This window comes from Mus musculus, chromosome 1 (assembly GCF_000001635.26).
Source record: "Mus musculus strain C57BL/6J chromosome 1, GRCm38.p6 C57BL/6J".
Classification (NCBI taxonomy): Eukaryota; Metazoa; Chordata; class Mammalia; order Rodentia; family Muridae; genus Mus; species Mus musculus.
Window position 1 is genome coordinate 51,491,684 of NC_000067.6, and position 125,355 is coordinate 51,617,038.

The window sequence follows — 125,355 nt, forward strand, 5'->3', positions numbered from 1 at the left end:
ATATCTCTCCGTGGTGGTACATAGTTTCCTCAATCTTTTTTGATAGATTGACTGTAATTTTGTATCAATGCTCTGTTGATGGACATGAGCTATTTCCAATATTTTGATATTACAAACTGAGACAAGTTTCATTCACTGGTATTTCATATTCCCTTCAACAACGTTTTTCACTAATTAAGAATAGTCACTAAGATAGTTTTTAACATCTTCTGTTTTTCTAAAAAGAGAACCACTTACGTAGCAGGCTAAAATCACTTCCGAATTATGCATTCCACTCATTACACCAGAACCCTGCTGCCCCAACTAAAATCCTGCACTTCCTTAGAGCTTTGCTTGTATTGCCAGAACAAGCAATCGGGGCTCATTTGAGCCAATATCACTGGCACTATGTGAACCAAGATGTGAACATTGTCAGGAGAAGAATCCTCATATCACCCAGCAATATAACAACTAACTGGCCCCAGATCCTCTCTGTTCACTCTCTGAGCAAAGTCAACAGGTTCCTGGGAACTCTGAGAACATTGACTGTGTATTACACCACTGCTGAAGCTAATAGACTCTGAATAAGTTCCAAACAACTACCCAAAGCCATGGACTGTGGAGGGCCCCAAGAATGAACAATAAAAGCCCAGTCACTATTCCTGGTAGATAAGAACAGGGACCCATGATGAAAAACTTAGAGTAAGAAAACAACTAGGGGCTAGAGAGATGGCTCAAAACAAAAAAAAAAAAAAAAAAAAAAAAAGGAATCATCAAGATGGCAGTCTTCTTCAGGAGGAAGTTCTGTTCCCAGCACCCACGTCAGGTGGCTCACAACCTCCTTTAACTACAGTTCCAGGGGATTTGACCAATATGGGCAGAAGCCTGCATGAAAACTATGCATACTATTAAAACTTAACAGCTGGGCTGAAGAGATGATTCAGTGGTTAGGAGCACTGAATGCTCTTCCAGAGGACCTGGGTTCAATTCCCAGCACCCACATGGCAACTCACAACCATCCATAACTCCAGAACTGACACCCTCACACAGATAGGCAAAACACATTAAATAAAAATAAATTATTTGCTCCCCCCAAAATATTAAACCTAAAGAAGATAAAACCTAACCTTTGCTGAGTACCTACTATGTGCCAAACACTCTACTAAGAGCTTTCGCAGATCTACCACTGGGGCCATTCCTTCTTTTACATGCCAACTACCAGGGTGAATTCTGATGATAGTCTTTCATTTGTTCCAAGAACTACTAGAACAAAGTCCCTTGCCTCGGAGAACACAGCAAATTAGACAGACAAACCTTCAACTGGCGTTAGTATATTCTTTATAGGCTATGTTTTCATGAGGCTGGGAAGAAAGTGCTTGTCTCATGGCGTCGGGGCAGAATGGCATGGGGAAGAAGGCACTCACTACACCACACATTTGCCATGTGCATGGAGGGAACTTAGCTCTCCGGTAGTACTAGGGATGAAAGCGTTATTCTTCCAACTTTTAATCCCCTATAAATGTATGGGGAAATGAAGGTCAGGGTGGATTTTCAAGTCTGCAATCTATTAATAATAATTAACTTTACTTAATGGTTCATTAAGTAGCAGCGTGCTCAAGGATCTGGAACTTCTAATCAATGCATTAAACAGTCTTCAGACATTGATTAAGGGTACTTATGAGGGTTGCTTCGGATTGCATCTTTTAAAATATAATTAATACTAAGACCAACTGGTTTCCTTGAGATTTTCTTTTTAAAAAAATGTTGAGATTGCATGTTGGTGGTTTAAACCTTGAATAAGAGTCGTGTTTCACAGAGGGGTTATTTCTCAAGTCCCAAACCATCAGACTGTGTGCCTCTGCCTAAATGCTGTGAGGTCAGTGAGTAAAATGCTTGAGTAAAATGGATGCCACAGTCAATTACACACACTTAGCCAGACATAAGCAAAGGGCTAGCTCCATCTCTGATCTCTGATCTCTGTCTAGCTTGAAACTTACAAGCAGCAAGGTAGTTTTCAGACTTTTGAGCGTCCACAGGGTATGTTTGTGGTTCCTCAACAGCTGGCTGAGTATGGTTTGCTGAGGGACTCTCTGGAGCTAAAGCAGAAGCAAATCTTTGGAATGTCCAACCTCAGCCCCGGATATAATCCATAACCAAAACCACAACTGGCCCACAGCTGCATTTCTATCTAGAAAATTACCAAGACCATTGTTGAAAATGGGCTGTCTTGTCCGGTCAAAGCTTATGCCCTCAGGATGTTTTGAGCCCAGTGAGTTTCATAACTGCTCAGCTTCTTGGGAAATCTATAATAAGCTTCTGTGCCTCTTGCTAGGTAAGATCCCAAGTCATTGCAAAAAATGAAAATAAAACTCAAAGCAATTTTGTATCTTGCTCCGTATGGGTAGAACAGGAAGTGAAAATTGCATGCAAGAGAACAGCACTTCACAACCACATGCACTTTGACACTTTGTGGAATCCTTATTCCCTATACGGAAGGGATAAATCCTGCTAGTGAAACAGGCCGGAACTGTACCATGCCTCAGTAACACATAGAAAGTTGAAGTTCACAGAAACTTAAAGGTTGTCTATTTTATACTTTCATGTCCCTGATTTGAGCCTAAAGAAACTGTTCTTCGCTCACTGTAGTGGGTTGGCCTGATGCGGCTTGTATTCTAGTGCTTATTTGCCCCCCCCCCCCAGAAATAAGAGTCCACAGGTAGATGCTACTAGCTAAGTATTCTGCCCCCAGAGAATTTTGATTGGTAAATAACAATGCCAACAGCTAATAGTTGGACAGAAGAGAACATAGATGGGCTTTAGGCTTTGTGGGCTTGAAGAAGGAGGAAGAAGAATATTCTGGAGAGGAGGAGGAGGAGGAAGAGGAAGCCACTGTGGGATAAGGGTCAAGAGAGCATGGTCCTGGGGGCTGTCCAATTGGAGCTAAGAGCAGCCCAGATGAAACATAGTAAACAGTAAATAATAACTCAATATTATTGATAGGAAAGTAGATTATAACAGCATGGAGGGCAGGCAGCTGCCCAGCTTTTGTGCTATTTAGGGCTTATAAAAACATAAAGGCTGTGTGTGTGTTTCATCCAGGAACTCAATGATCAGAGCAGAGTAGAAGCCCTGAGCTGGGATTTAAATAATTTAATACAGCAACTCACTGCCAGTTTATAAGGCAGTGCAAAGAACAATAGTCTTAGAGGGTCAAAAATGACAACTTGAGTTCAGATCCTATTTGTGTCCACTGCATGTGCATGCACACACACAAACACTCACAACCCAGGCAAGAAAGCACAAGGTGGGAAATGGATCACTTGTAAATGTTTTCAGTGTGCTCTAGGATCTCACCATACACATTCAGCTAGGAGGATGCTGTCTCTGTTTTTGATACTTGACCAGGTATTCAGGTACTTTTTCATATACTCAGGAGTACTAATAATTCCCATCAAAGAGAATTAGTGGTAATATCTGGAAGTTGTTGTGATGAGAAACATAGTGGGAATTTGATAACCCAGGGACCAACCACACAAATAAAATAAAGGTGATTGGCAAGAAACAAAGTGAAATAACTCCTCAAAGGCCAGAAACAGTGCTGGCCTTTATGAATATTATGCATTCAATTATCTCTTCACCCTTTGCAAGTTAATATCACCATCTTCATTACTATTGAGGTTAGGAAACTAATGCTGAAAGAAGTTAAATGATGTACTCAATGTTGCACAACTACTAAGATAATAAGATATGATATAATATAATATAATATAATATAATATATATTATTTATTATATATAATATATAATTATATAATATAATAAGATTATAAGATATAAGAGTTGGGTCTGCACACAAGGTGCCATTCCAGAGCCTGATATGATTGACATTTTATATTTAATGAAGTTATACAATATTTATTTTTAACAATGAAACATTTCTACAAATTATGTTTTTAAACCAACTGCCTTAAGCACCTTTCTCAAGTATAGTCCCACTCCCCAGACACAATTATATTCATTCCCTCAACCATGCTCTTAACTGGTTTATATTTCCCTTCATTTCACTAGTGTGCTCAGATTGTTATTTTGTGGGTATTCCAACGTTAGGAATTCTCTTACTATGTCGTTCTTTTTCATTCTCCACTGAGCTATGAACATTTCACATCTTTCTGCTGGCCTTCTCAGTGTAGTCATATCATAACTGTCATAGCTAACATGTCACCTTAGATAGGGCAACAAAAAACAGACCAAAAAAATCATTCTATTAAATACAGCTTGGTGAACCAATGAGTTCGGAGAGGTTTTAGGAGCACGAGTATGCTTTTCCTTAATAATCCTATGTTCACTTCTTGTCAACTGTTTGCTCTGCCTCCTGACCTATGGTTGACTTTATTTAATCCTGTTTTCAAAATTCAAGCAGAAAGCTCTTAGAGTAAAGGTGTGTGCTAAGGCAGAGCCACACCACAACTAAAAACATTTTTGTCCACTAAATAACATAATCTTGGTGTTCACAGTGTGATCAAATATCCTGCTACATTGAATGTATAAGGCCTGATCCTGTACAAGATTCATGTGGTAAACCTATCTAACAAAATAATAGAAATATTCTTTCTGCTGGGGCATATGATTTCCTCAGCCACTCTCCTATGAAACAGGCCCTTCAATCAAATTAGAAAGCAGTTGGCTGTATCAACAACAGTTGGACTACTATTGCATCACCAGCTCCATCTTGACTGGCATGCTGGGATATATAACTAAGCAGAACCACTGGTGAAAATTCTACAGTGGATGTTTATAGCACATTTCATGAATGCTACCTAACAGGGAAAAGACTTTCACTCAGCCCTAGCTTTTATCTTCATTTTCTGTGATAAAGCGTGTGGAGTCTTCAACAATGGGGGCCATCTAATTCTGGTATGGCAATGGCAACAACCTGTATCTCAGGGAAGTGGTAAGCAGGGGTTACCCTGGCCAACAATTTAAAGAGGTAACCCCCTCCTAGCACTGAGATTTTCATTCAGTAAACTTGTCTTCTGGTTGTATCTGTGCTTTCCCACTCAGGTGCCTTCTGTCTTTAACATCCAAACTGCGGTTTGATTTCTTTTTATTTTGTTTTGTTTTCATATTTACAGTTATAGACTGTTGTATAAAGTTCTCAGGAATGTCACATTTGTGCCTGGGCCCAGAATCCTACACAGTCTGACTTTCCACCCTTACTCCTTGAAGCTGTTTATATGTCTTTTAGATGCAATGCGTTTCTAAATCTTTAAGGCATCCAGAGATGAACACTATATAATGAAATCTTTCTACAGAGGATGGACAGATCTTGGAGGGTTGGTAGCCCTCCATTTCAAGCAAGCATCATTTATCTTGGGGCCCATCAGCTGGGAAGATATTAAAACAAAGTCCAACACAGCATGAAAGATTCTCTTACTTGTATCAATTGATCTGTTAAAAGAGCAAGGTTGCTGTTGAAGCCTTACTGTGCTTTTAAGTGCCTACTGTGTTGTCACAAAAACATTGAGTTCAGGCTCCTACAACCTGTATGAAATCCAGGTACAATGGTTTGTGCCTGCAGTCTCAGCACTGAGGAGACAGAGACAGGAGGACTTCTGGGGCTTGCTGGCCAGACAGTCTAGTCAATCACCAAGCTCTTGCTGGCCAGACAGTCCTAGTCAATCACCAAGCTCCAGATTCTGTAAGAAACCCTTTCTCAAAAAATACAATACACTGCCACTGAAAAAAAATGTATACAACATTGGTTCCTGACCCCTGTCTCAGCTAGGGTTTTATTGCTGTAAAGAGACACCATGGCCAAGGCAATTCTTATAAAGGCAAACATTTAATTGGGGCTGACTTACAGTTTCAGAGGTTTAGTCCATTATTATCACGGTGGGAAGCATGGCAACATGAAGGCAGATATGGTATTGAGGAAGGAGCTGGGAGTTCTGCATCTTGATCCATAGGCAGCAAGGAAACTGTCTTCCACACCGGGCATAGCTTGATCATAGGAGACCTCGAAGTGTGGCCCCCACAGTGACATACTTTCTCCAACAAGGCCATACCTACTCCAACAAGACCATACCTCCTAATAGTGCCAAAACTTATGGGCCAAGCATCCCAACACATGAATCTATGGGGACCATACCTATTCAAAGTACTACATCACACACACACATACATACACAAATGCATACATGTATACACACATACAGAGAGAGAGAAAGAGCTCATACTGTTATGTAGAACATGGATATTTAGTTCATAAAACATAGTTCTATGTTCATTTAGAACATAGTATGGATATTTAGTTCTCTATAACCTTTTGTTAATCTCCAAGAGCCATCCATCTCATGTTCATGTTCATCTAAAGCATAGTATAAATATTTAGTTCTCTATAATCTCCTATTAATCTCCAAAAGCCATCCAGCTTCCTCATCAGCCACACTGGAAAGGCCTTTGGCTGGGTGAGTAATCTCTACTTTTATAGGCTAACTTCCTTTATATTTCACACTGTTGGACAAACTCCATCAATTGTAGTATTCAAGATGTATCCCAGCAGTGTATCCACTTCCCGTATAATTTCCCACAGAGAAGAAATATATAGAGTATAGTCTGGGGTTCCAGAATACTTGCCTACCCCTAAACTACACGTGAACCACTTCAGATTTACCTATTGCTGCTCACTGACCCTGATACGCTCTGGAGCTACAGGAAATGAAGGCACACCTAAGCCCAGAATCCACCAAAACTCAAATATTTAGCAGGAGACTAATCAACTAATTCAACTCAGGGCTCCTACTTGCCCTGCATGGTCCTCACCTATAGGCAACCTTAGCAACCTTATTTGAAAAACAGATGTGATGGTTCCCACCACAGCAGATTTCCTTCCTTCCCAGTAGTCAGGGGGACAGTAGAAATCACTGCCACCTCTCTGTTGTCCACACTCTTAGTGAAATGTTATTGTCTTGAAATCACGACACTTGTCTTTCTGTCAGTTTCCTACCCCCACCCTGAGGAACTCTGGCTCAACACAAATCTTGCCACATTTGTTCTCAAGTGACCTAGACTGGTACTTTTGTCTACTTGGCCTGACCCTCCCTTATCCAGCTGCAAGAAATGGCAAGCCAATACCTTCTCAACACCCCCTACCCTCACCCACTCACTATTCCTGGAAAACCAGAAGCAAATTTAGAGGCTGCCTCTCACATGCCCTGTTGAAATCATCCCTTAGGAGAATAAAACCCCTCTGGGCAGATCTCTGAGCCTCAGTTGTATGTCTCACTATCCAGAGCAGGGGTCATGCAACTGTGGCTGCTGCTTCCTTGCAATCCTGTTCCAAACTAGCTACTTTCAGAGATTATGACATGTGTTCCAGTCTTGCAGCCATTTGGGGGTGACCCATATTCGTGTGATAGGCACCATTCAAGAAGGAGACAGGCCACCTCATACCACAGAGTCAGGTGGCTTTATAGGGAACTGCCTTCAAGCTTCACATTCTTACAGTCTTTTGGGGCAAACAGCTCAATCTTAGTTGGGCGCTTAGTTATCTGTATCAGGGACCATACAACTTGTCAAACAGCAAGAAGCCATACCATCCTTTATTACAGGAGTAGGTAAGTACAGTCATGCTGGGACACTCCCCACACTGAGACATTGCATTCATAAGTGACTCAGTCCCAGTGAGCCCATATCACTCAGCAAAGGCCATCTACTATCTACTGTTCCACCAGGGTCACAGTGGCTTCTGTAATACCTCTGTTCCAAAGCCAATTTGTTATATGACTTTTCTTGTATAGATAGACAGAAATACATATATTCATCCAAAAGAGTACTAGCAGGAAAAAAGAAAAGAAATGATTCTACCCAAGTCCAGCATGGTGAATTTGTTGGAGTTACATGCAGGATCATGGGTGACTCTCAGATTTCTCCATCACTGAAAAGCTCCAGCCCACCATGGGTAATGAATGACTACTAAGAGCTGCATGCTCAGATTCCATGTCTCCAGTCAAATCTTCCATCTCCTCTATACTCTAGCACCACCCAGGATCACATGCAGCTGGGACAGGAGTATACACGGTAAGGGGGCAGGAAGGAGTGACTAGGACCTCAGACTAGGCACTGTGGATCCTCCCTGGACTTTTTCCTACAGACTGTTAATAGGTCCAGACTTGTGAGGATTGGGTGGGTCTGTTCACATCAGCTTTGGCTTCAAGATAATGCTGCCAGGCCAGGCCTGGAGGACATTTTTGCTACAAGCGTGAATAGAAACAGGCAGATGCTCCCACCTAACCTCTGTACCTCATAGGGATCGCGTTCCTTTGCTTTTCTTTCCTATTTGGTGTTGTTGCTGTGATTTACCTAGGTTTTCTTATATTACTCCTAATTTAACCTCTCCTTTAAGATAATGAACCTCTTTTGAATATATTCAAATGCATCAAGAACCCAAACAAGTTTTTCTTTTGGCACAAACCTGGCTGGCTCTAATCTGGATCAAGTGTTCGCCAAAGTTAACCCTACTCAGAAGCTTAGGGGTGCCTCCACAGTTGGTCCTAAGGTGTCTGGCTCTCCGTCTCTCTCTGGTTTACAAGCCTTCCTCCTTCTCACTTACTTCCCATCACTTAGGAGCTGCCTTCAAAATAACAGAGAGGAACTAAATATTGGGAGACCTTAATAACTAAAAATAGCTTCAAGTATACTTTGTGCTTTTTCAGTAGAGAAGTAGAAGGCTGTTTTCCCTTTGAATGTTGAAAGCACCTCTACTGTAGTCTAGATTTGTTTCTGCTATTGAGTACATAGGGGACTTTCTTCTTGATTTTGCAAATGTTACAGTGAAGGGTTTCCCCCTTAGGATCTTGTGCTTTCTTTCTACAGAATTTTCATTTATTCTTTGACATACGTTTACAGATTACATAGGACTGGGGGCATAATTTAATGGTATAGTGTTTCCCTAGCATACATAAAGCTCTAGGTTCAATCTTTGGTAGTATAAAGGAAAAGAAATATGGGAAGTCAGCCATGTTCCAACCATGGCTTAAGGTGCTAGGAATATGGCAATGGGGGTTTCATCATCACATTCCCATGAGGGTATCTATTTTCACACCCTGGGAGCAGCTGATCAGTCCATTCATCTACAAACAGAGTCTAAAACCATTTCATTAGTTTTTCTTCATCTCCTATTCACCTTCTCTCCTTTAAATAATCCTGCTGTGGGGTGTTGAACCTTCTGAGGGTCCTCTAATTTTCTTACACCCTTACATCAGTCTGTTTGCTTACTTCCTTGGGCTTTTCCTAACTTCATCTTTTAGCCTCTATATTGAATTTCTCATTTTTAATGTCATATTTTCGTGGCCAGGCCTCTTCTGAGCTCACCAAGTATTTCTTTCATAGGTAGTCCTGCTATGTTTTCATCTTCCCCTGTCTCTCTGAAGACAAGAGATTTTATGTCGGAAGTTTTCTATGAGCAGAATTTGTTTCCTTCAGGTTACTGGCTTGTACTGTTTCAGTCTCTGCCATTCGTTAGTTAAATCTTTTACAGATTTCCTGCCCTCCCACTCTAGCCTCTTGTACCCCTAGTTTTGTTTTAAGAATGGGAACGAAAGTTAGTGCTTTATGCAAAAAAGGAAACTGTTCTCTGTTTGCTTCATGATGGTGTGACAGAGACCACCACACTGGGCCAAAGTTAGTGCCTCTCCTCATAGGGACCTCATGTACGAGCTCCTAAGGTGCTTGCATTCTGCCCGAGACGGACCCCGTGCTGTAGCACTCGTGGTTTAAGTGTTAGGCCCAGCCTTTCTGGGTTTCCTAATTCAGACACTGCTTGTCTAATCTACGGCGTCATTGCTGTTGTCGTCTTCTGTTCCACTTCCCGTGTCCTTTGTGTTCGCACATTTTAAGAGGAAAAGACTTGAAAATTTGCTGTCAAGCATTTATTTGGTTTGACAGCCTTGTTCTCTTCCTGAGACGGAGACCCAGATGTAGTCTTCCCGCTTCAGTCCACGGAGAGCTGCGATTCCAGGCATGTACCACACACTGGCTCAGAAACTGACAGCTGGAATTGAACTTGCTATAACTGTTATTCTGGACAAAACACCCGTCATGCCTTTCTTATCATTTTTTCCTTAATATAAGATGCAGCATATTTAACATAAAATCTATAATCCAGCATCCAAGCTCTGGTGCTGCTGTGTTTTTGTTTTTGTTTTTTAAAAACAGTGGTCACTATCTTAATAAGAAGTACCTCATATTATGTCAGAAACTGGGGAGTCCTTTGGTACCCCCATCTTCATTCCACCAAGTCCTACCTTTGAATACGTTCTTATACTGAAAGTTTAGTATACTAGAAGTTGAGCCTGCTTATGAGGCTTTTGGACGTGGATGCGCTTTCTTCCATCTCTTCCATCTCTTCCACAGAGGTTCCAGTTCAAGTACACAAGGTACCCCTCTCTCCCTTACACTTTTCCAGTTGTGACCTGCTGATCTCCCTGCTGTGTTTTCAGCCTCTTATCTCTTCCTTGCTCAGTTAAATAAAATGTCTTTATAAAATGTCAGCCACATCTTGATTTATGCATCAGTTTTAATCTATCAAGTACTTCCCATTCATAAAGCTGAAAGTCCCTTAGCAAAGCCAGTAAGAACCTGCCACATCCCCTTAAGGAATGCTCATCCACCTAGAACCTCTTGCTTTCTGTCCTTGTTTTCTGGTGCTCTTTCCTCACCAAGACAGAAAATATCCCTGCTATAGCTATACCATCCAGCTTGGCTACTCGCCCCACCCCCGTCCCCACCCCAGTCCCCCCCCCTCACCGCCTCTCCCCTCACCCCAGCCAACCTGCCCCCAACTTCGTTCTGGTTATTGCCTAAGTCTTGTTTGGTTGAGTATAACTTCCTCAGAGAACCATAGTGAGATCAAGAAGTGTCTAGCATAAGAGCATGCGTGACTTCTTTATAGCCTTTATCTCACTTACTAATGAACTCCATTCCACTGAGCATTTGATTATTATCTGTCTCTCCCACCCAACTGTAAGTGCCATGAAAGCAGGGAAGTATCTGTTATTCCTCACTGAACATCCTCAGGGCTGGCTGAATTGCTGATTACACATCTTATTTTTCTTATTTATTTAAGTAATTATTTTGCAGTATCTTCATAAAGGCTAGGCCAGTGCTCTACCACTGAACCACTCTCTCTCCAGATGTATAGATCTTTTAGAGTTGGTTTTAAAACAAGCTAATAATCCCAGGCATGGTGGTGCACGCCTTTGATCCAGCACTGGAGAGGCAGAGGCTGGTAGATCTTTATGAGTTTGAGATGAGCCTGGTGTACATAATGATGTCCAGGCCAGGGACACACAGTGAGACCTTGTCTCAAAATCAAAACCAACAAACCAACAAAAAAGAAGAAACTAGAGCTCATTATATCATCATGCAATATCAATGTCTTTTAATGAATCAAGGTATCTGCTATTTTTAAAGTGCTGTAATAAATTTCTTGAGGATTTCATTGCTTATCTGTTTGGTGAGTTGGGGATTTTTCTGTACAGCCCGGGCTTATCCAGAACTTGCAGTCTGTTTCTCAAGTAACATACTGTGGTTACAGTCCTGGGCCACAAGCCTCGGCTAGTTGCTTAGATTTGCTGAGTGTATGGGACTATCAACTGTCATGGTAAATGACCTCAGGCTGACTGAGTAGTGGGGGGAAAAGAACACCTCAAGGTTTTCAAGAGGCAGATTCAATTCTTTTAATGTTCCATAGATTACATACATGATTTATTCAATAATGACTGTCAAACATCGCAAGTGTTTTGTGACAATGGGGTTTTTGTGTTATCATTATTGAGAATTTATTGCTCATTTGCAATAAGCAAGAGCTTGAAACATGTTACTGCATGTAATCCTCATAGCCAGTCCTAAGACAGCCTACAAGTTTCTATTTTAATCAACGACAAAACCCAGGCAGGCAAGGAAAGTGGCTAAGAAGCATTAGGGCAGAATGGTTGAAATAGGGGTCACACCCAAGACAATGATTCCTGAGCCTACATCACTTAATCTTTTAAAAGAGAAATGGTGTCTTCTTAAGAAGCCAGTTTCATGTTTATTAAATTTTATTTGGGGTGTGTGTGTGTGTGTGTGTGTGTGTGTGTGTGTGTGTGTGTGTATGTGTTTGGAGTCAGAGGACAGCTTGCCAGAGTCTGTTCTCTACTAACATGTGAGGTCTGGGTGTCTAATGCAGGCCATCAACCTTGTTGGTAAAAGCCTTTACCCTATGAGCTATTTCACTGGCCCAAGAAAAAGGATCCAGGGAAAGGGACCTAGGAAGGTTCCTTATTTGGACACAGAGAAAGAAAGATTTAGAATCCTTTAGCACAGAGATAATTACCATATCTATTTTAATGAATGGTCATATAGCCCCAAAGATTAGTGGGACATTTTTAAAAGCAGAGGTTGGACCTAAGGTTGTTTGAAGTCTCTAGCTCTTCAAGTCTGAAAGGTTGTTTATAGCTATCTTTTGTCTTGAACTTTTCCCTGGTTGAAAGTTTGCATAAATGTCATCAACTTTTCATTATCCTGGGGCTGCTTAACCAGGATGAATCTTGCTTTATTGAGTTTGGTAGTCACTTTGCTTAATGACTTGCTGTGTGAACAACTTGGCATACTCTTCACCCACAGTCAGCACCTCCTCAGTTTAATTACTTGCTTTGTTGACATTCTGCTGTCTTCAGGGAAACACTGGAATCCAAAGCTTAATGTCATGGCTCTTATACGCTGCTATAACAGAACGGATTGCACAATTTGTAACGAGCAGAATTGGATTGGCTCACGGCTGTATAGGTTAGCAAATCCAAAATCCAGGGGCTGGCATCTAATGAAGGCTTTCTTTTTTTTTTTTTTTTTTTTTTTTGGTTTTTCGAGACAGGGTTTCTCTGTATAGCCCTGGCTGTCCTGGAACTCACTTTGTAGACCAGGCTGGCCTCGAACTCAGAAATCCACCTGCCTCTGCCTCCCAAGTGCTGGGATTAAAGGCGTGCGCCACCACGCCCGGCCTAATGAAGGCTTTCTTGTTATGTGTCATGGCACAAAGGCAAAAGAAAGGGACAGAAAAAAAGAGGGCTGAGCTCAACCTTTTGTAAGATGATTCCTTTCATAATCCATTCCAACAATAATATCAGGAGCATGCTTATAAGGCTGCCACTGCATGGCCTATTCACCTCTCATTAGAACTCACCTCATAATACTTGGGTTTCAGTTTCTAACACATGGACTTAAGAACATATTCAAACCATAGTACTGGTGACTGTCTCAAAATAAGTAAGATTATAGATAATGATAAGGAGAAAGACACAAGACAAGAATTTAAAGAAGTTAACACGATTGTCATGAAGATTTGGTAAACTCAAAAATGTGGGGAAAGTAGTCTGAAACAGAAGGATCATGTTAAATTTGAGCTTGCCTTCTCTACATAAGAAACTCTTGGCTAGCTAGGGCTACATAGTGGGGCCTTGCCTCACAAAACCAAAAACAACTGAACAAAAAAGTTCTTGTAGAAAAAAAGAAGAAACTGTGATTCTGCAACAGAAAAGCAAGAACCATCCGAGTAGCATTAGAAAGGCTGTATTGTTCTATACAACTCTGCTGATGCTTGCTTGAAATACATTGTTTACTTTGAAAAAAAATGAGTTACATATTTTAAAACATAAATAATCTATGTTAGGCCTGGTGGCAGAAGCCAGCAATCCCAGCACCTAGGAAGCAGAGGAAGGAAGGCTATCTAAGGGAAACGCACGCATGTGTGTGTGTGTGGGGGGGGGAGGTGCTTTTTTTGGGGGACCTGGGAATGTCACTTAATCCTTCTGTTTCTAAACCTGGCTGTACATGGTGATCAGGCTGGGAGCTTTTTCATAAAAACAGATTGGTCCTCATATTCAAGCATTCCAAGAGCAGTTTACAAAACCCCTGCGGATGACAGGACAAGCTGCTTAATCTGCAAAGCAAGAGCTAAACTGACCTGGATTCAGTTTTCTCTTTAGAGCAGAGTTGGCCTGGCTGTCTCACAGGCAGCCATTAAGATCAAATACATACAGTAGAGCATACTCAAGCAAAGACGGGACCATGATGACCAGGTAGGATAAGAATTCTAGTTGACCAAATAAGCCTGCCAGAAAAAGCAAACACAGCATTTATTTCACAATTCCAATGCTTCTCTGTGACTCAAATTTGCACATGACTCATCAAAGTCAGAGAACTGCCAACTGCAGGAAATGGTGACCCTTGAGCAGTGTGTGTTGAGATCAAGGAGGGTATGGGTACCCCCAACAGGTATATTGGTTATTGTCCAGAGTGCCTATAGAACTACATCTACCTTCCCAACTCCTTCCCTGGATTCTTTCAGATTTAAGAACATCTTTTGAGACTGATTTGTTCACAATCTTCATCTAAGGATATTTCTGATCATTTCTTCAAATTCCTCCACTGTTAATGTCATATAATCCAGGTGGCATGTGTGTCTATGTGTTCATAATCATAAAACTTGTTGATTCTTCATTTGGGATCTTAGGTCTCTCTCCCATCTTTCTCATTCAGATTAGGGTTGTTGTTATTGTTTTTTGTATATGTAATCTACATGCAGGAAAGTGAACAGTTTTTAGTGCACAGTTCAACAGATTCCGCATGTACACACCCATGCAATCAACTCATAGATCTAGGTTAAAAAAAAAAGACTTCCAGCACCTGGGGGGGGGGGGCTCTCCATGACTCCTCCCAGTCAGCAGTAGTAACCACTCCCAAGTAGCCAAGATAATATCATCCCCGTAGACGAGTTGAGCCCTGTTATGTACTTAGAAACATTAACATCCTGTGCGTGCTCTCTCACATCAAACCTCTTTCATTCACTATTATGTCTGGGAAATTCAACATTCTTTTACATTTCTGTGTAGTTTTTTCTCTCTTCTTCTTCCTTCCTTCCTTCCTTTCTTCCTTCTTTCCCTCTTTCCTCACCACCCCCCTTTTCTTTTTTGATACAAGCTTCTGCAAGAAGCCTACTCAAACTCTCAGTGATCCTTTGGCCTCGGCCTTCAGCCTGTATGAATTTCCCATTGTTTAAATATAGTAGTTTGTATACTCAATTCTATTATCGATGAGACTTGAGGTTTTTTTTTGTAATTTGGAGTCATTATGAATAATGCAGCTGGGAACATTTTTTACCTGACATTAGCAGAGCCAATCTCTTAGTCTGGCTGTATATGCAGAACTGGGATTGTAAGGTCCAAATTACATGATTGTCTAGGTGTCACTAATACTAAAGCAAACACATTCTTTCTGTTTGGTTCATGTATACTTCTGCTTAGTTACCTACCTTTTAAATCACATGTCTCTTTTTTCCTTGTTTTATTGTAGTATTATTTTCACACATACATTTCAGCTCTTTTTGAATGTAAAGTTTTAATAATTTTAGCTAGGATTACAGTTGCACAATGAATCCCACAATCACAATAAAGAACATACCACCACCACCTTAATTATTTTCTATTTTCACAGAAACATTGGCATTGTTGATACAATCTCCCATTTTGTGTTTTCTTTTTAAATTTTCTGTTTATTCTTTCAGAAGAACTCTAGAATGACTGCCCAAGTCAGAATGACTATCTCTGCCTTATCTTCAAAGCATGAGTCGGATAGATCAGAGCAGGAATCCAGTCATGCACAGTGTGACTGACACAAGGTGAGTGGCTAGCCTCTCTGATGGCCATGATTGTAAAAATGGTGCTGGAATTGGGGGTTGACGTAAGAAATGGTGAAAATAACTACTGAACCTACAGCAAGGGCTTGCGATGTGCCACACACTTCTAAACATTTTGTTTACAGTGATTGACTCGACTCTCACAATAGTCCTGTGGAGAACAGATTTTTCTTTCTCCTGGTTTCAAGATGCAGAAACCAAAGTGCATAGTAGTCAAATAACTTTCCAGTCCTGAGTCAGGCCAAGAGCCATGTGCTGGCGTCTGCTGTGCTCCTCTGCCTGCCAGCCAAGGGGCGGTTCAGAGAGCTATGTTGCCTTTGTTACATTGTTCATCTTCTGTATGCTTTCAATAAGTTATAGAGTTGTCTTCATTTGTACCAAGAACATTTTTAGTTAAGGTTAGGCATAAATGTTTTATGCCCTTTGGTACTATTGTTGATAGGTTTCTCTCTCTCTCTCTCTCTTTTTTTTAAATGTGTTTTCTTACTGGCTACTGGGGGAAATAGCCAAACTGCGATTCATTCCCAGTATGCAACTAAAAACACCATATCAGTACCACTGAACACGCCCCACAAGCAACAGTTTCAAGAATGCTAACACTGAACACTGCCGGTTGAAGCGAGGAGATTGATAATGAGAAAGAATGGACTAGCACTTCAGGCCTTCACCATTGCGCAAAGGAACAGAGACGAGAAAGAGTAGAAAGAAAATAAGAGGCTGGAAACGCACATTACACCCACCCCCAAGTTTTATTCTTAATCGTCTTTTTCTTGTGCTACTTTAAAATCTTTATCTATGATTTAAATTGACCAAGGGAAAATTTAAAAACAATATTTCCCCTGGTTAAAAAATTCTGAGGTAAAAAAAATTAAAAATAAATAAAAATAAATAAAAAATAATTAAAAAGAAATTCTGAGGTGAGCAAGTAGTTCTTCATATATAGATGCTCAAGTCCTGTTATACTTGACAAATGAGTCAGGGGAAACAAGCTTCTAGCTTGTTTTAAATTTAATTTCTCCTCAATAGACAAATATTGTTCATGTTTAGGGGAGGGAACCCTTGGGCAGTATGTTGAAATGTTTTGACGCGTGTGCGGTAGATGTAATTAAAAGTGAGAATGTCAGTCCTTTGGAGAGCATCTTACTGTCAGTCAGAATCTACTGTGTCACTGGAACAATGATTAATCTGCTATCAGTTGGGACAATGGCAAGAAAGGTTGCATTCAGGGTTTAAGAATAGGACAACTTAAGGAAGGTTAAATAAAGAGCTGTTTGCAAAGGGTGTTGGCTGTGGACAAAGTGGAAGGAATGGCAATGTACACAGGGATCACTGCCCATGAAACATGTCCCACCAGACCAGAGGGAAGGCTGATGGGACAGAAGCAGCCCTGTGAATAAGGCCACGGTACGAAGATTCCCAAAAGACAGTCAGATCCAGGTCCAGCACAATACACCTACTACACACTCAAAGCCAAAACAGTACAGAAAAAAAATTGGTAATTTCTAATACTCACTCAGCAACACGTTTGACTGTAACTTGATGAAACACAAGAAACACATTAATCTAGATTTAAAGTTATAAATAACAAAACCCTAAGAAATGAGAAAGGGGGGGAGAGAGAGAGACAGAGAGAGACAGAGAGAGACAGAGAGAGAGAGAGAGAGAGAGAGAGAGAGAGAGAGAGAGAGAGAGAAAAGAGTATTTGATCACCACACTGGGAACTCCAGGAGCATATCTGAGCCTAAGGGCTCAACGACGGCAAATGGAGAAGTCTGGGTCTGTAGGTGTGCTGTTGCAGAAGAGCTAATCAGAGGCTCGGCAACCGCAGGAGCTCAGCTCACCCAAGCATGAGTCATCAAAGCTTAGAAGGAAGCCACTCAGCTAGGGAATCCGAGAAGTTAACTAGCACATGACACCATTGAGCCTGTCCAGAGCCAGGCCCACTACCTTTCTTCGACTTTGCCCTCCAGCCTTGTACAAAGCGCTCTGCTTTTGAGCACAAGGTTCAAAGATTCCATTCATACCAGTGGATGCCTGCAAATCACACACACTAGCCAGAAGCAGGAATTTCTTTTGAGAGGAAAAAAAAAAAAAAACCTCAAAGTGAGAGCTTCTTAGTTGTTCTGTAATTTGATGAAATGAAATATCCTATATTAAAATTTTAAAACATCTACAAACTAACCATAACGGCTCATACCTCCCTATAATCCTAGTTAGTTGGGAGGCTGAGGCAAATGGACTGTCAACAGTTCAAAGCCAGTCAGGGCTATGCAGTAAAACCTTGTTTTAACAAATCAAACCACCAACGGTGTTATCAGAGTACCTTCAACTATTTGCCTTTCTCGGCAATGTTTTCTTCTCTTTCTAACATCAATTTCCCTCATCTGGGGAGTAGAGACAGTAACTGGAAGAGGCAGGCTTATGATGATCTAGAAGCTCAGTTTCTGGGGAAAGGAAGGCCTCTTTTGTCAGAATTCTTCGAAATCTCATGGGAGCTTTTTTTTCACTGATTCAGCTGGGTCTGTCTCCGTCCTCAGAGAGAAATGAAACACCTGATGCGCCGTGCTTCCATGTCTTGACAACCCCAGCTGCTGGGAGTGAGTCAGCCTCACCTGAGCCACGCAGCGTAATGATGATGGGGGAAGGGACCTGTGTGCAGAACAGACAGACGGTAGAAACGCTTTTCCAAATGTTTATTTCTTCACATTAGCAATTATCAAGCTTGGCTACACATTACAATCACCTGGGAGCACAAGACCCAAGAACAATTTAGTCACAGGCTCTTGGCAACAGAAACCCAAGAATCAGCCTGATTATAGCAACAGGGTGTTACTAATGTACAACCAGGGTTGTCAGACATCATGTATAGACAATAGTATTTCTTAGGCTGTGGCCAGTTAAGGATGATATTGGTCTTGTTCTGTGATTGATGTTAACTTGTTATTCAAATCTAAAGCCTGATAAGATGAACAATAACATAGATTTTGGTTATTTCTGTGTTCTTGCATAGAAACTGACAGAACAACCAAAGACGGGTGGTGGTGGGGAAATCCATGGATGACTTTCACAACCAAACTGGATACAAAACCCACCCACACACCATAAAGTAAAATTCAATGATACCAGCACATAATGTCTGTGCAGTTGGTTCAAAGCGAAGCTACCGGATGGCTGAAAGATGAGATCGAGGGAAAGCAGACACTCCTCAGCTTCTGATGGGTTATGTCACAACAAATTTGTCTTAAATTCAAACTGGCACACGTCAAAACACATTAGACACCAAGGTTAGGCAATCCACAGCTTATGAATGGTGGCTAACCTTGCGGCTCCATGACTAGCTGAGAGCTGTGATGTGCTTTCATGCACAGCATCAACAAACAGTATTGTACAACATATCGCTCTGCCCAGAACTCAAATGTGAAGGCCGGGGACTTAGTTCAGTTGTCAAAGCGCTGGCATAGCATCCACAAAGTGTTGGGTTCAATACCCAGCACTCCTTAAACCAAGCTGGCAGCACAAGCCTGTAATGCCAACACTAAGGAGATATAAAGGCACGTGATGCAAAGCTCAAGGTCACTATCAGCTAGCTATGGTTTTTGTCTTGCTTTTTATTCTTTCTCTTTTTCTTTATTCTTCTCTCATACAGTACATCCTGACAGCGGTTTCCCACGCCTCCACTCCTCTCAGACTCCTCCCCCATTTTCCCTCTCTCCATTTCTTTTCAAAAAAGAAAGCAGGCTTCCCAGAGATACTAACTGAATACAGCATCACACGTTACAGTGAGACTGTGCACAAACCCTCATATCAAGACTGGGCAAAGCAATCCACCAGCAGGAAAAGACTCAGACACACCACTCTCTCCCAAACCTCCTCAATTCTGCTGTTAGGAATTCTGCAAAAAATCTTAAGCTAAACAACCATAAAATATATGCAGAGTACCTCAGCTAAGTGAGTTTGAAGTCAACTTAGGTGCATAAGACCTTGCCTCAAGAAGAAAAAAAGAAGATCAAAATTCAAAGTATTATTTCTACTGAATGCATATTGCTTTCCTGCCATCGCAAAATAGAAGTGCTATAAATGCAATGCGATAGTCTGAAGTGTATTAGAGAACATTAGCCCTCTTTGAGGTTAAGGCCCTGGTCAGAGAATTTCTCAAAGACAGAATCAAACTGAATTGATGTGAAACATTTCAATTCACCTTCATAGGTTTCTGGGCATTTCATATTTCCCACAGCAATCATGTATTACTAGAACATAAGCATGTGATTAGACGTTACAGTATGTACATTACATAATTTAGCATGCATGTTACAAAAGGAGTATCTCCAGTAGTAGAAAACAACTGTAAAGCATGAGTGCATAGATGTGGGCCTCCAGAAGGCAGAGCAGGTTGGCCCCCATTATGACGTCACCAAGGTCAACCCATCTATACTTTGTGAAGCAACTAGGAAACCAAGTAGGAAAGTGGCACACAGGCAGAAAGTCTGTATGAAAACAGAGGTCACACCCAAAAGCAGGCTCCTGCTGCTGCTGTGTTAACCTCTGCTACAGACTTGGTCCTGTCTAAGATGCTGTGATGTCAATGAAAAGTGACTACCTGGGTCGATGGTGGGAAAGTGCCCCCCCCCCCAAATTCAAGTCAAGCTGTTTCCATTAAGCTGAAATATAAACCAGGCATCAGGAGGACAAGCAAAGGAAAAAGTAACGTTGATAGAGAGCCTTGTGTCTGTAAGCACAGCGGCACTGAGCTAACTCAGCTCAAGACAGCAGCTAAACCAACCTCTAATATCAGGTGTGCCTTTCCTCTAATCCAGACGTACATCATGAACATATTAAGTTCTCACCATTTTTACTAGCCGTCTTCGTCCCTCAAAACTACGTATCAGAAGGCAGATGAATTCCACGTCCCTTGGAGAAAGGACGGGAGGACAGTTACAGAAGACTTTGGTGTGACTGTTGTCAGGAACCATGGATGTGATTAATGCTTTACTGTGGAAATCGATCAAAATGTGTCTATGTTCGACTGGTGACCTGTGCAGTTCTCTCATTCTGTGTCCCCAAACAAATAACATCTCTAATCTTTCTGTTCTCTGGCTGTAAAACAGGCTCAATAACTGTATTCACAGTTGGGTATAGTGGCTGTCCTGTATTTTCAGAACTTGGCAGGCTTGCACAAGAGGTTGCCAAAAGTTCAAGGCCAGTCTGAGCTAGAGACTGAGAGCCCAGGTTACAGAGAAGGACCTTTTCTCAAAAAACAAACAGATAACAACAATGATATTTGTACCTGTGATGTTCTGATAATAAGATGAAATAAGAGGAGCATGGTACTTAGAACAATGCCAACAAAATGTTAACTAAGAACAATAATGATTTCCTAGTAACACCAGAGTAGACACCAAATCACTGAAGACCACTAATCTAATGGTCTCGAGTTCCATGTTTAGCAAAATCATTTCACTGTTGAAATGGTTCCCTTACAGTGCTGACGTTAGCCCCTCCTGTGCTCGTTTTTAAGTTAGCATATGTTAAGAGCAACATATGAATTAATAATTAGAAAAGCATTTACCTTAAGTTGCATAATATTTGGTTCAGCACTCTTGGACAGCTCATTCCACAGCTTTGGGTCTCCAAGGAAACTGGGTTGGCAGCTGAAGAGCAGGGCTAGTGGAGCTACCTGCCCAGCCCATTAGGTGGGACCAACCTACGGGCTCACAGATTGCCCACTCCTTCCAGAAAGCCCCAATACATCCCCCCACACCTTGTTCATGAATTTCAAACTGCTCTGGCTCCTTTTTCTTGGTAAAGCAGCCCTCAGTGTTAGTCAGTGACCTCAGCGGACCCAACAGCCACCTGTTTTCCTGCACGTGGCTTCAATTGACTGGGCTTGAGTAATTTCACAGCAAGGTAATTACATCAACAGGTTGGCTCAGGTTTTGTGCAAACTTAGAACCTGTTTTGCACGGTGCAGTTTTAGTGTGGACCATCTTTCCAATATATATACATATATTGTCTACAAGCTATTGGCTCTGAGAAGCATTTACATTTTAATTAGGAGTTTTCAACCCCCCCCCCCTTCTACTCAGTCAAGCTGCTTATTTTCTTCCTTCTGGCAGCTTCAGAGGAAACAGTTTAGGTTGCCTTGTCTTGCCAAGCCACTGAACCAAAGCGCAGTGCCTTGCAGAAGCACGAAATCAAGTCCTGATTCATCAAATGTGCTTCTTGTCCAGGCTTTTTCATGGGGACTCTGAAATGAGCTGCTTTCCTTGCCTCCTCCTGTTCTCTGGGAGAAGCAACCTTTTAATATAGCGCATACATTCAGCGTTCATTGAACTTGTTCAAGAAATGAGCTTACTTTTGGTGTATCATCTCAGACAATGTTCTTAATCATTTAATCCTTTTCTTTATTTACAAAGAAATACTACTGCCAAGAGGTAGTGGCACATGCTTTTCATCCTAGCACTTGCACTTGGGAGGCAGAAGCAAGAGGATCTCTATGAGTTTGAGGCCAACATGGTCTACAGATCCAGTTCCAAAATAGCCAGGGCTATTACACAGAGACCCTGTCTTGAAGAAAAAAAAGAAATGCTGTTAAACATTATCCGGTCTGTCTTAGTCAGGGTTTCTATTCCTGGACAAAAAACATCATGACCAAGAAGCAAGTTGGGGAGGGAAGGGTTTATTCAGCTTACACTTCCACACTGTTGTTCATCACCAAAGGAAGTCAGGACTGGAACTCAAGCAGGTCAGAAAGCAGGGCCTGATGCAGAGGCCATGGAAGGATGTTTCTTACTGGCTTGCTTCCCCTGGCTTGCTCAGATTTCTTACTTATAGAACCCAAGACTACCAGCCCAGGGATGGTCCCACCCACAAGGGACCCTCCAACCCTTGATCACTAATTGAGAAAATGCCCCACAACTAGATCTCATGGAGGCATTTCCCCAACTGAAGCTCCTTTCTCTGTGATGACTCCAGCCTGTGTCAAGTTGACACACAAAACCAGCCAGTACACAGTCCCATCCTCCTTCTAAAACATACAGAAAGCATTCCCTTGATGACACACAGCTGTCACCAAGCATTAGTCTTTGGACTATGTGCTGACACCCACAAGGGCTCCAGATTAGAAGGACCGCTGTTCTCAGCATTAGCTCGTCCTGCACTGGTGCCCCTGCACTCTAGCTCTGGCTTCATGTCTTCCTGTTTCTTTCTCTTCTCACTTGTTATTTCTGATCTGCCATGAGTTAGGAAATGACTTAAGTGTGTTTCCTAGAACAAGGGGCTAGACCAGCCTGTTCCTAGAATTCAGTGCCTGGTGTAACACTTCACAAGTGAACTTCATAAACATCAGCACATGCTTGCTATTAGTTAGGATGCTTACAGCTAGAAATAACTCATAAGAGCTTCAATCTAGGAATACATTGCCCCCTAGTTCTGTCTCCTCCTCATGGTTGGGTTCATCCTCCTGGTAGTAGCAATATGACTTGGCGGTCAGAGACACATCAGGGTTCCAAAAATGGAGAGATGGTAGCAACTGCTGTACCTCTTTCAAGGTAAAGGCAAGTGTTTCCCAGCTGACTACCTACTCCAGATCCGGTGTTACCTTCTTCTAAACTCACCACTGGCTTGGAATCTAGACTTCTGGGGAACCAGCTGAATGCCCTTAAGAAAAAAAAGAAGTGTGGACACTGGAAGTGGACCAGAATGCTTGCTCGAAATGGGCTGTTCTGCTGCTGATCTCTAAAAATAGCTTCCCTGGCTTGGAAGCTGTGTCTGCAAGTGGCTCACATTTGGAGCAGATCACTTTTAGAAATGTCAAGAATTGTGGGAGATAAAATTGAATAGTTTCCGGGGACATTTAGTTGGCATAAACAGAGAACTGGAGACAAGGTTTGATGTGGATCCTCTGTGACTATTATGGCACTTGAGTTAGTAGAGCAAAAGTCTGCACAGTGCATCACACACACACACACACACACACACACACACACACACACACACGCTCAAAACACAGTGACAAATGTGGCCTTGGATTTTTATGCTGGCCCAGAATCCTTCCAACCGTCGTAGGCAAGTGTGTCAAGCAGCAGTGATGGCCTATCCCGTGTTTTCTTCTCGGGGAACACTACAAAGGTATTTCACAGATACTTCAGTGTTAAGCGACATCATAATACCTCATCTCCTTGGATTAGAATGAGTTGGAGCATGAAAGCCCCTCCCCTCTCCACAAAGCTCAGTACACAAAGCACTAACTGGTCACACAAAGCAAGGAAATGGACAAGGACTTATTTTTGGTCCAATTTCCATCTGGTCAAACTTGCTACTATGTCTGCTTTCTCACAGAGCATATGCAGAATGTGTGGTTCTTGCTCATGCCTGAAAGATTAGAGTGACCTAGTGTGGTACAAGGACATATTCCAGAAGGCAGACTGGCTCCAGAAAGCATCAGTTTCTCCTCCCACTCCAGAACCTTTGTGCACTGTCAGCACGTCAAGCTGTGAGAGGCAATGCCAAGATGTCTCAGATTTCAGAAACCATGGCAGTTGATTTGATCAGAACAATTTACCCGAATGAAACTTCACCAAATACAGCTTGGCCAAAACCAAAGTATTTGTAGTTTAGTTTAAAATTTATTTTAAAGACAATCTGTTCAACAGAACAATTATTACAAGTAATTACTTACACAAAATGGGTAAACACACGTAGTCTCTTCTGTGTGCTAGTAGCTTTGAACTTAATATAATTACACATTAATCATAATTATATATATATATATATATATATATATATATATATATCATAGGGTAACTTTGTCATTTTCTGTGCATCAAGTATTTCTTCTGACTCTTACAGTTGGTTCCCTTTGCCAGTTGTATGTTTTCAGAAATTAGAAAAAAATTCATAAAACAACATTAAATACTTGAAATAACCTACATAATCAACATAAGTATACTGAAAAAATAGAGGAAACAGATTTTTAAATATATTTTCTTATTCCCTCTTTAATTTATTATTTGATTTTTCTTACTTGTCTCCTGGTATATCAGTAATGCTATGCAACATTGAGAAAATTGAAAATGGGCTAGGGAGATGCTCAGTCAGTAAACTGGTACCTTGACATCAAAAGCCTGAACTCAGGTCCCCAAAGCCATGTACAAAGGACAGGAATAGGTCAGAGAGATGACTCATAGATAAAGGGGCCTGGTGCCTAGTAATATGAGTTCAAGTCCCAGAGCCAACTCTCAAAAGTTGTCCTCTGACATCCACATGAACTCCATGGCTTGGCAGATACATATGCACATGTGCATGTGTGTGCACATATACATGCCCCCACACATATGAACACAGGCACATACATGCCATACACATACACACACACACACACACACACACACGTGCAGAAAATAGAGCCATGCAACAAAAAATACATTATAAGTTACCCAAACTAGTTTACCTTGAAACTTTTTCTGGATCTTTATTTTTTAAATATTTATTTATTTTATTTATATAAGTACACTGTCACTGTCTTCAGACACCCAAGAGGACATTGGATCTCATTACAGATGGTTGTGAGCCACCATTGTTGCTGGGTAATGAACTCAGGACCTTTGAAAGAGCAGTCATTACTCTTAACCCCTGAGACATCTCTCCAGCCCCTGGATCTTTTTTAATGTTCACACACATGCATGCTCACACACATCTGAGCCATACAAAATTGGATCATGTCATACTACTTTCTAATCCCCAACAGAAACTATCACATAAGGCTCTGACTTTTGATCTGTGAATAAATTCAACAAATATTCTGTTGGTCAGAAGCCAATTCAGAGCTTAGTTGCAAGCAGGAGAAATAGGTGAGTTAGGGACACAATGCTTCCCCACAGCTGATGATAGCCACTAATATTTTTAAGACTTAGCTTCCATCAGTTTGGAATGTTAAAAATATGGTCCTTTTGGGGAGTTTTCTGTGGCATAGTCTTGAGTTCCCCTTGCTTGTGACCCAAGGACTTGAGCAAATCACCGGGAGAGTGAGGCTATCCTTCCAATATCATTCTGTCTGCAACATCTCATCAGTCATTTCCAAGCCATTTGCGCTGAGGCAGGCAACATCTGGATGTCCACATCAAGCCACACCACGGGTCTTCTTCCAAAAGAGGATTTCTAGCGACTTTCACAAATACAGTCATCAAAAGAAAAGCAAGAGAAGGAAGAACTGCATACACGGAATCCCTGCTCCATGGTTACAGAAGGTTTAGGTGTAAAGTTAATTCTAAATGAAAAATCCACACACCCTAAAACATTTGTTTTAGTTCCTTAGGAAGGAAACCTTTACCCCAGATTAGGAGGAGCCAAACCACTACACATAAGTACTACACCCAGAGGGACGGAGAGAGGAAGAGGAAGAGAGAAAATTGAAGGATCGAGGGGGCAAGAGTTTGGGAGTTAGAACACCACAGCCATGCCCTAGGAGTCTAAAGTTTCTATAACTGAGCTCTCCTGGAGTTAAGAAGGAATTCTGCTGTTCCAAATTACCTGTCCTCAAAAAGCATGTGCTAAGATGTAAAAGACTTCCCCAATATGAGTCTGGGAAAAACTTTTGTGTAGGTTTTCTCAGCATGACATCAGCCAAGCATGCTGGTGCAGGCCCATAATCTCAGTTAGGTGGGAGGCTGAGGCAGGAGAATAGCAAGTTAAAAATTTGCCTAGCCTACAGCAAAAATTCAAGGCCAGCCTGGCCAACTTAGTGAAGCTGGCTCAAAATAAAAGCTTAAAAGGGAGCTGGGGATATAGTTCAGCCATTGAGTATCTGCCTGCCTCATGTACAGCCTGAGGCTCAGTCTCTAACCCTGGCTAAAGGTGATGAGTGTGTGCCATACTCTTAAGATACTAACCACAAATAAAATGGTGTCCCATAGAAGCATTCTGGATCCAGGGCCTTGGATGGAGAATTAGGGAAAGATAACTGTGGGTAGGAAATATTAATTTATCTCTTGCTCAGGAAAGCTTTGAAGAAATGAAATCCTAAGGAGGGTAAGATGAAGCAATAGGTCTGCTTCTCAAAATTAGTCAAGACTGAAAACCAGACAGCCTCAAGGCCAGTGAACCTTTAAAGAAACCAGAGCAGCATGAAGTCCCCTCAAAATGCATGCTATGCTGGGGGGGGGGGGGACAGACTTCATAGCACCAGGGCTGCTCTGTGTGTAGCTTCTTCTGTTAACAGCAAACCAAGCAAAATCATCAGGTAGTGAAAATGCCTTGTCTATTTGCTTCCCTCTCCTATCCTTCTCCTACCCCAAGTTCGAGGGATGCTCCACCCAGGTTTACAAGACATGACAATCATGCTACAGCTCCTGAGGCCCAGCCATGTGGAGAGGAAGATTGCTTAGGATACAGTCCTAGCACTTGGAAACAGAGAAGTAAACCCTCCAAGGAACAGAACCCAGGGGCTCTCAGGCAGACCCAGCATATAAGGAAGAAACATGACCTCATAGCCCTTCTTCCACATGCTCAGGTCTATCCTGAAGAGGCTTTGAGCAGCATCAGGGCCTGTCCCATTTAAAGACCTAGAATATTCTCATGTCTTTTAAACCAAGAGCTCTAAGCCTTATTTGGGATGGCTTGTTTGCTCTCTAGTGTGAAGGAAGTTTTATGAACGGTCCATCACCTTAACCACTTAGCTACCTCATCTCACTGGAGGAAATTTTAAAATGGAAGCAGCCCTTCATGAGGCCACTAAGGTAGACGAAGCATATAAATATCCAAGTTTCCTGGTGACAAGCCTAGAACTTGAAGTGAATTCATGATGAGCACAGGCTCCCTAGCTCAGTGACCCTTTCTCTTCATCTCTCTTCCTTCTGCCTCAAGATGCAGACATGTGAGATCTCTCCCTACGGTAACTTCTCAGTTCTGTGCTGTTGCCCACAAGGCCTCTTCCTCTGGTGGCTCAAGCCCAAATATGGTGGCACAGCCTTCCTACCCTGGGAGATCATCAACCAGGTCCCAGAAACCTCATCCTTCTTCCTTTGAGAGTGGCTGGCTTTCTGCTGCAATGGAGGGACTAAAGTCTTAAAAGCCACTGCTGCTGGATCACGATATAAGACACTCAGAAAAGGAAGTTGAGGCTACATGAGACTTATTCCGAGGTACTCATTTATTGCCACCATTATAATCTAGCCCATATAAATACCACCCAAGTGAGTGGCTTCTCTTATGTCACAGCAAAAGAAAAAAACAAAGCAAAACAAAACTATAGTCCTTCCAGAAGTGCCCATGCTAACAGGGTTAGAAGACAGGTATCAGAGAAGTCTTTTATTGAAATTATTTACAGATGTGATAAAACTAAGAAAGCACCAGTTGACTTTTTAAGCTTTTCTTGCTGTTATAAAATAATATTGGAATATATCAATACAGAGAAAAATATCTCATAAACATTACCCACACAAGTATCAAATATTGCTTGCATATTTTCATAGCAACAACTTCTTAATGAGAAGTAGACTTTCTCCACCCCCTTTTCCTTCCATCCTGAAATCAGTCATTGTTTTGATAACCACAGTCAACTGAAAACACTCTGGCTGTCAAGTTGGTGAAAAACTTTGAGGAAAAAAAAGTTCTATTTTAAGACTGAATGACAGCACTATGCAGAGACATCCACTTCTGGAGGAATTTTTGTTTTTAACAGTGTATGCAATGGTATTTGAAAAAAAGCATTTGGGACCAAGCATGGTGGTACACACCTTTAATCCCCGCACTTTGGAGCCCGAAGCAGGTGGACTTCTGTGAGTTTGTGACCAACATAGTCCACATAGTGAGTTCCAAGCCAACCAGGGCTGCACAATTAGTCCCTGTCTCAAACAAAAGCTATTTGAGGTCTGGAGGATTGGTCGGTGAGTAAAGGTTCTTGCCAATCAAGCCTGATGACCAGAATTTGATCCTTGGAATCTGAGTAGTGGAAAGAGGGAGTATTGACTTCAGAAAGTTATCCTCCGACCATGGTACATGCTCCCAAACAACAACAATAACAACAGCAAAACTGAAAACAAAACCAGTTTTTCAGCACTTCCTCTCTTGCCTAACAAAGTTTCCTGATGCTCGTCAAGTGATTTCATTTATTCTTTAGCACGCAAGTTAACAAACACATAACCAAAGCTTAGTGCCCATACAGAGCACAAGATTCTGAACTCAGAATTATTGCAGAGGGATGTGGGGAGTAACAGAGGCAGGACAGCTGCCACAAGTGATAGGAGGGTGCAAAGGCCTGTGGGAAGTTACAGAAAAAAGGGAACACAAGTATCTATCAAAAAGAACTGTGATCTACAATAAATCCAAGACTTACACAAAGCAGATGTGGGGACATTTGCTTAGGATAGTCACGAAGGATGAGAAAGATCGAAAGAAACCATCCCTGGTTGTAGTGGCAATCTTGAAATTTGGTTCCTTTAAAAAACACAGAAATATTATGGGAATGTTTTTGTTTTACTCGCAGGTATGGGATATGGGGCTGCTTCAGACTGTCTATGGTGCCTGACCATGATTTGCCTGGTGATATGGCAGGGGTGTGGTTTTGCCAGATGCAGATAGTTTCTACAGTTGTGTGACATCTGGAATTCTGGGGACTTTTCAGAGGGTATATAAATGCTAGGACCCCGAGAGGTGGGGGTTTGTTGGTTGTTGACAGTGAAAATTCAACTTGCCCCAAGGCACTGGACACCTCTAATCAGCAGGAAGCAGTCTCACAACTCTGTCATCCCCTTTCCTTTCTAGTCTTCTTTTTTAAAAACAAAAACAAAAACAAACTCCTATTTAGTGTTAGGGGATTGGATTGAAAGGGTAGAAAAGGGACTGGTGAGATGGCTCAGTGGGTAAGAGCGCCGACTGCTCTTCTGAAGGTCCTGAGTTCAAATCCCAGCAACCACATGGTGGCTCACAACCAACCATAATGAGAGATCTGACACCGAAGACAGCTACAGTGTACCCATTTATAATAATAAATCTTTGGGCTAGAGCGACCAGATCAAACAGAGGTTAAATTCCCAACAATTATAATAATAAATAAATCTTTTTTTTTTTAAAAAAAAGGACAAAAAAAGAAAAAAAGAAAAGAAAAAGGAAAGGGTAGAAAAGGGGAGGAGAAGGTGGAAGAAAGAAGAACGGGCAAAGAAGCAACCTGCCAGAGCATAAGGACTTAGTATAACAATTTTTATTAAAAAGTATCCAAAATACTTAAATGTCATTTCCCCCAAAGACACAGCTCTTCTCATTGTGGTAAACTCACCCAAAGTCCCCAACTTTCAGCCATTTTTATGGTTTCCTAGTATGAAAACAAAAGCCTAAGACCCAACCAGTCCAGGTCTTCCACTTCTGAGTCACAGACATCCTGTTTTCTCCGTTTGACCCGATGGGATCAGGCATGGACTCAGCGTGACAGTGGAGTTACACGGCTTAATTTACTCACTCGAATTCGACTTGGTAAGCAGCTGCTGTGTTCCAGGCACTGCCAACAAATTGAACTAGAGGGATGAATATAAATCATCAGGAAAATGCCAATCAAAACCACGGCAGGATAGCATCTCATGCCTGTTAAGCTAGCCTTCTATGTTTTAGAAAGATGAGCGTTGGCAAGGATATGGATATATTGGATCCCTTGTATAGTTCTAATGGGAATGTACAATCGAGGGGCTTCTGTAAGAAATAGATGTAGACTTCTCTAAATCATTAAACGTAGAGTTGCTATGTTTTCAAGCTCTCTCACTTTTGTGTATATATCCAAGATGGGTGAAATCAGAGTCTAAAAAACCTTACTCTCCCATTCTTTGCAATGCTACTAATAATAGCCAAAATAGCCAGACAATCTAAATGTTAACCAACAGAAAGAAACCACAACATGAATGCACAATAGAATGCTATTGAGCATACAAAGAAGGAAATCTTAGCCCTTACAACAGCACGGGTGGATCTAGTGGTGTATGCCAGTGATAGAATTGCAAACACCTCACAGCTCTGTGGCAAGTATCTAAAATGTCAGACTCTAGGAAAAAAAAAAAAAAAGTAGAATGCCTGTTGGCAGGGGTTGGGAGCAGAAATGGAGCTGTTAGGGGTGTGAAGTACCTGTTATACAGAATAACAGTTCTAGAGATCTGGTAGTCATCACAACACCACAAACTTTATGATTCTGTGTCAGGAACTCAATATCTGTCAAAGTTGTAGATCTATTACTTTTAGTTTAGTAATTTATAGTTTGCAGCAATCCACCCCCCAAGCCCCACCGCCACCCCGTCTCTGTTGCATTCCTATTGATGTAAAGAGGATCATGACCAAGACCATATACAGAAGAAGATGTTTATTGGAGGCTTACAGCTTCAGAGGGTGGGTTCATGACTGTCATGGAGGTAGTATAGCAGCAAGGCAATATTGTCTCTAAGAGGAAGCAGAGGGACAGGAGAATTAGGGGACAGAAGGAGAGAGAAAAGGAGAGGGAAGCAGGAGAGAGAGAGAGAGAGAGAGAGAGAGAGAGAGAGAGAGAGAGAGAGAGAGAAGCCATGGGCTTTTGAAACCTCAAAACACCCCACACACACACCCTCAGTGACACACCTCTTCCAATAAGGTCACAACTCCTAATCCTTCCCAAACAGTTCTGCCAACTGGTAAGCAAGCATTCAGATATATTAGCCCAGAAAGTGGCCATTCTCACTCAAACCACCACACAACCTTAGCATTCCACTGGGATTACAGGTAAGTACAAGGACACAAGGGAAGTGCTCCTGATACAACTAAGTAAGAAAAAGTGGAGTTAAGTTAAAAAGGGGAAACAAATGCACAGTCTACAAGATTAGGAATAGGCAGAGGAGTCAGAGACATTAAAAGAAAGAACTAGCTGGGGAGACGGCAGAAGAACTAGACTGCTGGAGAGAGAACAGACCCCAGAGGCACCACTGGAAGCAAGCCACCCAGATTAGACTCTCGGGCTCGTAATTTTCTATGAACTCCAAATTAGCATGGTGTGTACATACTAATTTTACCAGTTTGGTAGGAAAAACCGTTTTCTTCCTACAGATGGAGAAATACCCACTGTCTCCTTGCCAAAGTCACTGCTCCATGGACTCTGCCTAGTCCCTGCACAGCACATGTTATTTCTCTCTACCTGTTTTGGACCAAGCTCCAGTACATTTCTTAAAAGGGCAAGATGAAAGTCATAGGGTTCCATGGTTCCTAATGTGTCTTTTCCTCTTCTCTAGGTAGGAGGAGAGGATGAATCTTTGAGTAAGGGGTAGGTGCTGGAGTAAATGGTCTCATCTTTAAAGGCAAAATAGTTCTGGCTTAACAGGCATTGTCTTCATCCCTTCAGATTGAGATAGGCCAATCACACTCATGCAGCGCACTTCGAGAGCATGCACACAATGATAGGAGCATCTAGGAGGGCACTGAAAAGGAGTGCCATCCTCTGGAATATCCTGCTAGGTCAGAGAAAAGCAGGTGCACTACTCAATGGCTTAGCCAGTGTCTCCTCTGCACACAGCGAGGAACTTAACAACATGTCTTTGGCTTTATTGAGCCTAAATCCTGTATTCTCCAACAACAGAGATAGCCAATTACTTTGCCTGTAAATTAAGGGGAAAAGGTAGCTGTATGGTAAGTGATCTGCTTAGGATTTGTAAGCCAATGCCTGCAGCTAACGGCAATCAAGCCAAGCCGTTATCTGTTCAGTCTTGGTTGTTTGTTTGTTTGTTTGTTTGTTTGTTTTAAATCTATTTTAGTTTTTTGGAAGTATAACTATTCATAGCTATTTCAAAGCACCTGGCTTGGTGATTTTTAGGAAATTTATAGTTACGTAAAATTTGCTTTCTGTCATCTCCTAAAGATTACTCGGTCTTTTTATATTCAATACCTAGTCTTGCCCCATCCTCCAACCACTGTTATAGTTTCTGTTTCTTACATGTTTGTCTCTCCAGAAAATTTCATATAAATGATGTCACATAATATACAGAACCTGTGCATCCACTTTCCTTTCATTAGCATAAGTTAAGAAGGCGCTTCAACATTGTATCAGTATCAGTGTCTCTTTGCTTTTTGTTCTGAAGAATACTAGTTGGTTGGTTGTTTTTGAGGTGTGTCTCAGATAGGGTTTCTATTACTGCAACAAAATGCCCTGACTAAAAAATAAGTTGGGGTGGAAAGAATTTATTCAGCTTACACTTCCACATAGCTGTTAATCACTGAAAGAAATCAGGACAGGAACTCAAACAGGTCTAGAACCCAGAGGCGGGAGCTGATATAGAGGCCATGGAGGGGTGATAGTTACCTGCTTGCTTCCCATGACTTGCTCAGGGCCACCAGCCCAGGGATGGCACTACCCACAATGGGCTGGCCCCTCCCCCATTTGTCACTAATTGAGAGAATGCCTTACAGCTGGAGCTCATGGAGGCATTTCCTCAACTGAGACTCTTTCCTCTCTGATGTCTCTAGCCTGTGTCAGGTTGACACAAAGCCAGCCAGAACAAGGAGGGTCTTCCATTTTTAGACTCCTCAGCACTGAGATTCTATCTAGGTAGTTGGAAGCTTTTGTTTTCATTTCAAAGACTCAAGTCATGTTGTCATTTGTCATGTCATCCCCCGACCCTTCAACTCCTAGAAATATACACCCCTAGACTTTGGTTGTAACTGGCTAAGACTTTGGAAGCTGTCTCCATTTTGGAGGAGACAAACTGGTAGAAGATAGTCATAAATATAGAAGGATCTCACTGTTGTGTCAAGGAAGAGCAAGCAAGCCACCACCATCAGCCAATCCTTATTTCTTAAGGCAGGAAAACCACTTCCTCTCTGCTTCATTTCTACTGGAAATCAGTCCAGTTTGCTTGGGCAACAATTAATATGTTTACCTGTGGTGGCAAAAAGGAACTTCTCAACTGCTACACAAACAAGATTTAGTATAACGAGTATTTTTGATTATCTGTTGTAGATAAACAGTATATGAGACAGAGTAAAACAAAACCTTGGACTTTGTTCTTAAAGGCTTAGACATGTTCCTTCTGGTGCTTAGAGTGGTATACTGGGATTAAGACTTCAATATATAATTTCATAGTGGATAAATGGAGTGGAGGAAAGATGGAGTGGGATGGTTTTATTGCATCTTAAGTAAAAATTATGAGACACAAATGCCGTGTGTCTGTCTGTCCATCTGCCTCTGTGTGTGTGTGTGTGTGTGTGTGTGTGTGTGTGTGTGTGTGTGTGTGTGTGTGTGTGAAAGGCTTGAAAAAGAATGAGGTGAATTATTGTGACCTCAATGTCATTACCAATTCTAAGAACTTTGAACTGCTTTTGTATTAGTGGCCCTTTAAGAAACTCTGACTAGATCCTTTTATGACTCATTACCCATGACTTTGATGCCATTTCAGGCTTTGTCAACATCTTCTGTAGTTACGAACTGACAGGAGGCAAACTGGAAGGAAAAACATTTTTGTAAATATATTCTATAGGCTTGTCTTAAACAAGTAGAGACAACATTCAACTAACATCTGCCTTCTCCACAGAATAGATTTGCTCACTGGCCCTGAGTAGTGAGATGTCTGTTCAGGTAGCAAGAGGCATTTATGACCACCATTCCCCATCTCTGAATTCAGTGTAGTCTATAACTGCCAAACAGGAGGTATTAGGCCTTCCCTCTTGCCAGCACCCCAGAAATATGTATCACTGAGCCAAGAGTGAATCATACACTGTGCAGCAATGCATTCTGGGCATTCCTCTTTGAACATAGGAATACTCTCAGGGTTACCTTGGAAGGTAGCTGAAAAAAAAAACACTACAAAATTAATTAATTAATTAAAAAATAAAAACCTCAAATGAACCAACAAGTCAAAAAAAAGTATAGATATAGTTAGACTGTTTCTTGCTGGTTGTGAAAATTAAAGCCATGGTGGAGTGCCCTTGGATTTGACCCCACGGCTAACATTTATGGTGGAAGGCAGGCAGCCATGGGAACTAAGGTCACAATCTTTTAAGATGAGCAAAACAGCTTCCCAAATAACGATATTGAAGATAGAGGTGGGCCAGAGCAGCAGCAAGCCTCTCTGTAGAGGCAGAACACAGTTGTAATGGGAGTTCTCAGGCTGGGTTTTCTCAGGTGGGAACAGCAGGATCTGGGAGGATTGCTGTGGTTTCCAGTCTCTTGTGTACCCAGGCACCACTGGGGTACCACTGCGAGTCGGGATGGGTTCTCTGGCCCATGCTTCCCCTCAGGGAGTCCATGAGCCAGGCAGGAAGGTGAAGGCTGAGCCCACAACGGGGTCTGAACCAGGTTTGGTGTGAGTGCCCAGAGTACAGAGGGGCTGGGAGAGAGGAGGCCTTCTCTGGGAGATTTAGTTGCAGTTCTTTATGACAAAGGCCTCCCCCGAAAGTGATCCTGGATGAAGAGACAGTCCTTGCTTGCCCAAACAGTTTTCATTTGATCGTAGATGTGAATGTATATATCTTACTCAAGGTGAACCAGGGATTAAATATCTTTTTTGGGGGAAGGAATGCTCAGGAAGGGAAGCTCATTGGCTGAACACTGAAACCTATCTAGATACCTCATTAGCATGGAGAACTCCAGGTTTTTTGTCTTACATTATTTTTTTTTTCAGGTAGAAGTAAGTGTGGGTGCTCAGAATCCCCCAGACAAGGTTAAGGAGGAGAAAACCTCCTAACAAGGGAGTCTCCCATTTTGTGCCTAGCTCAGGGACCATCTGGTCATGGTGGACTTGGATCTTAGTAGTTTTCCCACAGTTAGAGGCACATAGTCTGCTCAGGTGTGGGCCTCTCTACGATAAGAAAGGCCCAGGTTGGTAGCGTGTTTCATGCTTTCAGTGCCCCCAAACATGAAGAAATACAAAAATAGGATAATGAACATTGTGGTACATTCATTTTAAACTTTTCCACTAACTATATCACTATTTTTAACCGATGTGTAAACCTATATTTTATAAAATATAGAAGCAAATGAAATAGCAACTCACTGCCCATGACAGAGGCATAGCTTAAATGAAGTGTCTTGATGAACATGTAGGGACAGTTAGAGAATTCCAGTGCCTCTGTGTCAATCTCCTCTGGTATCTTTATCTAAACCTAAGGAGCAAGAAGGTAGGAAAGCCCTGCCTTCAGAACAGAGCCATAGAAAAGTCCGTGTGATTTTCAAGGCGAACCAGTTAGCGTTTACCCAGAAGAACTGGGGAATTTTAACTTGGCAGAAATGAATTACTCATTAGTGTCTCTCCTTCAAACGGAAAAACAAATTTACCTACATATTAAGTGGGAACATCTCCACAGCCTTCTACTCTCAGGTTTCTACAGACAGCTATTGAGGAGTGTTGTGACTATGTGGTCTCATCCCATGACATCGTGGTCCACAACACAGGGTTGTCCTCTTATGATCCCTCCGCTGTTCGCTCGATGCTTAAGTGCCTGCCCCTGCACATCTGGCCCTAGCAGATCTCTCCTGATTGGTCCTCACTCCAGATAGTCAGGTTCTGCAGCTTGTTTAGAGGAGACCAGGCCTGTTCAGGACAATATGGCCAGAGGCATGGCAGCTTATTTTAATGCTTGTAATGAGCAATCTGTAACAGGAGGGCCTTGCAACAGCCAACCCCAGTGAAGCTCTGCAATCTGCCTCTGAGTCTGCACTTCCGGCTTTGCTGGGGTCTAGTTTTCCATTACTCGAGTTGGACATTGATTAGGAACTGACTTATTACATTATCATTAGCTGAATTCTGTCCTCTCTTCTCTGAATTTATATATTGAAACCCTAACTACCAGCCATGATAGGACTATATTTAGATTTAGGTCTCTAAGCAAAAAATGAGTCATGAGAGTAGACTCCAATGCAGTAGGGAGAGAGGCACACACAGGCATGCAAAGGAAGACCAAGTTTCTATCAGGGGGAGCAGTCCGTCTATCAGCCAAGGGAGAAGTCTTCAGAGAAACTGACCCTGTAGATACCTTGACCCTGTAGATACCTTGATATTGAGATTTTGGCCTCTAGAATTGTGGGAAAATATATTTCTGTCATTTAAGCCATCACTTCTACAGCCCTGGCTGGCTAATACCCTACACAGGCAGCTTTCCTTCATAGTGTAGTATCCTGATACTGTCTCATGTCAGAAATTGGGATATCATGACATACCTGCAGGCTCCCCACACCAAGCCTGTCTCAGGATAATTCTTTTATTTCCTCCGTAGGCACTTATTGCTAATGTACAGATTGTACTATCAAATCTTGGAAGAGAAAGGAAGGGCTCAGCAAAAAAGAAAAAATGTGCTTTGACAACATGCAAGATAACTGATGACACCCAAGAAAAGAAGGTGGGAGGAAGAGAAGAAAAGGGTAAGGAGCAAGCTAGCTTAGCCACTGTTTTCTTGAATAGCGATTGGTTTTTGTTTTTGTTTTTGTTTTTTTTAAGTGTAATACAGCCAGGAATGGTGGCACACACCTTTAATCCCAGCTGGCAGACTGTTCAGAGCCATCTGTTCTCCTTAGCACTTAGCAAATTCCAGGACAGCCTGGGCTAAATAGACAGATTCTGTACAAAAAAGAAAAGTCTAAATCATATACTAGCAAGATGAAACAAATATAACAAACTCCCACAAGTCTGACCTTTATACCAACACACAAATAAGTAAGTCATTAAAAGCCATCTACCCAGCACTTGGGAGGCAAAGGCAGGCAGATTTCTGAGTTTGAGGTCAGCCTGGTCTACAGAGTGATTTCCAGGACAGCTAGGACTACACAGAGAAACCCTGTCTCAAAAAAACAAAACAAAACAAAACATCTAAAGTGCTGGGTATTGGTGCCACACACCTTTGATTCCAGCACTCAGGAGGCAGAGACAGATCAATTTTGTGTGTTCGAGGCCACCTTGATCTACAAAGTGAACTCCAGGACAGCCAGGGCTGTTACACAGAGAAACCCTGTCTCTAAATAAATAAATAAATAAATAAATAAATAAATAAAAGAGATTAACAATTTTTAAAGTTTAAGTCATTGCAGTACCTTCAGACCAAAACCATTATGGAAGATCACTGTGTACATGAAATTTTGAGTACACTAAGAAAGATAGTAAAGAAAATATATCAAGAAAGTACTTGCTTAGAACAAAGAAAATGGAATAAATCTTTGACTAATAAATAATAAACTATATTGTCCCTTATATAAATGTTGGCCAGACTAACAAACACATAAATACATGCTTACATAAACACACACACACACACACACACACACACACACACACACACACACACACACAAAGCTGAATTGTGTTTGGCTGGATAATAATAATGCAGATTGTCCATAGGCAGTAAATTCCTAACGATATCCAAGATGAGCTGAGTTCCGACCCACTGGTGCCAGCCCCTTCTTGATTAGAACTCCTTCATGAAAGAGAAGCCAAAACACCACAGAAATATGGGTGGAGCCGGGGGACACACAGCACAAGGAAGTTCTGAGGTTTCATATGTCCCCAGGGGAACTGGAGTCTTTACTTCCTTCCCAGCGACAGATTCTTGCTAGCTTCTTAAAAGTAGTGGCAGTTCCTAAGAACACACTAATAGAAAAGTTATTTCTTTTCCTGCTGCGGTTCCTTGGTGTTAAAACAGAACACCCTTGCATTCACTCAGACTCCTTTGCAAAGTGAACTGTCTCCTACTAGAAAAACCCCACTCTTGTGTCTATATCATGCCTGGTGGGTATGCTAAAACAGGATCTAACTGGCTCCTGGACCCTTACCCATGACCCAGAAACATCCCCTGTGGCCTGAATCCCAAACAGGCCAGCAAGTCCAAACATGGCCTGGCTGAGCCCTATGGCCCTAGGGCAATGAGCTGACGTGTTTGAGACATTAGCCCCAAGAACATGTGAGCAGAGACTGAAGCCAGGCAGAGGTTGCTCACCAGATTCCAGAAAACCTGACAGACTGGAAAGGCAGTCACAGCAGAGCACGACCAGGTGGCCATAAGCTGACCACTTAATATCACCTGACTTTACCCTTCTGGGGAACAGATCAGCAAGGACTTGAGCCACGTAACTCACCTGCCCTGAGCTTTAATTAAAGCTTGCTGCAAGCTTGATAATGTGCCCAGGCAACCATGCCCGACATGCTGGAGTGCTGGCTCATTCCCAGGGCCACAGTTAGTCTTTTGTTGTATTGTTCCAGGTTTAGAGCAGTGAATCAGACCATAATTGGCTTTGGAGGTTCTGCCTTGGTTGTTTGTGGGGTAGGAATCTTCATTTGTGATATTCAGTGAGTGTGCCACACGTTTGTGTGTACTTTTGGGCTAAGGCCCTTCCCCTCTCACCAGCCTGCTCTGAGCACGATAAGGAGGTTCGAGTAGGCAGTTCAGAAGGGTGGGGATTCTAGATGTCCTTGATTAGCATGATCACTCATGTCCACTCTTTCATTCGTAAGACTTTTTTTTTTCTGATTCAAGGACCTACAAGTGCTTTAATAAAATAATCGAGTATTTAACTTGGTTCAGGATTTAACTTTTTATTAATTTTATTTATTTAATGTATTTGTGCTCTGCTGCATATATATATTCTTATCTTAAGAGGGCATAGATTCCCCTATAGATGGCAGTGAGCCACCATGTGGTTGCTGGGAATTGAACTCATGACCTCTGGAAGAGCAGCCAGTGCTCTTAGCCACTGAGCCATCTCTCCAGCCCAAGATTTAACTTTGAAATCCAATTCATTCACAGCTTCTGTGATGCACCCACTCACCTGCATACCTACCAAAGGAGTCAGCACACTACTGTTGGTTTATTATGCACCCTATTGCAGAGCCAGTTTGGGGTGAGGATACAGGATCAGATCTCAAATCTAAGCCAAGATTTTGATGAACTCAAAGTATCAGGTTTTGAAGAAAATGTAGTTTTACACAACCTGTAAAGACTCTTTAAAGCACTGTCATGGTATGGCTGGGGTCCCTGGGGCTGAAACCTCATGACACCAAGTAGATGTATTTATTTACCCTGAAACTACTGAAATGTCAATGTCAAGTCCACACTTAAATTTTGTATAAACTGATTCTATTTCTTTCATTAAAAAAAAACCTCTTCATTGGAAACCTGTAAACTTCTGGCCTTGGGAAGCCTGAGCAAGGAACAATGCAACTATTCACAAGAACAGTGAAGGACACTTCCTCACCCTGACCTTATCCTGCCTTCCTGCAAGCATGCCAACAATGTGCTTTTGATAACATCCTGCATTTCTGAGTTTGTGGATAGACTATTCTAATGGACTATCTGAAAGTACTCTATTTAAATTCTTCACGTTACCCTTTTCATGCCATTTGTCTTGCTGTAATTTTATACAAATTTGCATAGTTTTGATTACTTGCTAACTTTCCACCCAAACTGAAAGGTACGAAAAGCTCATTTGACACCAAATTCTTTTTCACCTCTGCAGCTCCAGGTTCAGAACAGAGCCCAGCATACTGCACACACTCATCAGATATCTGTAGACAGAATCAATTATGAACATAAAAAAATAAGTAAATATAATGAGAACCAAAACATCATCATGATGAGGAATGACATATTAGGCTATTATAAAGTACATTCTCTGATAATTATTGCTATTCAACAGTGAAATAGGCTGTCTTGAAATGCAAAGAAAATCACTAACAAAAGTACATGCTCACTACCAGGCATGTTGAAGAGGAACATTTTATAGTGTTCAGAGTTAACTAAGATCAAGTGGAAATCTTGTTAAGTCTATGGCCATCGCAGCATAGCATTTATCTCTGTCACTGATGATGACCTAGATGGCTGTTGTGGGAGAAGACATTAAGGAGAACTGGACAGTTTTTGTTACGTGTTTATGTGCAATATGGGTGGGAACCAACAAAGTATGCAGAAAAGCGAGACTCATGTAAAACTGGGAATAACTCACAGTCCTTTCAGACAGGATGGAAAACCTACAATGTAAAGCACTTTGGGCAGCAAATGCCAGCTAACAGGCCTAGCGTGTCAGACAATACCTGACTAGCTCACAGGCTGTGGTTGTTTGAATAAGAATGTCCCCTATAAGCTCATGTATTTTCACGCTTAGTCATTAGGGAATAGCACTATTTGAAAAGTATTAGGAGGTGTGATCTCTGAGGAAGTGTGTGTGTGTGTGTGGGGGGGGGGGCTTTAAGGTTTTCAAAGCAGATAGAACCCAAGTATCTCTCTATACCTAAGGATTAGGATGTAGCTCTTAGTCACTGATCCAGTGAGTCTTAGTTAGGGTTTTACTGCTGTGAACAGACTCCATGACCAAGGCAACTCTTATAAGGACAGCATTTAATTAGGCCTGGCTTACAGGTTCAGAGGTTCAGTCCATTATCATCAAGGCAGGAGCATGGCAGAGTTGAGAGTTCTACATCTTCATCTGAAGGCTGCTAGGAGAAGACTGGCTTTCAGGCATCCAGGGACATTAAAACCCACTCCCACAATAACACACCTACTCCAGCAAGGCCACACCTTCTAATGGTGTCATGCCCTAGGCCAAGCATATATAAGCCATCACACAGTGTCTACCTACATGCTGCCATCCACACCATTAAAAATTTCTAAAACTGTAAGCAGCCCCCAACTGAATACTTTCTTTCATGAGCGTTGCCTTGGTTGTAGTGTCTCTTCACAGCATGCAACAGTAAGATACAGCTGAGAATTATACGGATAGTTTCAAAGGATTGCAAAATAAGAAATGTATGAGATACAGTGACCTACAGATCCTGAAACACTTGCCATTTCTAAATAAATAAATAAATAAATAAATAAATAAACAAACCTTTTCCAATCCCTTAAATAACCTCCACAAAGTGATTTGTTTAAAGACCCTATAATATAAAAGGATTCCCTAGACTCAAACTTGATAGTCATCATCAAGAGGACCCTGATAATTCCCTGTAGCACAGCTAACAATAAAAGAGAATTCAGTATTATTTTAACAAAATGCAAAAAAAAATCATAAAATTCACATTGATAACTCAATTAAAAATTGCAAGATCTAGAATAGGAAAATACTTCCACATTAGTCATCTCCTGCTGTGTAACAAACTACTCCAAAAGGAACATTTCTTCCTGTGTGGTTCCTGCCACTCAGGAATTCTTCTTACAGAACATAGTGGGGAATGCTTCTTTGGGATCTTCATTCTTTAACAACTAAGTTGGAAAAATGAAGAAGAATTATTCAAGGTCTCATTAATATATTTGTTTGCAATTGGTGCTGGCTATCAGCCACTTTTTGTGAGCAAAGCTCACCTTGTCTGTTTGCTTATTCCTTGTATGTGTCCTGGATAACAGGATAGTTAACATTAACTGGCACTAGGAATACCGCCCTTAGATGTTAAGGACTGGAGGTTTTATTTGTATATCTAGAGCAATGGTCTGTCCCACTTGAGTTTGTCAGGCTATTTTGCACAAAGATTGAGATTAATAGCACATGTCAGGTTTCAGTCTTAGGGCTTTAAGTTTTAGCTGCTTTGGCTGCATGCATAAAAAGATGTGTTTTGTGACCAGCACTCCAAATGCCTTGGTTCCTTGTACGTGCTCCAGTTGTTTACTGCTAGAGGGAATGAAAGTCTCATATCCTCTGAAGAAGGACTCCAGAGCCTGGGCTGGGGCTCTGTCCAGGCAAGATGTCAAACAGAAAATCATAACCATGAACTAGAAACAAGGCCAGGTAGCAGAAGGTGACATCTCGGTGATGCCAAGAACATTTGACTTAGAATTCAAGGCAACACTACCTACGGTGGGAAGAGGCCACTGAAAAGTCATCAAGCAGGGCACATGAACTGTGATGTGTGGACTATTGGGTATCGTCACACTACCTGGCACAAGAAATTATACCAGAGCAGTGCAATGAGGTGGCATCTTAGGTGGACCAATGGCTTGAAGACATTAAGAACTCTAAGAACACAGACTTTCATGTTCCTCAGTTAAGCTATTTTCTTAGTTAGGATGTCTATTGCTGTGAGGAAACACCGTGACCATAGAGCAAGTGGGAAAAGGAAAGGTTTATTTGGCTTACACTTCCAGGTCACTGTTTATCATCAAAGGAAGTCAAGACAGGAACACAAACAAGGCAGGAGCCAGGAGGCAAGAGTTGACACAGAAGCCATGGAGGGGTGTTGCTTACTGGCTTGCTCATCATGGATTGTTAAGCCTGCTTTCACACAGAACCCAGGACCACCAGCCCAGGCATGGTATCACTCATAATGGGCTAGGCCCTCCTATATCAATCACTAGTTAAGAAAATGCTCTATAGATTTGACTATAAGCTGATTTTATTGGGGTATTTCCTCCTCTGGAATTATTATAGTTTGTGTCTAGTCGACATAAATCTAGCCAGCACAGTTACCAGTTTGTGATAAGAAGAATAGAAAGATCTGGAAAAGAACCAAAACAGCGCATTTCAGATTGACCCTGGTATGTACGACTCTCTGTGCTTAGAGCTCTCTATTCTTGGTTTTATTTACCAGCTCAGTCTACTAAAAACTCTCATTCTGGTCAAATTGGCTAAACCTTAACCTTCCAGATTAATGTGCACATTTTTTTCTACTTTTTAATATCCACAAGCAAGATGTTTTACAGTTTATGCATTTGGATTTGATGGAATGAGGCAACTCTTTCTACATTCTGCAGCCCAAGGTCACCTGGAACTCACTATATAGCAGGGATTCAGCCAAAAAACTCCAGGTTCAGTGAAAGATCCTGTCAAATAAATAGATAGATAGATAGATAGATAGATAGATAGATAGATAGATAGACAAAAAACAAACAAACAAAAACCAATAAGATGCTGGTTAGATGGCTACCCTAAAGCACCTGCCATGGCAGCTGGAAAGCCTCAGTTCAATTCCTGGAATCCAAGTGAAGGTACAAGGAAAGGACTGAGTTCACAGAGGTGTCCTCTGATGTCAGCAGATGCACCCTGGCATGTGCACACCCTCCCCCACAGACCATACAAACCAATAATAATAAATAAGGAAACTTTAAATAACAACAAATAGAGGAATAGCGGATAAAATCCAACATGTACTTCTTGCCCTCATGGAGTGCATGTGCACACACACACACACACACACACACACACACACACCCCGCAAATAAGCACCATCCACCACATGCATACCCATAAAATAATAACACAACTTACTGAAAAAGAAAGTGAATGTAACATTATGAGATGTTTATGGTAGATCACTATAGTTGGGGGGAAATCAAGATGCAGAATGTATGTATAAAATTATCTGACTTTCACTAAATGGAAAATTTCCCCCACATCATACAGAATTTGAATAGAAAGTCATTTGGACTAACACTTAGTAGCATTGTCTCTAGATGGCAGAATTAACACAATAAGTTTCTGAGAATTTTCTTTTCTCCATACTTATTTCTCTCTCACACACACACACGCATATGCTACCTACCTTTGAATATTAATATTTCAATAATTTAAAATTTACTTTTGCAGTAAACACTAGAGAGAAGGGCTGGCTCTCCCTTGGTATGCCACTCAGTAGAAAAGACAAAAAACAAAACTCTAAACTCAGCATAGAGAAGAGTGAGTTATGAGATATGACAACCAAGAAATAAGATTAATTCAGAAAACCACAGAAGAAAAGAGTTTTCTGAACCAAGATGTGAAAGAATGCTTGGGCCTAATTTTCTACATTGACTGGTTTAAAACTCACAATCACACAAAACAAAGTAGAAAGTCAATGCCTTGGGCCAGAGCAGAAAAACCAGTCAGTTGTTTTAATGGAAAAGACTTTCTTATGCAAAGGTGGCACTCAGGCAAGATCCTATTTAGAAGATACCTTTGCAATGTGTTCCTCCCTGAGAGAGGTGATAGCTTTCCATTACAATTACCAAGACCTAGCTGGGCATAATGGCTCACACCTGTAAGCCTAACATTTGGGAGACTGAGGCTGTGAAACAGGGGGATTACCTTGTTTAAATCCAGTCAGGACTACTTAGAAAAACCTTACCTTAAAACCCACAAGACAAATAGACAAAAGAACTGAAACACAGAAGGCCGTCACATTATAAAGGGGAAAAAGTTGTTGTGGCTAACTATTTGGGTGGTTTCCGGCCATGATTAACAGGCCCATTGCTTTTAGGCCTATGGCAAAGTAAAAGCACAATAGATGCATAAGGCAAAACAAAACTCTCAGTGAAAAAGGAGGAAGCTCTGGGGCCCACGATTCTCTGTAGCAGGCACTACAAGGGCCATCTATTTAATAACCTCCACTAGGCCATACCTCTTCAAGGTCTGACTACCAGCCAAGAGCACCAAGCTGAAAGGTAAGCTGCTAACACAAGAGTCTTCTGGGGCCCAGGCCTTGTCACAAGAGGCATGTTGCTACTAGAAAATAGTGTCCATTACATAACGTATTGACATTATTGCTGTCCACCAAACATACTACATGAGTGATATGCTCATACCTTAATCATGGTAGCTAGAGGTTTATCCCTCTCTCCCTCCATTTCTTTTTTTATTTCCTTTCTTTTAAACATTTTAATAAATGTTTATGTGTGTGTGTGTGTGTGAGTGTGTGTGTGTGTGTGTGTGTGTGTGTGTGTGTGTGTAGCTGAAGATTGAACCTAGGGCTTGGTACATATTGGGCAAGAGTGTTGTACATTTGTAAACTTCATTTCCAGCCCTCTTTTTAAAATTCAGTGTCCATTTTTCAGATAGTCTCATGAAGGGTTTGAATTCAGGAGCTGTTAAATGCTGCCAGACCCTTCTTCTTTGCCTGTCATCACTGCCTATCATATAAGGTATGGCTAAAGAAACAAAAGGTCACCACTGAAGTTGGGACTCCTATGTAACAAACTAAAAACTAACAGTGTGTGTGCAAGCACACTACAAACCTGCCAAAGGAGTGTGACAGTCACATTTCAGCCAACCACAGGCAGTCAATTCATCACATCCAAAAGAGGCAGAACACACTCCCCCCCCCATCCCCCCTGCCCCCACCCCACCCCACCCCCACCACACGTGTACACACACACACACACACACACACATACACACTGTAGTCAACTAGGTGGTACCTGTTATTTTGCTTCTGCCTGGTTTGTTAGCCTTTGACTCAGTCAGGATTACTATTGCTGCGATGAAACATCATGACCAAATGCATCTAGGGGAGGAAAAAGTTTGTTTGGCCTACATTTCCTTAGCACTGTTCATTATAGAAGGAAGTCAAGGCAGGAACCTGAAAAGCAGGAGATGATACAGAGGCCTCGGAGTGTGCTGCTTACTAGCTTGCTTAGCCTGCTTTCTTACAGATCCCAGGACCACCAGCCCAGAGTCAGCACCCTCCACAATGGTGGATGGGCTGGATCCTTCCCCATCAATCACCAATTACAAAAATGCTCTACAGACTCACCTATAGCCCAAACTTGTGGTGGAAGGTACTTTCTCAGTTGAGGCTCCCTCCTCTCAAATGACTGTAGCTTGTGTCAAGGTAACACAAAACCAGCCAATAGAGCCTCCTCACTTATCCTAGTGAGCAGGGCTCTCTGACCCTCTTCTGGTTCTGAGTGCTGCCTGAGTCATGGTTCATTCTTTGTTCAAGTACTCTCTGTTAATGCAACCTGTCAGAAGTTTCACTTCTACCGAGGACTATCGCGAGACATTGTGTTCATCCCCATTTAATAAATAATAAGATGTTATTTCCCATTTTGCTTTCTTGTTCATTACTGTAAGTTTGTCCTAATCTTCCAACTGTGTGCCCTCGTTACACAAGAATCGCCATCACTGCTATTGCATAACACAGCATATGCTTGCAGTCCTTTCCCCACCAATTCCGAAGCCCCAAAACATTTGTGAAATAGAAAACTTTCCATAACTCACCTGGCCCAAACTGGATAGACATGCGCATCACATGGCAACAAGATGTGTCCTGACATGCACTGGCTGAAGGCTGTTTCTGATCTGCACTGGTCACTAGCACTGTGAGCACTTATACATCTCACTACTAGGAGGTACATCTGTCTCACAAGGCAGCTGTGGTCTCCCTGTCTTGCCATGATGTGGCCTACTTACTTTATCATGACTTCAAGTTCCCCCAAGCCTATATTACAAATGCTGCTGGGTTCCCAGGGTTTCTGGTCAGCAATTTTTTTTTAAATCTTTCTCTTCTTTCTTAGTTTTTAAAAGAATTAGTACTTATTTTCTTCAGTCTTTTTATCTCAGAATAGAAAATGTCTTTGGCCTTTTTATATAAACACTTGTGACTTTAGGAAATTCATGGAAAACAGTCCTTTCTAAACCTCACTCTTGTAGAATAATCCTACATTACATGTGACCAATTTTTAATTGTGCATTAATTATAAGACATCCCAAAGAAGTTGAGCTTTTTTAACCACTCAGTCAGTGTTTAAATGTGAATGGCTTCTTTACAAGCCATTAGTTCTTTGACCTGTCTTGAATATTCATTTTATAATCTTATTCAAAATTGGATTAACTATGATATGATTGAACTTGAGATGGCCTCAAAGGGTGTTAAAGTGTCTCACTGTTCTTTGTTCATTCTCTTTCCTCTCCCCTCCCCCTCCCTTCTCCATTCTTCTCCCCTCTCTTTGTATCCCCCAAGGTTAAATTTCTGTTCACCCATCACATTCTTCCAGTCTTTTTACATGGTCTCAGAAACACAGCTGCTAACACACAACATCAGAACATTCACTAAACCTGACGTTTAGAAATGTGGAAACTATGCTGAATTATCGCTCAGTAAATGAAATTGGACATGATAGGGGACTGACTCATTAAGCTCAGTTCTAAGAGCTGAGAAAAGATTCCCCAGATCTCAGACATTTTCTAGCATTTCTGTGGTAAACCAGTTGCTATTCTAGTAGATGCAGTCATAGAATACACACCTATGGGCATAAAATAGGCAGAACACTTCCCCGTTCTGAAGCAGAATCTACAGGGAATTATGGCGTCTTTGACAACTGAGCACTGTTTCGGGAGTCAGTACCTAGGTTTCCACAGCAGGGCTGAAAAATCTGTCATTTAGGGTGTTGAACTTTTAGCAAAGAGAAAAAAAACTCCCTAGGATTACCCACACATAGGTGTGTGTGTGTGTGTGTGTGTGTGTGTGTGTGTGTGTGTGTGTGTGATTTTAAGAGCCTTCATTTGGTTCAAAATGGAAATAATTTTTATTTGAAGCCCACATTTTAAAATTGTTTATGAATCTGTATAACATCAGCATGACATTTTACAGGGACTGGTTAAGCATGTTGGAAATGTTCCCACTTTAATTTTTTATTCCTAAATAAATCTAAGTCTGAAGACGTTAGGTTCCAACCTCCCTAGCTGCTACATGATGCAGCTGTCTCTCTGTGCACCAAGCTATGCTAGATGCTTCTATGGCCTCTACTTCCTCTTTACTTACTTACTATATTAAGCAGTGGGGTTGAAAGTGAATGGAGAGGGCACAGCTCACTCAGAAGTGGGAAGGAGAACATGCCAGCAGGGTTCCTGGTATATTACCCACAGCTCTCTGGATTGCTATCCTTGTGGGCAAGCATACATGGCACTAGGTCTCTCAGCCATCCCCTTTGAATCTGTCCAGGCTGTTTTCACACCTGAGTCTTTCTGCAGAGCTTCGCTCGCTCGTCAGGCTTCACTGTGCCTACTAGACCTCTCTTTGCTGCCAAAAGCAGTATGTGACCTGCCAGACCTGACACTCACAGAGCCAGGATCAACGCGTTACCGAGAGGCAGATTTAATCTATACGAGGTACGAGAGATGTTTCTGAAAGCAGAAGGGCCCTAGGACCCATTACTAATGTTCTTCAAAGAGTAATTTGAGAGTGCAAAGAAAATCCCTTCTGAAAAATCCTAACATTGGGGAATTCTGAAAAGGTGAACAAGCTGTGACATCTTTCCTCATCTCAATGTCCTGATTAGGTGCTAAGCTGGCATTTCACTACAGACCCATTCATTCAAGTTCTTTCATAAGAACTTGAGGCTGCAGCTATATGAATAGGATAGATCCACTGGTACTCACTAGCTTTTGAGCCAGAACAGGCTAACCATGCTGAAAAGTTCTTGAAAAAGTTCTCTCCAGGGGTGGCTTTGCCTGCAAGTGGCTTCCATTCTGGGAACTTGAGCTGATCTGAGGAGCGAGACCACGAACGAGACACTTGTGAATGCTGCTTTAAAGGTTTGCCTTTTGTTGGGAAAGCAAAAAGATATCTCATGTCTGTTCTATTTTCAAGGTCAAGTATCAAAATGGAATCCTATAACAAGCTTTGGCATAATACCCAATTTTATTCACAGAAAATAAGCGTTCTTGAAATGATAGTGGAGTTTTTGTTGTTGTTAATTGCTAATGAAAGATTCTATGGCAGAATCTGAACTAATGCTAACATCATGAGTTTAAAATTGAAATATTAAAAACAAGCAATAAAAAATATTAGTCACTTCTTTATGTTCTTTGGATGGAATTTGGCCACAGATATATGTTGACTAATTAGATATTTCATCAGACTGTCAGCATTAGTTGTTCATTTTGTGAGCTTTGCATGGAAGGGTTGTATTCAGTCTGCCCAGTGGTGCGACTTGACTCCCCTTGCCTATAGTAGATATTACATGCCCTCTCACTCCCAGGTCAACCTCTAGGCTCATAGTTTCTGAGAAGATGATAGAGCCTTTCTTGCAACCATCTGTGAACAACTTCCCATCAGGACATGTTTCATTTCTTTGGGAGAGCCAAATCCATTTTATCTCTGCTCAGAAGTTATTAGTAACACCCTTATGGCTCCACTATATCCTGCTAAGGAACAATTCCCATCTAAATCTACTAAACAAATGACCTAGCTCTACTTCTATTGGTCCTGTGGGTGCGTGTTAAATGTTTTTGCTAATACAGTTGTCATGTTAGGGACCTGGCCTGAGAAGTAGCTGCCATGCTCTGTAACTGCTGTCCCGGATTTCCTGATGGAGACAGGCAGGACAAAGAAGTTCAGCATCCAGACAAGGTCCACCAGGCTTCTTTTTTCTAAATGAGATTGAGAAAGATAAATAGATTTGGAGAAGCACTTGGGCAGTACTCTTGAATAATCATATTAACTCTTTAATTATCTACAACACACATTTATTCATATATATGTATATATGAATACATTAATATATACATATATATACAAATATGTATATATTGTGAATATAATGAATAGTGAATATGTATGTATATATGAATATATATGTATGTGTATATTTATTTATACATATATACCCATATATACACATACGTATATATAATATATATATGAGATTCATACACATATATATATTTACATATGAATCTCAAGTTAGCTAGAAAAACAGACAAGAGCCCGATTTGTGAAGTTACTGGGGATTCTGGACCTGACCCAGAGAACTATAAGAAGCCAGTGGATATGCCAGCCCAGTAAAATCATCTTACTCGTGTTCATCAGCAAACACACTCCCAGGGTACAGTAGAGAGTTGGGCTCTTTAGCAGAATCTTCTCAGAGTTCAGCAGCCAACATTTAAGCAAATGGGTCACACTAGTGAAGGATCCCAACACCATCTTTTTTGTTTTGTTTGTTTTGTTTTGTTTTGTTTTGTTTTGTTTTGTTTTTTGAGACAGGGTTTCTCTGTGTAGCCCTGGCTGTCCTGGAGCTCACTTTGTAGACCAGGCTGGCCACGAACTCAGAAATCCGCCTGTCTCCCAACACCATCTTTATTTGTCCCAATAGCATCTCCTTCTGACCTGTTATCACCCATATGTTTGCAACTGTCCTATCTTGCCAGTTTCCATCTAAAAAGCTATTAGTATTTCAGTTTTAATCAATTATACCAGATAAAAAAGATTTACTCTGGCAGAAATTTCAGATGTCTATAATGGTTGTGTGTCTGTGTATATATGGAGGAAGTTGGAGTGTGGAGGTCAGAGGTCAGCATTCACCATCGTTATCAGTAGTCCTCTAATGTGTTATTGGAGACAGTCTTTTACCCGACCTGTAGCTCAGTGACGCAGCTAGACTGTCAGCTAGAGTGAACCCCAGGGGCGCACCTGCCTCTGCCTCACCAGAACTGAGATAGCAGGCACAAGCTGCTGTACTGAACTTTTTACAGGAGTGCCAGGGATGCAAACTCAGGTCTTCACACTTGCACAGCAAGCACTTAACCTCACGACCCACCTTCCCAACCCCTATAATGGAACCTTTAATCTGGCACAATAAACGACACCAGTGTTGTATGCATAGCATTGTGTATGCAGAAGGTTGTCTATGTGGAAGGTTGGGTACATGGAGGATTGTGTACTTGGGAGGGTTGTGGATGTGAAAGGTTGTGATGGTGGTTAAATTATATATGCACACATCAATGTGCAGCTCTGCCTATTGTTCTCATGTTGTCCCCATCTGTGAGAGGATGAGACATCTTTACTTTTTAAAACTCTAGCTATAGCTTACTCTGGATACCGAAATATGAATACCAAGCCATGATACTGTTGCTCCGCAGGACTGCTGGCTTCACAAGAGCAAATTTGTTCCGTCTCCCAAGTAGAAGAGTCTGGATCCATATGTGGCTTGCCATGCTCCCTCTGCGTTCTGTCACAACTCCAGATGCTTAGCTGTCAGCCTTAGTCAGCCTTAGTTCAAGAACGAAGCCAAGGGCTGTCAAGATGGCCCAATAGGTAAAGGTACTTGCTGCCAGCCTTATGACCTGAATTTAATCCTTGGGACTCACAAGGTAAAGGGGGGAGAACCAACTCCCAGAAGTGTTCTTCTGATCTCTAAATATATGCCACAGCCTTTGACTGCTTTACCTATAGTCTCTCTCTCTTTGGTGTCTCATGTCTACTGAGTTATGTCAAATAGTGTTGGTTTTATTTTGTTAGTTTTTTTAGTATCCAGAAGTTAAAATCTAAGACAATCATTTGTCCACTAGATGTAAAATGTGCTTTTGAAAAAGTAATATATATTAAAACATGGTTAAATAAATACAGAAAGTAGTTCTCACACACTATCACATAACGGAGCTAACTAGAGTTTCACACACACACACACACACACACACACACACACACACACACACACACTGTTCTGCACATGCACACCTTCTAAGCCCTACCCTAGACGTAGAAATTACAATGCCTGACAATGGAATTCAGTTTCTTTCTTTCTTCTTTTTCTTTTTTTCTCATAGAAACTCTTTTTAGTCATAGCTTCTGTTTAGGATTTGTGGTTTGGTTTAAATATAGTACTTTGTTAGTTCTCACAGAATTTTATACATGTAAACAATGCATTTTCATTGTGTTCTTCCCTCCACAGTCCTCCCACTAACTCCTCCAGCTACTCCCTCACTCCAACTTTGAGACTCCTTATTTATTTATTTGTTTTATGACCCACCAAGTCCAATTTGTGGTGGCCATAGTGTTGGGTGTGGATCAGTCACTAGAGTGTGGTTAGCCTACCAGGGACCAGATCCTTAAAGAAATTCTGTGTTCCCCAGAAGCCATCAGTTGTCCACAGGCTCCTCAGGTGCAGATGAAGGCTCCTGTGCCCCACCCTCCTCCACACTAGACTGTTGATTGTCCTGATCTTGAGCAGGTCTTGTGAAAACAGTAACTATTGTGAGTTCATGAATATAATGTGTCCTTTGTGTTAGAAGACCCTGACCCCTGGCCCTACAACTTTTATACTCCCTGTCCCTCTTCCATAATAGTTCCTGAGTCCTGCAGGATAGAATGTGATAGAAACTCTCCACTGTGACTAACTATTCCAATGACACACCCTAGTCACTTCAGAGGGAAAAAACCTTCTGATGAGGTCTCAGAACTGTGCTAGTCTACAGGTAGAGAGAGAAAAAATTGAGGGCAACTTGACACTATGTTTGTTTAGGAAAATAATAGCTTCATCCCTGGGATCTGTGAGGTTCCTGGCCATAGGTTGTTGGCCAGAATTATAGAACCTATTCTATTCACTTCAGTTAATCCAGAGAGCAGTGGGTTACTCACATAGCATCTATAGGCCACTATGTACTTATGAGCATATCTTGCCACACTAGTCATTATTGTAGTTCACAGTGTCCATAGCTGGGTAAAACTATTGATGACTTCCCACTAACAACCTCACAGAACCTTCCATACTACAAAACCCATGCAGCAAGAAGGATGGGTCAAGGTCAGTACCACCTTGATTGATCCATGTCTTGAGGAAAGGTCTCTCACACCTAGCTTGATCTTGCTTTTAAATGCCCTTTCTCACTGAAAGAAATCAGTACTCCAGTGAAATAACTGATTCTAGAACTCGGATGGGAAGATAAAAGATGAGAATGTTGTTTATATTCCTCAGATGAGTGGGATCAGGCCCAAGTACACTGAAGCCTGTTTGAGGCCATATTTTTCCACATGAAGGAAATTTGAACATGAAAGTAGCACATTATAATCTCATGTTAAGTGACAAACAACAAAGGAGCATGGAGAAGTATAGAAGGGAAACATAGCATTAGAAAATCACAAATGTTGAACATTTTTTCAGGTGTTTCTCTGCCATTCGGTATTCCTCAGGTGAGAATTCTTTGTTCAGTTCTGAGCCCCATTTTTTAATGGGGTTATTTGATTTTCTGAAGTCCACCTTCTTGAGTTCTTTATATATGTTGGATATTAGTCCCCTATCTGATTTAGGATAGGTAAAGATCCTTTCCCAATCTGTTGGTGGTCTTTTTGTCTTATTGACGGTGTCTTTTGCCTTGCAGAAACTTTGGAGTTTCATTAGGTCCCATTTGTCAATTCTCGATCTTACAGCACAAGCCATTGCTGTTCTGTTCAGGAATTTTTCCCCTGTGCCCATATCTTCAAGGCTTTTCCCCACTTTCTCCTCTATAAGTTTCAGTGTCTCTGGTTTTATGTGAAGTTCCTTGATCCACTTAGATTTGACCTTAGTACAAGGAGATAAGTATGGATCGATTCGCATTCTTCTACACGATAACAACCAGTTGTGCCAGCACCAATTGTTGAAAATGCTGTCTTTCTTCCACTGGATGGTTTTAGCTCCCTTGTCGAAGATCAAGTGACCATAGGTGTGTGGGTTCATTTCTGGGTCTTCAATTCTTTTCCATTGGTCTACTTGTCTGTCTCTATACCAGTACCATGCAGTTTTGATCACAATTGCTCTGTAGTAAAGCTTTAGGTCAGGCATGGTGATTCCACCCGAGGTTCTTTTATCCTTGAGAAGAGTTTTTGCTATCCTAGGTTTTTTGTTATTCCAGATGAATTTGCAAATTGCTCCTTCTAATTCATTGAAGAATTGAGTTGGAATTTTGATGGCGATTGCATTGAATCTGTAGATTGCTTTTGTGCCACTGGTAAAAAACAAAACAAAGCAAAACTGTCTGTAAACAGTCTGCTACCCACAAGAATGCCCTTTGAAACACCTGGGAAGGAAGGCTTGCTGTCAGTCAGCCACACGCCTTGGCGAGTTCAGACATGGGTTCCTTGACGTGTGAGTGATACACGAATCTACTGAATGACGAAAAAAGGCAAAATTGGAATTCAGTAGATTTTAGGTAGTACATGTGAAATTCCTAGGCAAATGGATGGACCTGGAGGGCATCATCCTGAGTGAGGTAACACATTCACAAAGGAACTCACACAATATGTACTCACTGATAAGTGGATATTAGCCCAAAACCTAGGATACCCAAGATATAAGATACAATTTCCTAAACACATGAAACTCAAGAAAAATGAAGACTGAAGTGTGGACACTATGCCCCTCCTTAGAAGTGGGAACAAAACACCCTTAGAAGGAGTTACAGAGACAAAGTTTGGAGCTGAGATGAAAGGATGGACCATGTAGAGACTGCCATATCCAGGGATCCACCCCATAATCAGCATCCAAACGCTGACACCATTGCATACACTAGCAAGATTTTATCGAAAGGACCCAGATGTAGCTGTCTCTTGTGAGACTATGCCGTGGTCTAGCAAACACAGAAGTGGATGCTCACAGTCAGCTAATGGATGGATCACAGGGCTCCCAATGGAGGAGCTAGAGAAAGTACCCAAGGAGCTAAAGGGATCTGGAACCCTATAGGTAGAACAACATTATGAACTAACCAGTACCCCGGAGCTCTTGACTCTAGCTGCATATGTATCAAAAGATGGCCTAGTCGGCCATCACTGGAAAGAGAGGCCCATTGGACACGCAAAATTTATATGCCCCAGTACAGGGGAACGCCAGGGCCAAAAAGGGGGAGTGGGTGGGTAGGGGAGTGGGGGTGGGTGGGTATGGGGGACTTTTGGTATAGCATTGGAAATGTAAATGAGCTAAATACCTAATAAAAAATTAAAAAAAAAAAAAGAAAATCACAAATGGCCAAGAACTCTCCAGAGTTGCTAAAGCTTACAACAGCTTAGTGTTGATAAGGGACAGTGCTTTTACACTGAGTCAAGGTATGACGTCAGAAACGAATTTTTGTCTGTTTTTGGTTTTTGAGACAATGTCTTATTGTGTGTCCCTTGCTGGCCTGAACACATGTTGTAGACCAGGCTGGCCTTAAAGTCCATGAGATAGATCCCTTGCCTCTGGCTCCTCAGTGCTGAGTTTAAAAGCATGTAATACCACGCCCAACCTGCAAAGGGCAAACCGTCAGTTTATAGTAGAAAAAGTCCTCATTTGTCTAAAGTGGTAGCCCCAAGTCACAAAGACATGATGTAACTAACCCTCAGGACCTAAAGAATGTGGCCATATTCAGGAACAAGATCTTCAGGAAGTCTCCTGGCCTGACTGATTTAGGAGGAAATAACAACAAATCTGAACTGAGAAACATTCTAGAAAATAATTAGCCTGCACACCTGGAAAATATTGAGGTTATAAAAAGATGAGTGAAAAGCTGAGGAGTTGATCTAGGTTATAAAGAACTAAAGAAATAGGACAGCAAAATACAATGTGTGTCTTCCATTGAGCACCAGAAAAACAGTGAAAAACTAAGTCAGAAAGGACGTTTCTGTGGTAATCAGTAAAACCTGAATCTGAACTCTGGACTGGATGCTAATACTGGTAATGTTACATTTTCTGATTCATCATAACAGAATATAGAAAGAATGTCATCACTCTTAGGAAGCACAGCCTCAATAGTAAGGGGTAATGAAACTACTGTATCCAACTTAGCTTTAAATAATGCGGGGGCTGGAGAGATGGTTCAAAGGTTAAAAGCACTGACTGCTCTTCCAGAGGCCCTGAGTTCAATTCCCAGCAACCACATGGTGGCTCACAACCATCCATAATGGGATCTGATGCCCTCTTCTTGTGTGTTTGAGGACAGCAACTACAGTGCACTCAAATAAATAAAATAAATAAATCTTTAAGTAATTCAATTAAAAAGGCATTTGTCTCTGTATAAAGAACTCACGATGTGGCAAGAATCACCACATGGGATATAAGAATTCTAGGTTCTAGCATTGGAATTTTTCAGTAACTTGGAATTATTTAAAATAAAATTTATAAAAGCAAAGATTACTGGATTATTTACTGCAATGATAACCAGGTATGAAAACAACTGCATAGAATTCCCTCATTAAGCCTTTTTGCCTCGCAGAGAACATTTGCAAATGTCTAAACATATTTTCAATGTTTTTGACTATAGAGCTGGAGAGCTGTGCAGTCTGCGGAGATGCTGTGGGCACTTAGTGTACAGGGATGTTGCTAGAAATCATACTATGCATGGGACTTCTCCCGACAGCAAATAATCAGCTAGCCCAAAATGTCAGTAAGATCAACAAGCTGGGGCTGGGGAGAAGGCTCAGCAGTTAGGAACACGTAGTGCTCTTGGAGCACTTCTGCCCCCGTGGGTCCAGCACTCATGTCCTCCCTCACACAACTGGAAAATAATTTAATCCTAAGAAAAAGAACATCAAAATGTTAAGAACCTTGTCTTTCAACAGGACTGGTAGCCATGCCAGTGATTACAATGTGCAAGATTCTGGGGCTGCAGAGCCTCAAGTTGAAGACCAGTATAGATCACCAGACAAAACTGTGTTCAAATCTAAAGGCTCAGACACTAGGCTGGAGAAGGGTTGTTCATCACATGCAAATCTGTAGGTTTGATCCCCAGCACTGCAATACAAAATAACAATGAAGATATTTGGTTCATTGAAAAATATTATATACCTTCATGGATACCAATCAGATTGAAAATGTTCATGCGAAAAGCACCAATTTGATATACACTTAAAATATTATAACCAAGTTTTTCCATCTTATACATAGAAACATATTTATACTTCAAGATTTAGTAATCACATACAGATAATGAAATGCCATAGCTCGCATCAGGCAAGAAGAATGGAGATATGGAGGAGACGTATGAAAGGAAGCAAGTTCTTTTCATACTATTGTATAACAGTTTTACTCTGGATATGATTTCAAGATACTAGAATATCTCTGTGAAAAAGACAAGGTGTTCTCAAACTTAAGGGTGTGTTCATAAAGTGATATCAATACATCAGATTTACAGGTTACCTGGGGTAATTCATAAAACTTCTTTTAGGCCTAATAAGATTTCCAGTTTCTATAGTTTAGACATAGCAGAACCTCACAAATATCACAGAACTTATAGGTGATTGGTCTCACAGCATCAGTCAGGTTTTGCATAACAAACGACCTCAATCTGATTGACAGCCCTCAACAGCATTCAATCAGTTTCCCTTTGAGACCTTGCCCTGCTCCTGTTAACTGCTTCCAGCTCAGTCCACTGTAACACCTGTCATACCAGGCCAGTGGTTACCAGAATGGATGGCTGCCACCTCCTGGAAGATCACAGGAGCTCGGGAATCAGGCCAGACTCCACAAGGGTCCTGAAGGCTTCATTCACCTTACATCTCTTGTAATATCCGGTTGGCCAAAGCTTATGACCGACAACCAAGCTAGAAGTCACCAGGGCAGAGTTGGGCACTGTGCCTGCCTTGCTGTGACGCCAAATGAGAACTTGAGAACACTGTTACAGTTGGCCCCATCCTGCACAACATGGCCTCCACAGTAAGCATTTCAAAAACCTTCCTTTTATACTTTCTTCCTTATTCTTAATGTGGAAGTTAAGAGCTGCTAATTCTTTTCCTATTGTGAACTGGTAAAGAGTTATAATTTTAGTCTCTGTGACTATATTAATTTTGTTATAAAGCTAACATACTAGCCTGAAAGCAGCCATTGACAATATGTAAACAAAGGAGCCACCTGATCCACCATTCAACAAAACTATGTGTGTCCATGGCAATGTGAGTTTCAGGTAACTATCGTGAGTTACAGGATGTTATGAATCTTAGTTTGACATTTTAATTTTTAAAAATGTTAAAACAATTCTTAGTTTGGGGATTATAAAGTGCAAGTATTTAGTCAAAGTTGAGTAACCACAATCCATGAACTCTAAATTAGCCCATGGGCAAGCAAAGCACTTGACATTTTTACGAAGATAGTACAATAAGCGGGAAGGTTGGATATGCTGAGGATGTAGACCACTTTGAAAACGTAATTTCTATAGTAATGAAGTCCTAAGCTATAAATGCTAGAAGTTGTAGTACCAAGAAGAGGTTATTTAGGTAGAGTGAGGAAGGCAGAGTCCCTTGAGAGAGGCTGCTAAATGAAATGTGGGTTCACTGGAAGACTGAATATCATCTCTTTAAGACATGTAAACTCAGCAAGGACTTCCAGGCTACAGTTTATTTTATTATGTTATATTTCCTATTGTTATTAAAATATGTTTTTAATTGGCAATAACTTTATACTTATTCAAAGTACATGGGGTGATAATTTGATGTATGCACACACTGTAAATGATTGCAATAATCAGGTTAATTAACACATCACCTCAGAATGACCATCTTGCAGGTGGGGGTGGGCGTTTGCCTTCCTGAATATTTTTACCTTAAGTAAGAGCCAAATAACTACCATTATTACTCAGTACAAAATTAAGGTTTTTAAAGACAGAAATGGAAAGCCATCCCTTTCCTAGAAGTACCGCTATTGACAGCATGATGTATGTGTGTGTGTGTGAGCGTGTGAGTGTGTGTGTGTGTGTGTGTGTGTGTGTGTGTGTGTGCAGGTACACACACCTGTATGTGAATATGGAGGCTATAGATCATATTTTTTGTGTGTCTTTCTCTAATAGTCTCAACCTTATTTTGTCCAACAGGCTCTCTCACTGTGCCTGGAACTCTTTAACTAGACCAGCTGGCCAGGGAAGTCCCAGAATCCACCTGTCTCTGACTCCTTTACCCCCCAGTGCTGGGTTACAAATACACACTGCTAAACCCATACTTTATACAGGTACTGAGAATCCAAACTCAGGTCCTTTCACACTCTGTGCTTACTCACTGAGCTATCTGTACAGCACCTGCAATTTGATTTCTTAAATGTAACAATATATTCTGAGCATTTTCCCATAACAGTGTGAACAGATTTTGTTTGTCAAACCATGTGTACACCATCATTTAAATCTCACATTGATATCCATTTAGTTTATTTCCAGTTTCCTTCTACTAAATGTAACATTACAGTGAACATCCTTGTAACTAAATCTCTGCCTAAATTAGCTACTGATCTCTAAGACAACATACTAAAAAGTATAATATACTAGATCAAAGTATATGAGATAGTATTTTCAACAGATAGCATTTTTCTTCTTCTCAGTTTTGTCTGGAATTAAAATCAAAATAGTTACTGTTGATTGGCTGGTGAAGGGTAAGGAAACTGACAGCATTGATCCATGAGTGATGAGACAATAGTAACAATTTGGCTTGTATAAATATATAAATGGATGTGAAGGGGAGAAGGAAGGAGAGGGGGGACTGAGGGATAGTGAGATACTGCTACAGTTTCCAGTTTAAGATAAGAATGATCCAAAGGCACATAGAACACCCCTCGGATGTTATAAAAGAATCTCTCACGGGGGCAAGCACAACACACTTAATATTTATTGATTTAAAAATCATTTAAAATCTAGAAGCCTTCACATTAGAACCTATCTAAATGTTCTAGAACTTGAGTAGTCATTTTATATGCGGCAGGTATATGCTAGAATAGGTCTTAAGACTTTTTAGCTGAAATTAATTGACTTTTTTTTTTTCGTTTTCTTTTTCAGTAACCCATGAAGGGCCATGGTTCTCAAGAAGGGTAGAAGGGTGTTACAGTTCTGTTTCTCTGTAGTAAATCACGCAGAACCATGGTGTAGTGAAACAACAGTGGGGTATTAGCTCTCGGGGTCCTGTGTTAGCTCTACTGAGATATAAAATTCCCGACCGGACTCTTTGGGCAGCTGTAGACAGATGTTGATTAGTGTTGGGAAATGGTTCTAATGTTTTGTCTTAAGTCAGCTCCCAAAAGCTGTGCTTTCAGATGCTGAGAGTCCCCGCCTCCGGTGACTTTGATTGGTAATAAAGAACTGCAGTCCAGCCAATGGCTGGGCAGGGAGACAGAAGCAGGCCTTTTGGATTATGCTGGCAAGGGACTGAGGGGAAGGGAGAAAGGAGAATTGCCATGACAGGGGAGAAAAGAGAGCAGGCTGAAAGCCCTGCCACCATGTAAGAATCTGGGAAAGTGGCCCTGGGGGTCACTCCCCCAATTGGGTCTCAGATAGCAGAGATTAAATATAGATTTTTAAAAGACATTAACTCAGGAGCACCAGAGGGGAGTATGTGCTAGCTGCGAGGAGGTTTAGAAGTGGCCAACCATTGAGCTAGTCAAGGCATACCAAAATTAGCTGGTGTGTTGTGTGTGTGTGTGTGTGTGTGTGTGTGTGTGTGTGTGTGTGTGTGTGTGTGTATTTCATTCCCAGAGCTCTTGGGTGGGTGCAAAGGAGACATGTACACCCTGAAGGGACCCTAAAGCAGATTAACTAATTCACCACTACAGACTGGAGTCAAAGTCCTCTGTGTTCTCTCCACTGTGCCAACTGTGAGTAAATGTCCCCACATAACTCGTTGATGACTATGAGCCATGAGGGTGTCACCAGGTGACCATGTATGTTCTCTCCATTTAGTGTGCAACCTTTACAATATGGCAGCTGTGTTCACAGGGGATCATGGGTCAATAGTATTTATTATATTATGCTGTATTTATTAAATCCTTTCACAATCTAAGCTTAGGGATCACAGAATATCACTTTTTAAAAAAATTGTCCTACTACATTAATAAGTGTGTGTGTGTGTGTGTGTGTGTGTGTGTGTGTGTGTGTGTGTGTGTAGAGAGAGGGGGGGGGTTCTGTCCTTCTCTTACAGGTTTAAACTCAAACTGTCAAGCTTGGCAGCAAGTACCTTTACCAGCTGACCAGTCTCACCACCCACTTCCCCATCCACCAGGGCATCATGTCTGCAATATTCCCTGGGGTCAGAAAAACACTTGGAGTACCTGGAATCAAGAAAAGAGTCCTCCTCTGAGAGAAGAGCAACAAGTCACACTGCAGAAGATCTATGAGTATGACTACTCTTAGAAGACATAGTCTGTCACCCTCAGGGAGCTATCAGGAACCCTCTGAAAGTATGGATCATCTTTGTCATAGCTGCATCTTCCTTTGAAGGGAATTCTGATGATTCACAATATTCTCAAGGGGCCTGGAAGGTAGGAAGGAAAAATGAAAGAAAAGACACTAATTCTATCTTGGTAGATACAGTCAAATATTTCAACTGTTATACCTTAATACTTAATACTCATCAATAAATCCCTATCCATATATAATTTGAAAAAAAAAAGAAAAAAAGACTGGCTTTGACATTGTGAGTATAAGTTAAATAAACCTGGAGGAAGGTGCACACACATACATAGCATGTTCTGAATTTTAAGTAGAAAAGCTTGATTAAATGAAGTTTATATTTTGGACCGCTGTTCCCATTAGAAACACCTATATTTGATAGAGAGAGCTCTAATCAGCTATAAATATTCTGCACACAGTTAGGGGAAATATCTTTGTAGCCCCCTGCAGCACAGTCCTGCTCAGATCAGCAGCTTATTTCCATCATTGGGGCATGAGATCTGATTGCTTTTATCTCAGCACATGTAACTTTAACCACTATTATTTGGGCACAAAATTATCTGGTTTTTATTACTGTACTTGGTTCTTACAACCCCCCTCAGGATCCATGACTACTTCAGATAAGCTGTTTTGAGATCCTGCCTTTTTAAATGCTCCAACATTTGCTTAGTTTCACCAGCTTGCCCCTTTAGGATTATGGTGAAGGCAAGGAGGTCAGACAAAGAGCAGGTAACCTAGAGAGGGATGCTAGAATCCCAGAGCAGCTACAGTCTTCACCAGTCAACAGACTAGCCACATTCAAGTCAGGAGCTTTACTTGAAGTGGGTGTGATCCCAAAAATCTCCTTTTATCCAGCATAATCGTGTCGCACATATCCCTTTTTTTCTCCTAAATATTTATCTGCTGTTGTGTTTATATGCACATGTTTTTGTGTGGGTATGTGAAGAGAACAGGTGTCTTTGGAGGTCAGAGGTATCAGATTGCCCTGACGCTGGGGTTATAGGAATCTGTGAGCCTCAGATAGACGTTGGTGCTGTGACCTGCACTGCTGAGTCATATCTCCAGCCCCATTTTTGTTATGCAATGGTATTTTCAACAGACCGAGTTAACTAGAAATAGATCTAAAGGCTTGATTAGAAATAGGGCTAATTACTTAAAGCTTTTACCCCTGTTGACTAGTGTTTATGGTAGTAGAAGAACGTTGCATGATACCAGAGGAGAAAGGTAAACACTAACTCAGATACAAACCCTTCCATCTACAACTGTTACCTGTCTGCAAGATACACTGGTGCATTAGTGATATAAATCAATTTGTGAGAGTAACCAGCCACAATCTGATTGGATTTAAGACCCACTCTGTGAAATGAAACCCATCCCCCAAATTGATCAGGTGGCCAAGAACCTAAGAGTAGATAGGTCACAGACTTCAGAGATACCAAATACTGCTCTTTTGCTAAAGGAACATAGCAATAAATTGACTCCTAATGACATACTATTCTTCTTATATGTAAGTACCATACTCTTTTTTTTTTTCATCTTATTCTCAATCTTTTTTCTTATTTTTTTCTTATTTAAATGCATTTCATACATCAAACATATTAATAACATTGAATATTTTGAGAATCAAATAATACATAAAAAACTGTTCAACTCTTATATTCATATCCTTTCATACCCTGAAAATATCATTAATGAACATTTAATACTATCTATAACTGAGAATCCTATATCTAATGTTGAAAAATAAACTGTTTCAAAACATACGAAATATTCTTTGGGAATTAAGCAAAGTAAAAGGGCACAAAATATTAAAAATGAGTAATTACAAATATATTCAAAAGCTCTTATATGATACCACCTGACATAGTGAGAGAATATTAAAAATGCATTATATATCTGTATACATTGTCTAAATCCAAGTTTACTTAAAAAACATCATCTTGTTTCTAGGACAGAAATTATTTTATCAGTAAGTATATTTTAAAAATTTCAAAATAGCAAAAACTCTTTGAAATTAAACATTAAGAAAATGCTAATTTTGAGCACAGTGAGAAAAAAGTATCGAGAATATTTCCATGATGTTTTTAGAACATGATTTTCATATTTTCAACTGTGAATATTCAACAAACAGAATAATTATTTTAAGATATATTTCATTGTTATGCCTCCCTTTTTATTTATGATTTTATTAATTTATTAATTTGGATACTGTCTCTGTGACCTCTGGTTAGTCTGGTTTATCTATCTTGTTGATTTTCTCAAAGAACCAGCTCCTGGTTTTGTTCTTTGCTTAGTTCTTTTTGTTTCCACTTGGTTGATTTTGTCCCTGAGTTTGATTATTTTCTGCTGTCTACTCCTCTTGGGTGAATTTGCTTCCTTTTGTTCTAGAACTTTTAGGTGTGCTGTCAAGTTGCTAGTGTGTGCTCTCTCCATATTCCTTTTTGAGGCACTCGGAGTTATGAGTTTTCCTCTTAGAAATGCTTTCATTGTGTCCCATAAGTTTGGGTATGCTGTGCCTTCATTTTCATTAAACTCTAAAAAGTCTTTAATCTCCTTCTTTAATTCTTCCTTGACCAAGTTATCATTGAGTAGAGTGTTGTTCAGCTTCCATGTATATGTGTGCATTTCATTGTTTTGTTTATTTAAGATCAGCCTTAGTGTGTGGTGATCTGATAGGATGGGATAATTTCAATCTTCTTGTATCTGTTGAGGCCTGTTTTGTGACTGATTATATGGTCAATTTTGGAGAAGGTGCCATGAGGTGTTGAGAAGAAGGTATATTCTTTTGATTTAGGATGAAATGTTCTATAGATATTTGTTAAATCCATTTGATCCATAACTTCTGTTAGTTTCACTGTGTCTCTGTTTAGTTTGTGTTTCCATGATCTGTCCATTGATAAAAGTGGGGTGTTGAAGTCCTCCACTATTATTATGTGAGGTGCAAAGTGTGCTTTGAACTTTAGTAAAGTTTATTTTATGAATGTTGGTGCCCTTGCATTTGGAGCATAGATGTTCATAATTGAGAGTTCATCTTGGTAGATTTTTCCTTTGATGAGTATGAAGTATCGTTCCTTATCTTTTTTGATGATTTTTGGTTGAAAGCCAACTTTAATACTATATTAGAATGGCTACTCCAGCTTGTTTCTTCGGACTGTGAAACAAGCTGGAGTAGCCATTCTAATATAGGATTTTCCTTGGAAAATTGTTTTCCAGCCTTTTTCTCTGAGGTACTGTCTGTCTTTGACACTGAGGTATGTTTCCTGAATGCAGCAAAATGCTGGGTCCTGCTTATGTATCAGTCTGTCAGTCTATGTCTTTTTATTGAGGAATTGAGTCAATTGATGTTAAAAGATATTAAGGAAAAGTGATTATTACTTCCTGGTCTTTTTGTTGTTAGAGGTAGAATTATGTCTGTATGGCTATCTTCTTTTGGATTTGTTGAAAGATTTCTTTCTTGCCTTTTTCTAGGGTTTAGTTTCCCTCCTTATGTTGGTGTTTTCCATCTACTATCCTTTGTAGGGTTGGATTTGTGGAAAAATGTGTAAATTTGGTTTTGTCATGGAATATCTCCATCTATGGTAATTGAGAGGGGGTTTTTTTGGTTTTGTCTGTTTTTTTGTTTTGTTTTTGGTTTTTGGGTTTTTTTTTTTTTTTTTTTTTTTTTTTTTCGAGACAGGGTTTCTCTGTTGTATAGCCCAGGCTGTCTTGGAACTCTATACTCAGAAATCAGCCTGCTTCTGCCTCCCGAGTGCTGGAATTAAAGGCGTGCGCTACCACCCCCGGCTGACAGGTTTCTTTTTTTAAAAAAGATTTATTTATTTTACTTTTTTGTATGAATACACTGTAGCTGTCTTCAGACACACCAGAAAAAGGTACCAGATCACATTACAGATGGTTGGGAGCCACCATGTGGTTGCTGGGAATTGAATGCAGGACCTCTGGAAAAGCAGTCAGTGCTCTTAACCTCTGAGCCATCTCTCCAGCCCAGTAATTGAGAGTTTTGCTGAGTATAGTAGCTTGGGCTGGCATTTGTGTTCTCTTAGGGTCTGTATGACATCTGCCCAAGATCTTCTAGCTTTCATAGTCTCTGGTGAAAAGTCTGGTGTAATTCTGATAGGTCTACCTTTATATGTTGCCTGACCTATTTCCCTTACTGCTTTTAATAGTCTTTCTTTGTTTAGTACATTTGGTGTTTTGATTATTATGTGAAGGGAGGGATTTCTTTTCTGGTCCAGTCTAATTGTAGTTCTGTAGACTTCTTTTATGTTCATGGGCATTTTTCTTTAGGCTAGGGAAGTTTTCTTCTATAATTTTGTTGAAGATATTTACTGGCCCTTTACATTGGGAATCTTCCCTCTCTTCTATACCTATTATCCTTAGGTTTGGTCGTCTCATTGTGTCCTGGATTTCTTGGATGTTTTGGGTTAGGAGCTTTTGCTTTTTGTATTTTCTTTGACTGTTGTGTCAATGTTTTCTGTGGTATCTTCTGCACTTGAGATTCTCTCTTCTATCTCTTGTGATGCTTGCATCTATGACTCCTGATCTCTTTCCTAGGTTTTCTATCTCTAGGTTTGTCTCCCTTTGTGATTTCTTTATTATTTCTATTTCTATTTTTATATCTTAAATGGTTTTGTTTATTTCCTTTGCCTGTTTGATTGTGTTTTCCTGTAATTCTTTTTTTTTCCTTTTTTTATTTTTTTTGGTTTGGTATTTTCCTCATTTACATTTCCAATGCTATCCCAAAAATCTCATATACCCCCCCCAACTCTACCCCTACCCACCACTCCCCCTTTTTGGCCCTGGCGTTCCCCTGTACTGGGGCATATAAAGTTTGCAAGTCCAATGGGCCTCTCTTTCCAGTGATGGCCGACTAGGCCATCTTCTGATACATATGCAGCTAGAGACAAGAGCTCTGGGGTACTGGTTAGTTCATATTGTTATTTCACCTATAGGGTTGCAGTTCCCTTTAGTCCTTGGGTGCTTTCTCTAGCTCCTCCATTGGGGGCCCTGTGATCCATTCAATAGCTGACTGTGATCATCCACTTCTCTGTTTGCTAGGCCCCAGCATTAGCTCACAAGAGACAGCTATATCTGGGTCCTTTCAGCAAAATCTTGCTAGTGTATGCAATGGTGTCAGCGTTTGGAAGCTGATTATGGGATGGATCCCTGGATATGGCAATCACTAGATGGTCCATCCTTTTGTCACAGCTCCAAATTTTGTCTCTGTAACTCCTCCCATGGGTGTTTTGTTCCCAATTCTAAGAAGGGGCCAAGTGTCCACACTTTGGTCTTCGTTCTTCTTGAGTTTCATGCGTTTAGCAAATTGTATCTTATATCTTGGGTATCCTAAGTTTCTGGGCTAATATCCACTTATCAGTGAGTACATATGTGTGAGTTCCTTTGTGATTGGGTTACCTCACTCAGGATGATGCCCTCCAGGTCCATCCATTTGCCTAGGAATTTCATAAATTCATTCTTTTTAATAGCTGAGTAGTACTCCATTGTGTAAATGTACCACATTTTCTGTATCCATTCCTCTGTTGAGGGGCATCTGGGTTTTTTCCAGCTTCTGGCTATTAAAAATAAGGCTGCTATGAACATAGTAGAGCATGTGTCCTTTTTTTTTTCGTATTTTCCTCAATTACATTTCCAATGCTATCCCAAAAGTCCCCCCCACTCTCCCCCACCCTCCCCTACACACCCATTCCCATTTTTTGGCCCTGGCGTTCCCCTGTACTGGGGAATATAAAGTTTGCCTGTCCAATGGGCCTCTCTTGCATGTGTCCTTCTTACCGGTCGGGACACCTTCTGGATATATGCCCAGGAGAGGTGTTGCTGGATCCTCTGGTAGTACTATGTCCAATTTACTGAGGAACCGCCAGACTGATTTCCAGAGTGCTTGTACAAGCTTGCAATCCCACCAACAATGGAGGAGTGTTCCTCTTTCTCCACATCCTCACCAGCATCTACTGTCACCTGAATTTTTGATCTTAGCCATTCTGACTGGTGTGAGGTAGAATCTCAGGGTTGTTTTGAATTGCATTTCCCTGATGATTAAGGATGTTAAACATTTTTCAGGTGCTTCTCTGCCATTCGGTATTCCTCAGGTGAGAATTCTTTGTTCAGTTCTGAGCCCCATTTTTAATGGGGTTATTTGATTTTCTGGAGTCCACCTTCTTGAGTTCTTTATAGATATTGGATATTAGTCCCCTATCTGATTTTGGATAGGTAAAGATCCTTTCCCAATCTGTTGGTGGTCTTTTTGTCTTATTGACGGTGTCTTTTGCCTTGCAGAAGCTTTGCAATGTTATGAAGTCCCATTTATCGATTCTCAATCTTACTGCACAAGCCATTGCTGTTCTATTCAGGAATTTTTCCCCTGTACCCAATTCTTCGAGGCTTTTCCCTACTTTCTCCTCTATAAGTTTCAGTGTCTCTGGTTTTATGTGGAGTTCCTTAATCCACTTAGATTTGACCTTAGTACAAGGAGATAGAAATGGATCAATTCTCAATCTTCTACATGATAACAGCCAGTTGTGCCAGCACCAATTGTTGAAAATGCTGTCTTTTTTCCACTGGATGGTTTTAGCTCCCTTGTCAAAGATCAAGTGACCATAGGTATGTGGGTTCATCTCTGGGTCTTCAATTCTGTTCCCTTGGTCTACTTGTCTGTCACTATACCAGTACCATGCAGTTTTTATCACAATTGCTCTGTAGTACAGCTTTAGGTCAGGCATGGTGATTCCACCAGAGGGTCTTTTATCCTTGAGAAGAGTTTTTGCTATCCTAGGTTTTTGTTATTCCAGATGAATCTGCAGATTGCCCTTTCTAATTCGTTGAAAAATTGAGTTGGAATTTTGATGGGGATTGCGTTGAATCTGTAAATTGCTTTTGGCAAGATAGCCATTTTTACTATATTGATCCTGCCAATCCATGAGCATGGGAGATCTTTCGATCTTCTGAGATCTTCTTTAATTTCTTTCTTCAGAGACTTGAAGTTCTTATCATGCAGATCTTTCACTTCCTTAGTTAGAGTCACGCCAAGGTATTTTATATTATTTGTGACTATTGAGAAGGGTGTTGTTTCCCTAATTTCTTTCTCAGCCTTTTTATGCTTTGTGTACAGAAATGCCATTGACTTGTTTGGGTTAATTTTATATCTAGCTACTTCACTGAAGCTGTTTATCAGGCTTAGGAGTTCTCTGGTGGAATTTTTAGGGTCACTTATATATACTATCATATCATATGCAAAAAGTGATATTTTGACTTCTTCCTTTCCAATTTGTATCCCCTTGATCTCCTTTTGTTGTCTAATTGCTCTGGCTAGGACTTCAAGTACAATGTTGAATAGGTAGGGAGAGAGTGGACAGCCTTGTCTAGTCTCTGATTTTAGTGGGATTGCTTCCAGCTTCTCACCATTTACTTTGATGTTGGCTACTGGTTTGCTGTAGATTGCTTTTATCTTGTTTAGGTATGGGCCTTCAATTCCTGATCTTTCCAAGACTTTTATCATGAATGGGTGTTGGATTTTGTCAAATCTTTCTCCACATCTACCGAGATGATCATGTGGTTTTTGTCTTTGAATTTGTTTATATACTGGATTACGTTGATGGATTTCCGTATATTGAACCATCCCTGCATCCCTGGGATGAAACCTACTTGGTCAGGATGGATGATTGTTTTGATGTGTTCTTGGTTTCGGTTAGCAAGAACTTTATTTAGGATTTTTGCATCAATATTCTTAAGGGAAATTGGTCTGAAGTTCTCTATCTTTGTTGGGTCTTTTTGTGGTTTAGGTATCAGCGTAATTGTGACATCATAGAATGAGTTGGGTAGAGTACCTTCTGTTTCTATTTTGTGGAATAGTTTGTGAAAAACTGGAATTAGATCTTCTTTGAAGGTCTGATAGAACTCTGCACTAAACCCATCTGGTCCTGGGCTTTTTTTGGTTGGGAGACTATTAATGACTGCTTCTATTTCTTTGGGGGATATAGGGCTGTTTAGATCATTAACCTGATCTTGATTCAACTTTGGTACCTAGTATCTGTCTAGAAACTTCTCCATTTCATCCAGGTTCTCCAGTTTTGTTGAGTATAGCCTTTTGTAGAAGGATCTGATGGTGTTTTGGATTTCTTTAGGATCTGTTGTTATGTCTCCCTTTTCATTTCTGATTTTGTTAATTAGAATGCTTTCCTTGTGCCCTCTAGTGAATCTGGCTAAGGGTTTCTCTATCTTGTTGATTTTCTCAAAGAACCAGCTCCTCGTTTTGTTGATTCTTTGAATAGTTCTTTTTGTTTCCATTTGGTTGATTTCGCCTGAGTTTGATTATTTCCTGCCTTCTACTCCTCTTGGGTGAATTTGCTTCCTTTTGTTCTAGAGCTTTTAGGTGTGTCGTCAAGCTGCTAATGTGTGCTCTCTCTAGTTTCTTTTTGGAGGCACTCAGAGCTATGAGTTTTCCTCTTAGAAATGCTTTCATTGTGTCTCATAAGTTTGGGTATGTTGTGGCTTCATTTTCATTGAACTCTAAAAAGTCCTTAATTTCTTTCTTTATTCCTTCCTTGACCAAGTTATCATTGAGAAGAGTGTTGTTCAGTTTCCACGTGAATGCTGGCTTTCTATTATTTATTTTGTTATTGAAGATCAGCCTTAGTCCATGGTGATCTGATAGGATGCATGGTACAATTTCAATATTTTTGTATATGTTGAGGCTTGTTTTGTGACCAATTAAGTGGTCAATTTTGGAGAAGGTACCATGAGGTGCTGAGAAGAAGGTATATCCATTTTGTTTTAGGATAAAATGTTCTGTAGATATCTGTTAAGTCCATTTGTTTCATCACTTCTGTTAGTTTCACTGTGTCCCTGTTTAGTTTCTGTTTCCATGATCTGTCCATTGGTGAAAGTGGTGTGTTGAAGTCTCCCACTATTATTGTGTGAGGTGCAATGTGTGGTTTGAGCTTTACTAAAGTTTCTTTAATGAATGTGGCTGCCCTTGTATTTGGAGCATAGATATTCAGAATTGAGAGTTCCTCTTGGAGGATTTTACCTTTGATGAGTATGAAGTGCCCTTCCTTGTCTTTTTTGATGACTTTGGGTTGGAAGTCAATTTTATTAGATATTAGAATGGCTACTCCAGCCTGTTTCTTCATATCATTTGCTTGGAAAATTGTTTTCCAGCCTTTCATTCTAAGGTAGTGTCTATCTTTTTCTCTGAGATGAGTTTCCTGTAAGCAGCAAAATGTTGTGTCTTGTTTGTGTAACCAGTTTATTAGTCTATGTCTTTTTATTTGGGAGTTGAGTGCATTGATATTAAGAGATATTAAGGATAAGTAATTGTTGCTTCCTGTTATTTTTGTTGTTAAAGTTGGCATTCTGTTCTTGTGGCTGTCTTCTTTTAGGTTTGTTGAGGGATTACCTTCTTGCTTTTTCTAGGGCATGGTTCCTCCTGTAATTCTTTAAGGGATTTCTGTGTTTCCTCGTTAAGGGCTTCTAGCTGTTTACCTGTGTTCTCCTGTATTTCTTTAAGGGAGTTATTTATGTCCTTCTTAAAGTCTTCTATCATCATCATGAGAAGTGATTTTAGATCCAAATCTTGCTTTTCCAGTGCGATAGTGTATCCAGGACTTGCTATGGTGGGAGAATTGGGTTCTAATGATGCCAAGTAACCTTGGTTGCTTAAGTTCTTATGCTTGCCTCCCACTATCTGATTATCTCTAGTGCTACCTGCCTCAATATATCTGACTGGAACCTGTCCTTCCTGTGATCCTGGTTGTGTCAGAACTCCTCAGAGTTCAGCTGCCTCTGTGATCTCGTGATTCAGGGATCCAGTGATCCTGAGATCTTGGGTGTGTCAGAGCTCCTGTGAGTCAAGCTCCCTTTGGGACTCTGAGATCCTGCTGTGACCAAGCTCCTAAGATCCTGTGATCCTGGGCATGTTAGAGCACCTGGGAGTGGAGCTTCTTCTGGGTGTTGTGGGACTGACTGCGGAGTTCGTGCCCAAGGTCTACTCAGGGCACTGCCCCAGACTGGAAGGAACTCATCAGGCAGAGTTACTGGGTGCCTGGGTCTTGCTGGTCCCAGTTACTCCCTGGTTTGGGGGCAGATGTTGTGCCCTCCTTACCTCTGATCCTATGATCCTGGGGGTGTTAGAGCACCTGAGAGTACAGCTTCCTCTGGGTGTTGTGTAACTGGCTGCGGAGTTCACACCCAAGGTCTGCTCAGAGTGCCGGCCCAGACTAGAAGGAACTAGTGCCACTGGTCAGGTGGAGTTCCTGGGTGCTTGGGTTGCACTGGTCCCATTTACTTCTGGTGTTGGGGCAGATGTTGTGTCCTGATAAGTGCCATACTCAAGCATCATCAGAGAGGCTCCTGGAGCAGGTGGGAACAAACACGGAGATACAAAACTAGACAAAGTGCAGAGAGTGAGAGATCTTGAAGTACTCTATCTTAAATGGAGAATCCCATAGAATCCCTCCCCTCAGAATTCAGGGAACTCTAAGGAGACAGGAGAGGAAACAGAAAGATTATAAGTGCCAGTGGGATGGAGGACACCAAGGAAACATAGCCTTATAAACTTGTATGAAGTCACAGAGACCATTACAGCATGAGCAGGGCCTGCGTGAGCTAGATGGGGTCCTAGTGCTGAGAGAAGTAGTGAATACAAGACCCCATTCCCAACCCTGAAGCTATTTCCAACTGATAGCTGCTCACAAAGAGAAGATTAGCTTTCTATAATGGAATCTCACTAGATATACAAACCATTCTTACAGGCAGACCCCATGCCAGCAGTAGATGGCCAACACAAAACAAACACAGTGGCCCTTTTGGAGGCTCTTTATCTTCTAATGCTTTTTCTGGGTGTGATTATTTTTTCTATTTCTTATCTTTTTTCCTCCTTGTTTGTACATATTATGCTTTCCACTGTTGGGGTGGGGTGGGTTTTGTTTGTTTGTTGTATCTGTGTCAATGAATGTGAATGTGTCCATCTACATTTGTACTGATGGCCCAACCTAATCCCATTTTAAGATTAAAAACCATCTTGTTACAAGGTCAAAGTAAGTTCATTCCTGTTTTCTGTAAAGCTTGGCTATGACCAGGTCTTGAGACATTTTCTGAAAATTGACATGATTTCACTCTATACAGTAACCTCCACCCTAATATGGCATGATGGGTTGCCAAATACTTTTGAAATGTTCAGCCAGGTTCCTATGCAACCAAAATTCCTCTGGAAATTCCTCAATCCTTGAAAAACCTTAGTCTTACAGTTTTATGGGCTATATAATATAAATCCCACTTTCTCTTGTGTTCAACGATATTTTCTCAAATCCTGATTTAAGGAGATAACTCTGTCTGACAAAAAATAAAGCTTGTTTAATTCAGCTAAAGGAATGTGGGCAATGAATTTTACTGTCATTTGGTGAGATTTCTTGAGCTTTGTTTTGTTTTGTTTTTCTCCTGGTAGTTTGTTTGCTTTGTTCTATTCCTGTTTGTTTGTTTTTTGTTTTTATTTTATTTTACTTTATATTATTATTTTAAGATGCTTCTTTGTACTCCAATGAGAGAGGAAAAGAAAGGATTTGGGTGGATGGAGAGTCAAGGAGATTCTGGGAGGAGGGGAAACCATAGCCAGAATGTATTGTGTAAAAAAAAAAAAAATCTATTTTAAAATTTTAAAAAATAGGGCTAATCCTTGGGACATGGATGCTCTCTAGGGCACTTCACATCAGAAGTGTCATCTTTTCACCCTGCTTTTACCAATGCTAGAATCAATGATTACATCTTTGCGGTGATTGTCTGACCCCCAGCAGTCAGTGGATGGGTGGCCTTTTGACTACTCAGATTCTAAATCCTCATTAATATTTTTCCGTTTAGTTTTACCATCCACTGATATTTATTTCCTAAATTGTTTCATTACCTTTCGTAAAATGGAGATATCCACCCATCCTCACTGCCCCCTCCCCCCACTGATTCTGGTGTTTCTTCTTTTGTTAGTTATAAGACACCTGTGAGCAGAGCTTTTTTTTTATCAGTGAGGGCTATTTTCTAACTTCCAACAATTCTTTTCATAGGACAGGCAGATGATGGCTACTCAGAGTTCAGAGGGGGCAGGTTACCTTCAACAAGAACAAGCTGAGCATGCTGATTTGGCCTTTTTAAAATTATTATTATTTTTTAAATTAAGTGTCCATTATAGCTTAGTGGATTTTTTTTTACCTATTTTTTTCAATAATTTGCCATTTTATTCTATTCAATTGACAAATCTCTTCTACTGGATAATGGCCAGCAGCCTCACCTTTGATTATATGATGACTCCCCACCCACCCACCCCCAACTTAGCAGTATCTATAGCATACCCATAGCCCTTGATTCCTCAAGGAATCACTGAACTTAAACCTACTTATTTCCTTACATTTATTTAGTTTATTTTAGGTGTATGTACCTGAATCTATGTATGTGTACCATGTTTTTGTAGATGCTTGTGGAAGACTGAAGAAAGTGTAAAATCCCCTGGAACTAGAGTTACAAATGGTTGTGGGCTGCCCAATGTGAATTTTCTGTGAGAGCAACAAGTGCTCTTAACCACTGAGCCATCTCTTCAGTCCCCCAAATAACCCACTTTTAATATACATTATTTCTATTTTCTAACTATGAAAATTGTGATTACTAAAAGTTTCAACATTAATATGATTTTGAGCCCATGAAATAATACTTACAATAGTTTCAGTTGTGGTGTGTGTGTGTGTGTGTGTGTGTGTGTACGCACGCATGCATTTAGAGTAGAATATCATGCTGTAGCCCAGGCTGTCTTCTGAAGTCACCATGTAGTAAAGTTTCAGCAATCCTGCCTAGTCTCCTAAGTGCTACATTGCAATCATAAGCCCTGTGTCTGGTTCATTATGATATGTTAAAAGAAAGCTGACCAAATTTCTGCTAATAGCTCTAGTAATACTTACAAGAGTGGAATGAAGGCATTGTTGTTTTGGTTGTTTTTGTTGTTTTTTTGTTTTGTTAAATTATGTCCCACCAATAATATATAATACATATTATACTCTAAAAACCACAGGTACATAGAAGGCCAAATTTCTCTACTGAGGGAAAAAAAGGTGTAGCTGTCATTAGTCCCTCCTCTTCTTTCCCCTCAGAAGTTCCTGGGAAGAGAGGAGGCCCACAGAGTTGAGGCTGGGGGCTAGCTAGCTACAGTTAGGACCGCCTGTCAACTTGTATCCAGAGAAGCTCTGAGTCCCACCCTCCAGGACTATTGGGTGACAGCCCAGGAGACAGGCCAGAAGACACACTGAATAAAGACTCCTGAAATATGAGAAGGGTGTTGATCTGAGCAGGGCCTGAGCAGCAACTGCAAGCTCGAGATAGGCAGACTTGTCACCTGAGTGAAGGAACCTTTCATAGCAGCTTGGCACTTGAAAAGAGTAAACCTCACAAAGAACAAATAGAATAAATGGAAAGGAGATGCCTCTCCCCCTCCGAACCATCTCACCAGATAGCATGTGGCAGCAGCCTGATATTTTTGGGTACAACGCACAGCTTGTAGCTATTATTTATCTCTTTTTATCATGTTGGCATTTGAGCACCTTATCACCATATGGGAGGAAAAGATCTGGTTTCCTTTGCTTCGGCTGTGTTCTCAACCTGCAGTGCAGGAGCCCTGGTGTTAATTCTCAACGGTACTCATATGCCTGCTGGAAAGCAACAAGCAGAAAAGAGGCGACGCTTGTAGCCCATCAGAGGACTGGAAAGGTGAGGACATCCAGGGTTCTTCCTTGGGTAAGCTGAGCTCGCTGAGATGTACAGAGATTTGTTTCTTGGCTCTGGCTTCCCTTTTCTTTTCTGACCCTCATGCCTCAGCCAGAGTAGGAGGGTAAATGGCTTGCCCAAGCCCTGGGCTCTAGCTGCCCTCTAATTAGTCAGGCCTGGCCTCCAGCACACCTGTTCTTTTCACCTCACACACACTGCTGTTCATTTACAATCAGCAACATTCATTATCAGGAGCAAAGTGGCTCCTTCTCATTCGAGCTCCTTCCTTAACCCTTGACATCTGTAAAATACCTGGACAAAGTGGTAGTTATTCCTGTCTGAGGAAGGGCCAGCTGGAAACATCACTTCTTCTAACCTGTGTTTAAATGCAGATCTACTCAGCTTACAACTAAAAGCCGGGTCCTTCTTTTTGATGTTGATATTAATGCTGCTCTTTGGCTTGGTGTTACTTTTAGTTTTTGAAACAGGGGCTTTTGTAGCCCAGGTTGACCTAGAATCTGTTATGGAGCAAAAGATAACCCTGAATTCCTGATTGTCCCACCTCCACTGCCGAGTGCTGGAATTACAGCCATTCTGTTTATGTGATGCAATCAAGCCCAGTACTTGTTTACGCTGGGTAAATACCTATCAGACATCTACGTGCCCAGCTCATGCACTCCTTGATGAAAGCAAGACTTGCACTTCTAGAAAAAAAATAACTTGAGAATTCATTTTAAGATTTATCTTTATTGTTTCATTTATTGTATATGCGTGTGTCGCCTGTGTTCAAGTTTGTGTACCTTCAAAGGCCAGAAGAGGGTGTTGGATCCCCTGGAGCTGGAGTTACAGATAGTTGTGAGTCACCTGATATGGCTATTAAAAACCAAACCCCGAGCAAAGCCAGGTCCTCTGGAGGCTCACTGTGTGGTCCAGGAATGCAATCTTCTTGCCTTGGCCTCTCCATTAAAGGAGCAATAAGCATGAGCCATCAAATACCCTCAACTATTAAGGCTTAAAGTAAAACAAGAGGGTAAGAAAGGATAATTCCTAGATCCTTTTCGAGCAGTCAGTTGGGAAACCTCCATGGGAAAAGGCAAATTTGCCTACTGCTTGCTCACTGGATGCTGATCAAATGGCACAGGTGGGACCCATCCGCAGAGGCCTTGCTGAGCAAGTGAAGCCTATCACAAGCGAGGGTGCACAGGAACTGATTTGAAAGTGACCTTCGGGAACTTCCCAGATGATGAAGATGCCTGGGTCTGGACTGACCAGGCTGTGTGCCACAGAACTGCACGCTTCCCTCAGAATCCATGTGTATTTATGATCTATATACTTCATATACACAATGTGAGTCCTATATATCTATGGTAATTTGTATTAACAATTTATATCTTTATAAACTGCACAGAGAAACCTTTGGAAGTAGAAAACAGAGTCATGTGATAATGCACACACAGCAAGCACTTGATAGAAAAGCTGTTGAGTAGTTGTGCAAGAGCGGTCATTGCAAGAGTTCATTACCAAGAGTTCTTGCTTAAAGGACCCCTTCTGCCAGCCCAGACACATAGGCAAATTCAGCAGTGTCACCAAAATGGAAGTTCCTTAGCCCTAGGAAAATATTTTTAGTAATCCTCTGTACACTTTTGTGAGAGTACAATAAATCAAACCAACACCTTTCATGATTTTGCCACCCGATACTATTACTATATCCAAACTCAAAAATATAAAGTAATATTTTTTGAGGAAAGGTACTCTATCCTGAAATGCAAAGAAAGATTTTTTTTTAGGTTGAAAAGATGTATAGACAGGTGACCAGTGCCCTCTGACGGGGCTCTGTGCGTTGGCTCAATTCTATATGTACAATCCCTGTATGTGATGGGGCTTAATGTGGGAGCCGCCTGTCCCTGTGTGTGATCCTCTAGAAAGAAATGCAGAGCAGTCAGCTACTCTCACAAATCATTTTCTGGCTGGGCTGATGGCACAGGCCTGGTAATCATGCTACCTGAAGACCTAGGCAAGAAGTCCAAAATTTCAAGGTCAGCCTGAGCAACATACACACACACACACACACACACACACACAAATAATAATTAATACTAATGATAATAATAACTATTACTAAATTTTAAAATAGTAAAAATATGTCTTAGGATAGCTCACTGGTAAAACTGGTAGGACACTTGTCTAGTACGCATCATGTCCTGGGTTTAGTTCCCAGTACTACACATGTGCACACACATACAAGTTTACTCCTGAAGTACATACTAGATGTGTGTTATGTTTATTCGTACAGTAGAATGCATCTCTTCTAAGTCCTAGACAGACAGGATAAATTACTGAGTAAATTTACCCATCTTAATCATGGTATGTTCTCAGCAACAGCATATGAAGACATCCCTTTAATAAAAAAATTAGTCTGGGTTTGTGTGCATGTGTGTGTGTGGGTATGTGTGTGTGCGTGTATGTGTGCGTGAGTGTGTGTGTGCGTGAGTGTGTGTGTGTGTGTGTGAGTGTGTGTGCGTGTGCGCATACGCACGCACATACTACAGCACTCATTCAGAGGCTAGAAGACAGCTTCATGGAGTCAGTATTTTTCACTTTTATGTGGGCTCCAGGGAGCCAACTCAGTTCATCAGGTTTGCACGGCAAGAGCTTTTTATCCCATGAGCCATCTTGTCTGCCTGACTTTAATATTTGTATCCACTGGGGAGTATGACAAAGAAATTAAGCAGCCAAGCAGAAAAATGCAAACCAAATTGTAACCTCTAGGTTAAAAGGAGACAATTCCCATCAGATGGTGACTCCATACTGGTACAGAGTTGTGGAACATTCCTTTACCAACAGGGACCTCTCAAATATCCCAATTGTTTTGTCTCTAGAGAATTCACACTGTAAATGAAATAAACAATAAAATATTATAGGACAGATATTACTGAAGAGATACAATTTTCTGTTTCAATTCCTAAAAGATACATTTTAAAGGGGGAAAAAAAACTAGAAATGATGACAAAGTAAGGCTACCTCAAAGCTGTGGACAGGTTTTTACCCCTTTAACATATGCAAATATTCACTTAGGGAAGAAAGCACTAGAGCGTTACCCACTCACTGACCACAAGTGTAGGTCCTCACAAAACCTTGTGGGTAACCCTAGCAACGGGTTAGAAATAAATCCTTGGATTACCATCACCACCACCACAGCCACCACCACAACTACCACCAACACCACTGTATCCATCACCCTCACCACCATCACCACCCTGCCACACCAGCCAAGTCAGAGTCCCTGGGGGCAACTCCACAACCAGTGCTGCAAGAACCCCCCATAGTTTCGAGGCCGGAGAAAGGCTGAGAGCCACTGACTCATTCCAAAATATTGATTGGTGTGTTAAGCACTGAGATACAAAAGCAAGAATTTAATACATCCACAGCTTAACTGGGAGCTTTCTCAGAAAGTCAAGGTATTTATCGGGCTATGCGCCATGAGGGCCAGAGTTTTGATACCCAGATGTGATGGCACACACCAGAGACAAGCGTATCCCAGATACTCACTAGCAACCAATTTAGCCGAAACAGAGGGCTCCAGGTTCAGTGAGATGCCCTGGCCCAAATAGATAGAGACATAGATGGATACATAGATGATAGGTAGATAGATAGATAGATAGATAGATAGATAGATAGATAGACAGACAAATACATAAATTGAAAAGTAATAGAGGAAGCACCCAAGTCAACCTCTGGCCTCCACACAGTCCCACAACAGGTCAGCATACTCACCACACACATGCACATAGCACTAGCCAGCAGAATGATGTTTTGACTGACGTGTCCTATGATCACCTACTGGGAGTATCTACCAACAACCCCAGTTTGTGCCAGGTTTTATCTCATACACACAAGCCTATGATGTCTAATTTATAAATTAGACACAGCAAAGGACTTGACTAGTAGTCTCCCCACTAATCTTTATACCTTTCATCTTTCCTTGAACACATGCAAGCATCCCTTGCTTACAGGAGAGCTTGATGGCAGCACTTGCTTCACACATCCTTTGCCCAACCCTTCAGAGCAGCTCAGTGCTTGCTGGCCCAGCACACAACTGTCAGTTCAGACACATTTTCCATCCACAGTCAGATTTTTTCTCTCTCTTTTAACTAAATGCTTGACACAAACTGTGGTTATAGCTTTTAGAGCTTGAGGCGAGACAGCAAAACCAGTACACACTTCTTTTCCCTTCCTTATACTTTCACCAAAAAAATCATTCTTACCAGAGATCCCAGCAAACTCAGTAACATGGCTTCTTTCCTTTCCTCTCCTTTTCTTTTCTTTCTTTCTACTTAAATTAAGGACTTTCAACATTTCACTTTACAGCTTCTCTTTGGCACAGCTGAGCTGTTAGCATCACTGCTGTGCACTTTGCTGCCATTATTAAATAAAATAAGAGTAACTGAGCACAAGCACAGTGGTCAGGAGAGTGGTGATGTAATGGGGGTGAGACTATGAAATAACTAATAGGCAGGTGGCATGCAGCTTGGCTACACCAGACCAAGGGATAGTTCTTGTCTCTGGTGAATGAGGCAGAATGACGCAAATTTTCATCACAGGACTCAGAATGGCATGTCTTACTTTTTTTTTTTTTTTTTTTTAGTTATTTATGGATTGGTTGGTTGATTTTAATACAGGGCTTCATGTATTCCAGGTTAGCCTCAAACTTGATATATAGCCAATGGTGTCATTAAACTTCTGATCCTTCCAGCTCTATCTCTTAAGTGCTGGGATTACAGGCACACATTACCACGGTGCCAGGGATTGCAAACACTACCAACTGAGCCATATCCCCAGCAACTGAAATTCTGCATTTAATAATTTCAGACTACAGTTGATTACAGGTAACTGAAACCGCAGTGAATAAAATGAGTGTTATCCTCTTAATTCTGTTATACCCCATAATCTGTCACCCACGGATTAAAATTTCCCAAACTACGGTATAAAAGTTTAATATCATGTTCCTTTCCTCGCATAAAATCTTCTTTATAATCTTTCCTAAGATAGTAATATTTCTTTACCTTCTATCCTTGACTAAACCATATTTTGGAAAAAAATTTAAGTTGTCCTTAAACACAACTTTAAACCCCAAACGTAGAGGAAACTTTTATCTGTTCTCTACCAATAAAGGAAGAGTGGGGTCCAAAGACATTTACATTACACTGGCTTAACTCTCCAAGCTGGTGTGAACAATAAATGCCAAAATCCCCAGTAGATGAATATGTGATGAATACAGAAGAGACCAGCACCTAATTGTCTAAAAGTCCCAATAGTCTACACACAGATTCCAAGAAAAAACCAATCACATGATAGCACACCAAGTGCAGACATGCTGTAATAAACTAGCAAAGCATCGTTAACTACACAGTGTTAACTACTTCTATAAACACTGGGAGGTGGTAAGTAAATTGTTCACAAGTGTGAAGGTTACCTGGGCCTTTGCTGAACAGCACAGTGAGATAAAAGAAATAACAAATGAAATAGAAAAATTAAGTAAATACTATTATTGCAAGAAACAGTGCATTTAAATAAAGTTAAATGAAAGTGTGGAGATGTATGCCCTAGGTGGGCAGAGTGAGATGGCAGGCTATTTTATCACATTACTCAAGCAGACCACAATTTCAAACTTACACTCAGTTTATTTCTGAAACTTTCCATTTAATAATTTGTATCACATTTGAGCTCAAGTGATTGAAATTGTAGAAAGCAAAATAAGTGTGAGACCGTGTACCTAAAAAGAGGTGATTCCCTGGCTGTAGCCGAATCACGTGACCAGCAAGGAGGCGGGCACAAGTTGCTCAGTCAAGAGCCCCTTCTGTTTCCTCTCCTTTGTCTCTTGGAGGCTGCAAGCTTTGAATGAGGCATGGTCTCTTGTGGTTGTGTGTTCAAACATGTGGTCCTCTGTTAGTGATGCTGTTTTGGAAAGTTATGAAACCTTTAGGGAGTGGAGCCTGTTCGGAGGAGGAATGTCACTGTGGGCGGGCTTTCACAGTTTATAGCCTCACTCCACTCCCAGTTCTCTCAGCCTTCTTTGTGGGGTTGAAATGTGATCTCTCAGCTTCCTTCTCCACACCATCCAGCCATGAGGACTCTAATCCATCTGAACTTTTCATCTATAAGTTGCATCGGGTCATGGTGGCTTATCACAGTAACAGGAAAGTGATACAAAGGTCATGAGCTGTGTGGTTTCCCTCTGCCCCACATCCCTACCACAGATTGCCTCCTCCTAGGCCGAAGCTGCAACACAAACTGATCATGAACTGGAACCTGTCACCAAATATGTCTTTTCTCCTTTCAAGTTGATTATATCAGGCACTGCATTATACTGATAGAAAGCTGATTAACATATTTGCTGTCTTTTGATTCTTGATTTCTGTAAGGAAAAGTAGTGGTCCCTGGTGGCTGTTTGTCTACGTGTGGACACAGGTCTGGTGCTGCTGTATTCAAATGCTAAATACTGGTTTCCAAGAGCTGGTTGCGCCACCCCCCCCCCCTTCCCGACGAGATCCTCAATTACATCAGCTTTTGTTGTTTAAACCTTGCCCCCTAAAGTTATCTCTGATTGGTCATTAAAGATGCCTACAACCTGAGCTGGGCAGAAGAGATGGAGGCAGAGTGAGATTAGGTTCTGAGTCACAGAACACTGAGGGAGAGAGGAAGAAGGAAAGAAGTCACGGAGAGGTAGGTAGATTGTGATCACATGACCATGAGGACTGGCCTGATGGAATAGGAGCAGCCCAGACTGATCATGGCAAGTAATATCTCCAGGATCGCCACAGGGAAATAGACAAAATAGCATAAAGGGTTGATATCTACCCAGCTCTTGTGATCTAATGCTTATTATAAATCTAAAGGTCCCTGAGTCTTTTATTTGGGAACTAAATGATCTGAAGTAGGGCAAAAACCCCTAAAGGGGTTGCCTAGAATCATAATTATCACAACAATGAGCCTTGCAAGAGGAAGCATCTGGATAGAAACAAGGAGATGCAACACCAGTAAGAAAGCCTGAGTGGAGGAGAGGTTTGAGGACACTGCACTCACTCACGGCTTTAAAAGAAGAGGTCAGGGCAACAGCCACTGAATACAGTAAATCCAAGGATACAGAGTCTCCCCTTATAGCCCCAGCTCTACTCAGTGAAATGTCTGAGCCATGGCTCTCAAGACAGCTGTCCACCCATAGCATGTGAAAGCTGTGATGTCCAAGCCACCCTTTAGCCAGTAAATCAGACTATCAGCTGTGAGACCTAGAGAACATTATTTTCAAACTCTCCAGGCAATTCCTATATGCATCTAAAATTGTGATTCACCATCCTAGAGACCAAAATGTCAGAGAAGAAGGCAGCATGTGGTACTGTCTGTGTAACAACCAGCCCCTGGGCTGCTCATTGAGCTCTGGCATCCTCTAGCAGGAAAGCATTTTTTTTCTATGACAGTAAGAGTGGAAAGATGCAACCTACTAAAGGTACCACATGTATAAAATTTAGAGCATGTTTGTTGTCAGGGTTTCTATTCCTGCACAAACATCGTGACCAAGAAGCAACTTGGGGTGGGGTGGGGTGGGGTGGGGTGGGGTGGAAGGGTTTATTCAGCTTATACTTTCACATTGCTGTTAATCACCAAAGGAAGTCAGGACTGGAACTCAAGCAGGTCAGGAATCAGGAGCTGATGCAGAAGCCATGGAGGGATGTTACTAACTAGCTTGCTTCCCATGGCTTGCTCAGCTTGCTTTCTTATAGAACCCAAGACTACCAGCCCAGATATGGCACCACCCACAAGGGGCCCTCCCACCTTGATCACTAATTGAGAAAATGCCTTATAGCTGGATCTTATGGAATCATTTCCTCAACTGAAGCTCCTTTCTCTGTGATAACTCCAGCCTGTGTTACGTTGACACAAAAACAGCCAGTACATTTGTGTTAGATTGCAAGACAATCCCTCAATCTTCCACTTATTAGATGTCTCAAAGAACCCAGTCTCTCCCATCAAGTCAATGTCCAGAACTTTACTTCTCAAATGGCTCTAGTTGAAAACTTCTGGTTTTCAGGCAGTTGATCTCATAGGCTTCACATTCAAATTCCTCATAAATATACACTGTGTTCTTACTGACATGAATATTCAATAGTTCCAAATATTATTATTTGTAATAACCCACTTGTCAACTGCCTCCTGGTTCAAGTTGTATTATTAAATTCTTGGTTTTCAGTGGCTGTCATCATGACTTGGAATTTAGAATTCCTACAAGTAGGCTACAGTTGTTCCTTTTGGAGAATGGCTGCAAGGCAGTACTAATACACAGCTCTCCTGCATTTAATGAGAGAAGCCATGAACACATTGCCTTGCATGATTCTTTTTGTTGCATGGCCCCAGTAGAGACACTAATCTATTCAGAAAACTCTGATACAAAGTCTGATAAGGTTACTCATCTTTATCCTTAGTTTAATTGATAATATACAGAGACAGACTTTAGCTTTCAGCTTCTACCAACAGTTAGCATAAATCTCGTAAGAAAACACATTTGTAACATACTGGAAGAAATAGCCATTAGAGTCACATTTGTCAACCCCAAGCTGCTCAATGCACAATTGCTTCAACATTTACTTTATTTCTGCCTTTTCTTCCTGGTATAGATCAATCTTTAAACAGTCTTTCTTGTTTCCTTTAGGTGACTATGAAGAGTAAGACCTGCAGGACTGATTCTACTTCAAACCACATCAACCCACATTAGGTCATTTTGTTTAAAGTCCTATGGCCTTGCCTGATACAGCTGTCTCCTGAGAGGTTCTGCCATACCCTGGCCAATACAGAGGTGGAGGCTCTCAGCCAATCATCAGACTGAGCACAGGACCCCAGTGGAGGAATTAGAGGAAGGACTGAAGGAGCTGAAGGGGCCTTATCTGGCATCAATGGGAGGTGAGGTCCTTGGTCCTGTGAAGGTTTGATGCCCCAGTGTAGAGGAATGCTAGGGCAGGGAGCCCCGGAGTGTGTGAGCAGTTGAGGGAACACCCTAATAGAATCAGGGGGATGGGGAATGGGATAGGGGTTTTCAGAGGACTGGGGAGGAAGGACTGTTTACATTTTGAAATGTAAACAAATAAGGTATCCAATTTAAAAGTAAGATTAATGTATCTTGCTGGTTAAGGTTTGGGGATTTTGTGACAGGGAAAAGCAATACAGTCAATTCAGTAGGTTTAGTGGGAATAACAGAAACTTGCAAAGCCTATAGAAGAACATCAAGCTATTGCATATGTTGTACATGTCGGAATATTCAGTATATCGTTATGAATTTCTACTTTGTTATCTTTAATTACTAACAATGGGTAAAGGTAACCTTATGTGGACCCTTTGTCGTGGAAAATTGACTAAATAATCTTTCTATACAATTTGTTTAATGTGACTTTAACATCCAACTCTGTTATTAAAAATAACTCTTCTGCCGGGCGTGGTGGTGCACGCCTTTAATCCCAGCACTTGGGAGGCAGAGGCAGGCAGATTTCTGAGTTTGAGGCCAGCCTGGTCTACAAAGTGAGTTCCAGGACAGCCAGGGCTATACAGAGAAACCCTGTCTCAAAAAAACCAAAAAAAAAAAAAAAACAAAAAAAAAAACAAAAAAAAAAACCTCTTCTTCTAAAGTGTTGTTTTGTTTTGTTTTGTTTTTGTAGAATACTTTCTCCTGAGGAGTATAGTGTTGGCTTAGTAGATCAAGAAATCCTTTGATTTCTTATTCATTAATTCAAGCTATTTCTTAAATATATTCTATTGTATTCTTTTTTAAATAAATAAATAAAGTCCTGTGGCTTTATAAAATCCTGCTTATATATATTAGAGTTGTCTCTCCTCAAGAAGATAACTTGGACTTTTATTTAGGCAACTAAAATTAGCCTATTGGACAAATTAGTTAAAGCTGAATGAGCTTTTGTTCATTAATATTAAATCAAATTATGAAAATGGGACATTTGACATCAAATGAGTTACAACCACACGCACTTACCTTTTTTCAAACTAGAGTGGGGAAATTCCTGTGTTTAGTCCAACTAATGTACACACATAAATGTGTAAATTTAAGGCATGAATTTTTTTTTACTAAACCCTAAATAAACTTATTTTAAAAGCGTGTGTGTCCACTGATAAGTGGATATTAGCCCAAAAGTTCTGAATACCCAAGATACAAATCACAGACCACAGGAAGCTCAAGAAGGAAGACCAAAGTGTGGGTGTTTCAGTCCTTCTTAGAAGGAGGACAAAATACAGGAACAAATATGGAGATAAAGTGTTGAGCAGAGACTGAAGGAAAGGCCACCCAGGGACTGTTCTACCTGGGGATCCATCCCATATACAGACACCGAACCCAGACACTATTTCGGATGTCAAGAAGTGCATGCTGACAGGAGCCTGATATGGCTGTCTCCTGAGAGGCCCTGCCAGAGCCTGACAAATACAGAGGCAGATGCTCGCAGCCAACCATTGCACTGAATGTAGAGTCCACAATAGTTAGAGAAAGGACTGAAGGAGCTGAAGGGTTTGCAACCCCATAGGAAGAACACCAATATCAACCAACCAGACCCCTCTATACACAGAGCTCCCAGGGACTAAGCCACCAACCAAGGAATACACATGGAGGGACCCAAGGCTCCAGTTGCATATGTAGCAGAGAATGGCCTTGTAGTGGTAGGAGAGGTCCTTGGTCCTATGAGATCATAGGAGATGTCCCAGTGTAGGGGAAATTGAGGGTGGGGAGGTGGGAGTGGGTGAAGGAACACCCTCATAGAATCAGGGGGAAGGGGGAAGGGAGAGGGGATTTCCAGGAAGGGGGTGGGAGGGGGGAACTGGGTAAGGGGATAACACTTGAAAAGTAAATAATTTTTTTTTAAAAAGGAGCAAAAAAAAAAAAAAGTGTGTGTGTCTTTGTTGGTTTTGGCCTTATATGAGGGCCAAAAGTTTCTGTATTTTAGGAAAAGCAGAAGTTAGTAACTCTATCCTATCTTCTGCCATTCAAGTTATCATATACATAGAAAAATACAACAGGATGGGTGACTTCTAGAAAAGAAACAGTCATTCTCTCCATTCAGGGGGCTGGAAAGACCACAGTCAAGATGCTGAAAGATGTATGTTCTAGTGAAGACTGCTTCCTGGTGCACAGGTTACAGGCCTTCTTACCACATCCTCATTTGGAGAAAGCTCCTTTTCAGATGGCATTAAACCAACTTGTGACAGCCCCACCCTTCCTTATAACCTATTCACCACTCAAAGACACTTCCGCCAAGTAGCATATTACTGAGTAGCTTCCGCACATCATTTTGGAGGAGAGGAACTGCCAACATTCAGACCACAACATAGCCTCATGTTTTTGTGGACATGTGAGTCCCTACTATAAACACCACACTTTAACTATATTGTTGTTAGTTTTCAGTAGAAATTCATTGAGATGTCCATGGAAGATTGGCAATATCCCCTCCCAACATCATAGACTATCAGAAACTCCAATACCTGGTATGAGAGGCTCCCTTGTGAGTTGTTTGTCAGGGTCATCCAAGAAACTGCTGAAACATTATAGGCTATTGCTGTTGCCTAGGTTGTTTCCCACAGGTTAAAGATAAGTCCCGATTGATGAAGATACTAAATATTCCCAACACAGGTGGTTCTGGCATCAAAGCCTTCTCCCTGAAGACTAGCTTTATGGTACCAAAAGTCACCATGCATGCTTCCAAGGGAGGGAAGCAACCGACACTCCTACCCAGAGGTGATGCCTGTGAACTAACAACAACTGACCAACATGCCAATACACCCATTAGGGTGCAAGACTGTCACGCACACTTTGTTGGTAACCAACAGCTTTCTAATTATACTTAAGGATCACTCAACAAGAGGTAAATCATGCCTAACCAACCAGCCCAGGTTAGTGAAGTCACACGAGGAAAAACTACAACCACAACTTTACTGAACCAGTATAATTTCTAACAACATTCTAAATATTTACCCTTACACTTATACATAAGTATAGGTCTCACCCCTCATCAAAGAAACATCTCCTTGCAACAGACAGAGGCCATTACAGCAATCAAGAACCAATGGATGGAAATGCAGAGAACAAGAGTCTGTGTGGTACCCAGGCCCAATGATACATACATTTACAACACAATTCCTGTTCCTAAGGTTCAGGTATCATTGTGGAAAAGAGAGTGAAAAGATTGTAAGATCCAAAGAAACAAGAAGCTTGCTGTGAGATGTTTCTCCTAGAAATGTCAGAGATAGCTACACACATTATCACATCTCATCAACATGGCTTTCTGAATAAGACCTGAACCAGGACTACAACAATAGACAGCCTAACAGAATAGGGGGAAAGCTCATGAGCCCTCAACATTACACAAGAACTCTAGGTAACTAAGGGATGCAGAGATCAGGAAAAAAATAGTCTTCCCTAGATAGGAGCCACATAGCTGGCTATCCAAAACCAAGTGATCATCCCTGAAAACATGTGTACACAACACCATACGGACTGAGTAGGTTGTATTTATATGTTTAGGAGTGTGTGTGTGTATGTGTGTGTGTGTGTGTGTGTGTGTGTGTGTGTGTGTGTGTAAAAGTTAAAAAAACAGAAGCAGAAGTCATAAATTGGAGAGAAAGCAAGGTGGGGAGGGGTGCATGGGAAGGGCCGGAGGGAAGAAAAGTGAGGGAAAAATAATGTTCTTATATTTTCATTTCAAAACATTTTTTCTTGTTTTTCTTTTGTTTGTTTGTTTTTGGCTCTGTTTTTGTTTTGAGACAGGGTGTCACTGTATAGCTCTGGCTGTCCTACAACTATCACTATGGAGACCAGGCTAGCCTCAAACTCAGAAGGCCTGTCTCTCCATGTGCTGGGATTAAAGGCATGTTCTACCACGCTGGGTTTCAAAACATTTGTCTCTAAAGCTCCATGGGAAGACAACTTTATAGGTTAGTTCAATGTTTGGAAATATTCTAATGTGCTAATCCAACCTTGATAGACGTTTGTTTAAAAGGTTTTAAGTCAGTTTACAGAGCCCATGTACAGTCATCCCTCACCCCAGCTCAGTGCCAGGCACCCACCAGTCAGCTTTCTGTCTCCATGGTTATGGCTGTCAATGCATTCATACAATTGGGCTTTCGAACTGTGTGTCCTTGGTATCTGCTTTTTTTCCCTCCTGAATGTGTTTTAAGAGTTCATTCGCATTGAGGCATGCATTAAATAAAGCTTTGTTCCTTTTTATTGCCAAACACCGGTGATGGGGTTTAGCGTTTTGGTTTGGTTTGGTGACAGGATCTACCCAGGCTGGCCTGGAATTCTCTATTCTCCTGCTTCAGCCTCCTGAGTGCTAGGATCCCAGGCATATGCCACCACACCCAGGTGTTTTTGTTAACATTCAAAACGAGAAGCAAAAAAAAAGAACCTTTATTCAGTTAAGGAGAGATTATGACCATAGTGAGCCTGGCCAGCAGAGCTACACCTAGTGAGCAGGGATTCTGAGGCCAGGCGAGGGGGATGCTAATCTTCTCCCCAGCCTGGATTCTGCTGTCAGAAAGAAGCGTCTCTATTCATTCCGGGTCAGGGCTCAAGAATAATCCTAAGTCTCTGGTGGTCAAAGGTTTTCAGTCCCTCTGTAATTAGTTCCTCATTTGCTCAGACTGGCTCGAATCTGTGTACCAGGAGCCCCACCCAGACTTCCTCCATGAACACAATTACTAACCCTGCTTTCCCTTCGCATCTTTACCTCTCTCCCACATGTACCTGTTGATGTCGTTGTCTCTGCAGTCATAAGAAAAAGACAACGTTCTGAGCTGGATTTCAGCACTGGGACCTTCCCTGCCAGGCATTTCCAGCTCTGCTTCCATTTGATAGGGTCGAGAATTACACACAGCTTTATAAACACTTGGATAGCCCACGTTTCTTCTTTCTGTGTATTTCTTTATATTTATGCTTAAAAAAAAAACAGCCAGCTATTTACAGAATCTGTTTTGAATTCTAATGCTTTCCTGATAACAACCTACACACATCATAAAATTTTATTTTCCTAGTCTTTGCCTAAAGCCTGGGACTCTGGTAAGTGCCAGCTCTGTTTTTAGGCAGCTCTGATGATGGGATCCAGCCCGTTCTAAGGCAGTGTCACATGGATCTCTGCTTCCCATCCAGCTACTGTCTTCCTCACTACCCAGTGTCAGCCTTCATATTATATCTTATGAGCAGTTAGTGCCTCCTTTCAAATCCCACTGTCTCCAGTAGTTAGGATTATGTCAGTAATGAAAGAAAAACCTTCAAATCTCAGTATCTCAACAGACTAGAGCATTGGTTCATGTAACAACTGGAGGCAGGAGCAATCAGGAGATTCTGCTCACAGTCCCTCAGCAATGTCTCCCACAAGTGTCTTCTAGGCTCAGCCTGAACTAACAGCAGAGATGGGCAGAGATTTGAAGGTCTTGTGAAAGATATTGTGAGTCAGTCCTCTGGAAACATCTTACTCTACTTCAGCACTATTTCACACGTTACTGTGGGAAAAGATCACTCCTGACTCCATATAAATGTGTAAAGGAAGCTGAGGGATATACCTCATCACTATCCACAAAGGAAAATCAAAGGGGTTTGGAAGAAAACCAGTGTCTACTACTGAACTATGTTCTGAAGGAAGTGAAAATCAAAGGCAAATAGATAAATGTTAAAGATAGAGCCCATTTATTGATGTGGTAGAATATTGTACAGCAAATAAAATGACACTCTTAGAAATTATTGTCCAAAATAAACATGTGTTGATTAATATTAAGAAGAAAATTAGGATATAAATTTGGTTTAGAATTATCAGAATTTTACTGATAGGTTAATCTGACCTATCAGTAAAATTCTGGAAAGAATTATACAAAATGATATGTACAAATTGTATGAGAGGAATGTAGATTTGTGAATTTTTTCTTCTTATCCAAACTACTTCCAATCTACTGCTGTAACTATAAATAAAATGAATATTCTTTTAAAGAATAATAAATGCATAGCTGTATTTATATCTTCTATGTAGAAGTTGCCTCTAATCTAGCTACTTCATGTCAATATCTATAATAATAACTTCAGGAAATAGCAAAATCAAGTAATGTACATTTCTACTTAATAAAGTGGAATGAGTAATATCATTATTTAATTATGTATTCCAGAAAAGTGCTCTGAGCTAGAAAAAGCCAATGTGATTTCTTCAAAGATGGCACTACTGGAGAAATGCAATTTTTACTTAATTTTCCTACCAAAGCTCTTTGTGTATTTTTTATTGTTTTAATTTCATTTGCAAAAAAAAAAATCCTTGTGATGTCTAAATCCTTGTGACTCTCTGCCTCCTCCCTCCCTCCCCCCTCCATCCCTCCTCCCCCTCTCCTCCCCCTCTCCTCCCCCCTTCTGCAATATGTAACCTACAAAAATGCATTTCACCTAGCATCTGGATCCTAAAGGCAGCTTCCTGTGTCTGTCCATGTACTTCTGTGTTAGAGCAGACAGTGAAAAAGACACAGGAATCAGCAGACTTATTACCACACTGCTGCTGTCTCAGACGCAGAACGGAGTGGCCAGGTTGAGAGCTGCTTCTATGATCCCTTCATCTGATCAACTTCAGATCTCTCATGATCAATCAAGTGTTCCCAAATCTCAAATGAGCTGTTAATCTCACCTCTCACCAGGACTGCAAAACTCGATGTTGTAGTGTTTGTATGAGAGCCCGCTGACCTCTCTGTTCACAATGGATGTCGATTTTCAATTAGAATAAGCCTTAACCATCTTTTCCAGCCACTGAAGGCAGGCCTGTCTGTCGGTCTGCAGCTTTGGTCAATCAACCCCTGGGATTCCATGGTATTGTCTTTATTCTCCTCAAAATGTGTTTCACAGGAATAGGTTGGCATTCACGGTGGACGCTGTGGAGAGAAATCAAGGGGTTGTGCATAGCCTGGTACTGTGATGCTGTTGGTATTGACACTCGCTTGTGCCTTGTGTCTGGCTCTCTGGGCAGAAGTGGAGTCACAGGCTGTCTCCTCACTCCTGGTCTGAAGTTCTAAGATTATTTTTTGTTACGAGTTTATGATTTTTCCAATTCTAAAAAAGAAAGGAAAAACTTTTTAAATTCCAGATATCTTATTAAACACCTTTATGATTATTCCCACTTAGGAGCACATTTTTATCTGACCTCCGACCATCGTTAGCATACAGTGGGTCCCCATGAATGGCAAAACATGTACAGCTAGTAACACAATTCTGGGATCTAATCTTTAATATTTTGCCAGGGATTATGAAGAAACTTATAATTATGTTTTACTTTGGATTTACCCATCTTTCCTTTATCTCACACTGAAATATAATCAAAATCAGCCTGTTTCCATTCGCTTGCAAATCCCCATCTTAAAGTTCCTATTCAAAGTCTCCCCAATTTTCATTTCTCCGTCTTTTCTTATTATATTAAATCCTGATATCTGGAAATGAAACTATATAGCAGCATTACCCTGTTCTTTTAAAAATACAGATCATATCTATTCTCTCTGCATTTTCCACATTATAACCATGGTGGGTTTTTTTTTTTTAATCCTTGACAGGTTGCAATTAGATTTCTTGCTTGCCATTGTATTATAGCAAATACTGTTATTATGGTAGAAGTAATTCACTTTATTTAGTGTACTACTCAGATAGTCGGCCAGATGCCTCCGATAGTAAATGTCATTCCCATTCTTTAATTATAATTTTTAATCTTTTCTGGTTTGCTGTTCTTTCAGTAGATTAATTAGTTTTATTCTAAAATTCAGAAATGGTCTGAGTTTAATGATATTTATTAATATGAATTATTATTTCCTATTGGTTTTCCCCTGCAGAAGAGTAAAGTAATTTTGTTCTTTCAAACTTTTTGGTCTAGTGACACACTGTCAGAGAACAACACAGATTTATTTAGTAATTGAAATTTTTAAAGTTTTTAAAATTATGTGTACGTGTATGTGTGTATATCTGTGTGCCACATATATGCAGGTGCCTGAAGAGACCAGAAAAGGACATTAGAGACCCATGAAGCTGGAGATTCAGACAGCTGTGGATCACCAGCTGTGGTCCAGGGAGCTCTACTCTTCTCTGTCCTCAGGAAGAATATGAGTGCTCTTGACTGCTGAGCCATCTCTCCAGCCACAGCTAGGTGTATTTCTGAAAGTTGGTGGTACTGACATTTCAATGATTGTCAGCCTCGGAGATATGCAACCAAAGGCTTTGGTCACACTCTAAAAGATACGCATTCCTCTAAAGATGTTTCCTTTGTCTAGAGTTGTTTATATACACAGGGCAAGATGAATGAAAGCAAACAAGATATGAAGCATATCTAGAGCCCACACACCCATAATCAAATTAGAACATGCGGCTTATCTGTCTGACAGTGAGGAGCATACTGACCCTACACATCCCTAGGCTACCCCTTAGTGCACTGATGCATTGCACTATTTTCATCTGTGTTGAACGGGCAAATATATTGGATTGACCCTCTTGCTGAGTACATGGATAGCTCAATTCAGTTCAATTGAGCAAGTCAGACAGAGTGAGCATTGTTGAGAAATGGAAGATAGAAGATGGGCTCTATAAACTGGGTGGCACTTACTCAGGTTCTGTGCCTCCCCGTTCTGTGATTTAGGCCAAATTACTTTTATCTCAAAGCTCTGATTGATTGATCTACACAGTAGGTATGTGGGGACTTTGCTCCCAGATTAGCTGTAAGAATTTAAAAGATCCTATTTACAAAGTGCCAGAAACCTAATGTGATAAGAACGCTCATTGCTATCAGGTGTTAGGGGTATTGAAGGTTGGTAATCTATATGCCTGTCATTCATTACTACCTAACAGGAACAAAGAACAACAACAACAACAACAAAAACAGCAACAATAACAAAACCCACATAACTGATTTCAGCTGGGTGAATCTTAGCAGTAGGTTGATGCTGATCTGTTCCGTAGTTCTCTAAGGGCCACTTAGAGTTTGTTTGTGCCATGGTCTTAGCAGGAAATATGAGGGGAGAAGCCTCACTAAATGAACGCAGCCCAAGCACGCTATGTATCATGAACATTTCACAGAGGCAGAAACATGTCCTGTAGCCAAAGCCGAGGGATGGGCAAGGTACTGAGCCTGGTGCTTCAGAGCAACAATTAAGTCACACAGTTTAAACAACCAGAGGTAGGTCAGAACCTGGAGGAATGTGGTTTTTTTTTCCTCTCAATTCTTGCTCCCAGCTATAATGGTACAACGTAAGCAAGTCGCAGATGGTGTTGTGGTTTGGATCTGGAATGCCTCCCAGAGGTATATGTGTGAAAGCTTGGTCTCTAGCTGTGGCAGCTAGCAGGAAATGACAGAAACGTTAGGAAGCAAGGTCTGGTTGGAGTAAATAGGTCATTGGGGTTGGGCCTTTTGAAGCATGCTGGAGCTCCAACCACTTCCTGTCTTTCTGTTTCCTGACAGCTGTAAGGTAAAGGGCCTCCTATGTCACAGGCTTTCAACACTGTGGTATTTTGCTTCACCTAATGCTGAGAAGTAGTGGTCCAGCTGACCTTGGGCTGAAACCTTGAACTCAGAGAAGCCTGTCCTCCTTTATATTGTATGTCACATGTTTTATCACAGTGACAAAGCTGTGACATGGGTGGAGTTCTGTCATATACACAGGGGGAAGGCACAGAAAGCTGCTATAGAAATTGTCCTGTAAGCCTGATAAGGTCAGATCTCCACCCATTTGGGCTTCTCTGACAGCTCTTTGCATCAAAGGTTTACTATCGTGGCAGATTTACCAACATTTTGGGTACAAAGGGCTAACATTTGACCAAATCTGAACCTTTGAGACTCTTGAACCCTGTGTCTGCAAATCAGCCATGCCCGAACAAACACGCAACAAACCCACAGTTACCATTATCAATGTTAACAATAGATTCATGAAATACTAATAAACAGACTTTTAAGAATACCATTTGGCAAAATTGTTGGTGTTTATCAAAGTGTAAGAAGGAACCAGCTGGGGCTGGAGAGATGGCTCAGTGGTTAAGAACACTGACTGCTCTTCCAGAGGTCCTGAGTTCAAATCCCAGCAACCACATGATGGAGATCTGACACCCTCTTCTGGTGTTTCTGAAGATAGTTTCAGTGTACTTATATATAATAAATAAATAAATCTTTAAAAAAAAAAAAGAAGAAGAAGAAGGAACCAGCTGACATCTGGAAGCAGCTCTCCTAGGAGTCCAGTCTTATCTCTCTATCAGATACCCACTCCCACCAGGCATTCCTAGATGATAAAAGAATTGGGCCTAGGTGTTCATTCTAACTGTAAAAGACCAACATAAGTTGATGCCCCGGACGATGTTTCCTGTGTTGTCTCTACTCCTGCTATGAATAACAAGTTTCTGTTAAACTGTGTCTACAATTCCAAACATAGAATATCCAATATTCAGTAGGCATTCATTGTTTAGTCTAAGCATTATGAAGACTTCTGTGTACCTCTTATTTATTCTCTGTTGCATGGTAAAACTAAGGCTGTGCATTGGAGCTAATGAGGAATTAGAATCACCATTTAAAAGTTTGGAAGACATCACAACTGTCAGGTTTTATTCAACTTTCATTTGAGAACCAAGCATTAGAAAGTAACATCCAAATCTTCATTGTTAAGTCTTTGATCAATCAAACAAGATGAGACAGGAAAAATAAATCTATGTTAGGTTCTCCTTCAGGCTGTGTGGTTGGTCTAGCTCAACTGTCTGGACAGAGCTCCTGCCAGCCAAAGCCTCAGACTCTTTGGACTGTCCCTGGTTAACCCATTATTTTAAGACAGGAAAACTAGATCTAGACTTTTAAAAAGTTGTCAGGACCAAGAGGAAGACAAGGTATTTTCATCTTTGGCAGGATCTAAGACTCATCAAACCCCAAGAGAAGAAGTTCTGCTCTCTGTGAAGCCACAGAGGCTACAACCAGAACAGTATGAATTGAGAGTGCTCCCATGAGTGCACTAGGGCCAGCTACATGGCGACTGCTGACCTTACAGTCTGAGGAACAGAACTGTGGGGCCTCTACAGAGCCTCAGGTGATGAGGCGCTACTGGTTCATGATGAGAAGAAAACAACTCAGGCCAGGTGTGGTGGTGTACATCTTTAATTGTGCTGGGAGGCTAAGGTAGGCTGATGCCTGTGAATTCAAGGCCAGCCTGGTCTACATAACAAGTTCTAGACCAGCCAGGGCTGCACAGTGAGACTGTCTTAAAACATTTTAAACAGGGCTGGTGAGATGGCTCAGCAGGTAAGAGCACTGACTGCTCTTTCAAAGGTCCTGAGTTCAAATCCCAACAACCACATGGTGACTCACAACCACCTGTAATGAGATCTATCACCTTCTTCTGGTGCGTCTGAAGTCAGCTACAGTGTACTTATGTATAATAATACTGAGCGAGCAGAGTTAACGAGAGCTAGTGGGGCAGACTGGAGTGAGCAGAGGTCCTAAAAAAACAAACAAAACAAAACAAAGCATTTAAAACAAAAACGAAAACTGGGTCTTCTCACTGGCTTACTTTCTCTTAATCCTCTCCTTTCTTCTCTTCCGAAGGTGTCCAGGAGCCTTCCCTTCTGTTACACACCCAAAACCATCTAGTCACTCCGTGAGTCTATTTCTAGTGGTTACTGGCTCTATTTTCAGATGAGCTTTTGTTTTTATACAAACCTCTGTAGGTAAATGAGTCTAGGAAAGAGTTTACTGTGTTTTCTGCTTCTACCTAGTCTTTAATTCTTTCACGAGACAGAGTGAAAAACTAGACTTAGCTGTTAGAAAGTAGGCAGCCAGTATTTTCAATTCTTTCTTAAGCCTGACCTATTTGCCTCATTCCTGAAAGCCATTTTTCACATCTACATTTAAATTTTAATCTTAGAAGCATACAATGTTCTAGTTAGAGAACTGCACTCATAATATACATATCATACTACTGGGCTCTCTGTTATAATTTTTCTACTTGTTGCAATAAAATATGGATGCAGGTGATTTTTATAATATGTGGAACAAACTTCATGATTAGATTATTAGAACCCCTCCTTTTATAGTTTCTGAATTTGTGAAATATTATTGAAAGCTTTTTAACACAGAGAATGAAGGAAACCATTCTTTCTCTGGTAACATCAAGCGATCATTGATTTGTAAATGGAACCATTAACAACAGCATTAGCAAAGCAAATGCCAAATAAATATACTTCTGTCCTCAGTGTTCATCCCCTTTATTTTGTGTGTGTGCGCGCACACACACACATGTGCACTTGTACCACAGTAGAAGTACGACTTGTCGAAGGAGATTTAATCCTTCCACCATGTAGGGTCTAGGGATTGAATTTGGTCACCAGGTCTAGCAGCAAATGCCTTTACTCAGTAAGCCATCTCATCAGTCCCTAGTCTTCCATTTTTGATCATTATAAAGTTCCACAAACTGTATCCCCTCATCTAGGTACTTGTGTGTGTGCATACACATATTGATAGATACATTTATCTCTGAGCCTATTGTGTACACAGCAATGCAGTTCACTGTAGTATGTGCATTCTCAATTTCAAGTATGTCTCTGAAAAGAGATGATCCCTCCATCTACCTCTATAAACAACCTGGTTTCCAGCAGATCACTGACCTCAGATAGGTGGAAAGATGGATTTATGAAAGTCCTTAGATCTGTCTCTTTTCTTAGACACCTAGTGCTGTATTGTCAATTCTTGCAGAAATCTGACTTCAAAAACTGAAGGCTTCTATTGCAAATGTACTAAAGCCAATGTGTTCTTTCCACAAACACTCAAAACTTTAGGTAAATATCAGTGGATTGGTGGTAGATGAGTCTTACCTCAGTTTGCCTATAATTTCCTGGGTCTTTGGCCAGATTTGACAAATATTCACATGTGTTATCAGGAAACATATACAACTTTGGACCATCTAATTTGGGAAATCTGGGCAAGTTCCAAGCTCTGTCCTCAGAATAGCAACAAAGTACTATGTATGGCTTGAGTGATGGCTGTTCCCAGTTGTCAACTTGACTGTATCTGAATGAACTACAATCCAGAAATGGGAGGCACACCTATGATCCAGATCTTGAGACTAGAATTCACAGGTTTTAGTCCAGATCTTGAGGCATAGTGGCCACGAAAAACTTAGGTCCAGGCAAGGTGTTACACAACTTTAATCCCAGGAGACAGAAGCAAGCAGATCTGATTCAAGGTCAGCCTGGAACAGAGCAAGTTCCAAGTAAAGAACAGTTTCAGTCTAACTGTGGTGATACACACCTTTAATCTGGGCCATACCATCTGCTGGAGGCCTACATAAGGACAATGGAAGAAGGAAGGCTACCTTCTTCTTCATCTGCTTGCACTTACTTGCCAGCACATCTGTTGGAGCCTACTTCTTTGGGATTCCAGCTTACACAGAAGACCAGCTGAAATACCTATCCTTGGGGGACAGAGCAACTACTAGATTCTTGGATTTCCCATTCACAGTTGCCCATTGTTGTGTTAGCTGGACTGCAGACTGTCAATCACTACAATAAATCCCACTAATATACAGATATTCCAAAAGTTCTGTGATTCTAAAGAACCCTAACTAATACAACTGGTGTGAATCACGCCAGTGGTCATCACTGTATTTAATGTTGGAAACAGGGACCGTTCTGATCAGCAAAAGTGGTTTTGTGAACTGTGGGACTCTGGAGTTCTTGCCCAAGGGTTTCCTCCAAGGAATTATGTGGTTGACCTTGTCAGATTCTCACAAGTTGTTTCCATGCAAAGCTGGTGGGACTTGACACTCATTCATGAATGAAAAGTTATCTTTACATCTCTCATACTAATTAACAAATCCTCAAGTGTAGATTTCACAGAAAAATTTGAAGTGCTCAGTAACTGTGCCTGGAGTGCGCCTCTCTGATCGTGATGCTTCAAATGCTACTCGGTGCTAGGACGCAAATGAAAAATTAATTTTTCTCCCCAAACTGTTTACCCTGAAGCATTTTAAGGTAACATTTTTATAAAGATGATATAATAACGCCCAGCTCAGATGAAGCTGTAGACTTCCATTCATTTGTTCAATCCTAATCAAATGACAATGATGGCACTATTGGAGATCTCAGGGCTGAGCAATGTGACACAAAATGGCAAGGACTCAGCACTGTTTCCTCTGAGCTGCAGCTGGAACTCAGTGTCCAAAATTAAATAACAGAAGCAGCGTCTCTTCTACTGTTCCCTCTGCAGGCACTGCCCACCACATGTCATCAACTACGCTGCTGGGGGATTGATTTCGGATGCAGCCTTAATGGGTCTGCTTTAACAGGCATGTTTTGCAGACTTGTTTAGCTTGTTGGTTCTCTTAGCCCTTCAAAAGTAATGTTGTTTTTCCAAGTCCTGCTAAACTATGTTAATATTTTTTACTCCATCCTATATGCTATGGACATAATTTAGAATACTACCAATCTCCAGAAATATTTCGGTTAATAAGAAAGAAGTCATAGGCTAAGGAAAAGAAAACCTTCAGAGTTTGCTGGTGCTGGGTCACTCTGATTCCAGGCTTTGTGTCTGAATTCTGCTCCGGCTCAGCACTTCTGGATAGGAACGCCCAGCATTGGCACTGTCTCCATCGGCTGAAGTCTGCCGCGCACGTGGCAGTTGGCTCATGGACCAGAAGCACAGGTTGACTTTACCTGAGTTGGAGAAACTGCAGACGATGGTCTTCTATGCATTGTAGAAAGAAAAGCAAGTTGCTTCTGTTTTGCGATGTGTTTCCAATATTGCAGCTGTGGGTTGGAAAACAGAGGTTCCTGGTGAATCTAACCATCCCCCCACTCCCCACCCCTCTCCTTTCTAAAACTAACCAGATAAGCTCTGAGCAGACTGACAGAGAGGAGACTTCAGTGAAAGCTACAGGACAGGGACAGCTGTGACTTATGCTGGGCAGCTATAAGCCCAGCATTTGGAAGACAACTTCTAAGTTATTCCAAATTTAAGCAGTGAAGAAGTAAAAATAAAATAAAAACCTTTATCTCTCCACTAAGGAGGGTGCCTAGGGGTAGAGATGCCGCAGCAACTGTACCACTCTGTTAAGCCTAGGGACCTACTCTCCTGGGTCTAATGAGATTATTGATTCCCAAGAACCAGTTGGCTTCAGGCAAAGCACCTCCTCCTCGAGTCTGAAATTTATTCTACAGTGAATGTGACAGTGTGTTTCTCGCTGGCTTAATGCAGTTTCAATAGTCCTTACCTATAATGGAGGAATTTAACAAATGCCATATCGATGTGTTGCTAATTACTGATTATAGGCAACAATGCCAAGAGCAAACTCTCTAAACGTTCCCCCAGCATTAGCACACTTCTTCTGAATTTGTCTTGACGGCTGTTTCCTCATTGTTAGATTCCTCTCTTCTTTCTCAATATGACACTTCTCCACTCCAACACTATAATAATAAGACTACAAACATTACAGCAGATCAAATTTGGAGGGAGGCGTGAGAAAATCTGGGGAGCCTTCCACTCGAAGCCTCTTCTGTTAATGTCTGTCACAGTCTCTCATTACCAGAGAACAGAACTCACAGTGAGAGCTTCTGTCATAATGCGGGTGAAAAATAACAAGCTGGATTTTAAAGAGACAGTTATTATTGTACTTGTTTTTGGTTGGGCATAGAAATAAGCCATCAAGGAGCATGTATATTGTGCATAAACACAGATATACAGTTTTGCAAAGGAAAATTGTATTGTCATAGAAGTGTGACCATAAAGTAACGAGATTAATTTCCTTGCCACACATGTGGAAACCACTTATCATTCTGTGCATGGACATTTTCTGTAGTTGTGCCTCAAATACAGCAACATTTAAATAGCTAGCCTCGCAAATTTACCAGAGCCCTTTCTCAAGTCAACACCCAACCAGGTTAGCTTTAGGATTCTCATGAATGCTCCGAAACCTCCATGTCCATGACTATAATAGCCAGGTTTGGCAGACATGAAGTATGAGAGTACAAAACACAGAAAGAGCCAAACTGAGGGGGCAGCCACCTACCCCTATGGGCTCTGTTGGCCTCTGGCCAGTTGAACTAAGAGCTCAGAAAGTTTCTGTCCCCGTGCCTCTGACACCTGGAAGTCTGACATTCTTCACCAGGCAGTTTATTGATGTTATCTCTAATCCCTACAGCCACTCACAAATGTGCCCATTATTATCATCATTACCGAGTTACAGATGAGGAATAGACTCAAAAAGGTTAAACGACTCGCCTAAGGGCCCACAGGCACTAAGTGAGCACAGATTAGAACTTCTGTCTAATTACTAATCTTCTGTCTCATTACCAAGCCTGTGACTCAAAGACAAAGCCCTTCATGCCACAATTAACGCTGAAAATGTAAACAGGGGTGCCAGAGGATGCTTAAGAGCTTGTAGCTCACAATGAAGATAACCAGAAGTAACCAGAAGTCCAGTGGGCCTAAGTGTGTAGCACAGCCTCCCACAGCTCTGCCCAAGGATGCTCAAAGAAGTCTGCTTTAATTCCATCCACTGAGACAAAACTTGCTTTCATTCTGGGTCTTCAAAGGTAGCAAACACTGTTAAATTGCCCAGTTGACATATGGGAAATACTGTCAAGAAAATACCTAAATTATCAAAGGGAACTAAATTTTTTGTTTGTTCTGACAGAGTGCATTGGAGCTGTGTTCCCCTTCTCTTGCAAATGCCCTCTTGGCTCTTGGTCTCTCACAACCTTAGTCCCTTTTCATAGATAGTTCTACAGAGTGGAAGCAGCATTCTCAACGAGTAGATGTCAGCTGGGGTTCAGCCTGGTTGAGTTCAGTTTTGGAGGAAGACAACCCCAAGGTCTTTGATGTTATAAATGCTGAGGTATCATGCCCAGTCAAGCTTTCAGGAAACATACCAAGTTAGTCTTAATAGCTTCCTCCCCAAACACCAAAAATAAAAACAGAGAGAGAAAGAAGGGGGAGCAGAAAGATGACCAGAATAACATCTGGGGTCGCTGTCAGCCCCGCTCAGAACCCTTGTCTCTGTGTATCCTGTTCTGTGTGTCCTTGCCTCTGTGTGTACTGCTTAGCTCCAGGGATATCTAAAGTCGGAGGCCACTAAGACCTCAAGTCTACGAAGTAGTGATTCATAAAATTAAGAAAGAGAAACCAGTACTGACAACACTGTTAGGCAAAATTGTATTAAAATGCAACAATGTCAAAGGCTTCTGGTGGGGGAGTGGCTATTTGTTAAAGTAAAATTATTCTAATCACAAGGGATTGTCTTACTTTGATGCTTCTCATACTGATTCTTCGGTAACAACACCAACATCAACAGAAAGGAAATAAAGAGGGGGAGGGGCTTGCTATTAGTGCAGCTCAAAATCCCAGAGCTGGAATATGGACTTTCTCTCCAATGACAAAGTGACTCATGATATAGATGGCATCAGATTTTATTTGTCTGATGTTACAGGTCAGACACGTGAAATCTGACACAACAGAAAGAGCGTAAAGAAAGGCAATCTGAATTTAAAATTCAAAAATAGTATATATACTATTTTTGAATATATACTATTTTGACTTGGGTCCTAATCCTTATGAATTTAACCAGGTAATTTCAGCTAGTTAGGGGAAAGGGGTGGTGTCATATCCCTAAAATCTCAGTGTTGAGGAGGCTGGAACATAACACTAATTGTCTAAAAAGGAAATTACTTGGTTTACCTCTTCCACATAGGACACAGTCTACCTGGGTTAGCATATCAGAAACCATTTTGACAAGTGTGTATCCTCAGGGCCTATCTTATTACTGTAACTCAATAAATCATGACCAAGTCTTAAACAAGTGCCCTGGCCTCAGTTAACCAATCTATACAATGATATTCTTGCATAAGTGATCTGCAAAGCTCTTCCAGATTTTAAAAGTATGTATTTATAGGATAAAAGAAATGATTGCTCAATATATAAGCACAAAAATTATGGTATATCCATAGAAATGGATTAATCATCTCTCAGCAATAGATATAAAAAAAGAATGAACCTTAGCTACACACAACAATGCGGATGAATCTATAAATATTTGTGCTGAGTGAAATAAACCAGACAAGAAAAAAAAAAAAAGGAGAAAAAAAGCTTTCATTTACATAAAACCCTAGAAGGAGGACCCTAGCAAAGATAAAGAGATTTTTCCCCCTGGGGCATTGTGAAACTTTCAGGACGAGAGATGTGATTGAGCTGATAATTTCCCTGAGTAAATGCATACGTCAAACCTTATGACACTCTACACTTTAAGTATGTGACATTTACTATGCAATTCAGTCTCAACAAAGTTATCGAAAGAAAAGAAAGGAAACAGACAAGGAGCTGGGGGAGTTTGGAGATCTGCAAAGATAGCTGGATGGAAAATCTAACTGCAGAAGATGACTCAGAGGACAGGAAGAAGGTGGAGCTCCTGGCCAGAGCAGAGGATGCATAAACGCAGAAGGGTCTGCCGGCATCCTAACTGCTCCTCTTCAAAGGCCAGAGAAGCAATCTGGAAGCTATAAAAGCAAAGCCCAGGCTGTGGTCTGCACAAGCTGAACAACAGAAGGCCTTGCTGGCTGCCCAGCCATCAGCTTTGGCTGCCAATATCGCCATAGATGCTGTTAGGCTTGTTCTAGAGCTGAGCAACGACTGGGCCTTCTCCATGCCAATCACATTCAGCTCAGGCTGTCATCAAGCTTTTAGACCTTAACACTCCGGGAAGACCTCGTTTGCCCAATATTACCTTGGCTAGCCAAAAGAAGTCTCAACACACGGTCGTGTTGAGGATTAGTTTCGGGTTCTTCTGGAAATGTTCCCAGCTCTCCCTCTCCCCTGCTACAGAGACCAACCAATACTGTCTGCCTCTTTTCTTCTGTCCTCTCAGTTAGCCAACAAGCTGGGGAGCTGTAGGGAATTGTCACACTGTGATCTCTGCTTTCTTCAGGCTAAAGAACTTTACTAGAAGCACTGGCAGAAAGTTAAATTGGATAAAGATCAAAGTTGATAAGATTCCTAGTAAGCCCACAGTTGGTCCACTTTAAAGGCGACAGTCCCATTCACTTCTGATTAAAATGGAAATTGTCTATAAAGAACCTCCTTGGGACAAAGTTGAATGACGGAACTAGATTAAGCAAGCAGTTCATTACCCTTAAGTGAAAAATGAACAAAGTCATCATTCAGAGGAAGTAATGGGGTCCTGATGGTAACATGGTAATTAAAGAGACACAACCTAAATTTATCCGAGCAGCTCTGAAGATCCTCCAGGGCACTGAAATTAGAACATGGTTCCCTCCACATACAAACTCTCCTCAGACTATCTCTCATCAGACTGGGGCCACTTGCCTGTGTGGACGCAGTTACCTTGGCATATCACAGAACACATGCTATGACTGGATTGTGCCTGTGGCCACCAGTTTGATCTGGCTGGCTTTAGATGCACTTACTTCGGTCTAGGCCTCACTGCCCGATGCGGGAGTCTGCTCCATCTGACTGGTCCTTGGAAGGCATGCATTTGCACAACACCCACCCCCGCTTATTACTGCCTTCCCATTTTCCAACTCCATAAAAGATCATCAGTTCAATAAAAATCTTATCTCTGCCACTTATTAAAGAAGAGCACTGCTAATGACATAGAAGCCGGAGGCAGTATTAATTAGACTCTAGACCATCGCCATGGCTCTTGTTTCTCCTCTCATCCTTTCCTAGTTCATAGAACATGCAGCCTTGGTTACAGTAAAGACTTTCTTAGGGAAAAAAAAAAAAAAAACAGTAGAAGAAGAATCCAAATCCCAACAGCTGGGACTTCCCACTCTCTTATGAATCCTGATGAGCCCTATAGTTTGATGAAAAGAATAATAATCTCAAAGATTACTTAGAAATATACGGGAGCTGGAGAGACAGCTCAGTAGTTACGAGCACATACTGTTCTTTCAGAGGACCCAGGTCCAGTTCCCATCACCCCAGTTGAGCAGCTCACAAACACTTGTAACTCCAACTCAAGGGGTTCTGACACTGCTGGCCTCTTGGCCACAGCATTCACATAGTCACACCCAGTGGAGATGAAAACACATCCGCATAGTTAAAAAGCATAAAGTAAATCTCAAAGAAATTTGGACACGCTTTGTTCTAGCTCCTTACTCATTAGTTGGGGGAAGGAAAAGTTAGGGGTAGTAGAATTCTTCCTTAATATATGCGGATGGATACATAGAACGACCATGGGCACCCATGTTATAATAGACAACAGAGTTTATGCTTATGGTCTAAGTTAACCATAAATAAGCAAAACAAGCCACCCAAACTTCCCAACGCACACTCCAATCTCTGCTTACGGAGGCACTCAGTTGCTGCTACGATTCCAACCTTTTCCCTTCTAACCTTCAGTACCAAGCTCCTGCAGGTATACTAAGAATTAAAAAGAAACATTTTAATTTTCTTAAATGAAAAAAATCCAGGAAATTTAATAAAACAAAGTATTATAATTCTCAATCATTGAGATTTCTCAAGCCTGGCAGTGTGTAATTAAATAGACATCAGCAAATGAACCGTAGGGTGAGGTTCAAGGCGTGCATCGGATGGAGCAGAGTTAAGGAGGAGGCTCACCTGAGGAAGGGAACCTGGAGAGAGATGCTCAGCTGTGAAGTGCCCCCAAGAGCTGGGCCATAATTATAAACTAAGATGCACGAAGAGTTCTTTCAAATCTTGGTGAAGAGCTCATTTCTGAAGCCATGCTGCCTGCATCCCGTTGCCATGGCTGCCTGCATCCCGTTGCCGAGGCTGCCACTGCCACTGCAGAACCCAAAATGAAACTCATTTTAGCTACATCTTCTTGTAGCTCTCTCACCTTTCCTAGGAAAGAATTTTCTTTGGAGAATCTAAAAGTTGAATGGATCAGTAATACATACTTTCAAAGATAGAAAGCAAGAAAAAAAAAAACCTCAGTTGAGTCTCTCTCACAAACTAACTAAAGAGGCACCACTAAACACGAGCCATGCTGTCAGAGTTGTGGCTGTCTGCTCTTGAAGTAGGAATGTGATGGTGGGAATATGGGTACCAAAAAGTCAGGACTCCTACTAATGCTCAGTCGACCCCTTGTCCTAAACTAGCATAGAACCTATGAGAGCTCAGGCCTGACTCTCAAAACTCTCACACTACTAGAGAATGTCAGGAAAAGGTACTGCCCAGCTTTGTGTATAATGTTGTTTTTTTGCTAAGTGAAGTCTCTTCATTTTCAGTAGTCTGTTGAGAGATTTAAACCTACCCCAGTGTTCAGTAGCAAACAATTTTTTATTAACTTTCTTCATATGTTTTTATTTGTTTTAATCAGCTTAACATTAAATCTTTCTACATCGCTGAAGAAGAGGGACTTCCTGTTTGAGCCTCGGACAGCAAGAGGCTGGATCTGTCTGTAGTTTGGAGTACAGAGGAAAGCTAAGGAGAAATCTGCCCAGACAGACCCTGGTAGAGCTGTGGAGTGACTCTGCTGCCCCCTAGTGGATTTGTTCACCTGGAACACACTAGGCAAATGCCACTGGTTTAGGATTGGTTACAACAACCAATATTTTGAGATCTTTTGAGTTCCCAACACATTTTCTTTTTGCGCTCATACCAACCCAAGGATAGTTCTGCTGTGACTCCAGTCCTGGTGGCAGGCTTCCCGTGACCCTCATCTCCGTGCCATACATATTTCGTGAGCTCTAGTCTCAGTGGTGTGATAAGCTACAGACAGTTTTACGCCTGAGCTGCAGTCCTTTCTCAATCATCAGATAGCTCTCGAACGTCTAGATAAGACTTCAAACAGAGGGGGAGAATGTTCTGAGGGTAGACGAGAGTCGGTGGAAGATTTATACCTCCTGAAACAGATCAAAGAAGGCCTTGTAGAGAAGAATGTTTGAAGATGTGCTTTGCAACTTCGGAGGATATTGCCACGTGGAGGAAGAAAGTACTGAAAACAGAGCACACAACATAAGCCCATGGCGCAGCGAAGTCTCAAGGAACTCTGCGGAGAGCCCGTGATAAAGATAAGAGTCAGGGTAATAAAGTGTAGACAAAATCCCATGTGCCCTCCAAATGGTTGAGCCACTGGTGTCTTCTAGAACAGGTAAGATGTGATCACATTGGCGATTTCAGAGGATCTTGCAGGCAACATGGTTAGACAAGGAGTGTAGTGCAGAACCCAGAAGAAGAGAGAGAGAGCAGAGGCTAAAATAGTATTGTCCAGTAAGAGAGGCAGCCTGAGCATGGCAGACCTTTTTTATTTTATTTTATTTTATTTTATTTTATTTTATTTTATTTTATTTTATTTTATTTGAGACAGGGTTTCTCTCTGTGGCTTAGGCTAGCCCAGAACTTGCTCTGTAGACCAGGCTGACCTCGAATTCAACAGAGATCTGCTTACCTCTGCTTCCTGAGTGCTGGGATTAAAGGCACATGCCACTGCCATTTGGCTGTGTTGGCGGACTCTTAAGGTCTATTTCCGATAGGTATATGATATGATAGACTTGAAATATGTTAGCTATAGAGACTGGGGGAAACAGGGATTTTTGTCAAGCTTCCAGCTATGTCTGCATTAGGATTCTCATGGCACTGTTGTGACAGGGAAAGGTTGAGAGAGGTGGGTGCTGAGCTTTGGCTTTGGGTCACATCGAGTTTGCAGCTAGACATAAATCAGGGGGAGCCGGAAATGCACATCTAGGCTTCATGGCCCATATGCCCATTTTGTATGTAGACATTGAAGCTTAGAAATGCTGGATGTTGCCTCTATTCAGGTACCTACGTAATAGAGGTTTTAGGCAGGCTTATGTATGGTCTTAGCCTAGTACCAGAAATGGAAAAGAAAAAAATGCCACTCTAATATACAAACGGCAGAGAGGGTAGAGAAGGGCGGAGCCCGAGAAATCCCAGATTCGAAGGACGGCAGAAGACCTCTGAGCCGGAAGAGGAGGGGAAAAGGCAAAGCCCACACTCTACCAAGGGAGAAGAGAAAGCTATGGGAAGTCAGGGACAGGGAACAAGACAGAAAACATTCGGATGAATTTAGACTTAAGGACAAGACGCCAAAGGAACTGCAGGATGAGGCAAAGCCTTCTTGGGGGTGGGGTGGGGGTGGGGCGTGGGCAGGGGTGTTTCATATACTGGAGGACTTTAAATTGTTTATGTGCAAAATTAAAGGTGGTTCTTATGGACAAGAAGAGGCTAGAATTGAGTGGAGTTAGATTAGAGAGAAGGTGTGGAATCATTTCCTTCAGGGACTGCTTCCATTTAGTCCTCTAAAATAGGAGGACAAAAGGAAACCCAAAGGAAGAAAGCGCTCCTTCGAAAGCAGCACCTTAGCTTATGGAGCAGTGTTTCCCGAGCAAGCACACAGGCAGAGGCCTCTCCCGATACATCCATACTAACTGGGGTTGAAAAGCCGGAGCCTTTTCTACACTATTCAGCGCAGACCAAAGAGAGTTTTACTTGCTTTTTATTTTCAGGTTTTTATTTTGCTCTCTTTCAACCTTGAGTTAACAACTGAAAACATCAGACACAAAGGGACATGAAAGGAAAGGGCATTCCATTTCATCATTAGCTCGGCCTTCCAGGAAATAGAACCACTAACAGCCACAATAAGCCTCCAATAGCTTCCACCTCAACTCTTCACCTCCTGGTTCTGCTGGACCAATGAGGGACCACTGAGATTCCCCACAACAACAGAGTTCAACCCTGTGCAATTGACATCCCAGAAGGTAAAAAATAAATTGCTACCTATTCTTCACTTCACCTTAGATAGAGTCCTCTGCCTAAGCAAGAGTCTGGAAAAAAAAAAAAAGATAGCAAGTCTACTCTTTAGTCTTCGTCACTCCGGAGTATATTGAGTAGTGGATAGAATTATTTCTCTAATATTCTAGTGCCTACTTCCTTATCTTTCTATGTTACCTTTATCTTAAGAAAACACCAGATCTGGGTGGCTGTATGAGGGAAGCTTTGGTTTGAGTCTTATCAAGGGGAAGAAAAATGAAAAGATTTTTCTGCCTGAGCCATCTGCTTTCATGAATGCTTGATAAATGCCACACACATTCTTCACCTTAAACTCCTTTCCAATGTACCTACTCTATACAGTTCTACAAATGGCAAGTGACAGGTGTGACAAGTGCCAGGTGTCTCTAGCTTTGAAAGAGCTAAGTCCTGTCTTAACACCAAACGTATAGTTCAGTCCCCAATTGTCCTGCTTAGCTTTAGCTGTCAACTTGGCCAGCCACAATTATCTAGTAAGAGAATCTCCTTTGAGAAATTGTCTAGATCTTGTGGGCATGTCCTCTGGGGGTTGTCTTAGTCATTAACTGTTGTTAACAGCACAGCATAGGTAGTGCCATTCCTAAGCAATTGTCTATGCTCTGTGTATGAGAGCTGAATATATAAGCCTGCCTGGCAGCCAGCAAGCACTCTCCTCCACAGTTCCCACCATACCTCTTTGCCTGTAGAGAGAATTCTTGGTTGGAGCTGATAATGTTTAGAATACGAAGCATGCCTATCTTCAGGTTGTTGCCTTGACTCCCCAGAAACCTGACACTGTAAGCTGAAAGACTCCTCCCCCCCCACCCCCCCAGAGTTGAATTTGGTCAGGTTATTGGTCACAGCTGCAGAAGTCAGCAGAGACAATCATGGGGGTGTCTAGCTGCAGAATCATGTTCCACCTGCGTCCCTGTCCCGCGGCTGTACATCTTCCTTTTGGCCTCTAGTTGATCTTTCCTTCCTCTTCTATTTCAAATTTCTTATCTTTCCCTTTGAAGATGAACATTCTTTAAAAGAAACCAGGACGTTTTAGATGAGAAGGGCTACTTTTGAAACAAAAGAAATCTTTCAATTGCATCTCTTTCCATGACTCTCAAGGTTGCATATTGTGACAAGAAGATTGTTTGATAGCGACAAGGGAGATGTCGCCCTCTAATGGAGAAGACATTTTCAGGCACTTAACTGCTCAGCTATGTCATCCTGGGTCAGTCAGCTGTTTACGCTGACAGCGCTTCATCAATCACACTCTCTCATATTTTTTTCCTCAAACCAAATTTCGATTCTATATTTTACCTTGAGAACGAGTTACTCACTTTGACTTCTCTGTTTCCTCAGGGAATTTTTTTTAATAAATTATGTTCATTGTTATTAAGTTGATATTCAGAAAGTATATAGAGATGAGAACAATAAAATCTTCCAACTCAAAATAGCATTAACCTCTTGGTTTTTTTTTTTAATGTCCTAAGGATCCAATCCATAGCTTCGTGAATGCTAGACAAACACTCTCCCACTGAGCTACATCCCTGGTAACATTTAATCCTGTGACTCTATCACAGAGCTACATCCCCAGTAACATGTAGACACTGTGAGACTTCTCTGCAGCCACATGAATGAACATATAAGCACATACAATTTTGGATTGCTTTTATTTCTATTTTATTTTAATTTTTAATACAGTATTTCTGATTATGGTTTCCCCTTCCCTAACTTCTCCAATATCCTCCCTACTTCCCCTCCTTTCTGAATCCACACCCTTTCTGTATCTTATTAGAAAGCAGGCATCTAGGAAATAGTAATAAAATAAAATAAACGCAGACAAACTGGGATAGTACAAAACAAATAAATAGAAGAAAAAGAGCCAAAGGGAAAACACATATAGACTCAGACATACATGTTTGTACGTACAGGACACTTATAAAAACACAAAAATGAAAAACATAATATATACATAAAGGACCTGTGGAGGAGGAAGGGGGAAGAGAAGAGGAGGAGGAGGAAGAGGAGGAGGAGGAGGAGGAGGAGGAGGAGGAGGAGGAGAGACAGAAGCGGAGAACATCTAAGAACATCTAAAGATGACACTGACTTTCGTTTTGTGTTGGCCATCTACTGCTGGGCATTAGGACTGCCCTTAATAATGGTTTGGATAAGTTTGGAGCTAAGACGAAAGGATGGACCATCCAGAGACTTCCCCACCCAGGGGTCCACCCCATAATCAGTCACCAAAAGCAGACACTATTGCATATGCCAGCAAGATTTTGCTGAAAGGACCCAGATGTAGCTGTCTCCTGTGAGGCTATGCCAGTGCCTGGCAAATACAGAAGTGGATGCTCACAGTCATCTATAGGATGGAACACAGGGCCCCCAGTGTAGGAGCTTGAGAAAGTACCCAAGGAGCTGAAGGGGTCTGCAACCCAATAGGTGGAACAACAACATGAACTAATCAGTACCCCCAGAGCTCGTGTCTCTAGCTGCATATGTAGCAGAAAATGGCCTAGTCAGCCATCATTGAGAAGAGAGGCCCAGTACAGGGGAACGCCAGGGCCAAGAAGTAAGAGTGAGTGGGTAAGGGAGCAGGGCGGGGGGGGGGGGGTATAGGGGACTTTTGGGATAGCATTTTGAAATTTAAATGAAGAAAATATCTAATAAAAAATTAAAAAAATAAAAGAATGGCTTGTATAGCCAGTAAGATTCTATTGGAAAAAACTAATTTTTTATTTGCAAGCAGTTATTAACTGTATTCAGCTTCTGTGTTAGGGATCGGGCGTGTGTCCAGTTCTTCTCTCAGCATTTGGACGCCATCTGGCAATGCCCATACAGGCCCTGTGCATGCTGCCTCAGTCTCTGTGAGTTCGTATGCGTGTCAGTTCTGCTGTATTCAGAAGGCCTTGTTTCCTTCATACCCTCTGGATCTTCCAATGTCTTTTCACCTCCTCTTCCACCAGTTTCCTTGAGTCCTGAGGGGAGGGATTTGATGGAGACTCGCCATCTAACACTGAATGCTCCAAGTTCTCTCTCTCTCCCCACTTTGTACACCTGTGGATCTCTACATTTCTTTCCATCTACTGCAGGAGGAAGCTTCTCTGATGATGACTAAGAAGGATGTTGACCTTAGAGTCTAATAGAGTACCTTTAGGAGTCATTTTATTCTTTTAGCAGAACTTGGTAGCAATATTTAGGTTTCCCCTAGGTCCCTGTCTAATCTCAGATTCTTGGTCACCCAAGTAGTGTTGGGATGACTCCCATCTCATCGAGAGAGCCTTAAATGCAATCAGATATTTGTCAATTACTCCCACAAGCTTTGTGCATTATTGAACTAACACGTCTTGCTGGTAGGCCATCATTATAGATACAGGGTTTGTTACTGGGCTGGCATTTACCTTTCTCCTTTGGTAGCATGAAGAGTACCTTCCAGTACCAAGAACACAAGCTAGTAGGCGGGCATTAGCTCTAAGCAGGCACTAGCTCAACTTGTCTCTGTTCAGTGCGTCGTGTAGATGTTTTCTTCAGCAATTGGGCCTTACCAACAGTTTATGGAAAGTAACCAGTAGCTTTGGCAATAGCTCAAGTTGTTCGGGGCTCCCATGGGGCCCCTTTGGCCAACAACTTGATTAAATGTATCTCTATCCCAGTACTGGGTGCTTTATTTGGTCACAAGAGATGTGCAGTTGGGGCTCTGTCTCCCCCATTATTTGGAGATTTCATTTTGATTGCCTTCATACACCCAAATATTTTAGAAAGCTTCTACTGTATTTGGTTCCCATGCAACCCCTCAAATGACCCTTAGTTTTAGCTGTCCCTCAACTTCCTCTCCTCTCTTCCTCTTCATTTGCTCTTCATCCAGCCCCCATCTCATCTATCCATAGCTATGTATTCTATTTCCCCTCCCTAGGGAAACCCATCCCTCTCACTTACTCCTGTACCCTCTACCTTACCTATGTGTGTCTATGGATTACCCTTGCTTATCAATGACGTAACAGCCAACCTCCAAATATAAGCAAATACAAATCCTATTTGTCTTCCTGGGACAAGTTACTTCATTCAGGGTGATTTTTTTTTCTAGCTCTAGCCATTAACTTGTGAATTTTATGATTTTAACTGTTGAGTAATATCCCATTATGTAAATGTTTAGGTTGCTTTTTTTAAATGTAAGGTTTATGGACATTTTTCTTTTCATTTGAGAATAGGTCATAATTATTTCTATAATTTGATGTTTTTCTTTAATACAATTTAATTCCTAAATGGTAAATGCTTGCCATAGAAAATAAAATAATACAAAAATATGTAAAGGCATATATGTAAATGTGTGCACACATGTTCCTTGATGTTCCCTGATTCAGGTAGTCAAATCCTGATTTGTAACCATGAATTTTTCCATGCTCACAAAAGTTTTATACAAGTACAGAAAGATTATTGTTTGTTTTCAGTCTTGATTTACATGCGTTATAAAGAATAGTTTTTCTTAGCAGGCGTGGTGGCGCACGTCTTTAATCCTAGCACTTGGGAAGCAGAGGCAGGCAGATTTCTGAGTTCAAGGCCAGCCTGGTCTACAAAGTGAGTTCCAGGACAGCCAGGGCTATACAGAGAAACCCTGTCTCGAAAAGCAAAACAAAACAAATCAAAATAGTTTTCCTTATATTATTTGTTTACTGTCCAAGTTTTACTTTTTATAATAGAGTGTCACAAAAAAATACCATTATTCAAAGAGTTTGTATATTTTATATTTTAAAATATTTCAGGAGTTTTTGTCAAATTATTTACAATGTGGCTGCAAGGAACCCCACTCCTGTCAGCTGAGAAGAAGGGTCCATTTTTGTGATCTTACTGGTACTTCTCATTCCAGCTCCTTTTGGCTTTGCCTTTGGATAGGCAGAAATCTATATCTGTTTCTCATTCCCATTCATACTGGCCCTAGCACAAATGCACTCATGCAACCCAGAGCCATGAGGCTAATAGAGGATGAGGGTATGTTTGAGACCAGGGTAGGGCAAACAACAAGACCCTGTATAAAAAAAAACAAATTAAAGAATGAATAATGTGTTTAAAGTCTCTTGGTCCTAGCATATGACTATGCCAAGCCTTAGTTAACTTCCTGGTACCAAGATTATTATTTATACCCAGGTTTTTCAAGCTATTAGAAACCACAGCAACTGATGCCCCAGTGTAGGGGAATACCAGGGTGGGAAGACAGGAGTGGATGGGTTGGGGAGCACCTTCATAGAGGCAGGGGGAGGGGGAAGTGGGATAGGGGATTTCTGAAGAGGAGACCTGGGAAGGGGAATACATTTGAAATGTAAATAGAGAAAATATCCAAGAGAAGGAGAAGGAGAAAAGAAGGAGGAGGAGGAGGAGGAGGAGGAGGAGGAGAAGGAGAAGGAGAAGGAGAAGGAGGAGAAGGAGAAGGAGAAGGAGAAGGAGAAGGAGAAGGAGAAGAAGAAAGAAGAAGAAGAAGAAGAAGAAGAAGAAGAAGAAGAAGAAGAAGAAGAAGAAGAAGAAGAAGAAGAACAAGAAAGAAGAAGAAGAAGAAGAAACCACAGCAACTACAGTCCAGGTGCCTTACTTTGTATCTTTATCTATATTTCTTCAGACTCATTTCATAGAAGTGGAATTGTTGTATTTATGAGCACTGACAAGCATAGTGGATGCCAGAGGCAGACTATCTGGATTAAATGCTAGAGTTATAGCTGTTTGTTTGCTTGTTTGAGACAGGGTTTCTTTGTGTAGCCTTGGCTATCCTGGAACTGGCTCTGGAGACCAGGTTCGCCTTAAACTCAGCAAGATCCACCTGCTTCTGCCTCCTGGGTGCTGGGATGGAAGATGTGTGCTACCACCGCCAGAGCGACTCCCAGCTTTTTAGTGATGTGACTAAATAAACTAGGTTTTGCTGTGGTTCCTCTGTCTTGTTTTAATTTTTATATGTGTGATATATACCTGTATATGTTTTGTGTGTATGTTTGTGTGAGGATGCATACACACATACATGCCTGTATGTGTGGAAGCCAGAAGTCAATGGTGAATGCCTTCCGCTATCACCCCACCTTATGTCTGAGGCAGTGACTCGAGTGGTACTGATTCACCAAGACTAGCTGGTCACAGCACTTCAGAGGTTGTTTGATTTCTTCCTCCCTGCCTTAGATTGCAGGCCATGCCATATACCCAACGTTTCCATGAATTTTCGTGTCCTAACTTGGGTCATCATGTTTGTACAGCAGGCACTTTACCAACCAAGCCATCTCCCTCCCAGCCCCAAATTATTTAGTCTTTCTTTGGCTTGGTATCTCTATCCACAAAATGAAGATAGTGATAATATATAATTTATAATTTATAAAACTGCTGAGAAATTAAGCAATATAGAAAATGTTCTGGAAACAGCTTCAGGGGTAAAGTGCTGAGCACACATTTTATTGATACTATGAACATCTTTAAGACTCTCAGTGCATATATAGCAAGGCGTATAAAACACAGTTTCAACCCTGAAGCATAGAAACAAAAACCTCCAAAGCCACGTAGCCCATGCCTCCAATCCCAGGACTCAGAAGGAGGCAGAAAGATCAGGACTCCAGTCCAGCCTTGACTACAAAGCAAATTTGAGCCAGGCAAGGTTATGGGAGACCCTATCTCAAAAAAGAAAAAGAGAAGCAAACCCTAGAGCCCAGACTCACCATATACTAACACTCATGAGAAACAACAGTTCTTGTTGCAGGAATCTAATCTGAGGAAATAAACCAACACCCACAAAAAAATAATGTTCATGTTTATTAATTGCAATAAATTGCCTACACTGAAGTTTGGCACCTGAACACACATTTCAAAGGATAAAAGTTAAAACTAGTCCCCCACCTTGAACCAAGCAGGCAGACTCTAGCAGGCCTAGAGATTGGATAGATATGTCTTTAGCTAGTCTATGCTCTAAGAGTCCATCCTTGGGAAGTAAAAACACAGGAACCTTCATTGTGACCTTAGCAACCTCCTCATTGGTTGTGCACCATACTCTAAGGGGCCAGAAAATGCAATCATCAGGCAGAAAGAGAAGAATTCGAGAAGGAAGCAAAACCTCTTTGAATCATGGTGGCCCAACTACTGCAGGCTTTAGGAAGGAAGCTGAGGAAAGCATTCCTTGTAAATGGCTGACAGGCCATCCATACCTTGAACTGTGTAGGCTTCCCAAAGAGGAGGTAGAAAGTCAGAGAGCTGCTAAGTCCTCGGTCAGTAACGGAGGAGCTTCCACCAGATACATTGCGAATGGGAGACTCAGCTCAAGAACTTGTCACATGCTGTAATCAAAGCTCTTGGGAGATGAAGGTAGGAGGATCATGAGACTCAAAGCCAGTGGCAAAGACAGAGACAGAGACAGAGACAGAGACAGAGACAGAGACAGAGACAGAGACAGAGTGAGTGGGAGAGGGAGAGGAAAATACTATCATGCTTATTCAGTATAAAATTCCCTCATTATGAGTTATTGCCTTCCAAGGCTCTGGAGACATGACTCAGCAGTTAAGACCCTTTGTTGTGCTTTCAGAAAAGTTTGGTTCCCAACACCCATGTATGGCAGGCAGCTCACAGACACTTTTAACTGTTGTTCCAAGAAATCTAACACCTTTTTCTAGCTTCCACAGACACCTGCACGAACACACACACACACCCTACAGATATAAATAAAAATAATCTTTAAAAACAAGATCATCTTTTAGAAAGCATGTATCAATTGTTTCTGCAATGAACAGTATGCCTAATTCATTTTGTCTGTCATTAAGAAACATCATCTCTGTAATTTGGTTGCCCAAACAGACTTACTTTAGTCGTGTTAAGAGAATGGAGTGGCTGACACCAATACTTTGCTTGGCAAGTATACTTGAACAGTGAATAAATAATTTGGCATTTTTCCTTTACCTGCCAACGAAATTCAGAGATTCATGAACTTGAGTTAGCCTCACCAGAACGGAATCACTTCCCATGGAGATGATACCATGTGGCACTATGACCAGCCAAGGCTGGACCCAGGTCTCCAGAGACCCTCAGTGCTGGGGGTGGCCTCCGAGGCCCTCTGGGAGGCCAGCTGGCTGCCAGCCCTGACTCTCTTTAGCACCGTTTAAACTGAAACAAGCGGAACAGCAGGCTTTGAGGAGGGAGGATGGGAAATGGCCTCAAGGGACTGAGAATCTGGCTGTTCACAGAATAAGAAACCCAGCATCTAATTGCAAGGCAGCTAATCGTACAGCATCTAATTGAGAGGGAGCATTTGAACAAGGAGCGGAAATAACCTTGACTCCATTCAGCTGAGAATGAGGCCCCAGCAGCCTGGCCGTGAACAGCTCCTTACTAACAGAAGCATCAGGGCTCCGTGCAGCACACAGGTGCTGGTGACGGGGCATGTGCACATTACCAAGACAGGCAAACACAACACCAGGAAAACACTTAATCTTCTTGCTTAGCCCCAGAAGGATTAATAACCAGAGGGAGAGGGGAGCTGCATTCTTCTTCATTTGGAAATGAGCTACCACTAATGCCAAGCTCTCCAAGTTTATAGACCAAATACCTGCTCGCACTAAAACTGCCACATATTATAAACCTCACCGAGGAAGTGAATCCATCACGTTCTCTCTCCCTTAAGAATGGTTTTTCCCTGGAGTACATAACCCATTACTGCATATCTTGTAGAAATCAAATGCAGACTCTATCTGCTACCACAGAACAAATCGCTTTTGTAGAAAAATGCACAAATCTTAACACTTGGTTTTTGCTTTAGCTTTGAGGCTTTTTTATGGTTATTGTTTTGTTCTTTTCCCTTGTTTTCAGGCAGCAATCCTTGAGACATCCCTGGGCTTAAGAAAGGCTGGTTTCCTTGCCTTGGTCACCAGACACAGAGTCAAGGGTGGTACTAAAGCCAGCTCTGGACCTCACAGAGAGGCAGGTACTGTGATAACAACTCCCTTTCATTTATCCTAAGCCACTTGTTGACTCAGTTTCCCTCTATTTCACACAGATTTTTTTTTTCACTTGATCCCTTCTGACAGAGGAAAAGTTTCTACAGTGTTGCTGGTACTGCCTGTTACCAGACTCATTGTTCTGTGGAATCTGGAATTGTCCCTCCTCACTGTGCCCCCAGGTCCAACACTGATTTGTTTCCTGATGAGCCATCTAATTGCATATCTGAGGAAGAACTACACGGTTAACAGAATGAGCCAAGTATATTTAAATAAGAATTTTAAAGGGATCTAATGGCTAATTAGAATGCTAGCATTTAAGAAAAGTAATATTTGCATAATGCCAGCTATGTATCATAATAGGCAAGCTCTTGAACTATTATTCATTCTCACGCCCGAAGTCAAAGCAGGCATGCCACAGTCACTACATTTCAGGCTGCCTTGGCCAAGGCAGGCAGCTGTTAAAAATCAGGTGATTCCTGAACAAAATTTAGAAACATCAAGAATGATAAGTTTTCAAGCTCTCAATACTCAGCCTCTTTCTCATATTTTTGCCTTATCAATGCCTAACCAGATAGGTACCAGATTACTTTTTTTAAAAGGTAAGTTTTTTGGAGAAAACAGGAGGGGGCAAAAGATGTATTTTCTCAAGGAAACATTTTACATACTTTTTTTGAACCGTTTTAGAATGCTGGAACTCATTGTGGATGCTTCAGTTGAATAGAAAGAGTGAGTGCAGACAGTGGCATGCTACACTTAATCTCTGAGGACGCACAACTGTTCTGCTGATGCAGCGGTGCTGGGGGTAATGCTTGGAATGACCAAACGCACAGCATTTTAAGAATGGCTTAACTTGGGGGTGATCCTACTATGTCTTCCTAGAGCCTGACCACGAGCAACCTTAGCTATTGCTTTCTTGTAAAGACAGAGTCTAGAGAAGGTTTGCATTCGTTTCCTGATTGGTTGAATTGTAGAGAAACAGGAATTTTTGCTGAACGAAATCATGCCCCTTTGCTTGCCAAAGCCTTTGTTGGCATAAGGCGATCTTGAGAAGTAGCTTTTCCTCCACTAACTTCTGTCCAATCACTACAGGGAGAGGATGGTAAGCAGAGCTGACTACTAGAATTTTGGACAACTTTGTTGGGTGCATGGTGGAGTGCCAGAGGTCCACTGATTGCAGCTAGAATCTCACTGGAGTTAAGCCATCCTCGATAATGTTCATTGTTCTAGGCTGACACATCGCTGAGTTCATTTCAGCTCAGGAAAGAAAATTTGGTGTATATAAAAGATCTTTTTGAGCAATTGTTTTCAAGGGAATTACCCCAAGCCTATCTACTGTACAGTTTATGAGTTGTTTGCCATTTTAATGAAATAAAAACACATGGTTGATGAATTTAAGATAATCCCCAAAGTAATTGTTCAAACACAAAGTAATAACATGTCTTAAGCCTAGGTTCTTAGGAGAAGTTTGGAGGTCATATGCTAGAAACTTTAATGTATCCACTGAAATCGAAATGAAGTGACAAAGAACTGAAGTCTGGAACAATTCTGAGTGCAATCACACCAACATTCAAAAACATCCTTGAACTTTACTGCAGAATATACTTAAAATACACTTAGTATTAATCCTTTACATTTTTTGTTTACTTTTAATTGTATGTGAAGTGCATGATGTGTGTGTGTGTGTGTGTGTGTATATGTATATATATATATGTGTGTATATATATATATATATATATATATATATATATATACACAGGTGCCCACCAAGGCCAGTCATAGCAGATACCCTGGAGAAGGAAAGAACCTCTTGACCTGAGTAGTGGGGACTGAACTCAGGTCTTCTGTAAGAGCTCTACACATTGTTAGCCACTAAGTCATCTCTGTAGGCTCAAAGTCCCATTCTTCGGTGCTAGATTTCATCTGTACTTAAACTTTTTTCCCTCCTTCATCTGTCCTTTAACACCTGGAAATAGAGTAGCAAATCCTTTGAGCGACATTGTCTTGGGTTTTCCTCAAATACCAGTCTTTGTTTAATTTTCACACATTGACAAGCAAAGAAGAAAGCCTTGTTGCTGTTGGGACCTGAGGGGTTCATGATGGAAGATCACACACACACACACACCTCACGAAACGAAGCCCCTGGTTTTACAGCCTACACACTGAGGCCTGATGTGAAGAATGAGTACCTGCGAGGGATACCCCTTCACTCTCAACCACCTACCACTCAAGCCAGCATCAATCTACTCAAGTTTCAGACGTCCCTCAGCAACCTCCTCCTCACGGCCCATTGTGTGAATTTTCCTAAGAAGCTCCGAATAAATGTGTATTCACTCCCGATAGGGCACTAACAGCAGACCACAACAACAACTCTTTCCAAGTCTCGGTGAACCAGTGAGCTTGCTGGTGTTACTTTTGGGTAAGGGATTTCTTATAGGAACATGGATGACCCAAAAGAAGTTGCATTATCAAAAAACTCACCCCAGCATGGGTAATGACTCACAAAAGCTCCATTCCTGGAGCTCCCTGTATGAATCAAAGGCACTCTCCTCCCCATAACAAGTATGCATTGCTTTTATGGCTTCGGGGGTATGAACGCTTGGGAATCTTGTAATTTTCAGGAATGTCCTGAGCCTTGTTTCGTTTACTTCCCAGGCCTTGTATGTTTTCCCAGCTTTCTGGGTTTGGCGAGCCTTCTTGCTTCATCAAGGACAGAATGTTTTAATGTGAAGGAAACTGCTGCACAGCCAGTGCCTTAATTTGAAGATATAATGCTGGTGTGAGTACATTCTTTCAATTAACTACTACACTGGTCCATTTAAAGCATTAGTGTCTATGTAAAGTCAAATTTCCTTTTCTGGAGTGTTCCTTAACTATTAAGGCTTTTTTTTTATTTATCCTTTTAATGTTTCATAAAAATACCTCTCTCTCTCTCTCTCTCTCTCATGTACCTCTGTCTTTCCTTATTACACACCTGAGTAGATCCAAATGTTACCCAGCTTCTTTTCGTAGTCACTTAGACCATGTCAAAAGCACTCATTTTCATTTTAAATCCATTTTCTCTATCCCATAACAAGGTTTTTGAAAAGGACCTATACTCCCTGAGATTTTTCTCCATAAACCCTAAATGACTACATCTTTCTTTTGACATGAACATGCCTAGAGGGTTCAATATGTACAGGTCCTTCATAACAGATAGTGGAGTCTGCAGCACAGGAGGCTTGTCAGGAACCCCTCGGTGTTCTCAGCTCTCTGCAGAGGATAGATGACTTTGTTTTACAATAGTCCTAGAGTGTAGATACACTGCTATCTTCATTTCAAAGGAAGATAATAACATCTTCAACAAGGGAATTCGTCTTTAAATTCAAGGAATTTAGACAACATGGCCCAATGTTATTCAGAAAGTCGAGATGCAGCAGAATTTAAACACAGGGAGTCTAGTCTTAGGAGCCACATCCTTGGAGGTAGGGAGCACTGGGAAAGGCTATAGGGACTAGGAATGAAATCTGGTATCTTAGATAACCTGAGTAAGGATTCTACTATGGAGCTGTATTCTCAATGCTGGCGTCACATTCCAGCAGCAGAACTATGCTGCTCTCATGTATGTGTGTGTGTAGATACAGGAAAGGATGGTACATTCTTTTACTTACCAGGCGCAAGGGTAACAGTATAATCACTCAGGCATCCTGGAAAGAAAGTGCAGCAAATATTATGACCTGACAGGTTTCACTATACTTAAAAGTAAATTCAGTTTTATCAGCTAATGAATCCCGTTTTTGTTATTTTGTTTGTTTCTTTGTTTTCTTTTTTAAAGTCTCTTACTACATAGTTCTATTTGAGCAGGAACTCACTATGTAGACCAGGCTGGCCTCAACCTCACAGGAATGTACCTGCTTCTGTGCCTGGGACTAAGGGACTAAAAACATGCATCTCCACACCAGCAAGGACCGGGCACCGGGCTTTTTATACTATAAAGAACAATGAATTAGTTTATAGATTCAAAGCCTTAACCATCTTTGTCTCTGTTTTGTTTTGTTTTGTTTTGTTTTGTTTTGTTTTGTTTTGTTTTGTTTTTCGAGACAGGGTTTCTCGTATAGCCCTGGCTGTCCTGAAACTCACTTTGTAGACCAGTCTGGCCTCGAACTCAGAAATCCGCCTGCCTCTGCCTCCTGAGTGCTGGGATTAAAGGCGTGCACCACCATGCCTGGCCTTCTCCTTTTTACTGAGAGATAAAGAAGTGTTCTAAAGCAAACTGGCATCTCCATATCAGCCTATAAAACCACCAACGAGGGCAGAGGCAGAAAGATGTCTGTGAGTTCAAGACTTGTCTGATCTACATAGCAACTTCTAGGTCAGCTGGGGCTACATTGTGAACCTGCCTCATTCTAACCACCCCAGAAAGAAAGAAAGCTGGCCATTTGAGTATAATGACTTAGCCTTTAACTCCAGAACTCAGTAGACAGGAGGATTACTGTGAGTTCAAGGCCAGCCTAATCTACATAGTGAGTTCCAGTCTGGACTACAGAAAGAGAATTTGTTCAAAAATACCACCTACGAAATATAACTTATACACAATGACTTGTTGCTAATTAAAAACAAGAGATTATTAAGACTGTTAAGAGAGAATTAAGAGAACAAATTCCTCAAGAAGTTTCAGTTGAGGTAGTGTAACACTGATACACACAAATCTTCGTATTTGAAAATTACCCTCCCTGTTCAGTACTTCCTGAAATTATTAAAGAGGCATTTAATCAAAAACACAAAGCAAATCACAGAGAAATGTGAGATTTAACAAACAAGAAAACCCAGCCAAGCAACGCAAAACAAAGAAAGCATGTGGTGGCGAGTGTGGAACAAGGGCAAGTGAGGGTTGGGACCAATCACCTGCCAAGAAGCAATTCAAGGGACAGAACACAGCGCAGAATGACAGGGAGTATATGAGACACATGGTTATCCTGCATAGAGTCAGGAAGCACCTAGGGACGACTGCTACTGTTTAGTTGGCGTTTCTCTCCTCCCCACCACCCCACTATTTATTCAGTCCTGGATTCCAGCCCATGGGTTGGTACGCCCACCCTTAGGATAACTCTTCCATCCTAATTTAAAACCTCTCTAGAAACACCCTAACAGACATGCCTAGGGGTGTGGCACCTATGCGATTCTCCTACAGAAGAATCTCCTATGGAATTCCAAATTTGATAAAGATTAGCTATCACAACAACCATATTTTTCTAATAGTAAAGTATAAGAACAGATCTCTCTCTCTCTCTATCTATCTCCCTCTCTCCCTTTTTTCCTCTCCCTTTCCTTATATAACTTCAAATACACCAAGCAGTCTTTAATCATGTTAGAGATAAGCATCCATTTGACCTTACAAAGCCAAAGGGCTAGCCCTACAGGAAGATCTTTCACTAGGGAGGATGATTCACACCTCTCAGTTTATAACAAATCCTCTTCAATCATATTACAACTACCCTTTTCAAAGTTGTGGGCATAATGCAAATAATAACATAGAATCAAAGATTAGTCGAACCAAAAATTTGAAATGTGTGAGAAACAGAGGGACAAGAAACTATTAAAAGATAATTTCATTTACCCAGTGAGAATGAACTGGTATTGTGAAGTAGAGGTTGCATGTGTATAGTTAAGATATAAAGGATAAAGTATGGGGGAAGCTTCTATTAATAAATATTTCCACTGACACTTCATGTGACTTAAAACCTGTCACCTCAGATTCATATTGTGTAACTAGAAACACTATTTGCTGCCTAACTTAAGACTCCTCTGATTCCTGTTGGAGATTGGTTCTAATGCTTTGATTCAATCAGGAATCTTTGCATCCAAACGCTAAAGGTCCTTGTCCCCAGTTGGGTTTTGATAAGTCAATAAAGATGCCAATGGCTGGGCACAGGGCAAGACCCTTAGTGTTGCCAGGGCGAAGATGCAGAGGAATTGAGAGAATTACCATGACTCTGGGTAGAAGGAAGGGATGCAGAAGATAAAGCCACCCAACCATGTGAGATTTTGGGTAAATGGCCACTGGCCTCTTACTGATTGGGTCTGGGGTAGCAGGGAAAGGTTTAAGAGTGCTCAGCCTTTGAGGTAGCCAAGGCATATTAAAAATAACCTAATGTGTGTGTCTTTCATTCAAGGCTTCAAAAGATAGCACCTGGGTGGGTGAGTGCATGCGAACCCCTGGGAGCATAAAAACTGGTATAGCCAAAACTTACTGCTACAGTTCCAAGAAGCTGAACTTGGGAATCCATATGTGTCTTGTTAGGGTTTCCGTTGCTGTGAAAAGACACCATAACTAAAGCAACTCTTATAAAGGACAACATTTAATTGGGGCTGGCTTACAGGTTCAGAGGTCCAGTCCATTATCATCAAGGAGAGAAGCATGGCAGAGTCTAGACAGGCCTGGTGCTGGAGAAGATGGTGAGAGTTCTACATCTTGTTCTGAAGGGAACCAGGAGACTGAATCTCTCTTCCCCTCTGGGCAGAACTTGAACTTAGGAGCCTCAAAGCCCAGCCCCATAGTGACACACTTCCTCTAAGAAGGTTACACCTCCTCCAATAAGGCCACACCTCCTAATAGTGCTACTTCCCATGTACAAAGCTTATTCAAATCACCACAACATGGTTTGGGTTTAGAGAGCACCCTTCATACTTGCACCTTTAACCATCAACCCTGGGACACAAAACAGGTCCATTCTCTCATCAAAATTCTGCTATTTGGGTAATGCTACACACACACACACACACACACACACACACACACACACACACACTGAACTATTCTGTGATCCAACCCCCATCCATCCTTCAAAATACATTTTAACTGGTGCCTGACACCAAAAGTAGGCTGACATGGTATAATGATTATAGATGTCAGTGGCCGAATCCTGTCCCTGTACCTACTTCTGCTACCTGCCTGCCTTGGGACTTCAGGCAGGTTCTTAAACCTGTTACAGAGATGGCTTCCCTCCTATAAAATGAAAGCTTTGGTATTCATCATCCACGGCCTTGTCAATAAGTCCATGAGAGATATCACTGAAGCTGCTTAGCACACAGTGGGTCTGGAAATGTTACAATTTCTTTCCCTTCTATAGATTAAATGTATTGCATTTACTGGGAACATTTACATTTTTCCTCCGTCTAAACATTCGTGGTTGTCAGTGGGATTTTGATATGCTGACTCCTGCCTAACACAGCCCCCTTTTCTATGACCAGCACACTAACCAAAGGAAAATCACCTTCACTCACCATCACCTGGGTGACGATCACAAATTGGATTGCTGCTGCCACCTGGTGGCCTCAGGAGTATATAAGGCAGCTTTTCCCAGGAGCTTGCTATGAGCCAAGACCTTAATAAGAATCATTACAGAGAGCCTAGTGAGGACAAGAAGCCTCTATTTCTTTTCTGACCATCAAAATCTGAAGAGCAGCATACCTGCTGATTTGCATCCGCCATTACGTTGTAGATAAAGGCCAACACTGAACATATAAACTCGGCAAAGTCTGATTCCAAACTCCAGTGACTCATTCCTTATTTTCTCCACATGGCCTTGCTTTCCCTGAGGTTTCCGACACATATTCTATTCATCCTGACAGGGGCACTTCTGATGAAGTGATTCATCATAGCCGCCTCAAAACCCAAGCCCTTATTGGAGGACACACTTCTTCCAATAAGGCCACTTCTAATAGTGCCACTTCCCAGGTGCTAATTAGTGTTAACTACTTGGCATTAGACTAAGATAGCAAGCACCAGTGCCCTGGGTTCCTACATAAGGAAATAAAACCCATCCCAACACAAACCATCATATCCTAGGAGCAAAAGACTTACCGAACAATAGCTGCCAAGGAACACTGGCAGAATTCAAATATGGTCCTGCAGTAGCCATCCAATCTGTCACTGTAAAAACCTTCTCCCCTGGCCTTGGGCAGGAGCATCAGACCATCTGCAGTCTGGTGCTGCCCAGCTTGTGAACTCCTATTTGCCCAAACAAACTCTCTAATATTTTAATATGCCTCAGTTTACCTTTTAGCACAAATCAAGTTTAAGGTAATTTCTCCCCCTGTTTGCATTTCAGTTGACCTGTTTTTCTCTTTTTAATAGAGGAACTCTGTGTCCATGAAGCAAGCCACAGCATTCCCACAGGGGAATACACAAGCCCTTTGTACTGTTAAGGAAGCAAATGCTATAGCTGCTATTCAAAATCTTGTTCTTTGTGCCCAGTGTACCTGGCTGTTATTTCCTGGTGTTTGTACGTGCTTAGGACGACAAACTCCACCTTCCTTAGTGTATAGGACTAGATCTCTCCCTGTGGGAGTTGAGAAATCTACAATTAGAGGTGAAGTTTTAAAATGTGGGACTCAAATACTATAAGGACCTGAATCACCCAAAGAGCTTAAATATGTGGATACCATTTTTGATTGAGTAGGTCTAGAGAAGGCCTGGGAATGACTGCTTTATCGAAGGGCATAGCTGTTTCTAATGGGAGCTGTGTGACCACATTTGAAGGATCTGTTTAAAGCAAGAGGGTTTGCATATGAGAATGACCTGGGGGAACTTTGAGTACTATCCTGACTCCCTGGATCTGAGGCCACTCTAATGACCCAGGGAACAGGATTGAAAATGCAGTGATT

General features: G+C 41.3%; 1 long non-coding RNA gene across 1 annotated transcript; it reads right to left on the bottom strand.

The window, feature by feature from the left end:
• Positions 1–17,821: 17,821 nt before the first annotated feature.
• Gm17767 (predicted gene, 17767) lies at positions 17,822–105,035 on the bottom strand. The gene is made up of 4 exons (NR_151621.1): positions 104,618–105,035; positions 98,701–98,793; positions 90,677–91,095; positions 17,822–18,361 (listed from the first exon to the last, which is right to left on the bottom strand). It is a non-coding gene; the product is annotated as a predicted gene, 17767 (long non-coding RNA).
• Positions 105,036–125,355: the final 20,320 nt, after the last annotated feature.